Below are 138,985 nucleotides of genomic sequence, written 5' to 3'. Positions count from 1 at the left end.
TGTATATCATTGCTTTGTAATTGTACTTTTTTTTTTAAACTCTGTTTTACCTCTTATGTACATTGTAAAAAAAAATAAAAAAATAATAATAAAAAATAAAAAATAATAAAATAAAATTTTGTCATACTCAAAACATTGCCGACTTTTTATTTTTTTTACACACACAATTTACCCTGAAGGTGGGTCCTGCAATAATAGCTGAAACGTTGGAACGAATTAAACTTACACGGGATCACCCTAAAAAGATACGTATTGACTTTTAATTTATTTATATAAGTTTTGGTTTCAGCTGAAAACTTTGTTTCGGTCGGACACTACTTTCCATAAAACGTCTACTAAAGCGTGTCCATTGTGCTGGATCTTAAAAAGGTTCCATAAAAAACATTCGCATAGATTCACTGCTCAAAATAAGGTTACATCCGAAAAGACCTTCCTATCTCCCCCAGTGATTCCCACAATCGAAACTGTCATAAAGTAGCAAGTTACCTTTAGAAAAACTTCGAAAGAGGTCGCAGGAAAAAACTCGATTGCCTTGGCCATTAAGATATTTTTTCTCCTGGAGTACAAAAAGCCAAAAGATTCGAGATTTTTTCAAACGTGATAAAGAAAGCCTATTTGGGACTTTGAAGTATTGCATATTGGATTTTTGTAAAAGATAAACAATCTTAACCCTTTAACTAAAGAATTGTACAAAAGAAATGTAAGTACATAATTGGCCAGGCAAAAAATGAAGGAACTTCCATCAGAAGACTCCGAAATTGATTTTTAAAAAGCTCTTCATATAGAATCCGTGTCTGTAGAACTCGTCATTCTATACTTTTTGACATTTCAGGCTCACAGACTAACTATATAAAGAATAGCACTCATCGACGAATAGAGACTTCCTATAATGACAGTTTTAGTGACATCGACTTATTACACTGTAAAAACTATAGTTTTATCAAATTTGTTAGACATTTTAAATTTATATTCTGCTTAACTTTAAACTTTTACTTTTACATACATCTACTACCTGTATCTAATGAATTACGGTTGGTTGTGATTTTTTTTTAGTAATAAATATAAATGTTCACGGAAACAGAATAAGAGAGGAAGGTAGAGTTGGAACTATACCATGTCTTCTCCCTTTTATGTACTTTTTATTTAATTTTTATATTTCTTATTTTTGGTATTGAATTTTTTCCCTCTCTTCTTCTGTATTAATTATAAATTAATATGAAATCTGTAATTTGTCTTACTTATTTCAATTGATTTCTTGTACCGTGATTTTGTATGATTTTCATTATAAATAAATAAAATTGTGTATTTTTGAGTCAACAAAAAGCATTTATTTTATCATTCCCTTGCACCTTATGGGAACTGTATTGGTATACCAATCAAAGCTTATCTTGATCATTTGTTTTACATAAACGTAAGAAGATAAGTCTTACGCTTAAGATGCTTGTCCAGGGACTATGAAAATATTCTAGTGTAAAAACACCTTTTTAAATAATTTTTCAAGTCAACCATGTCGGGAATCAAACCTAAAACCTGTTGCGTGGTAGGTAAACGCGTTGACTACTACATCACGAGGCTGACGAAAAACATTTACTTAAATAAAAAATTCTACGCTTGTACTCCCTTTTCCACGGTTTCAGATATGTATTTGCAGGAAATGAAAAATTATTTATCTTCTTAAAAATTACAATTAAAAAAAATAATTTGATTTTAAGCGTTTTTTTTTCCAAACATGAATTATTAACTACGTGTTTTACTTCCTCGTGCGCTGTTAACCTAATATAAAGGGATAAAATTTATGACAAATTGCCTCAGTCACTCTAAAGCTTTTTATTTTCTGTTATTTTGGTATTTGTGCTTACGTTTCAGGCTTATATGTTAATGATTTAATTTGTCATTTTTATATGTGTCACTGTTTTAACATATCTTATTTATGTTTGTTGTATATTTTATTCAATTTATTTGAGGATATACCATAAATTTTTTACATAAAATGAATTTCAAATCCAAGAATAATAGGAACCTAAATTTTAAAAACAATTAATATAAATTTTCCATACTGGATAATACAAGTTAAAAATTAATTACAATAAAAAAAATACCTAGTAATAAAATAAAATAAAGAAATATTTCAAATTAAGATTTTGCAAATAACAAATTTTTTTTAAATAATGATGAAACCAAATAAAACTTACACAATATTATTTTTGGTATGTGTATATATATTTACATATTTATACACACACAATTCTGGGTTTTATCCCAAGGGGGAGTAGGTATATTATTATTTATATCACTACAGAGATGGGTTGAATTTTTGTTTCAAGATTATGGATATTCGAGCGTTTACAGGGCTTATGACCTGTCATAGAATTCTACATAAAAGTGGCCACTTGAACCCAACCTATGACAGGTCATAAGCCCTGTAAACGCTCGAATATCCATAATCTTGAAACAAAAATTCTACCCATCTCTTTAGTGATATAAATAACAAATAAAACTTATTGAGTAATATAATATAATATAATATAATATAATATAATATAATATAATATAATATAATATAATATAATATAATATAATATAATATAATATAATATAATATAATATAATATAATATAATATAATATAATATAATATAATATAATATAATATAATATAATATAATATAATATAATATAATAAAATAAAATTAAAATAAAGAATGCGGTACAAGCCAATCTTTAGAAATAAGTGGGTATCTTAACACATAAACCTGGGTCATTTTTTCAACCCGTTAAAGGAAAAAAATATTTTGACCATGCGATGCTTCACAGGTAAAATAACGTTTTACGAATACCACAAAGGGGTTAACTCTTTATTAGCCGGGGTCGAGCCATGACCCACGATGAATGTTCCCGATAACCATTTCATCGGATTCCTACATAAATTAGCATATTTTGTCGCTTTTTCTCAATAACAGCCGAGTTCAGCGTACCGCTTACATAAATACGATCATAATATATTTATTATCTATTTCTGATTATTTAAATTACAGAATGTCACACAACAGGTTTTCGGCTCATCCGGCAATAATTAAACTTGACTCTGAATATCTGAGAATGGAAGTAATTACTTTAGTTACAAATGTGGGTGTTCTTAATTCAATCATTCAGGTATGCAAATGTAAATATTACGTATGTTTGATTTTCTCCTTTTTTTGAGAATTTCTGACTTACTTCTGTTAATTCATTTCTTTAAAAAAATATTTTATAAAGCCAACGTTAAATCTATCTAAGTAAATTATAAAATTTCATTTTGGGGTACAGGAAATGAAGGAGATACGAGTATACTACGAGTATAATCATAATCTCTTAAAACCTTTCCAGACATGTAATCGCCTACAATAGGGGAATGCGCTAGAATGTGTCCTGTTAAATATAGCCTTGGAAAATGTGATCGGGAAATAGAAACCAGAGGCAATATCTTAGTTAAGTCAATTCTGCTTGCTTACACGGACGATATTGACATCATCGAAAGATCTCTCCAAGCCACTCGCGAAGCGTTCATAACATTTCTAACTACTAACATTCACCATTTTGCCTGTTACACAGTGTGTAAAGTGGCCACTTAAACCAGCCGATAACAGGGCGTAAGCCTTGTCAATGCCTAGACTTCCATAGTTCCTTCTCTAAAATGTTCTCCATCCCTGTTGTAATTTGTTAACCACTTATCGTTTTTACTTTGCCAATTTGAGACGCTTAAATAAATTTAATAATAATAAAGCATAAAATTAAATATGACAAAAAACATAAGTAGAAATGCATAATACATGAATGTCTGGAATGTATTAGGTATATAATAAATATACAATGATAAAAAAGGGCAAAGATAGATACAATTTCTAAAAGGGGACTTAAAACTGTCCATCAAAATAAAATACAAGAAAAAATCTACTTTTGCCCTCGGAACAAAACAGCATCTAATATTACAATATATGAGTTTACCTGCTCGGGAGTCATTAAGATTAACAAATTACAACAGGGTTGGAAATTGCCTTAAAGAAGAGAATATTGAAGTCTAGGCATTTACAGGGATTATGACCTGTCATTGACTTAAGTCTGAGTCTGAGACACACTGAGTAACATTAACCATTTTGCCTATGCTTAAACATTTATATTACTTCAATTCTTCCATTTATTGATGTTAGTGAAGTTAAAGAGCTGAAACCTTTATTGTTGTGAAGAGAAAACAATTTTTTTACGTCCATATGCACTGTTAATTACTAATAATACGATGTATAAAAATAAAAATTCAAATATCTGCTTGGTTTGACAAATAAGATAAAAAATACACTTCCTGGTTGTTTTTTTTTTTTAATGTTTCTTTTTTTAATTAATTATTATAATTACATAGTTGATACATGTGTTTTTTTTAACTATTATCTACATTTTAAAATTTATTAATTTTAAAGCTGTTACTTTCCAAAAAAGATACTAGCTCTTGTGCTTTATTTTTTTTTGTTGTAATTTGAGGTTATATAATTTCAAATATACATGAGATAAAAAATTTTAATTATACGAAACAAATTGAAAAACAGAAAAAAAATACAGTTATACTTATTAAAATAGGAAGCAGGTTTTACTTGTGTTCAAATAATTTCCTTAAATTTACTTTGAATGTATTTACTGTTATATTAATTTTAATAGTTTTGAGTTCATTGGGAAGATTATCGTAATTTTTTATTCCTTTGAAAACAAAACTATTTTGACTATGACTTGTGTGGAATCTAGGAATTTTGATATTATTTATTGATTAATTTATTTATATTATATTGTTATTTATTTTATTTTAGTAGGAAGCTATGGAAGTATTTCGAAAATCAATATCTCTATTCTTATTGTGAATTTAATACGCCTATTTCTTATTCAAAATGTGTTTTGGAATATGACATATTATCAGATTTGCCAACGAGATAGAATAGATAATATTGGCAAAACAATTAATTATCATGATTGACATCTATCATATACCTTACCTTGTTAACTAAATCTCTTGCGACCGTTTAAATAGCTTCCATTTTTAAACCTATTTGCCATGACAAAAAGAAACGGCAAAAAAAAAGAAAAAGTGTGAAAATCATTTGAAAATCGAATGGGCAGTTGTCGCGCGTTCCAATAACAGTTGCTAGATAGCAGTGAACACTGCGCGTCCGGCGACCAAGCCTTTCACTTTAAATGCTTCGGGCAAACGCGGTTAGCCGACATCTTGTGTTATTGGCTGGATGTCATAATTTAACACAGAGCATAAAATTGATCAACTTCCATCTAGATCAATTATTTTTGGTGCAATAAAAACATCACTCATGTGGTGGAGCATTTTGTTTTTGGAAATCGATTTGATGATATCTGGCGGTAAAATTAGGTTAGAAGCATTGACGTGTTAATAAATAGACCAGGGCCTCGATTGCAGTGGGAAGTTGACATTTTATCTTAAATTTTATATACAAAGTTAAATTGAGTTTTCTGTATGAAAAGCAAAATATGCATAAAATTTTATCAATCAATTGTCCGTCTGGATCTTAGTTGATCGGCCCTTCAGGATTAAAATTAAAATAATTTGATTGAATAGACGTAATATGTTGTTAAATAATAACACATTTTAAACTAAATGTGTCCGTTGATTATCAGTTTAAGACCCATTGTTTATTAAAAATTAACTTTAAATAGTTGTTGTATAAAAGATAAAAAAACAATAAAAATAGGAATATTTTCAAATAATTCCTTTAGTCACACACATAATAAAAAATATTTTTTATATCCATATGAATTCATTCAGATCTGAAAGGGTAAATTAAGTTTTCGGGTATGTGAAGGGAGTATTATTTAGTTAATTCAAGTTTTTTTTATTGCTTTAAAAAACTTATAATTTATAAAATACTAATACTGTATTATTTTTTTATTATTATTATCTAGTTATTCTGAACTTTACTGTATTTTATTTATATTTAGAACATAAGATTTTATCTTGTATATTGGTATCTTTTATTTAGAGGTGTTATATTTCTTTTTAACTTTTTTTGTTTTTACATTACATGTTCACTTAATTGTTTACTTTTAATTATTTTATTATTTCATATTATGTGCTTCATAATTATTGAGTACTGCTGTGATTATGTCTGTTAATTGTTTTTTTTTCTAAAAGGTTCTGTGAAACGTTGGCGTATAAATAAATAAATAAGAAGGTTAATTTTTAAAAATCAAAGCTCATTTATAATGAGATTTTAAATGATATGGGACTTAAAATATAAAAAAATTATTAGTAAATCACAATCAAAATATCACTTGTTTAATTTGTGCAGTTGTTAACTCTTATTTCAAGTAACAAAATTACTTGTTTTAATTATTTAATAATAAATATAATTAATTAAATATTGTACGCATCGGAAGGCTACCACTTGTTTGATGGTAGGTACCCAACTTAACCTGCTTCTGAGAGCATTGGCTTTAATATTTTACTTTATCTATGGCAGCATTGCGCGGGAAATATTCGATATCAATTTGAATTTGAAATAAGACATTTCTCATTACGAAATCAACATTTTTTATCGAACAGAGTAGCTTGAAATCAGATGTTGAGCGTAATTATATAAAATAAAAAACTTTTACTGCGTACTATAAATGTACTTAAACATATTTATTTTCTCTATTTAATCTGAAATAATTTTGAAATGGTAATATTTCGTAAAGATACAAGCAACATTGCATTTTAAGCCTCTACTGTAAATTGAACATTGTTATGCAGAAAACAGCCAGCCATAGAAAAGTGAAACTGAGATAATAGCACCCTTGTGAAAAGAGTTAATGATCAATTCTACAAAACAGTTGGAATGTTTTTAACTTTAACAAATGATACAAAATTAAAAAAACATGAGTTATTTATACATTATAAAAAAGAATTTAATTATTTATTTAAGCAGTTTTAGTAATTTTTAATGGACCTTAAGATTTTCTTTCGCTGTGGGTGTTTTCTGCAAATTGAGAAATACCGTTTTTGTGATTGACACCATTTTCAGAAGGGGATTTTTAAAAATTTTGTATTAAAGTGGTCTGGTTGTTTTTATCAAAACATATAATCGACCTTACTGCACCCGATAACATCAATATCTCATTTTTTCAAAATTGCGGACTGGCTGCTTTCTACGTTCAATTATTGGTTGATAAATATTTATATTTAACGGCTTTAAGCCTAAAGGTGAACTTTGATCAAATAAAGCAGGTAATATGCCAAAATAAATTTTTATATATTTTAGGTAAATATTTTTTTTTATCCCAAAACCCGATTTTACGCATTTAGTTTTTAACAACAATATTGCGCAAAATAACTCGTTATCAAGAATTATGAGATTATATAATAATATTCAGATAATTTCTGATCTCGGGTTACAAGGAAGGAATAGAATAAGGCCTAATTTACATGTATCGTCTCAGTTCATCCAGCCCGGTAAAATATGATTGGGTGGAAATTAGTCACATCTTGCTGGAGGATGTGATTCTATAAAATGCTACGAGAGCCCAGTTGCATTCTACCGACAAAGCTAGTCCAACTCGTTAGCGTTTACGTCGTGAATCCTGGGCAATGGGATTACACTCATAGCGGGGTGATCACAGCTGATAACGAGAGGATGAAAGGCGAGTTTTTGGCGCCTCAAAACCAAAACCTACCAGCTAAGGGAAGGTAACCCCGACAGAAAATTCACCAGAGAAGGCAACGGGAAACCACTCTGGTCATCTTTTCCCAGGAATCACTACGGCGAGTACATCAATAAGCAGTTGTCATGGCTGCGAAATGTAAAATCAGAGCAGGACAGATACATATGCTTTCGCTGTAGTTATCGCTAACGTCGGGGGGACCCGGCAAGGCACTAGAAGATGAAGGAAATTTTCGATATTTTTCTTTTTCTTATTAACATATTACAACAGATATGAAAAACATTTAAGAGAAGGTAATATAGCAGTCAAGGCATCTACAGGGCTTATGACCTATCAATGGCTGGTTTAAGTGGCCACTTTACACACTGTGTAACATTCACCATTCTGCCCATATTTGAACATATATATTCCTTTAATTCTTTCATCTGTTGATGTTTGTGAAGTTAAAGAGCTGAAACCTTTATTTGTGAAAGAATTGAAGGAATATAGATGTTCAAATATGGGCAGAATGGGGAATGTTACACAGTGTGTAAAGTGTCCACCGAAACCAGCATCGACAGATCATAAGCCTAGACTTATTTTTTGTTGACGTCTTTTTCGCACAGTTTCAGATAGGCATCTGTGAGAGTGACAGAAAAACTATATTCAAATCTTAGAGTAATACATGCCACTGCTTAATAGAGTCGCCCATACGGACAAAATCCATTCTATGTTTATCAACCACGAAGTTAGCCACAGTTTACAGTAAGACAACGGGCCGTTGGTACTGGGATCAAGAATTGCAATTGCAAACTGGAGTCGTCCGTTGCACGTTTATTGTTAAACTAAAAACCAAACCAAAAAATTGGAAGCTTTTGTTCTCTGCAATAAAGCTCTTGGGTTTCTCTGGCTAATTATAACTCTGAGGTTCAAATACCTATTTTTTTTATTGTTCTTCCACAGCATGTAAGGGCTTACATACATACATAAGTATGTAAGGGCTTTCATCGACGTGCTGTCTGATTGAGGTGATTATCTGACTGCACTGATTTTAATGGTACTAATTTACATATGCATAATTATATGTAATATACCCGTGTAATATCAGCCAGCTGGAAAGGGGTCGGCAACTTTTTTTTTAAATGTCGGATCTTTTTTTTATATAATTACAAGTAAACGTCGGTTTACGTCGGGGTTCCGTTCCGAGAGACACCGGCGTAAAATGAACACAAATATAATGGACGACATAAGATTAGGTGCCGTGTCGAAATTCTAAGAACAATCTAATATGTTTATTTAATACATGTCCTATATATATTCAAAATAACTTAGAAATGTATTTAATAAATACGCTTTAAATTTGTTTTCAAAATAAATAATAATCTCTTGTATAAAGTTTATATTTGAATAATCTCTTGATTTAAATAATGTTTTTTTTTATAATAAATACTAACTCACCAGTTCGTCCGTACTAAATTAAATTCTTACACTTTTTTTAAAAAGCATCCAATTTCATATACTTTGATTGTTGCTTCCTTTTTTGTAGAATCGTAGCATAAACTACAAAAAATATTCGAATAGAGTTTCAATTTTTATAAAAATAAAATAAATAATCGTTCCTGTTTATTTTTCTTAAAAACAAAACGAAAACTAACTCGGAAACAATTCGACACACACAATAGGCTACCCGCGTACACGGTAATAGAAAAAAACAACGTGTAAAAGTGTGTCTGCTATTAGAATCGCGGCGCCTACTGTCGTCCGTTGTCGGCCGAGCCAGGGAATCCCACGACGGCCCCAACCGGCGTAGTTGCAAATCGGCGTAAATCGAACCGGCGCAAAACGACGTTTACCTGTACTCATGTTTATAAAAAAATAATAGTTTGACATCAATTTTTTACATGCGGTAATAATATTTACCGAAGTTTTCTTAGAAAAAAGATTGAAATATTTGTTTTGTAAGTTAACATATTATAAAATATACAATTTTCTAATGTTTCATCATCATCATCATTCCCTTTCAGCACCTAATGGTGCATAAGGCACTGCATTGGTACACTAATCGCAGCGTATCTTGATTATTTTTGTAACATGAAGATAAAATGATCGGTCTTACGCTTCAGGTACCAGTTTAGAGACTATGAAATATTCGAGTGCAAAAACACCCTTAAATAATTTTTCATATCAACCAGATCGGAAATCGAACCCGAGACCTCTTGTATGGTAGGCAAATGCGCTGACTATTACACCACGAGGCCGACTAAACATACCTGAAACAAAAATTAGCTTTTCTTATTGTTTGATACATTTATGCCTTTTTTTATGTAACTAATTAAAAACATTCTATCATCAATATTAATGCAAACTGATCAATTTTAATGCTAATCTGATCAATATTTCGAAAAATATTTATTTTCGTTGCAAATTTTCTACCTTATCAAAAACATATCAAAAATATCAAAAAACTTAACTAAACCAAATCAACAAAGTATTTTTGTGAATACTATGTTTCCTTTAGTGATGGTGAAAGTTTCGTTGTAATTTAGTATTTACATGTTACTGTAGCTTGAGTCCTGACAATGAGACGGATAAATATTGAAACCGGCAGACATTAAAACGTCGGATAGTGGTTATATATATTTACTAACATTAACTTACCCTCAATATTTAATAAATGTACAATTGCGCTTATTTTAATGTTTATGTTTATTTAGAAGAAAAATACATAGTTAAAAATAAAAAAGTTTACCTAAAAGCTTATAAGAAGCGACTCGCTAGAGATGTATTGTTACGGACGTCATATAGACTCAGCAGCCCTTCCTAGGGCCTCTTAAATGAATAGTGTAGAAACCTCGGTATTTGTAACACGAAATGCCAACTCCCCAATAACGACTTTATTTCGTTACCTTCCGGGTGGCTTTCGTTATACCGAGGCCTATAGAATAAGGATTTTATTATTCAATTTATAAATATATTGCATTGCTCTTATTTGATTAATAATAATATTTTCTCCGTACATGTTTCTTACCGCACGGTCTGCATCCTAGTGCGGGTGGGTGGCGGGGGGGGATAGTCCTTATACGTGGCGAGAGAGAGATAGATAGAGCGGGCGACAGCGCGCTATCTCTCTCGCAACGGGATTGGTCGGCTTACTCTCGCCCGCTATTGGCCGGCCTGTGTCAGCCGCGCAGATTTGTTATGCATAAAGGACGCAGCGTCCAATATATCAGTCTTAATCACTCACTCGTGTTTGAATCATCTCCCGCTCTCCTCTCCGCTGATTCTGGCTACGCTACAAGACCTTCACCTGCCGTTGGATTTGACTTCTGGACTTCTCACCTTACGAATCCCGACTGCGGCGCTCTCTTGGAATGAAAAGTCCTTTTCAGGACTACTAGTCAAATTGGCTTTTCGCTGCAGTGAACCGGTGCTTGTGCTTCGCCCTTCGGTTCCCGCCGCCAGTGAAATTCAGTGCGCGCTTCGTTCTTTGGTTTCCGCTGCCTTACAAACAGCGGAAGGGACGACCTCGTGAAGAGTAGTGGACTCGCTAACTCGTTGGTAGCGCGTCAGCTACATGTATTATTTTATTGTTTTATGTTATCTGTTCATTTGCCATGTATTTTTAGTGATGTTTTTGTTCTGTATAATATATATGGTGATATGTATGTTGTTAAAGTGCTATGCATATATTCATCACAGGACTACTCAACACAGGACTTTGGTTTAATGGAGTTATGATTTGTCATACAAAAAATATTACATAAATATATTGTGAATTAAATAAATAAGTAAAGCTAGTGGGCCAGATCGAAAATAAATAGTGGACCTAATGCGTAATTCACAGAAAAACAGGCAATATTGTCTTGTCCTAGAGTGAACAAAAATTTAGAGGGCAAGAAATGGACCAAGAAATCGTCTTAGAGATAGACGGGTAGGCTATCTCCGCATGAAAATGGCTTACCCCCACTACCGCGCGCGTCGTCGTGTATCTATTTTCGCTGCGTTCTTCGTATGAATTATGGTCAAATGTCAAAGTTCAGTGTATTTTTTTTATTTGTTAAGAGACTATTAAAATTAGCGAAAATGTTTTATTTTTATGAATCGTATTATCAACGCTATGTATTTTGAAAGATTTGTATTTCCGGAATAACTCCGCGTGTGAAGTCAGAGGTTTTTCTCTCTCAGTTCTCCCGATTGGTATGTTTACGGTAACCAAACCGGATATCCTTCACAGCTCTTATATAATTGGTTGATTCACATGAACAAGTGACGTCGTTAAAAATAGTGCGTTTAATTTTATTTTTTTTTCATACATCTTTAAGAAACTTTGTCTTACAATTCAATGCTTTAATTTTTACTGCGCGCAAGAAAACATTTTTTAAATCCAATTTCCCGTAGGGTGAAAGTTCTTCATTGTTGTATTGTCTCACTGTCCTATCCTGCACAGTCGAGTCTACGAAGCTGGGACAAGACAGTATTATGTTTATTGTGTTGTCATTTTGTGAACTTTGCTTAAGTAGACCCGCGGGCCACAGTCTGCCGACCCCTGATATAGAGGAACAACATGCGTACATAGTTCAAGTGTACGAATAAGGCCGAAGCCGTAGCGTGCGGAATGCGAGTAGTTACTTATTATTTAATATTCTCACTATTATTACACTGATTATACACAATCAATAACATACCTGTCTGCGTAACTCCTAACTATGCGGAAGATAAAGTAGGTACTTCATACTGATCTTAAGCAGATACGGATGTCAATCGGTAAAACACACTCCGAAAATTAACAATGCTGTTTGAGTAAAAAACTGCTCAAAATCAATTGCTTTTATAAGATCGAATAGAAATAAAATGCAAGTGATTTTCTGACAAATAGGGGTCAGTGCTATAGTAAAATTGATATATTTAGTTTATCTCTGCCTAACTTAAAAAATAAAGTGACCAACATATTTTTATCAAAAAGAGCAAATCATCTTCAGAAAATTGGGTTGGAATAGTTATAATTTGATTGATTAATGTATTTTGTTATTGTATAATTTCTTTAAAATATGTATGTATTTCAAATAATTAATAATGTGTACAGTACGAGTATTTTAATATTTCACACTCGATTTTTTTTTTTTTATATTTTTATTTCTAAGCACTCTTTATACCACATATATGTAAATGGCAGAAATGCCGTATATAAATAAATAAATAAATATAAATAAATAAATTAGCTCCTAACATTACCAGTTGCCTCCAGGATATCCTATCGCCAGCCAGCATTTTCGCCTCTTCCCACGTCAATCCAGCGCCCCTTAATTCCGCCTAATAAAGTCGAAAAGTCGTCATCGACGGCCTTCCGGACGACGCGCGACGTGAGCTCGCAAATTTAAAGAAGAGGCAACTTGGGTTTAGGTACTTTTGAAGCATGCGCAGCACGTGTTCAAGCCAGTTCCACCGCCGCACAGTGGACCGGATTTGGAAAACAGTGGACTTAGGAACCAAAGTCATTATTTCGATTTTGTTAAAATTGTTTAATGCAGAAAATTTAATTTGTAACAATATTTGTTATTTTCAATTTTTCCTTATTTTGAGTCTAACATGGTTTAAAAAAATATAAACGAAAAAAATGTATGAAGTAAAATTGAATATATTTTTTTTCTCGATGCGTTTTAAAGTGTTAGCAACAAAACCTTTTGTTAATTAACGTTTGTAATTAGTACTTAATGCTCATATTTTTTTCTCTCCTACACACTTGCAACCTTGGCGTTAAATCGCAGTTGAACTTTCAAAAAAACTAAATTATTACACAACACAACAAATGTTTCTGCCAGAAGATTTGCTTTAGTGGTTATGATGCACAATTATTTTTTTATTACAAATGTGAAAACCAAAATTGCCTATCACCTCCAATTTTTGAAATATTCTCCAAAAACTGCATTTTAAAGTATGAAAACCCATGGAGTGCTATATAATAATTTATCTTATGAATGAGTCGTTACTGCAGTTTTTAAGAAGCTGCTGCGTCCGTTTTTGGACTTCAATGTTAGTTATAAAATCGAACCACCTTATACGAGTACCTAATATTCTTCTCAAGCACTTGCTCTCAAAACTCAGAAGCTTGGTGTTCTGAGCTTTGGGAAGGTGCCAAGATTCGCACCCATATAGGAGATGGCGGCCTCCGTGGTGTAGTGGTCAAGACGCTTGACTCACGCACGGAAGGTTCCGGGTTCGATTCCCGGTGAGAACACAAAAATTAAAAATGTTATTTTTCTCAAGCCTGGTTGTTCTATAATGTAATTCACCACTGTAATTGGGCATCCTGGCCTGTTGTGGTGCAAAAAAATGAAATGAAATGAAAAAAAAATAAAATGAAAAGGAGTACTGGCATTATACAAGAGTTGATCAATCGGCATTTCGTTTTGACCGAGTATAGACTAGAGTTCCAGACAACACGCATCATGTTGAAAGTTGCTCCAGCAATTCCTAGGCGGGTTGTAAGCTCTTTGTGCATGCTTCCATCCTCAGTTATGTGAATTTCCAAATATTTAAAGCCGTTAACATTCTCAATCCTCTGCCCGTTATTATGGAGGGGCTAATCAGGGTCAGGTCAGAATTGTCAAAGAAGTGAGAATATTCAAAGAAGACATAACAAAATTTTTAGACAATTGTAAACACCACGCATTTATGTTTATATTCAATTTATGTAAACCTATATTATTTATATTATAAAACGTACAAAAAAGAACAAAAACCTAACATAACTTTACATTTGTGGAGCAGGTGATTCAATTCGGTAATGTATCAAAAATAAAACAAGTTTATTGGATTATAATTCTACTTTTTTTAATAAAATATACAAAGGGTATAAAAGGTGACACGTTCTATCTTGTCAGGACATTTTCAAACAAAATAACTTAAATATTTACAAAATTTCCTTTTATTCTCAAAATAATAGCTGTTTTATGTTTGTGGATTTCTATACAAGCCAAAATAAGAAGTGTAATTAAAAATCAATTAGGGTATACTGAGTATATTTTAGAGGAATATTAAGATTTTATTGGGGAAAACCTTCCATTATTTAAAAATATTGTAAAGGGTATGACTTTAAAATTAATTTTAAATTATGTAAATATTAATTTCATTTATAAAGGTTTATTTTGAAAAATATTGTATAAACTCTACATTGGTGTTTTGTATGGGTTTCATTGCATATCTAAGATTTATGTTCAATGTCAACTAAGATAAAAATACATTCAGATTTTATAATATTATTTCATTTTAATTTAATTGATTGGGAACACATAACATTGCATAGAAATTCACAAACATTAAACGCAATTATTTTTCGCATAAAAGGAAACTTTGTAAATATTTCAGTTAGTTTGATTAAAAATGTTCTAACAAGATGAAATGCATCACAATATACCTTTTGTATATTTTATTAAAAAAATAAAGTAGAATTATAATCCAATAAACTTGTTTTATTTTGGATACATTACCAAATTTAAAATGGAATTCTGCATACACGATAAATAGGTGATTCAATGTTGGTTTGGGTGAATGAGACAATCCGTTTTATTTCTACTCAGCCTCACTCTCCATCTTGTATAGACTTTTTAAACATTTTCTCGTTACTAATTTTTTTAATGCACAGTGTAAGTAGGCTATAGATTTTAATTGCATCATACTCATAGTCCCTTTGTTCGCAAGTGGTATTCGTTTGTGTTTGTTTAAGTTGTCTTTGTGTTGAGGATCTAGTGATTATATTATTTGTATGTGTTGTGTTGTTGGAGATGTGTCTTTCGTTTAAATAAGAATAGTTATTGAATCTGTGAGCAAGTATTGTTTTAGCATACAACTGCTTAGGTGTCATAAGTCATATATTTAAGTACAAAAATGTTTGCACTTTTTTACTAAAAGAAATATCTTCCAGCCAATCAAAAAAGAAACTGGTCATAAGAAGAATTGTTTATTTTTATTTTATTTAATAAGGTAATTTAACAAAGTTACAAACTAGAAAACATACAATTTGAAGGTATTCGTCGATACAATTTCACATGCATACTGATATATTACCTATCTTCAAGAAATTATAAAAATACTCAAAATTCATAAAAACATATTTAGATCTAAATTTGTTGCAACAAAGAAGGAAAACAAATTTAAGAAGGTAATATGGAAGCCTAGGCATTAATAATAACATTTGTTGTTTTTTGTTTTTATTAACTTAGATTTATTCCTAAGAGATTATTCGCAAAAGTTGGGAGAGTACGAGTATCATAAAAAATGTCAGTTTTGTTTTTCGGCATTGCATATTATATTTCCGACACATGTGGGCCATAGGTGTGTCGTATGTAGCATTACGGCGGCCTCCGTGGTGTAGTGGTCAAGACGCTTGACTCACGCACGGAAGGTTCCGGGTTCGATTCCCGGTGAGAACACAAAAATTAAAAATGTGATTTTTTTCAAGCCTGGTTGTTCTGTAATGTAATTCACCACTGTAATTGGGCATCCTGGCCTGTTGTGGTGCAAAAAAAAATGAAATGAAAAAAAAAAAAAAATGAAACGAAATTACTTAAAAACATTTACATTTGTTTGCATATAAATATAAATACTGATATAACTAAAAAAATAAGTGATTTACAACAAAGTTGTTTTGGTCTTTTATTTTAACATACAATTAATTTCAAACAACAACCATTATTTAGCGGACAGATAAAGCTTTCACTTTTAATCACACACACATTAAATCAAGATGGGATAAAATATAAATCACGATTAAATCACGACCAGGAAGTGAGTTAGGAAAGATACAGGAAGAGAATCCAGGAAAGAGAAGGAATAAAAATTTATAAAAATTAAGGGTAGCTTTTGTTACGGGTCCCCATACATACATTAGTTCTCGCCCTCCAAGCCTGGGTATTTAAGAACCTGGCTATTGATTGAAATACGAGTTTGATGTTATTACTAATATTACTTGATCTCCTCCTCCAAGCCTAGGTCCTTGAAGTATTGGGCTGTTATCAGTGGTCCTCCGAGAATGCTGCTTCTTTTGTGATATAAAGCATCACATTCACATATAACGTATTCAGGTGTGTAGGATTTTTTTGTTGGGTGTTAGTTGGAGCTCCTACCCCAGCTAGAGGTATAAGATACAGCACTTCTTTGTGTAGCACGAGCGTAGTGGTGATGATGGGTTGAAGTAACTGCACTTGAACTACATGTTGGAGCTGAGCAAACTGCACTGATCTTGTTGGGCTCACTGAACGAGCTGACAGACGTTGGCTGCGTCCTCTGGTCTCTTTATAGACGACGTTCCTTTGTAGTTCATTTCTTCATAGTAGGGACGATGTGAATGTAGTGTAGAACGATGCCCTCTTATTTCATGAGAAATACTCATAGTTGCATTTTACGAATGTATTGGATTTTATTTGATTTAATAGCATAATTATACATTTTTACAATTTAAAAAAATTTCACTTGTTATATTTTTACTAAATCTAAAATCCCACCAAGCCACTTTTTGTAGCTTGTTGGTGAAGATTATATTTATACTGACTTAATAATATTATTTACATTTATAAAAACAATGAATAACATATAAAAATTAACAGCCGGAAAGATCAGAATAAACATGTTTATACAAATAATAATATTTAAAATTTATTTTTTAAATACAAGAAAATATATGAAAAAATTAAATATTTACACCTAAGCTACTACTATTCATATATAAACTCTTGATCGAGCCACTCTCTTATTTTGCTCTTGTTACAATGTGAGTTAAATTTAAGTTCTTTTGGTAATAAATTAAAAATTCTAGGTACTAAATATTTAAGAGTTCTATTTCCATATTTATTACATACTTTTGGTACTACCAAGCCATCATTAGACATGAAGACGATTCGATTGAAAATGATGACATTGCATCGTCGGTCATTAGTCTTTTTTAGGTGAACTAATTAACAAGTGTGTGTCATCGACTATGGACTATGGACCCTACAGGTGTTTCATCATCTGAACTGCACAATCTAAATCTAAAAATTTCAGAAACGTTCATTCTTGCAAGGTGTCTGTTCAATATAAAGTGCCTTGCATTGGTTCTAGTGATAACCCTTACGTGGTTTCGGCGAAGTTTCTTTCGGACGAAAGCAAACCTTTGCGAGTACCCCTTTAGTAGTTCCTTGAAGTAAACCCGGTGCTTTTTGCCATAGCATTATGCTCTACTTCCGCGCCCATGACTTAAACTCATTTCGAGGAGCACATTTGTGCAACCTACAGAAAAGCTTTGTGCCAATTGAGACTTGTTACCGTCGATATTTGAGTATTAATTTAAAACAAATCAATGTTTGGCCGTTACACTCACCGACTCAATAGGGAAATATCACATGTTTTACAATGTTTAAGTAATAAGGATCTATGTAATACTGTATAGTAAAAAAAACAATTTTTTACTTCTTATTAGTAGAATAAAAAACGTTTTTAATGTATAATTTTGAATTCCCTCGCGAATGGTCATTGCATTGGCCACGCCCCTTATACGTCACGATTCATGTCTATTTTGTAACTTTGTTTGTAGCTGTTTAAAATTTTATAGAACATCGTCACGAACGTCGTCATGTCATAATTATCGTTGCTAAACATGTCGCGTTTTTTCTGGGTACAATAAAAAAAAAAATTGAAGCTTTTAATAAAAACATTTCTCCGCAATATACATACTGATTTTAAAAAGCATAAAATTTTTCTAAATCCTTTCCACATATTTTTATCGGTATTTTTTAAATTTTTATCGTTATCGTAGTATGTGATATTCCCCTGTCTAGCGCTTGAATGCCGAGAGATAACTAACAGGTTCTATTTTTTCATTATTTCGATAAAACTAAGTATTAGCGTTCTTATAATTTACCTTATAATTTACAAATTGTAAATAACTAACTAATAGACAAGTGAAATCAAGGTTGGGGTAAAGTGGGGTTCGAACCTCAGACCTCTGATCCGTAAGTCCGCAACACTAGCCACGGGACCACAGCCCGATTCATTATATTCGTGGCATTTTCAAGACATGTGTTTTAGTAATAACAGTTTTTTTTTATTTGGCTTTTTAAAATTACAATAAACATTTACATGGCGCATAATAATATAACATACAATGTATACATTAGAAACAATATTTATCTTTTATCCCTAATAGTACAGTACAATGTATTTTGTATGTTTTCCAATATTAGTTTTTGTTGCATCTATCTATGTAGGTAAACCCGCACCAATATTGATGCAAGTCGTATGTGTATGGTGTGGTATCAGTAGGATATCACACCCATGAGCAACACTGCAAGGCGATCCAAGATCAGTAGCTAAAACATTTTTTTGTATAAACAAAACCTATTTATACAAAATGAGGAAGAACAAGGAATTATTAAACGACTGAAGAATTTATGTTTAAATTTATTTCAACAGAGAGGGAAGAAGTTTTCGAGAAGGTAATATGGAAGTCTAGGCATTTACAGGGCTTATGACCTGTCATTGGCTGGTTTAAGTAGCCACTTTACACACTCTCTGTTGAAATAAATTTAAATACGAACAACTCCCTAGGGAGGAAATCCAGCCAGTCTGCAAGCATTTGGACATAATCAAACATTGTTGAAGAATTTATGTTTTGTTTATATAAAAAAAAAAGGAAAAAACAATATTTAAATATCAAGAAAAGAAATATAAATGTATTAAAAAATAACATAAGAAGAATTACAATGTTGGAATCTAAACAAAATTCAAAGTATTCTTGAATGAAGAATTTTTAATGATAAGTTAGTCACGACCTCAACCTTTAACCTGTAATATAATTTTTTAACCATGTGAATCTGGATTCTTATTCATAAATTACATTCACAAATTTTGATTGTTATTCAAAATGGTAACATACCAAATGAATTACTCAATGTTTTTATAGTCAAATAATTGTTTCACTTGTTTTCATTCAGTCAATTAATATAGTATGTACGAGTATTGTGATGATCTCACAATTTTTATGTCTAAATTTATATGAAACTAGCGGACCCGACAGACGTTGTCCTGACCGAACGTTGGCTTGCCTGCCATTATCTTGGAAAAAGACTTTTGATTAATAAATATATACCTAGGTACTTGTTTATGATTGAATTCCAAAAATATTTTTTTCAAATATTGAATTTAAGTAGGTACCTATGTAGGTACTTGTTTATGGTTGAATTCCAAAACCTAAAATAATTCATTTTCATATATGGAATTATTTTTGCATGTGTCAATTTCGGCTCTTCTTACCAACACGGGTGCACTTTATACATGAATCCCATTTTCAAAAATGTATTTAATCTCAGTTAATATTTATTTATTTATTTATTATATATATACGGCCTAAGCCAATTACAACAGTTACATGAAGAAACATAAATGCAAGAAACTGAACAAAAATAACATAAAACTATTTAGCAAAGACAAACAAGGGCAAAACAATAATAGTATGCAATATATTTAAAAAAACGAAAGACCAAAAACTTTGAGCTAAACCATGCCAATACAACTTTATCCCACACTGTTTAGTCGAGAAGAGATCTACGAAAAGCCGGAATAACTATCCCAAAAAATTCTAAGTCGTGTGATGAATTGACTAATCTACACATTCTGGACACTGGGGCATTAAAACCAAAGTTGCTCTTAGAAGATTTTATAAATAGCAGATTTTGACTTCTGGTGACACGGTTGGGAACATGAAAAGAAATATTACTTTATTACTACCAAAAATCCGGTAAAAAAAATAAATGAGAAGAAATTATAATGGATATAAAGAAATAATCTGACTGGGATCCACAAAAAGCCAATGTTCTTTGTAAACATTAAAAAAAACTTTTAATTTGTACTGTTACTTAATTTTTAAATAAGAACAATGGAACTGTTCAAGAATTAACTTTTCTGGCATTAATAACACTGTATCAAACAAATATATTCTTTGAGCTATTTTTTTTTAAATTTGATATAACGTGCTAAAATTGTGTTTTGGGATAAAAAGACGCTAAAAGGTCCTTACAGTTTGGACTTCACTTTTTGAAAAAAAATTAAAAAATAAAAGTTCGGACATTATTGGTTAATTATTTACAAAAATAATATTTTTACACTGTAATATTTCATAATATCCAAAGTAAGCGTAAGACTGATCATTGGGTTTTAATGTAAAGTATTTGTTTATTTTTTGTATGAAATAACAATATATTTGAAGGAAAAATATTTTGTGTTTTGAGAAATAGATATATTTAAATTAAATATAGTTTGCGTTTTGGGGGGAAAATGTATTATTTAAATGCTTTCCTAATAAAAAAACGTTTTTCTTGCAAAGTTTAATGTTTGTCTCTTATTTTCATTACTTACATAATATTCCATACTACGAGTATATTTTTTAAATGTTTATTGCTCTCTCTTTACTTTTTTCTAGTTTTTGTATATTTTAATAAACGTATATTATTTGTTAATTGGATTCTTATTTTTAACTTTAAAAAAAAAATTTTTTTCTCCTCAACTTAGATTTTCAAATTTTGAATTTTTTTGTTCAATGTAATTATGATTAATAGATAAACCTACCTGTCCTTTTTTTTAAAAAAGTAATTAAAATATTTCAAAAAACAAATTATAAAACATTTTACGTACTTTTTAATTTTTATATTCCTTTTAATATTTTTTTTAATTTATTTTTTATTCCTTATAATGACTTTTTATTTTTTACACAATATGTTAGCGTTTTCATTGAATAAAACCGTTGTGATATAATATGTACATATAAACTTTTTATGCTTTTTTTTCCTCTTTTATCTACTGTATTAAAGTATTTATTTCTACACAATATATATTTTTTGTAAAGTAAAAGCTACTACGTGCCGTGTTTATTAATAAATAAATATAAATATTAAGTTTTTTTAATAACCAGTTCTGAAAATAGTTATTTAGATAAAGGCGTTCGTTAATCAATAAACAAATAAGAAAAAAACTCAACTAAGAACTATGAATGATACTTTGTATCAAAATTATTAATAAAAAGAAAGAAAAAATGGTAACTTAGGTTGGTTATTATCTCTCTGTAATATTACATAATGTTATTACACACGTAGGCTGTATTTACCTGTACAATGGAAATGCGTTACGCTTTTTCAAATGTACCTACTTTCACGCGTACCAACATCAAAATTTAAATAATTTGTTTCATAATGTGATGTGGCGAAAAACTCAAGCGAAACTTTCTTCTTTCAATTCAAAATATAACCACAATAGACTTCACGTCGCATGTCAATATGGTGAAGTGTCATTGAAAAACTCGATGATTGTAACATTGGCACTAACTACCAAAAAACGTATCTGTGGTTTGATGTCCAACCTCTGTAAAACATGTTTTCCTGAGATAAAAGTGGTCACTTTCATTTTCTCAATTATAATTACTTTAATCGCAACGGGAAAGTGCGCAGATGAAGTTTCAGAATCCCAAAAACAAGATTCAGGGCATCTCAGAATAATCTGAATCAAACAAAGGACTAAAGATGTCCATTGATTTACCGAAAGAAATTAATGATGCTGGGTCTATCGCGCTGTTTCGTAGAATAGCGATCGTTTTTGTTATATCCATAAAGGTAGCTATAATATCATCATAAATGACCTGAATTACTATTTTTGTTCGTTACTTATTGTATTTAATATGTTTTAGCTTAGGAATAACTAGTTGTTATTTTTTTTCTTCTGAATAAATACATTACAAAGAAGACTGCGTCACTTATTCAATGAGTATTTGACTTGCAGATAAACAAACCTTAGACCCTCAGGCTTACTAAGCAAATCACCAGCCAGTATACCATGAGGTGAATAATTTTCCACCCAATTTCCTTTTTCATAATATTAACTTAAGTGTCGTCATCGAGTCGAAAACACTCGTCTATTATTCTGGATCTATTTTACACCCAGAACTGTATTCTTTATACTGCCCAAAAACATAGATTAATTAATAATCCTTACATCCACACCCGATTGATACACCAAATGTAGTGTGTTTTTATCGCATGTTTATTTAAAAATAAGGTAATCGGTCTTACGTTTCAGGTGCCAGTCTAAGGACAGTGAATATTGCACTAGCTTGTCCACCACATACTACACTAGGCGCTCTATGTAATAAGGTAGTCTTGGCATATTTTGCTGAATGAATATAATTCAGAATTTTATGTAGTATGTGATTTAATTGATTGGACAAAATCAATTCACTGAAATCATTTAAACATCTTTTAAAACCTTTGAACCTTTTTTTTGGAAGCCATCAGATCTGTTTATCCGATAGGACTTATAAAAAGGCCATGGATAGTAGCGAGAAACTCAATTTAGTATTCATAAAGAGAGTGAAATAGACAAGACCACAGGATATGTTCAGAAGATTTTTATTTTTATTTATTTATTATGTACATACAATATTACATTTTAGTTATTTTAAGACATTTTTGACATTTTTTTTTTTTTTTTACAGGACTCACCAAGCCAATGAATATGGCTTGTCGGTAAAGATCCTTTACAATTAATCATATGATAGTCCTACATGGTTTTATAATAATAATTACTACTAACTTAGATATAGGGAGCGAAAAAAAAGTACATGTAATTGATGCTTTCAAAGAAAAAAATATTTAGAAGATGCAAAAAAAAAAGGAAAAAAAACAAGTGAATAATTTTAAGATAAAAATTAAATAAATACAGAACCGGAGTACCAAAATTTTAAACATAAGTGTTTACATATTCAATGGGCACAAAGCATTTTATTAAAAACATTATTTATTAACATATCCATATCTATATCTATATCTATATCTATATGTAAGTCTATATCTATATATCATCCTCATCCATATCCATACATATTTATACCCGTACATGCACACATACATATCCATACATACATATATACACATATATACACATACATACATACATGTGAACATACATATCCACACATAAACATCCATGAAAATATTACTTGGTTATAAATTCTATTTTATATATATCTATATTTACAAATATTCAATTTTTTAATATATAAACTCCTGATCGAATAGCCAGTCTATTATTTTGCCCTTGTCACTTTTGGTAGTGCCATTTCTCAGATTGTTTGGTAACAAATTGAACATAACTGGAACCACATATTTTAAAGTTCTTGTCCCATATTTGTTTCTTGTCTTTGGAATCACTAAACCTTCATTTTGTGTAAATCTTGTGTTATAACCATGTTCCAATAAATTTTTGAATTCATCACTTTTTCTTTGTTCCAAAATGATACAGAGCCACAGAATTCCTCGAACCGGCAGCGCCTTAATAGATTTATATAATACACATTTGTTACTCCTTATTTTGTAAATATCATTAGAGACTATTTTTTTAACGACGGAACACTGTAAACTCTGTATCATTTTTATGTTTGTGATTGTTGAGTGACCCCATGCTTTGATACCATATCTTAGAATAGCCTCCACCAAGGAAAAATAAATAATTCTGAGTGTACTTTTAGGCAGAATAAACGATAACTTATAAAAAGTACTAACTAAAGTCCGCAATCGATCACAAAGGTTAGATATTTGACAACTCCATTTAAAATTTACATCTATATATATTCCTAAATATTTATATTGACTTTCAAATTGAATAATATCGCAGTTACAGTGTAGTGGAATTTTATTATGTAGACAGTCAACATTATGGGCAATGAAATTTTGAAGTATGTATTTTTTAGCATGAGGTGATTTGATATACAAACATTTTGTTTTTTTTTGTATTAATAATGAGACCAAAATCATGTGCCCAATTCAAAAGTTTATTAAAATCGTTTTGCATTTTTTCTTGCATTTCTAGTGGATTTTTCCCCGAAATCACAAGTGCCGTATCGTCTGCAAAGATAAATTTTTTAACATTTCGAAACAATTTTTTTATAAATGACACATAAATTATGTATAATTTTGGGCCTAAAATCGATCCCTGAGGTACTCCGGATAAATATTCCTTGTCTGAACTTAAAATGTTTTTAATTTTGACGCTCATTTTTCTCCCCGATAAATAATTTTGAAAAAAAGAATGCAGTGTTCCCCTTATCCCAATTGACTCTAATATTTCTAATAATTTTGAGTGACATAAAGTGTCGAATTCTTTTGAAAAATCTATAAATAAAACCAAGATGTGCTGTAAGCCATTCAATTCATTATTTATGTAATCTGCGAATTTCTGTAATAGATCGTCGCAACTTTTTTTTTTCTGAAATCCGAATTGACAAGGATCAATAATATTGAACTTCTCCAAATATTGATCCAAATTAATACACACATATTTTTCTAATATTTTTTCGATCGCAGGCAATAAAGATATCGGTCTATAATTATTTACATTAGAATGATCTCCCCCTTTGTAAATAGGTCTCACTATACTGTGCTTGAACACTTCTGGAATTAAACCAGTACTCAAAATAAGGTTGATAAGTTGCGTAATCACAGGGCTCAAAATTGAAACATATTTTTTAATATCATACATTCTTGTATTGTCTATACCCGTAGTTCTCGAATTTTTCATTGTCCCAATAATTTTAGTAATTTGCGAGGTTTTGGCCCGAGGTAAATACATCGAGTGAAGTCTTGATTTAAATGTTGATACATTTGTTTTGATGTTGCATTTGTGAAGTAATTTATTTACTCCTTCTTGAAAAAAAGTAACGAATTTTTCTGCTGTATCTTCTATAGATTCCGTTTTCAAAAAGTATTTTTCCAATATTTCGTCACAATCGGCTTTTTCCTTTCTTCCCATCACCTTATTGATTTGGATCCATGTCGCCTTGATGTTATTTCCGCAGCCGTGAAATTTCTCATTATAGTATGTTTTCTTGGCCTAGGTTAGGATATCTGCAGCAACACGAAGGGAATTTAACAATTTTAAAAATATATATATATATGGTGAAATATTGCAGTCTTAAACCACATTTAAACCAAATATTTATGTTAGCCGTCCCTGGAATCGAACTGCGGATCTCAAGCATGGTGAGTGAACGTGCCAAACACTACCCTACGAAGCGGACTTAGAGTAGACATCGAGCCGAATGCACTCCTCTGAGATTCTAGTTATAATTCACACACAGAACGGTACTCTCCGTCCCCCTAGACACGGAGAAGTTAAATTTATATAAAGTTGAAAACTAAATACATCAAAAATATATGTTTGATTAAATGCACCATAAAGAAGCATTATTGTGTATATTTTACCAAACTCAAATAGCAAATTTAAAAATACTGTTATTATATTATGTATATAAATATTTTATTACGAGATTTATTTCTGTATAGAAGCATAAAATTATCTTGTTTGACAAAAATAAAAAAAGTTCGTAAAGTAAAAAAAATATAAATTCATGTCATTTTAGAGAAAACAATAAAAAAAACCTTCATAAAATTCTAGGAGTATCGCGATAAAATGTGTATATTTTTATAAATAATAAATTTTATTTCAGTCTTTACAACTCCCAATGGAATGGAATCCAGTTTAATACATACTCGAATAAGTATTGAACAAGTATTGTTGAATATTCCAACTAGATTTGTATTTCGAAAAGGATTCAGACACCTTTATCGAGCGATCCAGCAAGTTGAAGATCCTTGGACCTACCACAGAGAAATGCATCTTGGCCAAAGTAACTCTGCTTTTTGGTACATGGTCATTTACGCTAGAGGATATCTCATTATAGGCCTTACTTGTAAACCTGGTATAAAGTTACGCCTAGGCATACTGGTTAAATTAGGATGTGAATAAAATTGTTATTGTCGTGGTAGAATAAGGATGGTATTCCCATTCTTATTCTGCCACTACGCCGAGGCGTAACTTTATACCAGTTTTGCAAGTAAAGCTCTATGATTTTTATTGTGTTCATTGTTTACTAGTGCCTCAGAAGTAAATAAGATACTGGCTTTGTTTTGGTTTTCTTAATCTGTAAGTCTTTATGTCTATAAGTCATAAAGACTTACAGATTAAGATTAATGACTTATAGACATAAAGACTTACAGATTAAGAAAGTCTGTCTGTAAGTCGATACACTCCCACTTGCTTTTTAATGATGCACATGCTTACACACAGCGGAACACTTACTCTTACACAAACACACCTGTACAATTATTGTCATACAAACACTCAAAGACACCCTTTTAAAATGTACCATATTTGAATATGTATGATTTTTATTTAGAAACTTAGCTATCGCTGGAAATAGGCTTCCAAATAGCAAAAAGCAAACTTGCAAACTGAGCAACATATCAATAAGCATTAAACTGTAAGGCGGCGAACTGTAATGTTTGCAATTTGCACGGGGGAAAAACAAAGACAAATGTCAATTAACATTTAAAGAATTCGGCAGAAAAATATTTTAATAATTTTGATATATTTATGAACAAAAAAGTTATTGAAAAGAATATGCTCCTGGAGGTGAGTCTAAATCGCTATGACAACAAAAAACTCTTAGTGAATGGTGCTTATTATTTTAATGTATTAATTTATTTAGTTTACAAACAATGAAAAAATATACTAAAAGATTTAATGGTTGATATTCACTTAAAAAACATTTTTCAAAAGTATTTCATCAAGTACATGCACACACATTTATAAAAACATTTTTTTTAATTGAAAAATAGTACGAATATGTGTTGAATGAAATGAAAAATAAAAAAGCTGGATTACACTCCTAATGAGAGAAAATCAACAGATGGAAGAATTAAAGAAATATGGATTTTCTTAAATAGGCTAAATGGTGAATGTTACAGTGTGTAAAGTGGCCTCTTAAACCAGCCAATGACAGGTTATAAGCTCTGTAAATGACAAGACTTTCATATTTTCGTGTCTTAAATGTTCTCCATCTCCATTGTAGTGTGTTGAATTAATAGTGATTGCAATAAAATAAATGTTAAAATTATTATTGAATTATAGTACAAACTTAAACGATCTGCCTTCAAATATGTCAATGTCCGTGCTTTCAATAATATTGTATAGGGTGGGCCTTAACTGTATACCTAGTTTCAATTGCCAAAAATTAAATAATTGTAGAACTTTCAAATGTTTTATTTATATTTTCAGAAACTACAATAAATGGAAATTTTAATAATATCTAAGTTTAAAAAAATATATTGTCCAAGTGAGTTCCACCAGCTTGTTGACATTGATTAAAGCGGATTCGCAAATTATCAAAAATCACGTTAAAAATTTACCCGTGGGATGGCGTTAATTTCCCATACAATGTTTTATTTTAACTGATTTATTGTTGTTGGATTGTTTTAATAGACTCTTGATTTTAAGTATCCTCACAAAAAAAATCACGCGGGCTGAGATCAGGGCTCCGTGGGGGTCACTCAATGTATCCTCCTAAGAAATGAGTTTCCCGGAAACATCTCCTTCAAACGGTCGAAGATCGGTATCATTCGGCTTCAACGTTTACATCAGTTAAATTTTATATGTGGATATGTTAATCATTGCATTTATTTTTTTATTAAGTGGTCCTCTTGTTGTGTAAGGCTTGGCTTTTCTTGCGAGTTGTCGCAGATTTTTCCTTACTGATTCACTAACATGCTAAATAACTTCTCGTATTCTCGCCGACTTCGGGTAGCCTTCATTCATTATTCCTACAGTTGAGCCGGTTGTCTCAAACATTTTGATCCATTCCTGAATAGACTGCGCTTGGTGCTTGTTCAATGTCTCGTAAACCGAAGTGAGCGCCGTACATTTGTCTCGAAATCGTCACGGAATAATTGTTTACGTAATATGTTCGAACACAAGACGCGCGTTGCTTTCCCGTGAATGGCTTCATGGCGACTAAAAATTCCATGAAATAGCGCATCTAACGCTACCCTTCGCACCGCGCTAGCCCTGCGTATTATTGAAAAAATTACGAAACAAACCGCGAACATAGTTAAGGCCCACCCTGTATAATCTACACATTCTGGACAAAAAATGATACATTATAAAAAGGAAGTTCAGTGCATTTGTTAATAGGCTGCTAAACTAAGCCATTTAAAATAAAAATATGTATCGTATTATCAGCGCTAGGCTTTTTTAATGTTTCGTATTTTTGAAATTAATCCGCGTGTGACGTCTCAAGTTCTCTTCCGCTTCTTCTCAGTCAGTTCTGCTGATTGGTCCGTTGACAGTAAGTAAACCGAAAATCTTTCACAACTCTCTTATCTATGGGTTTATTCATACGTAGTTCGTTTTTTATTGCAATATTTTTTTCGTACATTTTCAAAAAACTTTGCGGTACAATTAAATGTTTTAACTTTTACCGCGCGTAGCAAAAAAAATTGTGTTTAATTTTACGTAAGGCTGAAGTTCCACATTGAACGGATTTATTTATTTATTTGACGGACTTATGCAGCCCATTCTAACGATGGTAAATACAATTTCTTATAATAGATACAGGCACTAATAAAATAAAATACAACTAAATAACATTAAAGCTAGGACAAAAAAAAAAAAAATTACTACCTCCAGACAAGATCTGGTCTATCTTAGTGAATTTTTAAAACTATAAAGACTTGCACCAAAAAAGTCTAGATCTTGTCTCGAGTTTACGTAGTTTAGTATTTATGTGATGGGCGATAGTAATTCCAAGTATTTGACAACATCTCTATTGACCAATTTCTTGGACAATTTACTATCAGCCTAGTAATGATTGACGAAAGTTATACAAATAATTAGTTCGTAATAGTTATGTATGGCTTGTTGTTGAAATAGTCAGGCACTTGTACATAAAACAGGTAACAAGTTGAAGGCAAAACTCCACACAATTCACCTTCAATATTTGTTTCATCATTCATCTGCAAGTCATTAAGTCGGTCAAAGACCACCTTATTCTGCCCACGATCTCTATACTTATTTGAGTACTTGCAAATAATTGTAGACAAATATCTCAGTATAGACGAATTAATTATCAGGGAAAATGGAAGTAATTTAATGGGCTTATACCTGTCATTAGGTGTTTTAAGTGTTCCAAGTGGTGATTTGCAACCACTCTAAGCTATTTTATTTTATTAACATAAACAGAAAAATTGCATTTTACAAAACCTATAATATGAACGTATTTGGTTTAATTATTTTTTTAAGGAACATACTTTATATTTTATACAAAATTTAGAAAAGAAAAATAAAAAAATTACACATTCAGTAGAAGTTTTAACCAATTTAAAAATAAATGGAAAAATCTTAACTCTTAAAATGAATGAAAAGTATTTACTCTTCTCTGTAGAATCAGATCCTTATTGTTGAGTTCAAAAAACTAACGTACTTCTTAATTTACGTCGAATAAAAACCTTTAAAAGTTTTTGTGTTTATAATCAAATTAAACATCTGGTGCCAACAAAATAAATTACAACTCAATATAAGCAAATGTCAAGCTATGAGATTCTATAAAATAAAATATCCGATTCTATTTAATTACATGTTAAATCAAATTAAAATTACTGATGTTTCTACCGTGAGCGATCTGGGAGTTTTGTTCGATTAAAAATTATTATTTAAAGAGCACATTATTAAAATATCTAACAAAGCTGTAAAATTATTAGGATTTGTACTTAGAACCGGAAAAGATTTTAATAATATAAACACATTAAAATATCTTTACACATCTCTTGTTAGAAGCTAACTAGATTATAATTCTCCAATATGGTCACCTTATCAAATCACTTTCTCAGATTCTATTGAGAGAATTCAGAATACATTTCTTAGATATATTAATTTTAAGATGGGTTTTTCTACTAATCAATTAAATTATAACAAAATTTTAGACTCTCTTAAATTAACTAAATTGCAAGAACGAAGAACATCGACCGATCTTATGACTTTATATAAAATAATAAAACCAATGTTTGATACCCCTGATCTACTGAAATTGATTTCATTCTATGTACCACCTAGATTAAGCAGAACATCTACAATATGTTATTGTCAAAATTCTCGAACGGTAGCTCAATATAATTCACCTATTGTTAGATTACAGAATACCGGGAATGAATATGCATCACATTTTGATATATTTAGTTTATCTCTGCCTAACTTAAAAAATAAAATGACCAACATATTTTTATCAAAAAGAGCAAATCATCTTCAGAAGGTTGGGTTGGAATAGTTATAATTTGATTGATTAATGTATTTTGTTATTGTATAATTTCTTTAAAATATGTATGTATTTCAAGTAATTAATAATGTGTATAGTACGAGTATATTAATATTTCATACTCGATTTTTTTTATTTTTAATATTTTTATTTCTAAGCACTCTTTATACCACATATATGTAAATGGCAGAAATGCCGTCTATAAATAAATAAATAAATAAATATGAATGGATTTGGTGGGATGTTTTGGCTGTTGCCTGTTTTAGAAACTTCTCCGCATTTGCTCTGATGACGAAGGAGCCACACAAAATCAGCAGAAGGCGGATTGTTTTCGGTCGTCAACCGACCTTCCGATCCACTTGAAGAGTGCTCGCCATAAGTTATTATTAAGTGTCCTGCTATCATTGATGGCTTTTATATCTAGCCATCATATCAATATAGTCAACAGCGTCATCAAAAAAATTCACTTTGTTACATATTACAACAGAAATGAAGAACATTTTAGAGAAGGTAACATAGAAGTCTAGGCATCTACAGGACTTATGACCTACCGTTGGCTGGTTTCAGTGGCCACTTTACACACTGTGTATCATTCACCATTCTGTCCATGTTTATATTCCTTCAATTCTTTCATCTGTTGATGTTTGTAAAGTGAAAAAACTGAAACCTTTATTTATGCGGGTGAAATTTATCTAATTAAATTATATCACCTACATACTACGCAACGCAATGGGCAAAATTGTGAATGTTACACAGTGTGTAAAGTGGCCACTTAAACCAGCCAATGACAAGGCATAAGCCCTGTTGATGCCTAGATTTCAATGTAACCTTCTCTAAAATGTTCTTCATCTCTGTTGTACTATGTTAATATTAACAGCTCCCCGGGGAGTTGAATCTAGTCCTAGTCTACAAAAATTTGGAAAAACTAAAAATATTATTAATCAACTTACCCGGGCCTTAGAAATTCTTAATGAGGGGAGTATAGAGTTATGGGCTTATAAATGCCTTATCTTCTTCTCGTATACATCGTTATCATCATCATTCCATGTCCGCTCCCTAATTGGAGCATATGATATACAAAAAGAGCCGCTATGCATCTCTACCGGCTGCCAACTTCTTTGTGTCCTCCCAATTCAGGTTCTCGTCCCGAAGTTCTGACATAAACTGCTGACAAACAGTGATCAGCGGGCGTGCAGGACGTCGAGAACCTGATGCTTTGTAAAGTAGGCAAGGCTCTCAGGAGTCATCCGCAGTATATGGCCAGGCCAAACGTATCGCCTCCGCTTGATGATAGTTGTCATCGGAGTTTGCTGCGTCGCAATATTATCTATACTGCCTTCTCAAAGGAAGTCTCTCCATATTAATTGAGATCTCTCTAATTTAGGCGTAGTAAATGCAATAAACAAATGAAGCACTTAAATTTTATACTTGTGATAATTGGCTAGGTTTTCGCTATTTTATTTTACGATTCACGAAAATTAAGCATAAATTCATTAATCTGACTAATAAATCATGCATTTTATGTGCAAACGCGTGTACCTGTATGTGTGCCATATTTAGAAACCTGTCAATTAGTGGAAATCCTTGAACCCTGCTTACACGTCGCTTAGTTCGGCGTCAGCAACAAAAAAAAATATCCATTGTTTTTTATGTGCGCGTTTTTCATACACCAATCAAAACAAAATAATTAGATTAGACATGAAAATATTTACCAATTTACAATATTTTGAGTGTGTATGAATGCTTGTAGACAAGGACTGATTATCACCACTAGGAAGTTTTCAAGATTGGTGTATAGAGATAGAGAACATTTTTTAAAAGAAAATATACATTCATATGCATTTACAGGGCTTTTGACCTGTCGTTTGAAGATTTAAGTGATCATTTTACAAACTACATAAAACGTACGGTTTTGTTTATTTTTTCACATCCATTTCTTCAATTCAACAGATAGATCCCGTTACGTGTAGAATCTTAAAATATTCGGTGCTTATTTACGCCGTTTTTACAAAACGCTCAATTCATACGTGGCTGACACTCATTTATGTAGGAATCCCAAAATCATATAATTTTTCTGTAAATATACTTTTTTTTTCAAATGCGCTTAATCATTTTTGTCGTTGGATATTTTGCTAATGCAGTTGGGACTATACATTCTTCGAAGCGAAAGGCATAAGTTATCTTGTTTTATCCTCCCCTTATGGGGGTGGTCATCGGATCCTCTGTTTCTGTTCACCCTGGGGGTCCTTTTTTAAGCCAATTTTTTTATCGTAAATATCCATGTTTTTAATTCTGTTCGGTGTAATTTTTCAGTTTTCAGTTTTCTTTGTAAATACCAAATTTGTTTTGTTTCTTTTCCAGTACTTATGTATTGACAATGTTTTGAGTTTGTCTTAATTTTAGTAGACAAGAAATGGATTGAACTACCTAGAAAGCTGTGAACATTAATATATTACAACAGAGATAACGAACTCTTTAGAGAAGGGAATATAGAAAACTACAGAAGAAGCAGAACTGTGAATGTTACACAGTGTGTAAAGTGGCAATTTAAACCAGCCAATGACAGGTCATAAGCCCTGTGAATGTTTAGTCTTCTATATTTATTTTTCTTAAGATTTCCTCATCTCTGTTGTAATATGTTAATATTCACAGCTGTCTAGGTGATTCAATCCAGTTGTTTTGAATGTTAACATTAACTGTGTCCGTTTTCTTTCAAGTAAAGATAACATGAGGACACAGCAAAAAAATGGTCAATAATGTATTCCTCTTCATTATTTTACAACAAATTAGTCAATAATTCATAGCATCTTCAACGTACACCACGCAAATATTGCGAGTAGCTTTGGCAGTTTTATTCTCTCGATTAAACGTGATTGCTCTGTTTCGTCTACTTGACATTCCATTTTGAAGGCTCGTAATCAAATAAAATATTATATTTAATATAAAAGTGAATGCAACATCTTGTAAAGCAGAAAATTTTCCTTTGAATGGCGTATTATCTTTACCTTTTGTTTCACTTTTGTTGTTCATTTTTAAATTTGGAAAAAACGGATACAATTTAGGTATGGTAACACCTGATTAATTTTATTCTCATTTGGTATCTCTGTATATATATTTTTTTATTTTAGTAGTATTATTTATTTAAGTATTGTATTGCATTATATTTAAGTATATATTGTATTTAAGTATTATTTTATTTAACTAAAGTCTCCAGTCATTATTTAAATATGGTTGTTTTGTTTTTTTATATTTTCCTTTAATTAGTTGTTTGTAAAATTTGTTTTTTTTACTAAAAAAAAAAGTTGGCCTCGTGGTGTAATGATCAGAGCTTTTGCCTACCATGCGAGAGGTCTAGGGTTCGATTCCCGACATCGTTTATATGAAATTTTTTTTTAATAGGTATTTTTCTCACTAGAATATTTCATAGTCCCTGGACTGGTACCTGAAGCGTAAGACTGATCATCTTACCTTCATGTTACAAAAATAATCAAGACTAACTGCAATTGGTGTACCAATGCAGTGCCCTATGCACCATTTGGTGCGGAAAGGGGAATGATGATGATGATTTTAAAAAAATACGAATGTTATTTTAAGAATGTACATAATGAATATTGAAGTCTAGAAATCTACAGGGCTTATGACCTGTCAATGTCTGGTTTGGGTAGCCACTCCACATACTGAATACCATTACCATTCTGTCTGTATTTGAATATCTATTTCTCCAATTCTTCTATCTTTTGATGTTGGTGAATTTAAAGAGCAAAAATTTAACAACTAATTATTTTTTAATAGTGGCAACTTTCTTACGCCTAGATACTCTTGTATGTTAATAGGGCAGAACTTAGTGAGACAGTTATGTCAAAATTTAATTTGACTTCAAAATTTACTTATTTCTATCTTATATATATAAATGTATATATATATAAAGGCTTGTTTAAAAGAAAGTGCCAACCTCAGAACCTTTTTTTTTCTTTTTTTTAAATACATATTGAATATCCAAAAAGTTTGTGCTTCAAATTAATATTTTATTATAAATAAAAAAATATATGTATTTACATTATCATGGAATTGAATACGAACGTCAGTGCACGTGTTCTTTTATTAATGCTATTTATTCAACGCATTAGATTTGCTATTGGTTTTCTTTTAAATAAATAATTTGTGCCAATTAATATGTCAGATAACGGATATTAATTATATTTGGCCAGAAATAATGTGTTTCCAGCACCCCTGGATGGAATGTGAAGTAACATATAAAGGAGTAACATTTTGAGATGACGAGGTCATTCCATGGTCAGATCAGTCACGACCATACCACAGGTTTCCATATCAAACAGTATCGGAGCCCATGGCATATTCAACTTTTTCGTGTAAAAATCACATCGTCATCGTACACCTGCTCACCCCGACGGTACATATAGCACTGCATTGGTACACCCAATGCAGTGCTATATGTACCATCGAGCGTTCAATTATCCTTACTTACTTACGTATACTTACGATTAGCCTTACGTCTCGATTGCAAGTCCAGAAACATGAATTGTTAGATTGCAGGACCACAGTTTTAATCAATATTTGATATCGATATATGCATGCTTGAGATCACCTAACGTGTTGGTTGAACGCGCCAACCACTATACTTCAAGGGTACTTATCTGCACTCGATTTCCTTATTCAGAATTTTACCTGAGAGTAGCCACCGAGTCTTAAGTACTAATTATTTATTTATTTATTAATACACACAGCACGCAGTGCTTTTTACCTTAAAAAGATACATATTATATTTTAAAAAATGTAAACACTTCAATATAATGTGAAAAACATAAAAATCAAATTGAAAAGTATTATGTTGCACAAATACTATAACACAACTGTTTCGTATAAAGAACATATTTAGATATTTACAAAATAATTAAACAATGTGTTCAGATAAAATTTTAAAAGGAAAAGAATTTGAATATTTTTTTCCTTTAAGAGGTACAAAATATTTTTATATTAAATAAAATAAAAAATTTTTGTTTCAAAAAAAATAAAATTTTTAAATATAAAAAAAATAGTAATAATAATAACAATTAAACTGTTTTTTTTTTTAAGTATACACGTAAATATGGTAGACAATAGTGCCCATACAAAAGTAAACATGGAAAGCACTGTAATCTAAAAAATGTAAATTATGGATCACCATCTTTGAAATGATTGAATAGAGTTGATTTATATAAACTTTACTTTATGTTAAAAATATCAGCAAGGTCAGAATGGATTCGGAAACATGGAGTCGATTCAGAATAGCATTATATGAGTATACTATTCACAAATTGTTGCAACTAAACGGAGGTGCTTGACGAGTCCTTCGTCCAGGTACCTTGAAGTTAATGAGTGCTAATTGATTAGGATAGTTTCATGTAAAGTTTACAATCTTAAATAAATTCAGTAAGTCTATAATTTTTCTTATCTCAGAAAGTTTCAACAAGTTCAAAGTATTTAATAAAAAGTCATAGTTAATAAATTCATATCTGATTCTAAGATTAAAGTCAACGTATTTTAAAAAAATATTTTGAACTCTTTCTAGAATATTTCATTTATTTATAGTTACATTAAGAACATTACAGAGTATCCAATTAATTCTCAACACATAACAAAATATACAAATCAGATTTATCAAATAGAAAAGAGAAAAAAGTCATGTAAAATTAACAAACATATTACAATTTGGAAATTGCTCTCCTAAGAGTAATCCACTATCGTGAAATATATCGAAATCCGAGGCGATACGATTGAATAACGCAATTGCTCTACCTACCGGTATAATCATTGGCAGGCTGGTTCTGCATTGTGGTTGGTAGTACAATCTTTGTTGCTATTGTAAGAACCATAATACGGAGTCCATATAGTTGAGTTGTATTCCAACTGGTTCCAAACCAAAGATGTGTACATCAATTTCAAAGTAGTGATATTTTTTTAATCCTTTGTCATTCTCAAAATATAGCTTAGCATTTTTAAGGATTTAATGGGCTATGCAGTTTATGTGGCTGACGAAATACAGCTTTTGATCGAAGATGACGCCTAGATCTCGCACTTCAGAAACAGAAACGAATTTATCGTTTGCATACACAACGTATTTTAAACCATAACTTACGTGCGATTTTCTCAATTTTTCATAAATCCATGTTAACAATGCTTTATCCTTTTTAAATCATATCATTAGGATCTTAGGAACATATTTTATTTTATTTTAGTAAAGTTGTTCTTCAATATGTATTTCCGAATAGTTATTGTAATATAATCGTAATGAATTATATATATTACTTACGTTGAGCTATTTTTGTACATCATGGTGCTTTAAGAAAAGGATTTTTTTGCAATTATCAATTTAATTCACAGTAAAGTTTCGGAAAACAATTTTTGAGCCTTAATTTATATTTTTTAATTTTTTTTAAAGGATTTTTTTTCTTACATCACCGTTTTTCTCTTGCGTTTCTGAAAGGCGTATTACAATTGTGATTTTTTACAATATTGTAACTAATAAAATAAAATTTATATTAACACATAAGTAAATCTATTTATTTTTCATTATGTGCTGAGATTTTATTCAATGTTTACTGAGTAAACAGGTGGGTTACTAGTTTTTTTTTTATGAACATCTAATGCGCGTTCACCGATTTTATTGTGGTTATATGCATTTTCCTATAAATGTGTGTATTTAAAAATAATTCAACCTTTAATGTTTTAATCAATATATAATCATTAGATCTTTAACGAAATTATAATAACTTATCAACAATCATTTTATCTCTTTTAAAGTCTCTGCAGATACTTAAACAATAAATTGTCATCTTAACCATGTCCCTATAGAATTTGTTTCAACTAGTAAACCCTTCCAAAGTACATTGAATTTTAGAATCTTCTATGTTTTTGAAAGAGTTAAATCTCTTGGCCACAATTTGAGCGACGATAAACTATGTTTAACATTTGACAAGAATTGTTCCCCAGTGATTTGTAAATTTGAAGTGTAGCGCTGCGCCGAGATGACAAAAGATCAAGAATGCCCATGTCACTTTAGATTTGATAGAACCTTCCCACCACTATTTTTGCTTCCAAAAAGCTTTGGTACCTACCTACAGCTTCTTTGATCCTTTTCCTTACGAACAAAATATCATTTGCTCAGGAATTAGGTTTTTAGTACAACAAAGTAAAAATCCACGCACATTTAAAATGTTTTTTTTTTTATAATTGTGTGAATAAAATTTAAACACCTAGTTATACCTTAACTATAGCAATAAAAATGCAAAAATAATTTTAAAAACAAAACATTGCTATAAAATCCAGAAGCTTTCCGATGACACTCTATCTATATATTTTTAATACCGAGAACACGTACGATGTTTGCTCGGAGACACTTTTCATACATAGCTCCAAGAGTGTTCAACGTCTTGGATGAACATATTAAGTTTTCCAAAACAACGTCTATATTTAAAATAAAGATCCATAATTGGATTGTATCGAGGGGTAGAGACCACTGTATGAGTTGCTTCGGGAATAAATATATAACAACGCTGCTGTCTTCATTATTATCCATATACGTATATGTGTATATCACTGTCATACGTATTATTATATAACTTTTCTACATTCCATTTTTCGACATAAATTTTTACTATTTATGTTTTTCTATTATTATTTTGTATACTGTTTTGATTATTTTGCATATTGTTTTAATTGTTTGTATATTGTTTTAATATGTAAATGAATATTTTTGATTTATATATCGAAGAGTCTCGACTTAAAACGGAATTTTCTTACAAGTCGGGACATAAAAAATATATAATTGTGTCTATATAAAATTGTGTATTTTGTGCATTAAATAAACAAATAAATAAAAATATGAATGTATGTTTTTAACAAAAATCATCGCTATCCTACGAAACGATGCAATAGATCCAGCATCCCTAATATCTTTTGGCAACTCATTAAACAATTTAAGTTTTTTATTATACAGATTGTTTTAAGTTGCCTGGATTCTCGTTTTGAGTAGTTTGAAACCTTCACATCCCCTTGTAGGATAGCGAACTCTTCCAGCTGTTGAATTTTGCAAAGTAAAAGACTAAAAACCTTTATCATATCGGTGAGATTTATCCAGTTGAATCATTTTACCAACTAGGCAACTTGTGAAAACAATGTTTAAATTTTTAGACTTCTTCTTATGCCACGTATTTTAATCAACAATGGTTTTTAAGTTTGTCCAAATGTTTGTAGACTGGCTGGATTTTTTCCTTGGAGAGTTAGCTCTAAATAACTCCCCAGAGAGGAAATCCAGCCTGTCTATAAACATTTTGACATCCTCAAAGCATTGTAGATTTTTTGTAAATAATTTTCAAAGGTTTTGTAATAAATAAAATAATCAAGCATAATTTCATTAACATCAATAAAGGTTTTTGACATCACAAAAAATAACATTTACAAATGTTCAATCATTTGAAGATTTGTGAATGTTAGACAGTGTGTAAAGTGATCACATAAATAAACTAATGACAGATCATAAACCCTAAATATCCATATTCTGTTCTCAAAGAAAACTTCTTAAAATATCTCTAACCAAAAGTTAATTTTTAAATCACTGTATATTTATATATATATATACACACGCGATAATATTGTTTATGCTAGAGCGTGTCCGACGCAAAAAAAATATTGTTAAATCTGCGTATAGGTACACAAAACAATTATCATTTCAAATAAAACTTTATCTCTTTTACTCCAATTGAATTTAATATTTAATGAGCAAGACCCTGTCGTATATATTACTATTATTCGTTAAACATTTATTACTGATCACGTATCTACTAACATTTTAAAGGCGGATCAAATTATGCAAACGGTACCACGTACATAAAGTTACGTGAACCTTTTATAATGTCGTGAATTCAAAAACATTTAAATTTCTTGAACGAGTTGTAAACAATCGATTACATTATTATCATCATACAGGTTGTTGTGAACTAAGGCCTCCTACAAAATACGTCTTCATTCGTTCATCAGATCAACGAAGAAGTTTGAAACTAATCATAAAAAATATTTGTAAAATTTTATGTGTTTCTTTTTAAACCCAATCAACAGGCTTAAGTAAGCCCTAATAAATGGGCATTAATGAGTAATACTTAATCTAAACATTCCTTAAACCTACTTAAATGAACAAAGTGTATAATCAACAAAAGGTATGTATATGGCATAATCTGGGCGAAAATGGCAAGTGTGACATCGCGAGTCAAGAGAGACAACACCACTTGCTTCTTAAATGCCTGCCCTTGCTGTAGGAACACGTCGACAGTACCGTTTAGTGAGATATCGTTCACTGTTCTGAGGTCCTTGGCAGAGGGGAAAAGAATCCGATGTTAGTTTTATAATATCCCACAGCAAAGACAGGATTGGTACGCAAGTTACGGCGAGGTACATTTATGTTTATCTGAGCAAGGATATCATGGGCTACCTTAGCTATTTTTACCACATAAGAGTTAAATACGAGTATATTGTAACACAACTAATTTCAGGTATTCTGAATCACCCATCATCAGGTGTACTTTTAAAAAGCTTATATTTTCACTTGATGATGGGTAATTCAAAACACCTGAAACTAGTTGTGTTATAATTTATTAAACTCTTATGTGGTAAAAAATACAAAGTGTTTCATTTTAAATAAATTCAAAACGTTTTTCCACAAAGTGAATTTAAATCGGGTCGTGGTCCTGTGGCTAGTGTCTCGGACTCACGGACCAAAGATCCGTGGTTCGAATCCAACTTTACCCCAACTTGGTTCCATTTTCTAATAGTGAGTTAGTTACAATCGTTGAAAATGGTCATCAAAATTAAATATTTAGGTAAATCATAAAAACGCAAATATACATTTTTTTTTTTTTTTAAATGCTGAAACAATAAATAATTTAATCTTATATTAACTTCAGATCAATAATAGGGTGTTTATTTAAAATGTGATGCACTCCCCATAGTCAAAAATTAACATTAAGTAATGGATAATTTTAACATATTACAACAGAGATGAAGAACATTTTAGATAAGAGAACTCAGAAGTCTTCTTTATTCCATCATCTAAAATATTCTTCAATTCTGTTGCAATATGTTAATATGAACAGCTCCCTAGGGGGTTGAATCGAGTCCTTAACTACAAAAATTTGGACAAACTCAAACCATTTTTGATAATGGATAATTAATGAAATGTACGCCCTGTTGCTATAATGTATAGAATGTATTGATTTGCATTCCGATCTGACCAAGGTAACACATACGAGTAGTACCTAAATCTTACAAACGTGACTGGATATGAAGCAAAACACACAAGAACCGCCAGTCTAAATACGTCGTACATTTCTGCTTCTGATTAATTGCTTTTTAATTTATCTACATGAGTAGCGTTAGCCAATAAAGCAACAAGTGGCTTTGGAATTTAGGAACCTGATAATAAAACATTCATTTGTTATATTGCAAACATATGCGTACCTTGTTATTTTTTTTATTATTTACAAATCATATAACACAAAGTATTTTACAAGTATAATACGTTGAATTACATTCCCAGGAGTTACAACAACTCTATTCGGGACATAAATAATATTAACTTTTAGAAAATAACACATATTGAGAACAACAAAGAAACAAAGCAAGTTTAGCACCTTTATAACTAAATATAGCACAACAATATATACGCCTAAAACCTTTAATTACACAAGCAGAATAAATATATTTAAAAAAAACTTTAATTATTATTTATTATTTATAACATCGTTGGCCTCGTGGTGTAGTGGTCAGCCCATTTGCCTACCATGCAAGAGATTCCCGAAATGGTTAACACGAAATATTTATTTAACAAGGTCATAGTCCCCGAACTGGCTCCTGAAGCGTAATACTGGTCATCTTACCTTTGTGTAAAAAAAATTATTAAAATAAGCTGCGATTGGTAACAATGCAGTGTCTTACGCACCATTAGGAATAATTATGATGAATAATAACATTGTTCGGTTGTTTATATGTTCGGAGCTATTTTTCTGCCTCCATGGCCGAAAAAATGTACGGGAGCGACACGTTCACCTTAAGTAAATCGCCATTGTCACAAGGTGAGTCCTGCCCGTACGTGTTCACACTAGGACAATGTACGCGGTCGTGAGGGTAGTTATTGTTCCGTGGAGATAGCCTGCCCGTCTATTTCGATGGCAATGTTTAGGGACAATTTTTTGTCCTACGAATTTCTGTTTACACGTGGAAAAGGGTCTAGTCCCGTTAAAAAATAATATCGTGTTGTCCACGTGTAAATGGCTTTTTGTAATGTTTTCATGTAAAACAAATGGATGACAAAGAATGGTAAAACAAGTATATATGGCGAAAATGAACGGAAATGGGAGACGAGGACGACCAAGGAAGACGTGGCATGATCAGATAAACCAAAATCTTAAGTCTAATCATGTCAAAAGCACCGAAGGGCATGTATGACAAGATGTATGAATGTAGAAGAAGCTGGAAATGTATGCCAGGATAGACGTGTGTGGCGGTCCATTCTCTCTGTCTACTCTTAAGCTAGGGTTTCCTAGGACAGCGGTGCCCGTATTTTAACGTCCGTAGTGAACGGTGATGCGGTAGACAGCCGTCGTAGTGGTGAATAGAGAGTGGTTTTATTTTTTAACGGTGTTATCAACACCATTTTTATAGGAAATCACTTTCTAGTCACCGTTACGACGGCTGTCAACCGCATCACTGTTCACTACGGCCGTTAAAATACGGGCACCGCTGTCCTAGGAAACCCTAGCTTTACGGGGAAATGGCGTGTTGATAGCAGTAGTAGTATGAATCGTATTATCAGCAATTATGATTTTTAAAAGTTTTGTGATTTTGAAATTACTCCGCCTGTGACGTCACAAGTTCTTTTCGGTGAGTTTTGCCGATTGATGGGTTGGCTTCCCGTAACCTGGGAACCTATCACAGCAGTATATCATTGGTTGATTGGGATTAACTCGTGACGTCGTTCAAAGTTCGAATTTAATTTTTATTTATGTTTTCGTATATTTTCGAGAAACATCACCGTTCAATTACATAAATGCTTTAATTTTCACCGCACGTAAGAAAACACTTTTTTTATCCAATTTCCCGTGGCTCTTAACTTCTTTATTTTATAACAGATTTATGTATTACGCCAAAAGATTCTAATAAATGATAAGGAGCGAGTCGAGTACTAGTGAACTTAAAACTTATTATTTTTATCATTATTATTTTTTAAGAACAATTTTATGATTTATAAGGACTAATAAAATATTCATTACATAAAATACTTATAAAACTTATACTTACACTATTAACTGAGTGTAAGGCCCTCTCTAAGCACAAGATCTTCTTTTCAAGAGTCTCTTTAGTAGAGTGGAATAGTTTAAAATATAAAAATACCAAACTTATATATAATATAATAAAAACTGTAATAAATGTATTGAGGAAGTTTGGTGGTTTTTTTATTTTTTATTTGTTAACAGACTTTTAAAGTAAGCCAAAAAAAAACAAATTTTCATTTACATTATATTTTTATCGTATTTATTATTTTATTTATTTATTTATATACGGCATTTTTGCCATTTATATATATATATATATATGTGGTTTAAAGAGTGCTCAAAAATAAAAAAAAATAAAAAATCGAGTATGAAATATTAATGAACTCGTAATATACATATTATAAATAACTTAAAATACATACATATTTTAAAGTAGTCAATAACAAAATACAAAAATCAATCAAATTATAACTATTCTTACCCAATATCCTGAAGTTGATTTGCTCTTTTTAAAAAAAAATTGTTAGTCACTTTATTTTTTAAGTTAGGCAGAGATAAACTAAATATATCAAAATATCAAAAAAACATAATAAATATTTTTTTAAAAAAAGAAAAAAAATGCTTATGAATTAATTTTATCAATGAAATATTATAATATCGTATCCGTTTCTCTATTCACTTGTTTTTCTTAGTTAATTTAGTCGGCTTTGTGGTGTAGTGGACAGCGCGTTTGCCTACCATGCAGGAGGTCTCGGGTTCGATTCCCGACTTGATTGACATGAAATGTTTATTTAAAGGTGTTTCAGACTAGAATATTTTATATTCCCTAGACTGGTACCTGAAGCGTAAGACTGATTATCTTACCTTCGTGTAACATTTATGATCAAAAGATACACTGCGATTGGTGTACTAATGCAGTTCCTTATGCACCATTAGGTGCGGAAAGAGAAAGATGATGACGTGTTCATTTATGTTTAAATTTGTTGCAAAATAGAGGGAAAACATTTTTGAGACGGGAATAGGGAAGTCTATGCATTTACAGGGCTTATGACCTGTCATTGGCTGGTTTAAGTGGCCACTTAACACAGTTTTCATAATTTAAATATGAACAACTTTATAGAGAGAAAATCCAGCCAGTCGGCAAGCATTTGGACATCAAAACATTGTTGTTTATTTATGTTTTAGAATTCATTTTTTGTATTCTTGTACCTTTGTTTTAATGGAATTGGCAGATCATGTATTATAAATAATGTATATGAGCAATAAACACCATAATCTTGTATAATGTTTCAACTGTTTGTGTTTTCTTAACATTTTTTTAAAAATTAATTTTTATTATTGTATTTTTTATTTAGTTTTTGTTACACTGTAATAAATTGCTAGTGGCAATTAGTACGTCATTTAAATATGTAGACTTTTGCTAATTTTTTTGTATTTATGACATTGTATATTATGGTAAATAAAGATTTTTTTATTATTATTATAATCCTTAACACTAAATAAAAATATATTAACCTTCAATTTTAATAAAAGTACTTCGCGAGCAAATCAGTTATTTTATCAATATCTACCTCTCATTTACTGCTCTTTTTTGATATTTAAATGGATTTGTATTCAGTTAATATCGAAATATATTTTGATACGCAATATTAATCAAACAAGCAGTATCAATAAACGATGTTTGATTTCCAAATGCAATTATCAAATTCCTGTACGAATCGAAACCGTCCAAATTAATAAGGACTGCCACCTAATTCCGGGTATTTCAATAAAGTTGTGAATACGAATGAGAACCGCGCAATTAAAATTTATTTCACAACTGCATTCAATAATATAAGGTGCTTACCTACGACATTTCCGTTTTTACAAAGTTGTCAATTTGAACGTTACTAATTTTTGCTTGGGGGTTTTTTTTATAATATTTTTTTTGTTGTTTCTTAAATCCATTTTTTAAAATATTATTAACAACAATAAATAATAAAAATAATGCGATCTCACTGGGCTTACCCGTGCCGAGGAGACTTAACAATGTACTTCTTTTTTTATTATTTTACATGTGAGAATAAATTATACAAAAAAGGCTTAATATACAGAGAGAAATAATAAAATGTTTAGAGAGTTTTAAATTCTGCAAGCTTTACTTATTAACCTGGTATAAAGTTACGCCCAGGCATAATGATAAAATAAAGATGGGAATACCATCCTTATTCTACAACTATGATAAGGATGGTATCCATCCTTATTCTACAACTATGATAAGGATGGTATCCCCATCCTTATACTGCCACTATACCTGGGCGTAACTTTATTTTTTTTTAAAAGGAAATTTGCGTTCTTATTATTTACCCAAATATTTTGATTTTGGTTTGGTTGAACGAGTTGTAAATAACTCACTATTAGAAAATTGGAATCAAGTTGGGGTAGAGTGGGGTTCGAACCTCGGACCTCTGATCGGTGAGTCCGCAACACTAGCCACGGGGCCACAACTAGATTCAATATATTATACCAGGTTTTTATTTTATTTATTAATATAAAGACACACATTACAACAAATAATAACGTATCCCTTACTCTATGAGGCCAAGAGCCCTGTGTTAAGTTGGGATACAACAAAATAGAAAGTGAATGCATGCATATTATTAAAGAATACTACACATAAAAAATATTACATAAACATAAATTTCAATAATCACCTGGACAACACGCTGAATGGTAGATACTTCTTGCAATAGGCTCTTCTATAACCAAAACTTGTACACTTCTCCTTAAAATGTATTTTATATAAGTAAGGCCCTACGTATATATAATATCTGTATATAAATATTCTTTGTTTATTAACGGCCTAAGCTAATTTGTCCAGTTAACATACGTACGTGTTATTTCAACAAAAATAATTTATAAATACCGAAAATAATACTTAAGCTAAAGACATAAAATAAGGAGAGTAAATTGGAACACAGGTATAGCTAAATAGTCCTGCAGTAGTTCAGTTTAGCCATGACACCCTCCCCCCCACACTCTTCTTGACACTAGCAAAAGGTACGCGAAACGCGGGAAGATCCAGCCCAAGAAACTCCAAGTCACTGGAAGAGTTTACTAATCTTCACATTTTTGACATTGGGGAATTAAAGCCATAGTTAGATTTCGAGGATTCGACATGCAAAATGTTATTGTTTTTAGTGACATAGGAGTGAACATGAAAGGAGATTGTTTGTAACGGAGAAAAGACATCACATATTGAGTTCAGTATTTTTAAAATACATATAAAGTCCAACTCTGTTCTACGGTTCTCCAATGTAGACATTTGTAAACGTTTTTCTATATCTATATCAGCGTCTTTCGAACCTAAGCAACTATGTGATTTTTCTCAAAAAACGATGCTGGCTAGACTTTAAATGGTCAATATGATTCCGATAGTACGGAGACAAAATTAAATCAACATATTCTAAATGGGGACGAATTAATGAACAATTAGTGCTAATATTTTTTAGTTTTTTGTCAATTTCCATTATAAAACGCACGTAAAAGAACAAAAACATAACAGAAACTCATACTCATGTTTGTTATTACTCAGATATGTTTATGATTTTAATGATGAGTAAGTAGGAAATGTCTAAAACTTTGTGTCCAGACGGATAGGCGGCTATTTGTGAAATATAACCTTTATCCTGGACGAGTGTTTTTTACTCGATGACTGCTTTCAGGTAAAAAACGTAAAAAAAGAAATCAAATGGAAGAAAATCCGCCTCGTAGTTTAGTAATTAGCGCGTTCGCCTGTTATGTTTGAAGTCCTTGATTCCTTAGGAGACTTGACGTGGCTTTCCTCGATTCTCGCCCACAGGACTTTTACAGCAAGCGCAAAAATCAACGGCTTAATTGCTAAACTATATAAATAATATAGTACAGTTTTTCGATTGATTAAATATTTTGTAATTTAAATCATTTATTTTACACTTTCTATACATATATAGTTTATATACTTAAAAGGACGGGCATATTGCCTCAAGGCAATGTCTTCCTACCTACCTAAACCATTCAGTATGAGAAAATTACAAGTACTTGGACGTAGTCTAGGTAATTATGCAGAATCTTATAATGTTGTACAAACATTTCAAACAAAAAATAAACCAAAAATTTACTCTATACTATTAAAAGAGTAGAGGAGAGGGGATGGGAAGGAAAGAAGAAGAAGAACGCAACAACTCAAACATTTAGATAGTGGCCTCTCGATCTTGATTTAAATGTATATAAAAAAGCGGCGTATCTAACATTAGTGAGTAGAGTATTCCACAATCGAGCAGCAACTACTGCGAAAGAGGAGGCAAGAAGATTAAAGCGGTGAAGGGGTATTAAAAGGGTTCTCCCGTTACTAGAAAGAAGAGATAGTCAATGTTGTGATAGAGGTTGAAAGAGCTCTCTCAGATAAACATGTGAAGTGAGGTTATTATTAATGGGTAAGCACCTAATAATTATTCGCTTTATTATCAAATAAAACAAATTTCCTTTCAATTCAGTGTTCTGTAGAACTGTAAATATACATTATTATATTAACCGTATTTGGAATTATACATTCTAATCTATTGAAATTTGCATAGCGGGGTAGATCGGGGTGTGTTGAACTTATTACATCTAATTATTATCTATTTGTCCTGGCGGAAGAAAAATACAGTTTTATCTATGAAATTTATTTATTTATTTAAATGTACAATACAGCACGACTGCCAATTACAATGTACATAAATTATACAATTCGGTATCTACAAAAACATGATTTAAAAAAGATTATTATGGTCCTTAAAAAAATAGTAAACAAAGACGAATAAGTCACTAATACACATTATTTATTTATTTATTTTACATAATCGGCATGAATTGCCTTTAATATATATTGAATATAAATATGAAAAAAAAAATACATATACAAAAACATAACAAAAAATTATAAAATTGCATAACTATAACAACAGTAACAAGTGGGTAAATACACATAAGCAAGAAAATATTAACGAAATAAATACTTAAATATGAAGAAACAATAAAAGGAAAAACATTTTTAAATATAAAGAAAAGTTTAAGAATAATATTGCGAGAGAAAAAAAGAAATCAGACTCGTTTTATAACTATCAAGTCCAGAACCAAATATATCAGCCTTGTTCTCATACTGATTGCCATATCTATGGAGCCTAGGGATAGGCGAGTGCATGTGATAGTTGGTTCTAGATATTCTTATAGTACACAGATAGAGAAGAGAGTCTAAAACTGAAATATAACCAAAACTCTTAACCTGTTTTTGACTCAATAGCTACCATCAGATCTAGAATGAGGACATCTAGTGTAGATAAGTCTGCCTCGTTGTAAAGTGGTTGACTCGTTCTACTACCATTCTTGAGGTCCTGCGTTAGATTTTTGAGCAGGTGGATGTAATATAAAGAATTTAAATGTTTTTCAAAGTTCAATATTTCATTGTTTCTGGACTTGTACTTAGCGTAAGTGTAGCACGTAATACACCGCATTTGGTTTACCCATTCAGTGCTCAATACACCATTTATTTATTTATTTAGTATTTCACAGTTTTAAAATGTACAGAGTTTATTTGTTTCAGGTCCCGACTAGCTAGGAAATTCCTGTGTTTAGGAAGGACCTTATTTTTTTCATGTGTGTTTTTTTTATTTTTTATTTCATTAAATGATGCTTAATAAATTCAAAGAATAATAACATTTTAAAAAATCAATATAAATATAAATTAGAAAACATGCAAGTAAAAATAATAAAAATTGAATCATAAAAATAAATTATAAAATATGCCATTAATAGTAAATAAATGAGACACAATTATTATAAATTATAAAACATACCGATTATAATAAAAATTGAACCACAAATACACATTATAAAATATGAAATTAGTAATGAAGAAATTAAACAAAAATATAAATTGGAAAACATACCGATAATAATAAAAATTGATGCTTAAATACAAATTTGAAAATATATCGTTAGTAATTAAAAATTGAAGAACAAAAATAAATTACAGAATATACCATTTATAATTTTTTTTTTAAATAAGATACGTGTAAAATACTAGTATTAAAAAGAAGAAAAAAAACATATGTAAATGAATAAACATAGAAAGTAAAAATGAATTATACATAAAAACAATAAGAGATTTTTTTCAATTAAAATTGGGTGGAGAAAGGGAATGATGGAGATTATGAAATATGTTTTCGATGCATGTTTTTCAGATAAGTGCTTAAATTATTGTACTTTCGTAACAGTTTATTGTGCGATTTATTTTTCGTGATTTAAAAACATTAAGTAAGTAGCGTGTCCTGTCAAAAAGGACAACTTATCACAATACTTTTTATCTTAAACGTGCGTTTAATGTCGAAGCGTTTTTGCTCGTTCTCAGCCAATTATTTCCGATATTCGAATATGACGTCTCACAGGCGTCCTTGAGTTTGAGGAATGCTGCCCCGTAACAATGGAAGGTAACATAATATAGGTTTGAGTAAATGTACATATCTATAGCTCTCTCACGAAACTAGCCAAATAATAAAATTAACTAATTGTAAATTCCACGAATCACTCTTTCAGTTCTAACCGGGAACGAATTCATTCAAATCTGCGCCATATTGTATTACAGTGACAAGACTGCGCCATTTATATTTATTTGAATACTCAACAAAAAAATGCAAAGGTGGGTATAAAATACTAGCGACTGACCGAAACTTATTTTAATAATTTAATAAACTTATTAGTGAAGCATAATTATTTGTAAATATATATTTTAACAGTGTTATCATTATTATTATATTACATTTTCAACCATATATGTAGATGTTTTACTATTATTACTTTATTGCATAATTTTGTATTTATTTTTACTATCTATTAATTACCGAATTGAATTTTTACTATCTATTAATTACCGAATTGAATTTTAAAATAACTATAAATTATCAATTACATATTGCCATGTTTTATTATATAACTTTTCTGCGTTCCATTTTTCGACATGTGTAAATTGTTATTAGTTATATTTTTCTATTATTATTTTGTATATTATTTTGATTATTTTGTATATTATATTTTACTTTATTTTATTAAAATAAACGGCAAATCTGCCTTTTACAAAAATTTATAATACAACATATTTGCCAATAATAATACTAAGCCAATTTTTTAAAATGCCTAAATAGGTAATATCTCATACTACGAATACCAATTAATATATTTATGTTAAATGGATTTAGAAAAATTAATTGTATTTTCAAAATGAATATGAATATTGTGGAGAAACGTTTACAAACATAACTTTTAAAATAAAATTGTTTAAAAATACGTCTCCACAAAAACGCGAAATGTTTGGCCCTGACAATTGTGATGTCAAGATTCGTGACGATGTTCTATTTCAATTTAAACGGTCACAAACAAAGTTCAAAATTCAACCAAATCGTGACGTATTAGGGGCGTGGCGAATGGAATGAATGAACCGTTTTCTCGGAAATATAAAATTACAAATGCAAATTGCAGATTAAGAAATATGTTTTATGTAACTAATAAGTACAAAAACTCGACAGTTTTTCATAGTGATTTTCCTATTGTAAAGCGTGGTTTTAAGGACTTCTACTTGGGTCTTTTTTTGGAAAATCTGAGTTAAAATTATTTTGTTTTATTAAGGATATTGTTTGATTTGTTTGTTTTATATTTTGTAGGTACACATTTGCTTACAAAATGTTTAATTTATTTGTTTCTTCGTTGTTCAGTAAATGTTTTTTTTATGTTAAAATCTTATTTTAGTACCTAACTAAGTTTCCGTAACTCCTGAGAATGTAATTTATTTTCCTTGTTTTTTGTTATATGATTTAAAAATCAATAATAATAAAAATATTTAAAAATACTGCTAAGAGTATTTATCAAAAGATAAATTACGAGTTATTACAAAACATTCAAGTTTGTTAGTGTAAATTCTTTGTGAAAGTTCATTTGATGTACTCGTTGCCAGAAATCCACAAATTCGGAATAACCCATGACCGGGTTCTTACCGAAACGGTTAGTTTCACCGGGATGGGACAATTAAAACACTTGAACTTCAACAATGTAATTATGTATTTAAAAGCAATAAAATAAAATTACATAAACTCTTGTATTTACCCCACACCATCAAGGTAAAAAAAACCCTCCAAACTGATTTTGAATTCTCTTTTCTTACAATTTCGGTTTAAATCCATTAATTTTTATAATGAAAACACCAGTCTCGAAGATGTCGCGAAACCGTTGAATCCGGTCACCGGTTAATCGTATTATAAAAATTTATTGTGAAATACACAAATCATTATTCATAGAAACAAAAATCTGATAGCATACAATATCTAACAAATATTTTAAACGGGTGACCTGAATGTCTTAACAGAAAAAAGGGTTTGCTAAATTACTAGGATACTTTAACCAATTATAAGCTGGATTTTATACGTTACTGGATTTTTAGATTAAAGTATGACTCGTCTTTTATTTCTGCAATAAAAAATTAATTAATTATTATGAAACACATAATCAGTTTATTTACATAACATATTAAAAATAGTGTAAACCGTTTTAAGTGATTTCTCTATTCATTGCATAATAATATCGTTAACTGTTAAAAATCTGGAATAATAATTGAATTTGTGGTTGTCGATAGCCGGAACACAATAACCGGTGATTATTAATAATATTTGGTTAGTTTTATTATAAATTGCATATAATTAAATTATTACGTTAAAGCTGTTTATACGCCACATATTTACACAACGGTAATATTGGTTAGGTAACAGATCAATAGGTTTCTGTATTGTTCATGTTTAATTACATTTTTTATGAACGTGTAGAAGTTTGCATATAATTTCATATGGGTCTTGTTGGTTTAATAAACTTTGATGTTAATAACAGAATTGCGTTACTCTTGGTTATATAATATTTTTCATATACGTGTTGTATTTTTTTATTATCATTCCATTTACGCTCTCTAGTAAAAGCATATGTTGCCCTCGAAGATTCGCCAGGAACCATCTATGCTGTCAGCTGGCAGCTTCTTTGCATCCTCCTAAAGATTCGCCAGGAACCTTCTGTGCTGTCAGCTGGCAGCTTCTTTGCATCCTCCTAAGTTAGCTACTATTTTTCTGACGAAGAGGCGTTTCAAAACGTTTCGATTTCGATTGATTTCTTATTCGTTTTAAATTCATAGTTATATAAATAACAAACATAGAATTTTGTTTAATTTATTCAAAATGTATTCAAAACAATGTGTTTTATTCATGCGCGTATTGTTTTATGAAAAACATTTTTAAATTACTAAATAACCAGTAGTAAATCTAATGTTTTTCCCATTAATAACAAGTGTGTATTTTTACAAATCAGAAATAACGTTGAAAACATGTTTAATATTTCTAGCGAATTTTGACGTTTCGAATGACTCAACTATAAATGTATAAAAAACCATTTTTTATTCATAAATTTCCGGTTAAAAATCGACCACATGCAAAACGGCACGTTGGTCTCACTTGACTTTGACGTTACACGTCATGCCCGCCGAGTGCACACCTAACAGACTTTGCGTACAAGTATGGCGCGGTAACGCAATACATGCCGTTTGTCTCATAGAGCGCGAAACGTCTTGTTTTGAGGTAATTTTAATATACGTATTTTTAACCATTGTAGAAAATATATTCGAAGCCGCACAGAAAATAAAATAATACCGTAAGCATCGCAATATATTTATTTATTTTTTTAATAAAAAGAAAAAGTAGAAATAATAAGCCGACGACATTGGACTTTTCTATAAAAATCAAACAGACGTATTAACAAACAATGACATAAACGAAGACCTAACTATTTCGACTAAATGGACAAACACAAACTTACTTACACTTAATGAAAAAAAATGTAATATTATCCATTTTGAATCTAGAAAAAAATATCACAAAGTAGATGCTTACATAAATAATGAACGACTTACTAAAATTGAACATGTTAAATACTTAGGACTAACAATAGACAGACAATTGACATGGACAATTTATATCGACAATTTAATTAGCAAAGTGGCGACTTTGTCGAGTCCATTTTTTTAAATCAAAAACTTTGTTCCAATAAGGGAAAAAAAATAATATATGAAGCCTATGTAAAAACTAAAATATGTTATATGCAACTACTATGGGGAACAGGAAATCAAAATGACATAAACAGACTACAAAGACAGCAAAATAAAATATTAAAGTTAGCATATGACCTTCCCTATCTAACAGCAACTAAATAACTTTTTAAACAAACTAAACAATTAAATGTAACTGAACTCTTTAAACTAGAATCTTTAAAATTTATTCATAAATTAGCCACGGATGTAATTGTAGACGAAAAATTAAAACTTGAAAAAAACTGTAGTAATCATGAACACAATACGAGAATATCAAAAAAATATCATATACAATCTTTTAAAACGAGAAAAGGACAATCGAGACTTAGAAACCATGGACTGAAATTATACATTAAACTACCAGACAAAACTAAACAAAAAACTCAGACAACCTTTACAAAAGATGTTAAAAATATTATTATTTACAGTAGAATGTGAATTTCAAAAGTGAAAATATTTTGTTCAATGTATGTTACCCGTAAGGGTTTATCAATAAAATTTAAATAAAAAAAATAATAAAAAAAAACGAATCATTAGCAACACTTACATAGTCACAAACAAAATAAAATACAACTAAATCTGATATCCTATATTATGTATTAACTGTCAAACAAAAAAATCACACCCAATTATTATTAAGAAAGAACCATAGAACCCAACAATATTTTGAGTATGTTCAAATACTTGCAGACTGGCTGGATTTCTTCCCTAGGGAGTTATTCGTATTTAAATTTGTTGCAACAGAGAGGAAAAACATTATTGAGAAGGAAATATGAAAGTCGAGGCATTAACTTACCTAAACTCCAAACTCTCCAAACTCGAAGGAACATGGCTGACGCCATTTTTATGTATAAAACTTTGAATAACATGATAGATTGCCTTAAGATTCTTTCACTTATTAATTTTAGATTCCCAGTAACGCAGACCAGAAACCAATCTCTTTTTAAAATTTCTAAATGTTCCACTAAATCTTTTCAAAATTCATTTGTAAATAGAACCTGCAATGTGTGCAATCAGAAATTACATTGTATTGATATTAATAACATATCTTTAACTTCCTTTAAAAGTAAAATTTTCAAAAATAATTCAAGTTATGATGTTGCGCCTTGAATCCGCAGCCTATATTATGCAGGTTGGAGTTCTGTATGTAGGCACATTATAAATGTACACTGTATGGTCAACTATATTTGTAATATATATTATAATGTGCAACTGTGTGACCAATATTCAAAAGTAGATATATTTTGAATTATGTAGTACATTTACATTTACATTTCTAGTAATATTATAAGTATTGTATGATTAGTTATTTTATGTTATGTATAATTTTTATGTGACAACATTTACAATAACAATATTATGTGGAAGCCTCTAATTAAACTTTATGATATGTATTTATGGCATAATTGTATCTTATAAATGTATAAATGTCTGTCCAATGAAATAAAATAAACATGGTTTATGACCTGTCATTGGCTGGTTTAAGTAGCCACTTTACACACTGTGTAACATTCACCATTCTGTCTATGTTTGAAAATCCACATTTCCCCAACTATGCAAGAGCTGAAACCTTTATCATGAGGGTGAGATTCATCCGGCTGAACCAATTCACCTCCTAGGCAACGCCTGAAAACAATTTTCTAATTTTTATGCTTCTTTTTTTACCAGGTAGTTAATTCAACAATATTTTGAGTATGTCTAAATTCTTACAGACTGGCTGGATATCCTCCCTAGGGAGTAATTTATATTTAAATTTGTTGCAACAGAGAGGGAAAATATTATTGATAGGGTAATATGGAAGTTTAAGCATTTACAAGGCTTATGACCTGTCATTGGCTGGATTAAGTTGCCACATTACACACTGTATAACGTTCACCTGTAAATGCCTAGACATCGATATTCCCTTCTCAATAATGTTTTCCCTCTCTGTTGCAACAAATTTAACCATAAAACTATTTAGACTTTTACGAAATAATTACTTTCATATTTTCTTTATTATGTTTTAACGTAATAATAACAATAACCTATATTTTTAATTATCCCAATCATTCAATTCCGATGCAATCGAATAATCCAGTCCAAAAAAGTTTATTATTTGTTTAACAAGATTAAAATTTTTTATCTTGCTATCGCTGTAAAACTTTTAGGACGGACCTTTAAACATTCTCTCGGTATTTTAAAATTTATAGTAAGTGATAAAATGCTGTGTAAGTTGATTCCGCATAAAATGGCGACATTCTGGTTAGTTATGCCTTGTGGCGTTAGTAAAAACCGAGAAAGAGCTTTTCAGTTTTACGACCTCACCGTTTGAACCAGACCGCTTTTTTGATAAAAGAAAAATGTTTATTTGATGAATGTTAATAAGAAGTATGTAACCATTTACTTAATTTAATGTCTACCAGTTTCAAAACGAACCAGTCTCTTCGTCAGGTCTGTCACAACTTTACCTTGAAAACCGACGAAGACAGTTCAGATTTTATGCAAATATACCTGCACATTTTCGTAAAGAAAAAAATATTTTATTTATATACTCGTACAATGTACTCCACAATATACTCCACTCCTTGACTACGCGGATGTATGTTATCCAGATGCTAACTCTGAATTGCTTGATAAGTTAGAACGATTGCAGAATATTTGTATTCGTTATATCTTTAATCTTCGCAAATTTGACCACATAACCGAGTATCGCACGCAACTACACTGGCTCAGTATCAGGCATAGAAGAAACATTCACATTCTATCACTTCTTCACAATATTTTAAATAATCCCACTTCGCCTGTTTATCTGAGAGAGCTCATCCAACCTCTTTCACAACACGGACTATCTCTTCGTTCTAGTAACGAGAGAACCCTTTTAATACCCTGTCATCGCTCTAATTTTTTTGCCTCCTCTTTCACAGTAGTAGCCGCTCGATTGTGGAATAATCTACCCACTAATGTTAGAGACGCCCCTTCTTTATTTACATTTAAGTCGAGATTGAAATGTCACTATCTAAATATTTAAATTGTTCCTTTATCCTTCTTCTTTCCTTCCCATCCCCTCTCCTCTCTTCATAGTAAAGTGTTATTTTTTTTATACATATATTTATTTTTGTTAATCTTTGCTTTTAATTTTTGTATAAAATTGTAAGATTCAATATGTCCATGTATTTATAATTTTCTCAAACTGAACGGTTCGGGTAGGTAGGAAGAAATTGCCTTAGGGCAATATGCCCGCCCTTATATGTATATTTATTGTATATGTATATAAAGTGTCAATAAATAAATAAATAAAAATACAATGGTGCAACTTTAAAAAAATATGTATATTTTGCATTTTTTTTATTTTTAAACTTTTTATTTCATTACGTTTTTTGTTTTTACAATAAATATAAGAGGTAAAACAGAGTATTAAAAAATAAACTAATTACATAGCAATGAACTACATATTCATAGTAAGGATGATAAACAAAAAATCCCACAAAGGTTTATGAAGTTTATGCTACTATAATATATAGACAGGTATCTATAATATTTTTATGAGAATCAAGATTTATAATTTCAGAAAGAAAAAAATAATTATTAATAACACAAAAAAAAAAAAAATTCCGGCGAAAACTGTTCGTTGCATTAGCCACACCTCTAATACATCATTAATTGGTTAAATTTGGTCATTTTTTGTGGCTGTTTTTATTTATATAGAACGTCGTCACGAATGTTGACGTCACAATTATCGAGGTCAAAGGTCGCGTTTTCGTTGAAAGGTTTTCTTTTAACAATTTTATTAAAAAAATATTATTTAGAACATTTTTCCACAATATCCATATTTTGATTTTGAAAATACAATTAATTTTTCTAAATCTATTTTTATCGGTATTCGTTGTATGTTGTATTTCTGTGCTAATGTATAAGGTATTTTGTTGACATCCCATTATAATAGGAGGGTCGAAGCAAAATACTGAATAAAATTATTGTTTAATCAAAGGACTTATTGAAAATATGCAGTAAATGATATATTGGACTAAACAGTTTTTTTAACCTCAAAAAATACATACATGGAAGTAAGTTTGGAAAAAAAAACAGGTATAAAAGTAGGATGAATGCCGCTGAAATGCGATCTCTCAGACAAATGTATGGTAAAACTATGTCAGACAGGTGCACAAATGTAGAGATCCGTGCATTATGTAATGCTAAAATAAGCACTATCGCCAAAATATTGTTTAGCGGATGGCAGCGAAAAACGGCTAAAATGATTTACAATGCGTAAAATGATGGATGCAGAAATTGGGGAAGATCAGGAAAGACGTGTAATAATCGTATCTAATCAAAAATTGAAGATGGATGCATTGAAAGTCGGAATAATCGGCGCGCGAACATGAGAAGATCTATTAATGTAGAGGAAACGATTTAAGAAAGGAGACATAGTGATATTGTATTTTATTATCTCTGCCTTCTCCTACGGGTTAGCGGCGTGATGGTTTTGTTTGTTGTTTAGATTATTATTATTTAATTTTTTTATATTTTTTGGAACATCAATTTATTGTACAATTACTCTCTCTCTCAGCGCTCTCAGCGCCATCTAGCATTTTTAACAAATACTATAATAATTAGATATTTAAATTGTACGTAATATTCTCGGCGTAATAATTCGCTGCCGCTCAAAGAAACGCCCTTTCGCACTTTTGCATATTACAGATAACTCATTCGTTGACAATAAATGCATTTTTTACATTGAATAATCGCGCATCACTGTTTTTTTTTTAATATATTTTTTATTTTAACTGTTTTGTTTTTCCCTAATTGATATTACTTTACTTTATTACCTTAGTATCGTGGACTTGGAATATCGTTTTGAAATTTAATATGTATGTAGGAACGTGCGTGATTTTTCTCTGTTTTCTTTTTTTTACGTATTTTAAAATATGAACTGATTGGGGAAAAAGCTTAGAGTATATTATACTTTAAGGGAAAAAGTGATTTCGTATTTCGCGCTCTTTTTTTTCAACTTAATATATCTCGTTCATTATTAGTCACATTGGATTTTATGATACAGCGTTGTAAAGGTGTGAGTGTATACTAGAAACTTTTTTAAACAATATTGCGCTTGGTCTGTTAAGTCGTGAACTATCGTGCGTCGAGTGTGGAGGTCTAAAAGGAAGAAATTCGTCATGTTTTACATTTTTACCACCTGAAAAGTAAAAACGGGTCGGAAGCGACCAAAAAAATTTGCGATGTATACGGGGCTAATATTATTTTGGTTCGTGCTGCAAAACAGTGGTTCAAGCGATTTCTTTCTGGTGTAGGGGAGGTGAATGATGCACCACGCTCTGGCCGGCCTGCCGTCGAAAATGTCGATAAAGTTATGGAAATATCGAGATAGACCGTAATGTTTGCAGTCGTAGCATCGTCTAGAAGCTGAATATTGATTATAAAACCATTTGGATCAATTTTCAGAAGGATGCATATAAAAAGAACTCGATGTTTGGGTGCCACACGAGATGACGCAAAAAATCCTAATGGACCGAATTCCCATCTGCGAATCACTGCTGAATCGCAACAAAATCGACCCATTTCTGAAACAGACGACAACAGGTGAAGAAAAGTGGGCTACTTACGACAATTTCAAGCTACGGAGGTTGTGGTCGAAAGTCAACGAAGCGCCCCAGACCGTGGCCAAGCCAGGACTGACGGCCAGAAAAGTGTTGCTGTGTGTTTGGTGGGATTGGCAGGGAATACTTTACTATGAGCTGCTCCCTTATGGCCAAACGCTCAATTCTACCCTCTACTGTAAACAAATTAACCATTTAAAGCTGGTGATCGAACAGAAGCGGCCAGCATTGGCGAATAGAAGAGAAATCGTGTTTCATCATGACAACGCCAGGCCGCACACATCTTTGATGACGTGCCAGAAGCTCCGGGAGCGTGGGCGGGAAGTTTTTATGCATCCATCCTAAAGTCCGGACTTGGCACAAAGTGACTACTACCTGCTCCTGTCTATGGCCAACGCGCTTAAAGGGGAAAAAATTGGCCTCAATAGAGGCCTGTAAAAATTGGTTGTCTCAGTTTTTCGCCAATAGGGACAAGGGCTTCTACGAAATTCTCGTTGGCAACAAGTTATTAAACAGAACGGTGCATATTTGACTTAAACCGGATGATTGTACCAATTTTTACAAAGCGTTGATTATAAATTACCTTTTTCCCCAACCTATTATAATAATAAATTTCGCTCATTAAAAAAAACAGATTAGGTAATGTTTAACTAAATGCCGCCTATTTAATGCATGCAAAACACCTATTCTCCTCTACTGAGTTTTGAGAATAGATGTCTCAAAATAATCTTGGGTGTGCGGTGGTTTGAATTTGTAACGAATTTCGTAATTACATTATTACATTACATTACATTTTATTGCACCACAACAGGCCAGGAGGCCTAATTACAATGGTGAATTACATCACAGAAAACCCAGACTTGAGAAAAATCACATTTAATTTTTGTGTTCTCACCGGGAATCGAACCCGGAACCTTCCGTGTGTGAGTCAAGCGTCTTGACCACTACACCACGGAGGCCACCGTAATAAGAGAACGGAGGCAGGAAAAATCTGGTTACAACTGCCATCAAGCAGAGGCAATACGATTGGCTCTGCCATAAAATGCGGATGACTTAACCACGCCAGTAGAATTACAAGGCATCAGGTTTTCGACTTCTTGGACATCCGCTGCTGGCTGTTCGTCGACAGTACGTGACATGGGAAGATGCACCGGCTCTAGAAGCTCACAGATATACCTGGAGGATTTTTTTTACTTCAAATGCTCCAACTAAAAAGCGATTTGGAATGTATGTATAATGTTTAATATGCTTTCCTATACAATTAACTTAACAGAAAGCTAAAGATATTTTTAAAATAAATTAAAATTGGACTGGAGTAGCATAGAAGAAATAAAAATTATATTTGAGTGACGTGTGAACAAGGTAAATTAAATTTTGAACACTGTACAATAGTGTTCGATCCTTCATATAACTAGTTTCTCTTGTGCAGACGACCCCACAATTAATTGTGTACATTTTTTCACATTTCTGAGCAATAATTCTCTCTTGTTGTGGAAAATGCACCAATTTAAAAATATGTATAAATTTTCATCGCAAAGCCGTGATATAACAAATTAAATTACAAATCATAGTAACAATACAACATGCTGGAAAATAACCCTTGTCATAATTGCGCATATAAATATTTTATTATCTGTGCAACGTATTTAACCGTTTCACGCCTGAACTAATTAATTTCTGTAGAATAAAAATATATTTTCTAAGCAGTATGTAGATAACAAATACTTTTTGTTTATTTTTTACGCGTTAGAAAGTATCAAATAATAATGTTTAACATACACTGCGTTTGAGATAAACAATCGATAAATTTCGTCGTATATTTTACATCTTACAATATATATTTAGCAAATTAGTTAATATATTATTCTTAAAAATTGCATAAAATATCATTTAAATGGGTGACGAAAATTCGCTCAAAAACAAAGAAACCAACCAGATGTCAGCTGTTAAATAAAAAAACAATATTTCTTTGTAATAAATGCACTATCTAAAATATTTTTTTATACGCCAACATTTATTTTCTTAAAATTATAACAGATCTTGTCAAAGATTTAAAAGTTTACTTTATTTTTAAGTTTACTGGATTTACAATAAGGGATTATTGTAAATCCAGACTCGGGCAAAGACATTTTTCCAAGCTTTAAAATTGTTAATAATTCTTCATTTTAGATTATTGATAAAAATATGAGTTGCTCCCTTTCATTTTTGATTTCCTAAAACAATAAAAGGTTTATCTTGAATTAATTGCTTAATTTTAAGAACTTGACAAAAAATTACTCCTTTAATTATTTTTATTTTATAGATGTAATGCATTTGATAAGGACAATATGATAGAGATTAATTATTTGAACTTGTTTCAATTTTTTTTTTTGCTAAATTATGAATAAAAAAGCAGTCGGGTTGTGGTCCTGTGGCTAGTGTCTTGGACTCACAGATCAAAGGTCCGTGGTTCGCATCCCACTCTACCCCAACTTGATTCTCATATTTTAATAGTGAGTTATTTACAACTCGTTAAAAATGGCCCTCAAAATAAAATATTTGTGTGAATCATAAGAACGCAAATATTTATTTTTCTAAAAAAAAAAAAGATTCAAATAGCTTCTTTTTTAGTGAATAGAATATACTTTTATTATAATTTTCTGATTTTTAGTGACAAAAAAAATGTGTTTTAATATTAACACGTGTATTTTTAATTGTTTGATATCTGTCGTATTCTTCCAGTATCACTTATTGAAATTTAAAATAAAATGTCAACCCACAAACCCGCCATGCTTTGTGGGATTTCTGGGTGTGTGTTTATGTAATAGTATTTTTTGTATTTGTTACTGACATATTGTGAAATACAAAGAACAAAATTTAAATAAAAAAATATAAATCGACTGCCAGCATAAACATACAAAAATACAGACGCACGGAGATACCTGTAATTTATAAAAAAAACTGGCCGCTTTTTATTTCGGTGGGTCCTGGAGTAAATAAAAAAATTTTGTCTATATTTAAATGAACAACCAGGCTGGAAGGGTTAAGAGAATATTCAATGACGTTTACGTTATATATAACACACATGAAGCATCTATGTTTTTATTAACCGTATACTCTAATCAGAATGCATTGAAAGATTTTTAATTGATTTAAATTGATAATAGTATATTGACTGTAGATAATTGTGTCACAAATCTAAATATATAACATAATTATTATTCTTTTGAACGCAGGCCCTGTCAATGTCCACATAAAGTGACACGAATTAAAAAGACATTTTTGTACGATTTATCTCAGTACAATATTTCATTTGCTGACGCCGCTGCTCATTACTTCTTTCGGAAGTTAATTTATATCGTTGTAATTACTTAAAGCTAGTTTCACCAAAAAAATCCGTTTTGGTCAAAACAACAAATTGGAGTAACATATTACAAAAGAGATGGAGAATAATTTAGAGTAGAGGAAATGAAAGTCTAAGCATTCACAGGGCGTGTAGCTTTTCATTGGCTGGTTTAAGTCGTTTTACACACTAAGTAACATTAACATTCTGCCTTTGAACATTCATATTTCTTCAATTCTTCCATTTGTTGATTTTTCTGAAGAATATTGTCATCTTGCTTTTTTAGTAAAAATACATTAATGTTCTTATAATTTACCCAAGTATATTAATTTTGGTGGCCCTTTCTAACGTATTGTAAATAACAATGGAAATCAAATTGCGGTAGAGTGGGGTTCGAACCTCGGACCTCTGATCCGTGAGACCGCAACACTTCATTCATATTATAATTACAAACATGTTCATTTGAATAACTCCCTAGTTGGACAAACCCATAATATTGTGGACAAATTTAGTTGCACGGAAAAACAATAAAGCAACCTCCGTGGTGCAGTGGTCAAGACGCTTGACTCACACACGGAAGGTTCCGGGTTCGATTCCCGGTGAGAACACAAAAAAACTGGGTTCTCTGTGATGTAATTCACCACTGTAATTGGGCCTCCTGGCCTGTTGTGCAAAAATAATAATTAAAAAAATATATTTTTAAAAACTTACAGGTAAACGTCGTTTTACGCTGGGGTTCCGTTCCAAGAGACACCGGCGTAAAATGAACACAAATATAATGAAAGATGGAGAGGTTAGGTTCCGTGTCAAAGTTCTAAGAACAATCTAACATGTTTATTGAATACATATCCTATATATATTCAAAATAAATTATAATTGTATTTAATAAATACAATTTAAGTTCGTTTACAAAATAAAAATCATTTTACTAGAAAAATGCGACACGTTTGACATTGATAGTTGTGACGTCAAGAATCGTGATGATGTTTTATAAAAATTTGAACAGTTAGGAATAAAGTTCAAAATTAACAAAAATCGTGACGTATTAGGGGCGTGGCCAATGCAATGATCGTTTTTTCGGAAATTCAACATTACAGATTTAAATATTTTTATGCTACTTGCTACTTGCAAGAATTTTTTTTTTACTTGGGTTGAATTTCTTATACCCTTGTTACTTTGAAAATGTTTAAAAAAAACATTTTTTTTTTTTTAAATAACTATTAGCGATCTTATAATTTACCCATTTTTTTTTATTTTTCTAGCCATTTTCAACGAGTTGTAAATAACTCACTATTAGAAGATGGAAATAAAGTTGGGGTAGAGTGGGGTTCAAACCTCGGACCTCTGATCCGTGAGTCCGCAACACTAGCCACGGGACCACAACTCGGTTTTTTCCTTCTTCTTCTTCTTATGGTTCCTCTCTCCGATGGAGGTTGGAAGTCATCATTGCGATTCTTACTTTATTGGCAGCTGCCCTGAACAAGGACTGAGTGCTGCAACGGAACTAGTCGCGCAAGTTCTTAAGCCAAGAGATGCGCCTTCTACCTGCACTGCGTCTCCTTTCAATCCTTCCCTGTAGAATGACTTGTAAAATTTTATATTTTTCGCCTCTCATCACATGTCCAAAGTACTGAAGTTTTATTTTCTTTATGGTCTTCAGTACCTCTTTATCTTTTTCCATCCGCCGGAGAACATCATCGTTTCGGACTCTATCCACCCAGGAGATTTTTAATATCCTCCTGTAGCATCACATTTCAAAGGCTTTGATCTTTTTTGAAGTGTTTTGGGTGAGTGTCCACGTTTCGGCGCCGTAAAAAAGTACTGAGAAGACGTAACATCGAGCAATGCGCATTCGGAGGTCTAAATTAAAGTCTCTACTGCAAAGAAGGTCACGCATCCTGAAAAAGGAGTCTCGCGCCACCTCTATTCTGACTTTGATCTCTTGCGAGTGATCCCATTTATCATTCAGTTAGCATCCTAAATATTTATATTGGTGAACTTGCTCAATAAACTGCGCTCTATGTTTTAAAGTCTTTTTTAAAGGTATTTTCCTTATTGTATTTTTTTATAAGAAAAATTATGTAAACAATAACCACACAGTTATCCAAGGGTTAAAAATCACCATGCCATACAGTATTTACTGTTAATACTTCACATTAATATTGCGTGTGAGAGTGTTAGTATTAGTGATGAAAAATAGCATGCATAAGAACATTCACATAAATTGATAATAATTTCATTATAGCATTAGCAATAAAAATAGGATATATTATAAGCTCAGTTGGTTTGTGATAACGCTGCTGCGTAGATCAGTTTCTTAAAACACAATTTATTTTTTAAACGCAGTCCAAAGTTATGCTAATAAATACACTTTGCTACGTCAATCCAATTAACAAATAATTGTGTTAGTGCTACTGGAACACGGAATCTCTCAGGTTTATCACAACATTACAAGGTATTTTTTCAAATGTTGTTAATCATAATAATTAATTAGTAACATAACAATTCATGAAATCTACTACATTTTTGTGGTGATTTTACTCTGAAAAGTGTGTAGTCTGTCTTACTAGATACAACCTGTTTTAAAGACTTTTTTTTCTACTACTACTACCACCATCACGCCATTTCCCCGTAGGGGTAGGCAGAGAGAATGGACCGCCACACGCGTTTATCCTGGCATACATTTCTAGCTTCTTCAACATTCATACATCTTGTCATACATGCCCTTCGGTTCTGTCTGCTTTTGACATGACCAGACTTAAGATTTTGGTTTATCTGACCATGCCACGTCTTCCATGGTCGTCCTCGTCTCACGTTACCGTTCGTTTCCGCCAAATATACTTGTTATACCATTCTTTTGTCGTCCATTCGTTCTACGTGATCAAACCATCTCAGACACCCTTTTATGCGGTTCAAAATGATAATTAAACAAATGTAAAATTGAAAAGTTCTTTTGACTTCTTTGTACCTATAACCAACTATTTTTTTAAATTATTTAATGCAATTTCAAGGTTTTACAATGGTTTGGCAATATAATTAATATTTTAGATCTCAAAATAAAAGTTCTTTGTTCGAATTTTGGGTTTGAGGTTGACCACATCACCCCTCTAGTTTGAATTGTATAACATATTACAACAGAGATGAAGAACATTTAAGAGAAGGTAATTTAGAAGTCTAGGCATCTACAGAGCTTATGACCTATCATTGGCTGGTTTAAGTGGCCACTTTACACACTGTGTACACATTAAAAATTCTACCCATATTTTAACATCAATATTCCTTCAATTCTTTCATCTGTTGATGTTTGTGAAGTTAAAGAGCTGAAACCTTTATTTATGAGGGTAAGATTCGTGTTATTTAATTATTTAATTTGTTGAATGTGCTATAAACTATTTAATAATTAAAAAAGGAATGGCCTACGCTCAGACGCTGTAGTCTTATAATGCCCATATTTTCCAATTCATGTTATAGATTAATTTTAAGATGTATTTTTCTAAAGTGTATTTTTGTAATTATATTTCTTTGTAAATAATATATGTATGGAAAAAAAATCAATTACATACTAGGCGACGCCTGAAATTATTTTTTTTTAATTTTTATGCACCATTCTGCCCATATTTGTAGTATGTATGACATGTAGGTTATATAATTCAATTATGTAGGTGATTGTAGTATGTAGGTAAAATAATTCAATAACACGAATCTCACCCGCATAAATAAAGGTTTCAGCTCTGTAACTTCACAAACATCAACAGATGAAAGAATTGAAGGAATATGAATGTTCAAATATGGGCAGAATGGTAAATGTGATACAGTGTGTAAAGTGGCCACTTAAAACAGCCAATGACAGGTCATAAACCCTGTAGACGCCTAGACTTCTATATTACCTTCTCTGAAATGTTCTTCATCTCAGTTGTAATATGTTGATGTTTACAGCTCCCCAGGGAGTTGAATCCAGTCCTTGTCTACAAAAATTTGGACAAACTCAAAATGTTGTTGAATTAAAATAAATCAAACTGTTTGCCAATTTCATTATTTTGCTGAAAAAAAGACTATTTCAATTGTAGAATTGATCAAAAGATTTTGAATTTGTAAATGTTGATAATTTATAGTCCTTAAAATAAAGCTTGATTAGAATGACAGCTGCCAAACTAATTTCATTAGTGATGGGAAATTCCTGATCACTGATCAAATCAATTTCATCAGTTATTTCATGCAATCATGAAACTCTGTTTCTAAAAATTTATATAAGAAACGCAAAAACAAGCCTATTTTAGTGTATTTAAAACAATTATTCACCCCAAAATATGACATTTATACTTTTTTCATGAACAACATCAAATGAATATTTTTTTTATTAGATCAATTTACATTGATCAATTTTTCCATCTCTAACGTTTTTGCAAAATGATGTTACCTTGTAAGAACGTCGTTGATAATTAGGTTTATTATTATTTTTTTGTTTTAAAGCTGATTTTACATATTAATGTAGATTTATGTGACAAGCATTGTATTAAATAATTAACACGCCAGATACGAATGATTTTTCGTGTGTTAATATAACTCCTTTGACGTTACTACAAAGTTTGTCTTCACTTTTTCTGACAAATGTCATTCCAATCAAGCTATATTTTAAAGACTATGGTGCTAAATTGTTTTAGTTTATTATTGGACATTTACAAGATAAATTAATCATCACAAAATCGTGTCAAGATGCTGGTTGAATTTCTGATTCTCCTCACAAGTGCCCTATTGTCAGCGTATATGTTCCTCACAAGGCATCATGATCACTGGAAAAAGAAAGGAGTGAAACACCTTAAACCGAAGCTAATATTTGGTAACATTTACGATATGGCCATGCTGAAGTCCTCGATTGGAGAACAACTGGCCTCTTTATACAGGTAACATATGATACAATATATGATCTTTCAGTTCTTTCATATCTTAAAAATCATTTGCCTTTTTTGTGTGCGTGAAAATATTTCATTTATATGTCGTCGGCCGAACCGGGGAATCCCACGCCGGCACCAACAGGCGTAATTGTAAATCGGCGTAGATCAAACCGACAAAAAACAACGTTTACCCGTATTTGCTTATTTTGACGAAAAAAAAATATTTTTTTTAAACCTATAGTTCTCGGTGCAACTTGTTTATTTAGACAAGTTCAGTATACCTCGTCATAATTTCCCCACCCGCCATCAGTAGTGCAAAGGGCACCGCATTGGTAATCCAATCGAAGCATAGCTTGTTAATTTTTTACATTAAGGCAAGATCATCAGTCTCCACTTCGGAACTAGTCCAGAATGTATTAAATACTACAGTGAACCATCAAACAAATAATTTACCTCGATTTTTCTAGGAATCGAACTCAAACCATGACAGACAGTACACACCACGAGGTGTAATATGTCAATATGTCATTCTAATGTGCCTTAGTAGGCCAACAAAATTTGTATGTTCACAAAAGCTAGGGTTTCCTAGGACAGCGGTGCCCGTATTTTAACGGCCGTAGTGAACGGTGATGCAGTGGACAGCCGTCGTAACGTCGACTAGAGAGTGGTTTCCAAGGAAAACGGTGTTAAATGGTGTTGATAATACCGTTTTCCTAGGAAACCACTCTCTAGTCGACGTTACGACGGCTGTCCACTGCATCACCGTTCACTACGGTCGTTAAACTACGGGCACCGCTGTCCTAGGAAACCCTAGCTTTAGTTGACTGACAGGTACGAAATTATCACATCGACATTGGGTCATTAAACAATCGAATGCACTGTATATGTATATGTGTGTATATGTATGTATGAATGTATGTGCATGTATGTGTATGTTAACTCCTGTGTGGCTGATATGATAAATCTATCTTATTTTTTTAATGATGAAATTGTATTTTTCGTAATCTTTAAATTGACATTTTCACCCCGGATTTGGAAAGTGCAATTTAAATAACTATCCTGGATTTTTATTCAAAAAATATTTAACCTTGCTACCCGAAGAACGAAGTCCACCAATACAGCAATACATATGTATTAGAGAGAGCACGAAGATTGAACACATAACAAGGAAGACAGAGACGCTGTTCTGTAGCCGGTGTTATGTGAAACAAATTCAGTCGATTTCTGACAGTGGTGCGTTATGATTAATATAATTATGAGCGGCGAACTTATGTTTTTGTTTTGTTATAACAGGGATAAATTAAATGTTCATTTTTATAAATTATAGAAAAGGAATTATTAAACCGTATATCTCCATGGTTTTTTTTTAATGTCTGTGCTTTAGAATATTCCGCTTTTTGCTTGTGGTAACACGATGTTACAACACCGCGTGCAAAGAGATTATTTACCACAGTCTTTCAAGAGTTAATCTGTGCATTACAAGTGTCTCGATTCAACACAGATTTTCTAATGAGTAGAGACAAGTTCACTGGGTCGTTGCGGTCGTAATGGTTGATACAAAAATATTATAAATATATATTAGAAAATGGGGATCATGTTAGGGTATTGTGGGATTCGAACCACAGACCTTTGAGCCGTGAGTCCGAGATACTAGCCACGGGACCACGACCCGATTCTTACCGTCAACGGACCAACCGGCAGAACTGACCGAGAAGACGCGGAAGAGAATTTGAGACGTCACACGAGGAATAATTTCAGAAATACAAAACTGAAAATTAATATTGCGCCGATAATACGATACATAAAAATTAAATAAAAATAATTTGACTTAGTTTAATACTCATTAAATAAATATCTCAATACTGCAACGGGATCATTTTTTTATCAAGAAGGTAATGTGATCAGTTTTACTTTCAGGAACTATGAAATATTGCAGTGTAGAATAACATTTATTCAACCAATATTTCACGTCCACCCTGCCAGGAATCAAACCTAGAACCTCAAGCATGAAAAGCGATCACACCCACACTATAATACTAGTTATCTCCACTTAATTTCGAATTACGATTATTTCCTTGGAGTATCCTTCGAATAAGAAACGTAATTGAGATGGAAATTGAATACAAATTCAGCATTGTCTGCAATCATTTGTTCATAATTAAAATATTGTCGATTCACTTAACTGGTATAAAAATGAAAATGTTTTCAGGTGTTACCTAGTATGTAAAATAATTTAGCCAGACGAACCTCACCTCAATCAAGGTTTCAGCTCTTTTACTTCACAAAAGTAAACATATTAAAGAATTGGGGAAATGTGGATATTTATATAAAAACAGAATTCTGAATATAACAGAGTGTCAAAGAGTTCATAAGCCCTGTAAATGCCAAGACTTCCATATTCCATTCCCAAAAATATTTTCCCCTTTTGTAGCAAAAAAAATAAATCTTACCATAGAAAATATCATCATCATTCCCTTTCCGCACCTAATAGTGCATAGAGCGCTGCAGTAGTACACCAATTGTAGCGTAACTTGATATTTCTTTTTCGTTAGATGAATGTAAGATGATCAGTCTTACGCTTCAGGTTCCAGTCCAGATATTATGAAATATTCTAGTATAAAAACACCCTTTTAAATAAATATTTCATATCAACCATGTCGGTATCGAGCACGAGACCTCTGTAGAAAATATTCTTTACCCAATACATCTCGACCTTTCCAGTGTTAAATTAGTGTCTTTTTTCTAGGATCCATCCAGAAGAGCCTTACATTGGGTTCTTTTCATTTGACAAACCCGCGTTACTAATAAGGGATTTGGAGCTTATAAAGCACATTTTGATTAAGGATTTTAACCATTTTCCTGACCGAGTTTTCTCCCCAAACGAAAGTGTCGACCCTTTGGCGGCGAAGGGGTAAGTTCAAGCATACAAATTTTGCCCTCTTTATCAAATTTATGAAACACGTCACATTTTCAATTTTTGGGTTTTCATTCATAATTTTATTTTAAATTGGCTTGTTTATTTAGTATATTTTTTTTAAATGTCACAATATTTTGTTAACAATTTATAAAATGTGCATAGATAGATTTTTAAATATATTTTATTTATTTATTTCGACAGCTTACGCCTTTGACAACGTTTAAAATAATATTGAAAAACAATTATAATGAAACAAAACACCTGCACACATAAAACTTTAAAAAACCATAGCGCTGAGAATACGACACATATTTTTATTTTTTTTTCAATTTTAGCTTAGTTTGATAACTATTAACAAATAAAAAAACCACTGAACTTTCTTCTTACAATTTGTGGCCCTGCACTGTTGACAATAGTGACGAATGTTCAAAAGGTCATTTTTTTATGATTTCTTTCAGTATTAGCTTTCATTTGTTAATCTCAGACTAATTACTACGTTCAAAATTTGACGCCAGTAAACTCAAGATATTGTTATATAAAACTACAAGCTGAAAAGTTTGAAAGTTGTTAAAATCTTCTCTTGAAATGTGTTAACCCTTTTTACTGATTAGTATTTTATTATTTTATATACCTTCTTATCACTCCGGGGTGCAATGTCCGATGTCTATGTTAAGACTAATAATAAATTGTCTCTTACGAACTTTGCTGACAAAATTCAAATGAGTCACGAGAATATTGACGAATTCCCTTAAATCGTGTTGTGTTTCTTTATAACGGTGTTATATGTTTTTTTTACATTGCGAAAATAAGGAAGTATCCTAAACAAATGTATATTTTATTTGATTTATTTTTGCACCACAACAGGCCAGGAGGCCCAATTACAGTGGTGAATTACATCACTAAACACCCAGGCTTGAGAAAAATCATATTGTAATTTTTTTGTGTTCTCACCGGGAATTAAACCCGGAACCTTCTGTACGTGAGTCAAGCGTCTTGACCTCTACACTACGGAGGCCGCCAGCACAGCACCTATGTATAGGGTCAAAGCACCAATGATTGACCGTTTAAGGTCCAACTTGTAGTGAAATCCACATTAAAGGTATAATTTTCATTATTTAAGCGTAGAAAATAAAAGAAAACAATAAAAAACACATTAATTTTTCTAAGACCTTTTAGTTTTTTATTGAAATACGAGTATAACAATTATAATTCATATTACTCTAAAAAATAGCAGAATCACCAGTGAATGACCACTACCTACCCCAGTAAAAATAATACTCAGAATTAGTTACATCATAACATTATAAAACATCCTAACACATTAGAATATGGATATATTTAAAGAATTGTCTAAGAATTAGCATCAAATAAAACACTTACCACACCTTTCCTTATAAAAACACTATCAATCTCAGAACAATAACGGGAAGACGTACTATTATCTTTTGACAACTCACAGTTCAAAACTTATAGATTTGTTTCTTACCAAAAGATGTGTCCGCCTATTGCTTGTGTCATAGTTTCTAGTGTTAAAAGTTTTTTTGACGGACACATGTAGCAATTCTTATTATATTGTGTTTTATTAACCGATGGTTATTTACTGGGGAGTGGTCATTTACTGGTGCTTTGACCCCATAACCCTCGTATTGAATTCTAGTTTTATTTCCCACAAAGAACTGTATTCTCCATCAGCATGGACACGAAACGTTTATAGATAGTGGAGGATTTGGTTATCTAACGAATTTGATTATGCTAGTATGTGTAAATTAGGTCAATATTGATTATAAAAATACAAACTAATTTTTATCTTTTTGAATGAATTCGACCATGTTAAATACAATTTATTGACCTACATAAATATCATATCTTTTAGCGGGTGTTTTTTATTCCCAACACAACTCCAAACTGAAAATAAAATAACAAAACTCGGAAGATACGTTATTAGCTCGAACAGTTTCACAAAAAATAATTTAACCCGATATTTTGTTGGGGGGTGTTACTGTTTTACCGCGCTCTAAAACTGTTTTTTTACTTAACAGTCCAAAGACCGTGGTGAGCGGCTGGGGGATATGTCATAATAATTACTAATTGTTCAAAATGTTTAAAGATCGGTAGAATTGCTCCTAAAATTGGTAGATCTACCGAAAAGTCGGTAGAGTTAGAAACGAGGTCCGCGACTAGCAGTTTCATAGCACATTCTGTCGGTCTAATTTTTGATCACTGATACAAATAAATCCGGCATTTTTTTTGCAAAATGGTGCGTGTTATATTGGCTTTCAACGCTTAGAGAATAGTTATTGATTTGTTTATACAGACTATTGACTTAACGTAGCCCATAGGAAATAATTCAAAAGCATCAAATCAAAGAATAATGGCGGCTAATTAACGGGTCAACAAGATGATATATGGAAATAATGCCGTCGCCACACTTGTCACGTAATAAATTCGTGGTTTTACGAAGAGCCCTACGCGTTCGGCAAATTGAACGCTGATTTTTTGAGTAAATTTACACAATTTGTAGCCTTTTTTGAGCGAAAGGCGTTTCATTTTGAATTTGATTATTGTTACACAGCACAAATGTAAAAAAAAAAACTGTCAAGGTTAGTCTGACAAGATATAGAACTACCAATCAAAAGTCCTATCACGTCTGAAAATACATCCGCTATTATGAGATCAATTACTGGAACGTCATATTTATCAAATCAAATACAATTAGTAATTTTCTTATATAATGTGCATCTTATGTTAATTATTATGATGTTGAAAATATGTAATTATTTACAGAAAATTGATATGATAGTAGAAACATCAATACTTTGTTACTTTGTAACATCGTTGTTATTTTACTGAATGGTATTGTGCAATAAAATATACAAGTTACCACACACATTTACTCACGTACTCACATACACACTCACAACACTTTTTAGTGTTAATTTACATTTATTTTATTTACAGTTTTAATTATTATTTTTCATTTTCTCATTTATTTAAATTTGCGTGCATTTGTAAAACAGAGAAAAACTTTTAAACTTGTAAAAGGTTATTTTACCATTGAAAATTACATTTTAAAATTTATTAATTTTTTTTTTCAATTGTAATTGAGAATAAATAATGTGTATTCAATTTCTTTTTTAGTTGATATCTTGTAGTTGTTTCTAATTCTAGGGGAAGTTTATTACGGTCTTACGCTTCAGAGCCAGTCTAGGGACTAAGATGTTAATACACGGTAATCCGTGCTAAACCTTTATTTAAGTAAAAATCTCGTGTTAATCATGTCAGAAATTGAACATAAGACCTCCTCCATGGTAGGTAACCACGCTGACCACTGAATAACAAAGGCGGACGAATTCTTACATTATTAATTTATGTTCACTAAATTAATTTTAGATGAGGCCGTTGAGAATATGAAAGTCAAGTTATTTTTAGAGCTTATGATCTGTCATCGGCTGGATTAAGTTATCACATTACACTCTGTGTAAAATATATTTCGATAAACTTAGTTTTGAATGAACATTTCCAAGTGTGGGGAAAACTAGCGACATCTTTTGATAAAATAGATATGTTTTTATTGACCTGAAATCCGAAGCAGACAACGAAATTTTAATGCTGAATTTTTTACTAACCTACTTATTTAAACCAGCTGATTTTTGTTCAGGAGAACCTTAACCTATATTGCCTCTCCTTCACATCTGCAAGCTGCCTTCTTCTTGGAAGAACATCGATGATAGTCTTCCGACTTTTTTCGGGGGAAATAAGGGAAGCGGAATTGTCGGGGGAGGAGACGAGAGTGCTGGCCAGCGATAGGGTCTCCTGGGGGTGGTATTCTGAAAGCAAAATGGCGAGTAGAAAACGTATATTCAACGCGTATTTACGTACTAAATGCACGCTAACATAGCGAGCTCTTTGCGCGCAATTCCGTTCAGAATACCAGCCCTGGAGAAGTCTGGTGATGTCCACATGCTCCACTAATAATACAATTTAAAAAGGAATAAGATTTTTATTTAGTTTGACGTTTCGCTTACATTACGCAAAAATAGAGTCGACGATAATTGCTTAATTCAAACTCTCTAGTAAATTATTAAATTATTGTACCAGTCACTTAAAACAGTCAATAACAGATCATAGGTTCTGCAAATGCCCATACTTCCGTATACTCAACAGCTTCATCTCTGAAAGATATTGATTATTGAAATCAATCCCGTCAAGGAAAAATCGACAATTTGTATTCAAAAAGTTAGATCTACTCAAAACATTATCAATGTATATTTTCTCTCCTTGTTTAGGTTATTTGGTCTGAATAATCCAAAGTGGAACCATGTCAGGAACAAATTAAATCCAGGATTTACCGCACTGAGGATTAAAAGAATGTTCTGCCTGGTGGACGATTGCTGTACAAGATTTATTAATATCATAAACGAATATGCTCAATCAGGTAAAATGTTCCTTCATCATCGTCCTAATTTAATTGTCCTCACCCAATCGACCATTGTGTATTGCATAAGCACATATCGATCATTTGCTACATTTAGGTAGAATTACCAGTAATCAGTATTTATTATTGTTATTATTAGAACAGATTTTCCATAGTCATCAAAAGTAGAAGCATGAACCATTGTTCTCGGACTTTGTAACAATGGTGATTGACCGCATTAATGAAATTAATCAGAATCATTTCGCATTTCCAAGAGTATAAATACCGAATGTTTCAGAGAACCATAGCCTCGTACACGGCATGTAAAGGCTATTTACTACAGGCGTCCAAAGCTTTTTTTTATTGTGAAAATAATCCTCCCTTCATAGTATAGTGTATTCAATTTTTATTTCTTGAAAAATAAATACGTGGCGATGTTTTGTTTTACAATGAAAATATTATAATTAAGCTACAATATGTTCATCTACTACTGATTTCTTCAAATTGAATGATGTGGGCAGGTGGGAATAAATTGCCTTAAGGCAATATGCCCGCCTTTACACACATGTATGCAACCTGCAAATGTATGTAAAGTGTCTAAATAAATAAATAAAAGCAATAAAAAGTTCTACGTTTCATATCAAAATATTACAGTTAAAAACCATTTATTAAATAAAAAACTCACTTTGCTTCAGGTGTCTGTACTGCAATTCGAACAACCTATAAAATCAATATTTCACATCCACCCTGCTAGGAATCGAACCCAGCACCTCAAGAATGATAGACGAATGCGCCAACCATTACTACGCAACAAGGCAAAATTATCTCCACTCGATTTCATTATTAAGGATTTAATACTCTTCCAGGGTTCTTTTATTTCACACACAAAACTGTTTTCTTCGTAAAACAAATGTTTTTATTTTCAGAGCGTTTCGCATAATTTTGAAATAACTTGGGCTAGGAAAATACGAATCGAGTTGTGGTAGAGTGGTATTTGAACCTCGAACATTTGATCCGTAAATCCACAGTACTACTACTGGACCAAAATCCGGATTAACTTCAATTGTTAAAAAAAACATATTTTGTTTCGATAATTATGTGGTTCATTTATTTCTTTTTGGTTACTTTTTTGCTCGCTCATTATGCCAATTAAAGAGGTATTGTGTTTTCAGGTCAGCCAGTGGAATTAAAAAAAGAAATGGCGAAACTGACCACCACAGTTATAGCGGCCTGTGGCTTTGGGTTGGACGCTGGGGCGATGACGGGAAATTACTCGGCATTTGTGGATATAAATGAGGATGTAAGTTCAGTTTTTAAAAATCATCAGCTTGATAAACATAAGTCACTTGTTATAATCCAGCTCGAAGGACCAATTATGTTAGGATCAGTAGATTGTAATTAAATAATTCTGGTCCTATTTAGAGGTGTTATTTCGAAAGTTAAAAATCCCATTGATGATAAATAGAAGATTTTGTATTTACGTATGTTTGTGTCCTATATTATTTTCCTTTTCCGGTTTTGAGTTAAATATAATATTTATTTTATTTTAAAAGATAATTTAACAAAAATAAATACTAGAAAACATACAATTTTAGGGTTTTCGTCGATACAATTTCACATGCATATACCTTTAATTATATAATTACACAAAATAGATAGAATAATTTTTTGGCTATTTTTTTATTTTCTTGAATATCTCATAAAGTATATAATTTATATTAAAATAAAGATAAACATAAAATAAACGGTAATATAGAAGTCATCTATCCACATGGTTTATGACCTGTCATTGGCTAGTTAAAGTGGCCACTTTACACACTGTCTAACATTCATCATTCTGCTTGTGTTTAAACATCTATATTCCTTCTATTCTTCCATCTGTTGACCTTTTGTGAAGTACAAAAACTGAAACTTTTGTTAATGCGGGTGAGGTTCTGGGCAAATAATTTCACCTACATACATACTAGGCGATGCCTGAAAATATTTTTCCATTTTTATGCTTTTTCTTGGACCAGCTGGTTTTATCAACAATAATATGAGTTTGTACAGTTCATATCCAGTTCAGGGCCTCGATTATGATAAGAAGATAAAGTCGTCATACCTTTACCTTGACGGTATAGTTAAAGATAAATTCTATAGATAGATACACTACCGACCCCTCACATTCGAGTTTTGGGTAGGTTCATCGATATAAAACAAGGAGAACCGTACATCACGGTACACAAATCTACGCTCTTAAATGACATAGCTTCAGTATGACGTCATAGTTAAAGATAAAATTCTCCCCACCGATTACGAAGATACGCTACCGATCCCCCACCATCTCAAGTCTTTTAAAAATATAAGATAGAAATAAGTCAATTTTAAGTTAAATTAAACTCTAACATAACTGACAGTTTTGAAAACGGACAGCTAGATGCAAAAAATAATGTCACTTGATTCTGCCCTATTAGCATATAAGAGTTTCTAGGCGTAAGAAAGTTGCCACTAAAAAAAAATCGTTATTATTTTTTTCCATCTGTTTTACTATCTTTCCGAGTGTAGGAATCGATACGCTAAAAGAGCCGGCTTTTATCATTCGGTAGATAAATACAGACGATCGTTAAGCGTTGTAACGTTGTAAAAAACAAGTCCAACGTACCCCGTTTTGAAAACATTTTAGTACTGGATTATAATTCTAAGTTGCCTGATTTAGCGCCATCTGACGGCCGCGGTAGTAACTCATCCATACGATATCCGTGCATTAGAAATAACTTCTTTTCCATTTGAAAACTCGGGACGAACAGTCCAACTGTCGCGCAAGGACTCAAAGAGAGGCGACCGCACATTTCAAAAATGTAGTCCTTCGAGAAAGAAAACGTTCAACGTAATGTAAGCCTATTTGTTTTAAATTTATTACCGAAATTCTTGTAGAGAGAGATATCATATTCTAATGAGATTGTATTTTATACAGGTTCTCTTTTCTCTACTTTTCTCTACCTTTTTTCTACCTTTTTATCTTTTTCCACCTTATTCTATTTTATTTACTCCGCCTTTTATCTTCTTTGTCCGATGATAAAGATTTTACAATGTAGTATATTTACTCCATGATTCGAATGGATCACTAATTATTACGAAGTTTATTCGTAAATATCTGGAAAAGTCGGTGTCAGATTTTTAAGTTTTCTTCAAGATCATGGGACACAAATTTACAAATGCAAGGAAGCAGACGATCATTTACTCAATTAAAATGTCGACAAATAATCTTCTGGGAAATCATCAACTGAGCCAACCACGAGTAAAAATATACCAACCAAAGACCGCGCATATCGAGTTCCATCTGCGGATTTTATTTTGTAAAATCAACATTATTTCATTTCATCTCGAGAAGAAAACAATCAAGAATCTATTTCACTTGTCATTATTATTCTTACGAATATTTATTTCTTAGATAAATTTATTGTCAACCACTTACTCATATTAGCTAGGCAGAATTCTGAATTTTTATATTTACTAATCTTGGTACATTTGTGGAGAATTGCTTCTTTTATTAAAATTTTGTAATTCACTAACGAGTTGTTTATTTCATAAAATCCAGATCTTTAAGTCATATTTGTTCCATTTTACAGTAAGGTATTTTATATATAACGTTTTTGATTCCGTTCATAAAATGTTCTTGTTCTTTTGGAGAATTCTCATGTTCTTGCCGATTGAGCGAAACTGGTGAAGGGTAAGTTGTTTGTAGGTTCTTTATTTGGTTATCTGCATTATTCTTCTTAATCTTAAAAATTTGCTTATTGATTTTTAATAACCTACCGCTATAATGTCGCCCAACTGGGACCAAATAATTTATTTCAACCTACACTGCCCGTTGCAGCGTACCGTGGAGATAATTGCCAAAAATCATGTGAAAGCGAGCATTTTTTGCTTGAACTGGGATTTATTTGAGTTTATAATCGCTTTGAAGTGGGGACTTTTTTTTACAGAAGCCTATACAAAATATCAACGAGAACTATTTTAAATGTTAACAAAGTAAGGAACGTGGACTAAATCATTAGGTAATTTATTGGTTGGTTTCGATCATATGATTTTAAGATGTAAAAACATACCGAGGTAGGTACAGATAGTACAGAAGTTAAATATACCTTCTCGATATATATAGACGAAGATAGCGTTCATAATCGAGGCGCTGATACTGACGTTCATTTTGCACGCTTTTCCAACATGGTGTTTTATAGGTGCCTAGTTTCTTCGATCCTGCTGAGAACCTCGTCCTTTGTAATTTGGATTCGTCTATAGGTCCAGATCTCGGAGCCTCCATTTTTTTTTATCTCTTTCGCCTATGCACCATGTTTTGCAATCATGCATCATGTAATATTAATAAATTAATACACTTATTAATTTTTAGAGTTTTTCGACCGACCCCATTTACGCGCTGAAAAAGGTGCTTCTTTTTTTTGCTCCACATTTCTCCAAGACCTTCAACATCAAGATAGCAGCTGATAATACCTACAAACTAATGAGGGACATAGTCTGGGATACTGTGGCCTTGAGAGAAAAGACAGGAGTCAACAGGAATGACTTCCTGGACCTGGTGATGGAAATCAGGAAAAATGGAAGCCTAGAGGATGACTTAACTAATGAAAAATTTGGTTTGTTATTATTCGTTTTTATTAGATCCGAAAATAAATCTTAATAAGCCGCGTGCATGCAACGCAATTAGACAGTTTTTATATGTATTTATTTTCCTGAATTTAAATAACCTTTATTTAATAATTTTCTTAACGAGGATAGATTTGATATGAAAAGTACTTTATGATATTTAATGATTTTATTTGGTTTTCGGTTACATTTTGTAATTTAAATATTTGTCTTTATAAAAAAAATATATTCAACATGTATTATACTTTGCCATTTTTATATTATAGTTCAAAAAAAATATTTATTGTTTACTATTTATCGTACGTTCAACACAGTATTTTAGTCTTTTTTTTGTACGCCTCCACTCGTTTGCGGGTGATTTTAATAGTTTTATGAAATTAAAACACGTGTATACTGAATATTTCCAAAGTATAAAAAGTAATTATCAGAAAATGACAGAAGTAACTTAAATAATACGAATAAATATTTACCTACATAAAAGATAGATGCATACAATTATGAACACACATACATAATATATACCCAAACATACTCACAGTGCATATTTAACACAAATTAATTAGCATTTAACAGGCGTCGTAGCTCAGTTGGTTGAACGGCCAACTTTGATTACCGCCAGATGTAAGAAAAAAATCCATTAAAGATTTTTTCTCAGTAAAGGAGTTCAGTTTCTTTTTTTTGTGAAAAGACTATTAAACTAAGCGATTTAGGAATATAAGAACACTCTCCCTCCACTCAACAACCGGACTTTTTTAAAAACCTGGGCTTGGGGGGCGGGAACCAACTTACGGAGACCCGTCACAGTAACGACAGGAGTTTATTAAGCACTGATCTCCGCCTACAAGAATAAGAATAATATAATAATGTTATTGAATTATCTCTTAGATCATACAATCATCCAACTGGACCCACGACTTGTAATTTGGTTATGCACTCGGCGGTCTATAGAAAGACGAATGTTGGGCGTCTCCTTAAGAGACCGGACACGGAATGAGGAGATAAGATACCGTACAAAGGTGACCGATGTCGCAGGAAGAGTGAGACGACAAAAATGGCAGTGGGCGGGTCATGTGGCGAGACAAGAAGTCGATAGGTGGACCCCCAGAATACTAAACTGGAGACCCTACTGAAGTAAAAGGAAAGTAGGGAGACCACAAAGGAGATGGACTGACGACGTCGTTAAACTCGTGGGCCATGGATGGAAACAGAGTGCCCAGGACAGAAGAACATGGAAAAAATTGGAAGTGGCCTATATCCAGCAGTGGAGAGAAACGGGCTGATAAGAAGAAGAAAAAAACTTTTTTTAATGTTCATTTGTAAAAGAATCTATATACCCACCAAGAAAAAAATTAACCGAAAGACCCAATTATTTTCGTTTTTGCTTAAATAAATACTTTTTTTGTTGTTGTAAATAAACGGTGTTTCGGGGCCAGACCGCGAAACTTCAAAGTAAAATTTTTCAGGGTAAACTTTAAAAAAATTGTAATCTTTTTTTTTCATAAAATTTATTTTTTTATGAAATATTTTGTACGCATAATTTCAAAATGGAGTAAATCTTTAATATCTCAGACTATCATTCCTTCCATGAACCCCTACTCCTCCCCTACAAAAAATAATGGTTTTGAAAAACGTATTCGACAGATGAAGCTATACGCCTCGGACGCGGAGGGAAGCGGCTGGTTACCTGGTGGTTCCTCTGAAGTTTCGCGATCTGGCCCTGAAACACAGTGTATACTATTGTTGTGTTCAAAATCAATGGTTAATTATTGTGTGTTTCTACATATTAATAACATTAATTTTGTGTTTCCAGAATTGGATGGGGACGATCTTGTAGCCCAAAATTACCTATTCCTGATAGCAGGATTCGAGACATCTTCCACAACATTGAGCCTCATTATGTACGAGCTTTCAATGCAGCCAAAATTACAAGTAAACCTTTACTTTAATATTTCAACATAATGTTAAGTATAGTCACAATGACGTGAAGTGTTTTTTAGCACTGATCTCCGCCTACAAGAAAAAGAATAATATAATTGTATTGAATTTTTTCGAAGATCATACAATCATCAAATTGAACCCTTGACTTGTAATTTGCGTAGACAAATGCTTTTTTTGTTGTTGTAAAATATACATATACGTGTCATACAGAAAACTTAATTTTACTTTGTAGATAAAATTGAAGATAAATTTTAACTTCTCATTTGAATACGGGCCCCGAAGTCACTGCGACCTGACTCCAGCCAACGTGGCAGATCCCCGTAAATTTTCTCGCGCTCCAAGCCCATGTCTTTAAAGAGCCTGGCTGAGTGAAGAGAGAATGCTCTCATATTGCTAAATCTCTCATTTCAAGCCCAGAGCCTTAAAGTTTCGGGCTTTTAGGTTCAGGGCAAGCGTTCTGACACACTCAGGTTTAACCAGTAGCCCTCCGAGGATGCGGTGTCTTGTGTTATATAAAACATTACATTTTTTTTATTTTTCTATATATTAGACCCCTGTATTTATATCCTTACGTGTCATGTACAAGGCTAAGGTACTCGGAGAAAAATCGTTTTTGTTTATCTTGGAAATAATTTTGGTTTATTACTTTTATGAGTCCAATCACCATTGTTGCAAAGTCCAAGAACAATGGCGCGTGATAACTACTTTTAACAACAGTGTGGATATCTGTTAAATATATCCCATCTTACCTGCATTCTACGTCAAAACTACGGCGTTGTAAACTGAAAAATAGGTACCGAAATAACAGATGTTTGCTACTCTATGGAGAAATATCATCGCATTGAGAATAGTCATCATCCCTAATTTAAACCTATATAGGTAACTTCTCATGGCTCCGTGTCCGGTAGAAATTTGGGTCGTTTCGAAAGTACTTTGGTGATGACAACGAAAGTTTGCTGCATCAGCCAGCGTTGGGAAAAACATTTTAGTGAATTTACCTTTAGAAAAAGCGCGGTAATGATCCTCTCAACGCTGCTGCGTATTTTGTTTTACACAGCGTTTAGCAAAGCTAAGAGGAAATTCTGAGAAAAAAGGTGCCGTTCTTTTACAAGTTGCTGCTCTTGCTAGTTCATCTGCTCTCTCATTTCCTACGATACCAGTATGTCCTCTTATCCAGCATATTTGAACAATCATCCTTCTGATTTTTTAATGCTTGATTTTACTCTGAATATCTACAATTAATAGATTTATTGACCTAGTATTAGTTATATTCTGAACGCCCGAACGACAATCTGATAATATTTTTGCAATAACCCACCTCTCTGGTGGTTTTTTTAATAACCATTCGAGAGCTTCTCGTATTGCGAGTAGTTCAGCCTGAAAAACTAAGCATCAAAAACATCACATTCGCGTTACATATGAAAAGGTGTTTCATCGTCTGCACTGCAGAACCTACATCTAGATGTTTTTTTTTGTTTGTTTTTTATTTAGTCTTAAAATAGTCGAACATAATACATGAATGTCCTAATATTTACTTTTATCTGAAAGAGTCTAACGAAATTTTCTAAGATGCATTAATTTCAAACTTCATATTCCCATAGGACAAATTATCTACATGTCTTGGTTAAACTTTTTGAATTAACATACTCTGGAGGATCGCAGGAAAATAACTGACCTAATATTTTTATATAAAGTCATTAATTCTAAATTCGATTGTTGCGAACTCCTGGATTTATTAAATATTAACATACCAATACGTAAAATTAGACAAAATAGTCCATATTATTGTCACCCTTCTCAAACTAACCATCTTTGTCACCCACCAATACCGCGTGTACACAGACTAGGAAACAAATGTACCTCTCATATCGACATTTTTAACTCGAGTCTCTGTGAATCCAAATCATCTCTTTATAAATATTTCATGATGTTCTATAGTAACGACTAACGAATTATTTGCAAAAGCTACTTATGCCAATGATCTGATGTTTATTCATTTTATATTTTTTGTGTTATGACATACATACATTTATATGTACATATTTCTTGTTATTTTTCTTTTTCTTTTTACACCCATGTTTAAATATTGTTTTTTAGTTTTTAATTTTTGTATTCTGTAACTCGTGTAAGTATATTGTTACTCAATATATTGTTATATTGTAAAAGGCACTTGTGCCGTAAAATAAATAAATAAATAATTTATTGTTAATATATACACTAATTATCTACATTTACAAACAACATTTATATGTTGAACACAGCACTTGAAGCTTTCACAAAAATATTGCAGAGATCAAAGCATTTGAAACAAATGCACCATATTACAAAACAAGGCTCCAAGAAAAATCCCTACAAAAAACCGATACTTAAGGGTAAAGTCGATGCTAAATTACTTAATTAAAGTGCTTACTTATTGTCAACAAAGAAATCCCTTCAATACAATAATTTATGTAAAAAAATTATCAAAACATAATTTTGGAAAACCCGCAAAAAAACTTATTTAAAGCCAACCGAATACGATCACTTTTTAAGAGTTAACTTATCTGCTACACACGTGTTTTTTTTAACTTGTCTTCAAATTTATAATAAAAATAAAAGACGAGGGATACAAAGTTATATGAAAGTAAATTAAATTACCTATCCTTACCTCTGTTTTGTATAAATACATTGAATCCTTCCCATCCCCTCTCCTCTCTTCATTGTATAGTGTTATTTTTTTTTTTATATATTTATTTTGTTAATCTTTACTTTTAATTTTTGTATAAAATTGTAAGATTCAATGTGTCCATGTATTTATAATTTTCTCAAACTGAACGGTTTGGGTAGGTAGGAAGAAATTGCCTTAAGGCAATATGCCCGCCCTTATGTGTATATTTATTGTATATGTATATAAAGTGTCAAATAAATAAATAATAATTGAACTCTTTAATAAAGATAACAGTCTCGAAGATGTCGCGAAAGCGATGAAACCGGTCACTGGATATTCCAAATTTGTGGATTAAAATATCACTCGTCTTTTATTTATATAATAAATTACAATGAACTTCCGTCAAGAATTTTCACTTACATACTTAAATGTTTTGCCTTCAAATTATTATTTTTTTGTTCTCTTATTTCTAATGGTATTTCCTTATAATATAACTGTACAGCTCGGTGCATGAACGAGTTATGCGTCTTTGTTTTAGACATATTTATTCTACCAAGGTGTTAATTTCATCTGCAATGCCCTGTAGGGTATAAATTTAGTTATAATCATAACTTAGTTTCGGATAAGTTTCATTATACATTTTCCAGTACCCCTTTGGTAATTTCTTTGCATGGTGATAACCAGGTGCTTTTTGTCAAAGGCTTTACTTCTGGGCCCACAACCTATGTTTACTATGTGGAGCATATTTGACAACCCCCTGTATGAGTCTGAGCCTATTAGCTTTGCCAATTCATCAGCTGGTTAGTAAAAATAAAAAAGAATCCAGAGCTTAAATTACTTGTTTTTATTATTCACGTGATATGCAAAACGAAACATGTTGGATTTTAAAAATTTAATCAATTTGTTATAATAAAATTCAATTCAAACAATTACTTAGTTTATTTTTGCTCTTCTTTTTAGGATCGACTTCGCAAAAATATTCTGGACGTATTGGCGGAAAATGGTGGTAAACTTAGTTACGAGGCTGTACAAGATATGAAATACTTAGAACAAGTTGTTCAAGGTAAAAATACATCATTTTGACTGAATAACTAATTAACTCATTTAGGAAAATAAACGGTGAATTGTATAAACACAGTAGAACTCCAATTATCTGAACTCCTACTATCCGATTCGCTAATTATCCGAATCGGTTTTAGAATTTCACGAAAAAAAAAATAAACGGAAACGTACTGCGATTCGTAAAATAACGATTTGACTGCCCGAAAACGGATGATGACAGTCAAACAGCTTACTTTTACCGGGATGCTCAACGAGCAATGACTGTCATTTTCAGTACGGTACTACGGCACTGTACTGTACTGCTGCACTACACTGTACGTATATACTGTAATAATGTACGCTTAAAAATAAAAGTGTTGCCTTTTCATTTAATCAATAAAAAGCTCTTTTTTTAATAGTTTTTCTTCCATTTTAAACATACATACAGTAATTAATTACAAAAGACAATTTTTTGGGAAAAAATCCAATTATCTGAGTTTTTGATTATCCAAATGGGGTCCGGTCCCAATTGATTCGGATAATTAGAGTTCTACTGTACTTTAATTTTATTCAAATTTATATGATGTATTTTTTTATACCAGTGCGATATATTTTCATCTATAAAGTGTTAACTGTTAAAATACACCTATAGTGTTTATATGAAAATCCGCAAGGGGCCTTGTTCGTTTGTCCGTTTGTCGTGTGTGTGTCTATAAAAAATTACAAAAAACTGTTGCTTATTTTTAAAAAAATAATAATAATTAACCTTTCTAAGCATAAGCGTGAAAAAATCCGTGAGTTTTAGGGGGGGTTACCAGGAATACCCAAGCTAAAATGCTATAAATACGACATTAAATTCTATAAAGTTGACGAACCCAGGACCTCAAAAATGGAAGGCAAACGTGCCAAATAAATACACAACTTTTAATAAACGTCATAGGTACCTGTCATTTTAAAGGGAAATCTACCGTACCGTGAATAAAATAAGTATTAAAAAAATATATATACCCTTAAATATTGGTTATCCAATACCTACCTATTTTTTGCGTAAATAAATTTATCAAGAACTTTGACCTTTTGTATAATTCATTTTGTAATTAACCCATATATGAAAATGATAATTTGTCTATATTTGTACTAAATTATGCCATTATTTACATGATTGCATCACTATATTTACGGATAGTACATTATAATCTTTGATAACGTATTTTAGGACGACCCGTATCAAAATAAATTGATTATGTCAATGTTGACTTCAAAACAAATAATACAAATATAACTGTTATTTTTACATAATCTTGAGACAAGCACCACTATAGTACGAAAAACAAGAAATAAATGAATACACAAATATTTAACGGTATTTCAAGTATGTCCAAATGTTTGTAGAGAAGGCTGGATTATTAAGATTTTAAGCACAGCCAATAAGTAGTTTTATTATTTCACATGTAAAATCGCAAATTCAGTGCTTAATATAATATTTTTATTTTTTGATTATTTACCAAATGTTTTTACACGCCATTTTATTGATACCAAAACATTATTTTGATGAAACTCATTTAATAATACATGCATGTATTTCAGAGTCCTTGAGGAAGTACCCCCCACTTCCGTTTTTGGATAGAATGTGTATGAAGGATTACATCCTTCCAGGAACAGATATATTAATTGAAAAGGGTACCCAAATTTACATACCAATTAAGGTAACTAAAATTTTAAAGGAATAAGCGTATATACGTATTTGTAATCCGAGATGTGGACCAAAGGTGCGAGGTTCGAATTATATTCTGCCACAACTCGATTTCCATTTTTCCAGCACTGGTTATTTAGTACTTTAAGGAAATCGTCTGAAACTTTAAAGTTTTTAAAACGCCCATCGTGCTTTTACAATACATAATTTGCTTTTATATAACATAATACACAATAAAGTTTATAAACAAAAATATGCAGCAGTTATACGAGTACAAAGGTTAAAAAATTAAGTTGATAAAAACAAATTTAAGAAGTTATAGTAGGAGTAATTCAAAAGTTCGTAATTTACTTGTTACAAAGTGTTATTTAATGTATCTGAAAGAATGAAGAAAAATAAAGAAATTAATAGCACATACTCGTACACATATTTATATAAACAAATATAGAAAGGTTATTTCATCACTAAAATAATTAAGTAGTAAGGAAGTGACTAATTTAAACATTGATTTAACTAATAACTAACTTTATTTCAGCAGTAAGGGAAAACATTTTTAAGAAGGGAATATGGAAGTCTAGGCATTTACAGGGCTTATGATCTGTCATTGGCTGGTTTAAGTGGTCACTTTACACATTGTGTAACATTCACCATTCTGCCCAAGTTTAAACATCCACATTCCTCAACTCTTCCATCTGTTGAATTTTGTAAAGTAAAAGAGCTGAAGCCTTTATCACGTGGGTGAGATCCATCCGGCTGAACCAAATCACCTACTAGGCAACGCCTGAAAACAATTTTCCAATTTTTATACTTCTTCTTGATTCTTCTTGAATCGATAACTCATTACATTGTACTTAACATATTTTTTTATTTAATTAATGCAGGTGAAGTATTAAACACATTAAAAAGATGGTTAAATTTATTGGCATTTAGGTGAAATTGAATTAACGGAGAGAACTGAGCATAATTTGTTTAAAATGATTTAGTATGGAAAGTACATCTAAGCCTTGTGGTCTTAAATGGAATCCTAAAATTTATTTCATTTACCAAGCATAGACAATCTATAACATTATTCACAATATCATATAGTGTGACAACATCAGCTACTATGCGTCTAGTTGAAAGGGAGGATAAATGCAAATTTTCTAATAACAAATTATATGATATCTCAGAAAGAGGTAGACCCATATTATAGTTTACATATCGTAGGAACTTTCTCTGAACTCTCTCTAAGTTATCAATATTTACTTCATAAATCGGTGACCAGATTTGAGATGCATATTCTAACTGAGACCTCACCAGTGAGCAGTACAATAATTTAATTGAATTAATGCTTTTAAAATGTTTCGTCTTTCTTATGACAAACCCAAGAATTCGCATTGCAAGTATTTCAATCTACATTGCAAAAACTAAAAGAAACTTTAATATTAGAGTAAAAGAACACTTTAGATGCTTATAAAATAATATTTTTTCTTAATTTGCAAATCATCTGTTAGAAAATAATTATAACTTTAATAAAGACACTGGATTAAAAGTGCTTCATGTTGAAAATAAAATATTAAAATTAGACAACTTAGAAACTAAAAAAGCGATTCATAATAGGAAAAAAATAATTAATAACCAAATAAACAATATTTCTTTTAGTCCTTTCCTGTCTTTCTTCGAAAATATTAATAAGGAAAAGAAGACTTGATTTATTGGGTCCACGTGTAGTATTTATTGAAGATGATAAAAATAAAATAGGAATTAATTAATTAGTTACGTAAACCTTGACGAAGAAACTTGTTTGCTTTGAAACCGGTCGGTGGAAAAAAAAATTAGTTGTTAAAAACAAAGTTGTTTTATTTTTTTTATTTCAAGTATTTCTCTTAAAGATAAATAATTTATTTTAAGTTGTTTTGTCCACCATTGAGGAGAACGCTAGTTCGAAAAGGCCTAACTTCCTTAATCTAATGTGGCAAATAGCACTTAATAATTTCAATAGCTTCCCATGCCAGATCTGAACATTCTAATCTTATCTTCGTCCAGAAGACGTCCATCTTATGCAAAGTTGATTTCATTTTAAGTGTGCCACCGAAAAAAAATAAGGGTATTATGATAAAATCTACATCCTAAGTGTTGTCAGATATACAGGTCGCGTATTTAAAAAGGGTTAAAAACACTAAATCCGATTATAATTAATAGCTGAGTATACTTTCTCGTCTATTATTAATTTTTACGATGGTTACATAGCAAGTATAATATTTGATGGAGTAAATTATAATTTCAGGGTCTACATTCCGATCCACAGTACTATACAAACCCTGATATTTACGATCCTGAAAGATTTAACTCTGAAAATGCCCCCAACATCCCCAAAATGGCGTACATACCCTTTGGAGAAGGCAAAAGGATATGTGTTGGTAAATATATTTATAATATTTATTAACTTGGAAATTTTGTGTGTTTTTCATTTCAAAATTACTTGTATTAATTTAACTCAACTAAAATAACTATTTTAGACGCAATGAGAAACTTCAGCCCTACGGGAAATCGGATGCAAAAAATGTTTTCTTGCGCGCGGTAAAAATTAGAGAATTAAATTTTATTACAATATTTGGCAGGAGGGAAGCACGTCATTACAATCCGCCTCTGTCCGCTTCACGCCAGTCACGTTCTGTCACCAAGTCTGTCCATCTGGTAGGACTTCTTTCGCGAAATCGACTTCCCTCTACTCGTCCTTGTTCCACACAGTGAACTGGCATGGACAGTTAGTCTTTTTTACTCTGCTATAAGACGATAATTTCTACTTAAAAGACATTGAGCCTCCCGGACGACCAGTGGACTTCGATGAGGATTTAAGTGGTCCTCGTTTTATTTACATTTTTCATATCAAATTTCCCGCTGCACTGAACTTCCTCATTCAAACATTTCATCAGTGACAGATCTGTAGATGCGTGGAATGGTCAAGAAATAGACACGGCACTTTCTGTAAATACATTAAAATTGCACGTGATAGGAAGTAAAATAAGCGAACCATAAAAACAAGTTAGGTACTTATGGCTGGCAGCTGCCGCCCTCCATTTAATAATAATGAATATTTTTTTCTGTGAATGTGTAGCCGCTCGTTTCGGAGAGTTCCAGGTGAAGATGGGAATAATCCACTTCCTGACTAACTTCGCAGTAGAACTGGCTCCGGGGATGACCAGAAATGCGACCATCGAACCAAAGTCCTTTACAATGCTAACACGGGGCGGGATTCATGTCATCATCAAAAACATCAAGTCATGAACTAGATTTATCTCAATTTATCGGAATTATCACTAAATATTTTTAAGTTTTATGTTATTATTAAATGAAAACTTTGTGGTTATTCATCAATAAAAATAAAAAAAATATCTAATTACCGATCAGTTTAAAAGCAATCATTACTAAATTCTAACTTGTGATATGGAAGCATGTGTATCGTCAAAACCGATCGGCAATAAAATAAAAAAGAAATGATCAAAAACAAAAACGTTTTATTTTTATTATAATTTACTATGTTATATGTTGCTTTAAACTTTTCAAACTAACTTTTAGTAAGATGGAATAAAAAAATATTTTTGTAAAAAATAAACTGTGATTCATTACAATTATACAAAAATGGTACCTTCTTATGGAATTGTATTATGTGGAAATAATATAAAAATTATGTAAATCTGCCACGTAAAAAAAAAACTTTTTATCTGTAAGTGTGTATTTATAATTTATGTTTTTTTTCTATTATTGGTGATCGCTTTAATTAAAAAGTGAGCAACAACGTTTTATACAATATACTGGGTGACTGAAACTGAACCTGCCATAGCAAATTCGCATATAAAGGGGGTCATTTGTTAATTATTGGACCTTACTTTCCTTAGCTTAAGACTTATAGTTTGGGAGATACGTCAATTTTTATACTTTATTTATTTTTTTCCAAAATTCGACCTTCAAGCATTCAGAACTTTAAAAAAATATATTTTAGTACTTTTTTATCATTTGTTGGTAGTCATAAACATTTGTGATTGAAATACGTCGGAACTTCCCTCAAACTAGGGTAAAAATAGAAGATGTTACGCTTTAAAAAAAAAAAAAATACTTAAAAAAAACTTTACGATCAAATTCAACCTGAAATAAAAAAATAACTACGGTGTTTCAATAATTTATTCTACTCTAATTAAGTTCTCTAGTGGTACTAAAATGTTTATTCTAAAAGTTGCTAACTTAAAAAAATACATAATTATTTGTAATTTTCGAACCGGCTGTTATTGTTTAGTCAAAATACAAAGAAATTAGTAATCGATAATTATGTTTTTTACATTTTCTTGCTAATAGGTATATTTTTTTTTGTTATTCACAATGTAATTTTATGTACATTTTTCTGAGACTCAAGTCTCAACTCTATTGGACTAAAGTCATTCATAAACAAAAATAAAAATAAACTTAAATAAAGTTGAATCAAATTCAACAAAATAACATAAAATATTTTTTTTTTAAAAGTAAATTAAATAAAATAAACTTTTTACAAATATTTTTTTTTGTTTTTTTTAAATATTTTAATAGTATATAAAGTAATAGTAAAATAGTCGTTTATAAAGTAATGCCTAGTAGGAGAAGATCCGTGCTAAAGCAGACTAAATAATATTACATGGTAAATAGCATTAACTCCTAATTTGTTGTCAAAGATATTTTTTTTTATTATAACTCCACGCCAAATTATTGGTTAAAGCAATAAGAAAACATACAGTACTCTCAAAGAGTTTTAAAATGTGTAAGTTATAATTTGTATCAACATATTTTAGAAATAGAAAAATACAAGGTATGAAAAATCACTAGGTTGTCTCTCCTGAAAAAGTGGGTTTTTAGAGATACTTTAGTTTACCTCTCGCATGCAGGCATATTATTTTAATGAGATGAAAAGAGAGGATGATTATTAATCATTTCCCAACCTCAGGTAACTTAAGGTTAACCTAAGGTAATCTCAGGTAACCTCAGGTTACCACACAGTACTCGAGGGAGTTTTTTTTAATGTTTTAAAAAAACGTTTTAAAAATACATAGTACATTAATATAAAAAGCAGAAACAAAGGCAAACATTTCATTTAGGGGGTTTACCAATAGAAACAATAGGATTTTCAAAGCTCATGGCAGCCATCTTTAAATTTCAAAATTCGACATCTGCTGAAAGTTAATGACGTTATCTCCCTTAGTAGATTCACTACTTTTTTTTTTCTTAAAAGCGTTTTTTTATATATTTATTTTGCTTGTGTAAGAAAACGTTTTTGGCGTATATATTGTTGGGCCATATTTAGTTATAAAGGTGCTAAACTTGCTTTGTTTCTTTGTAGTTCTCAATATGTGTTATTTTTTTTATGTTAATATTATTTATGTCCCGAATAGAGTTGTTGCAACTCCTGGGAATGTAATCCAACGTATTATACTTGTAAAATACTTTATGTTATTTGATTTATAAATAAATCAAATGGAATTTACTGTGTTTTATTCCAATTTTAAATCTTATCGTTCTTATTGGTAAACCATATGCATGAAACAACCAACTCAAGTAATTGAAAAATCTTCAAGGGTTATCCAACTCTAATCCCTCCTCTCACGGAAAATCCAGTCCTAAAACCCTCTCTTGAAAATGAGAGCTTAACAGGATATTTGTTATAGGGACTAAGGGCCATTAGTTTGAGATTAATGTTATCTTTACATGAAATAATGATAGTTTTTCTTATAATCCAGTTGTGTTTTTAGTTCATGAAAATATTAACTGATATATTAACAATTACTACTACTACTACCATCACGCCAATTCCCTGTAGGGGTAGGCAGAGAGAATGAACCACCACACACGTCTATTATTCTTCCACATTCATACATCTTGTCATACATGCCCTTCGGTTTTGTCTGCTTTTGACATGAGCTGACTTAAGATTTTGGGTTTTCTGATCATTCCACGTCTTACTTGGTCGTCCTCGTCTTACGTTACCGTTCATTTTCGCCATATATACTTTTTTTACCATTCTTTCGTAGACCATTCGTTCTACGTGACCAAACCATCTCAGAGACCCTTTCTTAATCTCATCAATTATACTTGACTCAGATTTACACTCTCGCCTGATTTCATCATTCGTAACCCTGTCATACATTTATTTCCCACACATTCATCTAAGAGATCGCAATTCAACCGCGTTTACTCGGCTTTCATCCATACTCTGCCGGTTCCATGTTTCACTTCCATACATAAGTGTTGGGACTAAAACTCCGTTGTGCGCTGCCAGTTTAGCTTCGATTGACATATTCTTATTAGCAATTACTGTGCTTAGTGCTCCGTTCATTTTGTTCTCCGCATTCACTCTCCTTTCAACATCTTTTTCTACTCTTCCATCTCTCTCTTCCCAGATACACAAATTCTTCTACTTGTTCGAGACATTCGTTGTTCACATTTATTATGCAGTCAGTAACCTCACCATCCCTTTCAAATACCATCATTTTTGACTTTCATTCATTGCCAATTCACTCTCCAGGCATACAGCATACATTCTGGAGACTATTTGTTGCAAATCATCCTTGCTGCTTGCTAACAAAACTGCATCATCAGCCCCTGACAAAAAATTCAATTGATAGTTACGCATTGCGATATCAACGACGCCGACGATACGAGTATAAAACTTATTTAAAAACTGAAAGTAATTAAATTAATTTCTTTACTTTCAGTTTTTAATAATTGAAAAATTTTATAAAACAATTTCCTATCTGTTTTAGGGTAATTCCTAAGTTGGCTTAAAACTTGTTTTTTCCGTGGGCTAAATAAAAGTGTCTGAACAAATACACCATAAATACTCGTCAATTTCCCGATGGTGTTATTTACCGGGGTGCTTTCAAAACGGCTGTCTTATATTCATAAAAGTTTCCGCTACACCTTAAGATGGTTTCATTAATCCTCTTTTCAAAAATTGCTTTTGCGGGAATATAATAATAGGCAATACGGCGCATTAGGAAAGTTTTGGAGAAGGAACGCCATTTTTATTTTCTCGTCCATTCATAACCAGCGCCATTTTGAAAACACATAATTCCTTATTCGGTAATCAATCACGAAAGCATTATAATAACGGAATAACATGGAATACTTTGCACTTTTTGAATTTCACATTCGTTAAAAATACATTATTCATAATATATTATAAATGCATATACCTAATTTTATCCTATTATTGATATTTACAAACATTTTTACTAATTATTTTAATACAACATTATCTTGTTTTAAATTAATACTGGTATTAAATAATGTTTTTTTTCATTATAATACAACTTTATTTTGTTTTAAATTATTACTGATATTTAAAAATAGTTATTATCAATTATTTCTGATTCACATTTTTGATTAAAATTATTATTTTGTGTTTATTCATTATTATATACGACAGGCGCCGTGGCGCAGTTGGTGAGACGGCCAACTGTGAAACTGGCGTCGCAGGTTCGATTCCCGCCAGGTGCAATAAAAAAATCCAAGAAAGATTTTTTTATCAATTGGTCTTGGTGTTGTGGTATAACTTTCATTACCTTCTTCCATATCCTCTCTATGCCACCTGCTGACATACTTCAAAATAGAGGCTTAGTGGGTTATTCCTTTAAATAAAAAATGCATACCTTTATTTAGTTTTAAATTCTTATTAACATTTAAAAATGTTTCTATGAATTCTGTATTATTTTATTTGTATTTATTTATTTAAATGTACAATACAGCACTACCAGCACATTACTACTCGATTATTATTGATATGTGAACCATGCCGCATAGGTGTTTTTTGTTTGGAAAAAATATATGTTATGGTGAAGACAAACAGTAAATTTTGGTGTACCACAAGGATCTATTTTGGGTCAACTATTATATATTTTATAATACTTATTACTGTACAATTTTAAAGGAAAAATTTTCTACGTATGCCGACGACATTGGACTATTCTATAAAAATCAAACAAACGCATTAACAAACAATGACACAAACGAAGACCTAACTATTTCGACTAAATGGACAAACATAAACTTACTTACACTTAATGAAAAAATGCAATATTTTGAATCTAGAAAAAAATGACATACAATGGATGGTCACATAAATGATGAACGACTAACTGAAATAAAACATGTTAAATAATTAGGACTAACAATAGACAGACAATTGACATGGACAATTCATATCAACAATTTAATTAGCAAAGTGGCGACATTACCGACTCTTTTTTTAAAATCAAAAACTTTGTTCCAAAAACAGAAAAAAATCTAATGTATGAAACCTATGTAAAAACTAAAATATGTTATATGCAACTACTATGGGGAACAGGAAATCAAAATGACATAAATAGACTACAAAGACAGCAAAATAAAACATTAAAGTTAGTGTATGACCTACCCTATCTAACAGCAACTAAAGATCTCTTTAAACAAACAAACAAAACAAAACAAACGATCCATCACGCCGTTTCCCCGTAAGGGTAGGCAGAGAGGATAGAACGCCACAACACTCTATGTTTGCATACAGATCTCGCTTCCTCTACATTCATACATCTTCTCATGCACGCGCGCCGATTATTCCGACTTTTGAACGAAGCAATTAAATATAACTAAATTCTTTAAACTAGAATAAGCCACTGATGTATGTAATTGTAGACGAAGGACTAAAACTTGAAAAAAAATGTAGTAAACGTGGACACAATGCGAAAATACCAAAACAATATCATACACAACCTTCTAAAATGAGACAAAGACAGTTGAGACTAATAATACAGGGACTGAAATTATACAATAAACTACCAGACAAATACAAACAAAAGACCCAAATTTTTTAACTACTACTACTACCATCACGCCATTTCCCCGTAGGGGTAGGCAGAGAGAATGGGCCGCCACACACGTCTATTCTGGCATACATTCCTAGCTTCTTCCACATTCATACATTTTGTCATACATGCCCTTCGGTTCTGTCTGCTTTTGACATGAGCAGACTTAAGATTTTGGTTTATCTGATCATGCCACGTCTTCCTTGGTCGTCCTCATTTCACGTTACCGTTCATTTTCGCCATATATACTTATTTTACCATCCTTTCGTCGTCCATTCGTTCTACGTGACCAAACCATCTCAGAGACTCGTTGTTAATTTTATCAATTATACTTAATTCAGATTTACACTCTCGCCTGATTTCATCATTCGTAACCCTGTCATACATTGATTTCCCACACATTCGAGAGAGAGCGCATTTCAACCGCGTTTACTCGGCTTTCATCCTTCCACTGCTAGTTCCCTGTTTCACTTCCATACATAAGTGTTGGGACTAAAACTCCGTTGTGCACTGCCAGTTTAGCTTCGATTGACATATTCTTATAAGAATATACTGTGCTTAGTGATTAGTGCTCCGTTATTTTTTTATTTAAAAGATGTAAAAAATATTATTATCAACAACAGAGTGTAAATATATTTTTTTAATTATTTTTGTAAGATGAATGTAATAATCCATAAAGGTTAATAAATAAATTTTCAAATGGAAAAAAATCATAATAATAAATGAAATATTCAATAAGTAGGTACATGTATTTTGTATGGGGAAGATTTTTCAAAAATCAACATATTACATTTCCGGCACTAGTGCCGCTTGAGCTCTCTTGGTGAAATAAATCAACATCATTGCAATACTTCGTATAAGAAATTAGCTGCCATATTTCAAACGCTAAAATAAATATGTGTATAAACAAGTTCCTACGTCGATGGTTCTTAGGTTCGCACGTCTTTTTGTAATTTGTCAAAAATTCATGACTTTTTCTACTCGTAAGGGGGTCGCGTATTCAAAAAGGTTGAAAAACAACATTTAGATAAACCTACAACAAAAAAACTCTTGTATGTTTACGACACTGAAGGCAGACTTTATTTTTCATTTATTTGTGAAGTTAAAGCATTGTTAAATAAGAAATGAAAAATATGGAAATTCTAAATAAGATTTATATTTATAAAGCTTCGGGGTAGTACCTACCCATAGCACGTTCGCGTTCATTATTATTGTACTATATATTTTCTATAAATTACGTTTTTTAATTTAAAAACAAATAATTTATACAAAATTATACACATTTCATTCTTATTCAATTTTTTTATGTTTTCCGTCACGTAAAGGGAAAAAAATATTCTAGTCTACCAAAATTATTTATCCAGCGTTATTTAACCATAAATATTATTTTAAAAGATTTTGAATGTATTAACATTGTTAAAACAATTAAACTTCTTATCAAGCCCTGTCTTATACCCTCTTCCCTATAAATACACATACATTTATTAACTTACGCACCCACATACGTAGCCTCAGACACACATTCACTCACCCTCAACACACACAAACTGTGTGGAAAAAAAAAGATATGTTATTTGATTATTTTTTTTATTTTATTTATTTATTAGTGGTTTTTTCAAATTGGTTGTTGTATTGTGAACATTCTCTTACTTATTATTGTGTTTTAACTGTGTAAATCTCTAATATAATAAAATAATATAAATAAATTGATTAAAAAAATAAAAATACCAAAATTCGAAAAGAACAAATAAATAAATAATGGCAACCAAATATGGCTGATGATCATAATTAATAGGCTGATATGTTTTTATTAGCTAATAAAAGCAACAGGGTATTTTCACGATTGTATTTTTAAATTAAGGGAAAAATTACGATAGTAAGGATATTAAGGATTTTTTCGATGGTATAAAATTCGCATATTTGTGTTGAATTACCCGAAAACGAGACGTTTCGCCCTCTATGGGACAAGGGGCACGTATTACCTTACCACACTATACTTATCCGTAATGTTTGTTAAAAACATGGCCTGTCACTTTACACACCGTGTAACATTACCATTTTGCCTATGTTTGAACATCCATAATAAATAAATTATATTTTTTTCGTCTTAAAATCTCAGCTTACGACAAAAAAGCTTGCATTGTGCACGGGGTTTTGAGGTTCAGAAAAATCATAATTAATTTTTCCTACATTTGGTTGATCTACGCTGAACATATTTTAAATAAACAAATGTTGAAATTTTTCTTATATAAAAGGAGTCTACCGAACGTGTGCCTTAAGAAGAAGTAACTGACACTTAGAAAGCTGTCAAAACTGTACGGCGGAAAATTTAATAACACGTTATTTGGTGATATGCGAACATATACCTTTGTCCCCATTTAGATATTTTTATACAAAATTCAATACAAAATTTTCTGAATAAATAAACTTTTTGAGTCACTAAAATGAAAAATTTGTCGGTGTATAATAAGTGTTTGTACCTTTCATTGTGTTCATTTTATTATCATTTCAAAATTTAGAATCGGTCAACTATATTATGAATATCCCTCTTTGCTACTCCACTTTCCTCATCCCTTAACCTTCTTGCTCTTTTTTTTCTCTTGTCTTGTGTAATATATTATTTTTTCTCTTTACTGTGTAACATAGTCTTTCATTATATTTGTAAAAAAAAATAACTGAATGTTTGTACTATTTTATATATTTTTATACAACAACTGTTGTTTTTTCTAAATAAAAAAAACAACAAAAAAAATAACTCATGTGAAATTTTTTACGACGCTCCAGTAACTTATGGTTAGGTATATTATACTATACTATGTTTATATAATAAACGGCTAAGTCGATTTACGTGCAGTTTTCATAGAAATGTAGATCTTTGCGCTGCGCGTGTTCGTAGCTATTAAAATCTTCAATCGTTAGGAGTTAGGAGCATCAATGTTTTATTAATCGATCTACCAGGGTTACATTCGAGGAAAATGCATTTGCAAATGCAATGCCCACATAGACGGAAAAAAAGCACATAATATGCATTTCGTTGAGTTGAGAAAAAAAGCAAAGTGAATTCTTTAATGACTGGGATTAAATTGATTGGACATGATCCGTTGAAATGATTACAAATCTTTTGAAAAGCCTTGAAATTATTTTTGGTAGCCACCAGATATGTATATCTGACAGGGCCTATAACAAAGCCACGGATAGTAACGAGAAGCTCTATTCGGTAATCATAGAGAGGGGAAAGGGACAAGACCACAGGATGTGTTCAGAAGGTTGGTTAGGATATCCGCAGCGGTAGTAGTTATAGTTTCATTGGAAAGAAAATTATATGTCACCGTTGACATACAAGTACCGTATTTTGCGGACGATACGACACATCGGACCATTAGGAGCACCCCAATTTTTGGTTGAATTTTCGGAGTAAATAAGTGCGTCTTATGGTCCTAAAAATAAACGGTAGTTTTGTAAAATTAATATGCTGGGTGGTCGTCAAATTATTTTTACTCATAAGGGGGTTTGGGTTGCGTAATCAAAAAGGTTGGAAAACGCTGATGTAGTGCAACAGAAATGTTTCGGGAAGGTAAGATTCCTTCTTTCAATTAGCTCCTGAAATTCAGGATCCGTAGATTTCAGGTGAGAGTCAGAAAATCAACGAACCTCCTGATTCTTGCAGTCCAACCGTAGCTAAATTCGTCAGTAGAAAGTGGTTGAACTCCATCAATATCGGAAAAACATCATGTGATAAAATTTAAAAGAAAAGAAAAGAAAAAGAAAATATCAGCGTTGTCAAATGTATGCGGAATGGTAAAGCGCAAGGGTATGACTGTATTGCAGCAGAGTTTATTAAGTCGGGTGGCAAATTAATTCTCACATGGCTACATAAACTTTTAACTTTTGTCTCAAGGAGGAAAGGACTCCACCTGATTGGAGGAGGGCAGTTGTTATGCCGTTATATAAGGGAAAGGGTTCTAAGGTGGAGTGTGGGAATTACAGAGCTATCAGTCTTCTGAGCGCTGTCGGCAAAATGTATGGAAGAATACTGATAGAAAGAGTAAGAAACGTGACCAAGGAGAAAGTATGGGATGTACAGAGTGGATTTATGAATGGTAGAGGATGTATGGATCAAATATTTGCATTACGCAATATGACAGAAAAGTTTTTGGCGAAAAACCAGAAGCTTTTTTGCGCTTTTGTTGATTTGCAAAAAGCATTTGATCGAGTTGATAGGAAAAAATTATGGATGGTTCTATCGGAGTATGGAGTGAGTGACAACCTTGTCCGCCCTATTGCTTCCTTGTACAAAGATAGTGTAGCGTGTGTAAGGGTAAATGGGTCATTTACTTCCTGGTTTGACATCCCTAAAGGAGTCAAACAGGGATGTGTAATGTCACCGTGGTTATTCAACATATACATGGATAAATGTATGAAAGAATTGAAAAGTATGGATGTGGGAGCGAAAATGAGTAATCTAACTGTCAGTTGCCTTCTGTACGCCGATGACGCAGTCCTCCTAGCTGACAGCGAAGAGGAACTGCAATCCTTGGTTACAAAGGTTTACGAAGTGTGCAAGGAGAGTGATTTGCTAATGAATGTGCAAAAGTCGAACGTCATGGTCTTTGAAAGAAATGTAACTATGACTGAATGTAAGATTGTAGTAAATGGAGATAGTTTGAAACAGGTCGAAGAATTTGTATATCTGGGTAGTATGTTTACTAGAGATGGAAATATGGACAAGGATATTGAAAGGAGGGTTAGTGCCGGTAACAGAGTTAATGGTGCCTTAAAGTCTGTCGTAGCAAATAAGTGTCTATCGCAAGAGGCTAAATTAGCAGTTCATAATGGAGTTCTGGTACCAACCCTAATGTATGGAAGCGAAGCATGGAGTTGGAAAAAAAGGGACGAAAGTAGACTGAATGCTGTTGAAATGCGATCCCTCAGGCGAATGTGCGGAAAAACAATGTATGATAGGTGCCCTAATGTCGAAATTAGAGCAGAATGCAAGGCTGAGTTAAGCATTATCGACAAAATTAAGAAAGGTCTTTTGCGATGGTTCGGTCATGTGGAGCGAATGAATGATGAAAGAACGGCTAAAAAGATTTATGATGCGAATGTGTCTGGTTGTAGAAGTCGAGGAAGGCCGAGAAAGACATGGCATGATCAAGTACAACAAATTCTTGAAAGTGGTCATGTGAAAAGTCGGAATAATCGACGTGCGTGCATGAGAAGATGTATGAATGTGAAGGAAGCAAAGGAAGTGTGCCAGGACAGAGTGGTGTGGCGTTCTATCCTCTCTGCCTACCCCTCTGGGGAAATGGCGTGATGGTTAGTTAGTTTAGTTAGATAAAATTTAATCCATATCGGAATTCTTTTTCTTGATTTTATGAAATATTAAATTTATGTGGGTACCCACGATAGTCGAGCAGATTCAGAGGAATAAAATTGCACTTCCTATCAACTTTGCATAATAAATTATATAAATGTATTCACAATCACAGAAATGCAGTAAAAGGGGTCCGCCATAGTGACATGCACAAAAGTGCTTGGTGAAAACTAGAGTAAGTACCAAACTAGTGATGCGCAAAATCGGATAGATCTATTATATCCGATCTAAATAATGGTTATAAAATTATTATTGTAATAAAATTTTTGTGTAATAACCTCGAAGAGTATTTCAAAACCGGCCGACGTATATCTTAAAACAAGAATATTTTTTGCAAATGTAGTTGTTCATATTTAAATTTATTTCAACAGAGAGGGAAAAATTTTGGAGAAGGGAATATGGAAGTCTAGGCATTTACAGGGCTTATGACCTGTCATTGGCTGGTTTAAGTGGCCACTTTACACACTGTGTAACATTCACCATTCTGCCCAAGTTTGAACATCCACATTTCCTCAACTCTTCCATCTGTTGACTTTTGTGAAGTAAAAGAGCTGAAACCTTTATCCGGATGAATCTCACCCACGTGATAAAGGTTTCAGCTCTTTTACTTCACAAAAGTCAACAGATGGAAGAGTTGAGGAAATGTGGATGTTCAAACTTGGGCAGAATGGTGAATGTTACACAGTGTGTAAAGTGGCCACTTAAACCAGCCAATGACAGGTCATAAGCCCTGTAAATGCCTAGACTTCCATATTCCCTTCTCAAAAATTTTTCCCTCTCTGTTGAAATAAATTTAAATATCCAAAAATACTTTATTATTTTCTAACCGGTTACGAAAAAAGTATAAGATAAGTGATGGAAAATAAGTTGTATTGAAACAATGAATTTAATTACCGTATTTTTCGGATTGTAATACTCACTTTTTAACTCTGAAAATTCAACCAAAAATTGGGGTGCGTCGTATGGTCCGATGCGTCTTATTGTCCGCAAAATAATGGTATCATATGAAAACACAAGAAAAATTCTATAATTAGGTTGTCAGAAAAAAGCATCGTTTCATCATTCCTCATCCGCATATAATATTTTTATAAGTAGCTACGTAAATATAAATTTATACGTTTTTAAATTTATTTTTTCATTATTATCATATACGCCTCCACTCGTTTGCGAGTGATTTTGGCTCTTAGAAACAAGAATAAGACATTCAAAGAATATACGCTTCAGTGAACGACAAAAAAACCCATACCCACTAAAAAATATAATATAATGTGAGGTAGTTCAAATATTTATACGCTTTAGAGAAATACATTTACAGTCTGTGAAGGGAAAATCCTTCAAAAAAATTGTGAAAATGCACTGTAAACTAGAACATTATTACACACTAAGAAATCAAAATCAAAACGTTTCTTACCTTAATTAACATTGAATTACACAATATCTTTATTTTATATGTATTGTATTTCATTAAAAAAATATATTGTTATTATTTATAGTAAAATTATTTTTTAAACTTATTATTATAAGACTGCTTTTTGTCAATTACTTATATTGAAATTTAACTTGAATAAATTGTAAAAAATAACTCTTTAAATTTAATTTAAGAATACTATTTAATCTTTTTGATTCTTGTTTCGTCATTAATATTTCGTTTTTATTCTATATGTGTTTATTTGATATGTTTTTAATTTTTACTATTTTGTGAATTTCATTTTATTTCATAACCATGCACTTATATATTTATTTCATATTCCTAAATTGATTTTTCAACTATTTGATAAAGCTAATTATTATTTCTTTTTTTATATTCATTATTTTTATTTATGCTTACAAATAGTTTGTGAAAGACATGTGCATTTTTTAATTTTTTTCAAACAATTTCATATCAAAATTGGTTTACAAAATAAGAATAAAATTACATTGGGTATGTTGGGTAGATTCATAAATTATGATAACGTTTCGACCTCTCTAATAAAGTAATAACTCGTGTTTAGAGAGGTTCGTTTTACATTCATCTTTATATTCTAAACAAGTTCTTTAAAATTAGATATCACACTCTGAACAAATCCTTTAAAATTTATTTATTTATTTATTTATTCATTCAAAATTACAAAATTAAATATTTATGAACTTTTTAAGGCTTTTTAGGCTATGCCCGTGTCAAGCCACAATAAATAACAATAAAAATGCATAGTAAAATTAATTAGATCAAATTATAATGACATAGAATCACAATCTAGAACAAAAGGTAAATGTAATAAATAATCAAATTCCAAAGAATACAATGCAAAAAAGATAATCAGAAATAATTTTTAAAATATAAATTATACAAATTAAGAATCACACATAATCAAATATACAAAATAGTGGTATCATTAAAATCAACAAAATAATAGTAAAATATAGTAGTATAAAAAAAAATAACCCAAAATAAGAGCATGATTTAAATCAACAGAAAAAGAATATATATATATAAAAGCACAATTGAAATGATAATTGAGTTATGTTATCTAGAATTACCATCTATATTCTAAAAGAAACATAATTTTCTACTGAATAGTGTTCGGGATTGGGAGTCTCGTGTGTTTTTTCAATTTAGATTAAAACGTTTTTCAGTGGTTTTTTTTTGCACCACAACAGGCCCGAAGACCCAATGATAGTGGTGAATGATAGTAGCACAGAACACCCAGGCTTGATAAAAATCAAATTATATTTTTTTAATCTCACCGGGAATCAAACCCAGAATCTTCCGTGCGTGAGTCATGCGTCTCGATTACTACACCACGGAAGCCACCATTTTTTTATATTTTATATTGATTTTAAGATTTCTAAAAGATTATTAAAGTTTTTTTCCCCACATATTTATAACGATTTTAAGGTGTAGTTGTATTATCTATACAAAATAAAATTATTTGGAAATCTAGGGTTCCGAGAACTTTGTAAATCGGTGGGTTTATTTCTTTGAAAATTTGTATTTGATTTGATTTTTTTTATTGTTGTTCATGTTCGGGGCACATAGTAGAATGATTAATATCGTTTTCCTTACTGTGTATAATGATATTTAAATGAGCAGAAAGATCACAATGATTTATCGAAAAGGGTAGAAAAAAAGGGTTCTTCACTATTCAGTGATAACAAATTAAAATCTAACCATTTTTTAAATAAATTGAAATCTTGGTTTACACTACTGTTTTCCGGCGTTCATTGATATATTTTGATGTTTATGAACCTTAAACTGATAAATAAATTTGAAAAATGATGAGAATTTATTTAATCGAACTTAATGGTGCATAAGGCACTAAATTGGTAGGAACTTCAATAGCAGCGTATGAATTAATTAATACATTTAAGATAACGGTAGCCTAACACCCCAAATACAGTATTTTTCGGACCAAAAAACACACTTTTTTGCTCTGAAAATTCAACCAATAATTGGGATGCGTCTAAAGGTCCGATGCGTCATATAGTACAAAACATTTTTTTTTCTAAAAAATAATGGATAAAATTTGGGGTTCGTCTTATTTTCCGCAAAATACGGTATATGAGGCAGACAAGTGAATTATATCGAATAAATTATTTGATTATTGACATCAATTGTTTATACGCATCACTAGTGGGTAGATACCTACCTTCTACTCAGACTTCGGAAAGATTTACGCGGGAATAAGATGTGTCGTTCCCCGCGCGGAGATAAATTTCCCGGCCAGACAGTTCCTGGGGCCATTCAGGATTGCGGATCCTGATAGAAGATGAATCGATTGCAAATAAATTTCACTTTCTCCCGATATCCTCAAATTGCACAGACCTTATCAGAAAAATCTCGACGATTTCTCCTCATTCGTAAACTAAACACAAATAAATAGATAAGTAAGGTCAGATGGGAACAGTGTATCAATTTTTAAAAATTTAATTTGAGAAAAATTCATATTTATTGAATGAACACTTTTCTTACAATAAATCAATAGATTATTCTTTGGCTGGACTTTCCTTAAAATAAACAATAGAAAACATACTTTTGAATTACATAAGTGATTTTATGAAGTCACTTACTTATTACACGTACCATAGATCTGAAAGGCTTTAGAGGATATTGACTAGATTTGCTTCCAATTTCATAATCCTTAATTAGAATAACAGGGAAGCCTGTTTGATTTATTGAACGGCTTACAAACAATAGATTGAATATCAGAATAGCAACGAAATGACTTTTTTTTTTAAAACACTACTTTATAGCAACGAAAATGGTGGTGGGCAAACGAATTTTCCTTGCGGATGCGAGGCGCGAAATAACGGGGGCGAAGCTCTGGGGCTTCTACGATATTATTGAGCCGAGTGGACTGAATTTAAATTTAATGAAAATAAATCAATATTCTCGTTGCGATGCTGTATCCGGTGTCAATCGTCAATCACAACCTCTAACAAGGAAGATGGACAAGGAAGGGAAGCCACTAACCTTTCCAGTCTTTCTCGTTCTTGGAGCACTTGGCTGGATCCAAACACTTGACACTAAAATGCGGTACCAAATACGCGTAAGGCGGGAGGCTTTCTGCAGCGAGCTTCCGGCACCGCACTGGCGCGATTGGATGGAGAATAAATACATAAAAGCGGCGCGGCGATTAAGATGATTCTAAACGAAAATATGAAACTAATTATTTATAAATGGCGCTTTTATATTTTTTTATTGAAAAATGGCATTTTTACGTTTATTTCAAAAGGAAATTTTATAAAACTTTTTTTTTCAGAAACTTCACTACATTAATTCATTTTATTTTTTGTTTTGTACACTTTTTTGTGAAAAGGATCTAAATTATATTGTTATGGTATTTGTAACAATCAAAATAGTGTAAAGTTTCCGCAAACCAAGTTTTGTAAAATTTCCTTTTAAAACAAACATAAAGACAGCATTTTTCAATAAAAAAATATAATAGCGCCATTTATGAATAATTAGTTTCATATTTTCGTTTAGAATTGCCTTAACAAACAATGTAGCGGATTGACACTAGTGGTCCGGTTATGGCGGGTCATGGGGGAATACTGAGGTAGGGTAGGCAAGGTGGGTTGAATGTTGAAATTGTGACAATAATCGACACAAATTGCAACTACTACAAAAATCATTAATACTGTTATCAAACTGTTATTGTTCCACTGTCTGGTCTCCTCAATATTCCAAATATATTTCGGGAATTGAAAGAATTCCAAACAATTTTTTTGAATCACCTAAACTATCGTCAATATTTACATTTTAATAACTATGAAGAAGCTGCAGTACATCATAAAATCGATACCTTACAATCTAGAAGAATCATAAATGATACTGCTTTCCTTTACAAAATATGTAATAATAACTTAGATTGCCCTCAACTACTTGAAAAAAATAAAATTCGTATTCTTTAACGTCAACTCGGCTGCAACAATTATTTCATGCTGGTATTTCAAGCACGTATAATAATAAGTATCCATCTTTGCCCAGAATTTTGAATAATTATAACACGTTTTTTGCTGAAATAGATATATATTTCCTCACTTTTAACAAATTTAAAGAAAATGCTAGAACCCTAATTAAAAAGAATAATTATGATTTAATCTAACTGTACCTACCTAATATTTTGTTTTTTGTCCACTTTAATATTGTAATTATTTTATCTTGTTTGAAAGAAGAAAGAATGGAGGACTGATAGCTCCGAATTACTCCGTATGGATCCGCCGGCGAAAGTATTTTTAAGTTCGATTAAACAAAAAACTTTATTTTTTATTATTTCATTATTATTGTAATCTTTTTATTTTTTTAAGTGTCGAATGATCCGGAGTGGCTATTTCGATGTACGCTTTTTTTCTTCTTTTTTGACATTGTATTTAGTAATGTATAAAAAACTATAATTGGTTTATTTGTGATTATTTATTTTTTTGTTGTAATGGCTGTTGTTTTCTTTTAATAAATAATTTAGCTCTGTATTAAGATGGAAGATATTGAATCATTAGCTGAAGAAAAAAAACGTGTTGCAATGAAGAAAAATTTGGAAAATATTTTTACGGTTTTACTATACCTCGTGTTCAAATTTTACAAATAACAAAATATTTAAGGCGTTATATTGGTACAACATATCAAACCAGCGGTGCTATTATGAACCGCTCTCAAGGCCATAGAAAACACGTTTATCTCGCGTATTTTATATGTAAATACGCGAGATAATAGCATTTTCTACGTTTGTTTTTCGTATTCGCGATCCCAACGAAACATCCGTGAACACCTAATATTAAATGCCAAAATATTTACGTTTCGCGACGTATAATCCTGCTGCGCAATCACATATTTGAATTTCACCGGTGTAAATATGGAAAATATTCCAAAACTGCTACTTGTCTTAATTTATTTATTATTTATCATGCTATTTATTGCATTTAGCCGGCGGTTGGCAAGCCAAACATTAAGAAAAGCAGTCGCCATAGTAATTGTAATTTAATTTTCACTTTTTCGTATTAGATACTCCTTACTATTTTACAAATACAACATATTGTATTATTGTTTTATAGTGAACGCCGATTTTTCGCCAATGAACTCCATTTATTTACGAGGAAAACAAAAAACAAACCGACACAAGCGTTGACTTAGAGATTACACACTGAAGCCGAATCACGAATAGTTGGAATAAACCCTTTTTTGAAAAATAATATTAGTTCACAAATAATTCCTGGAATCGATAGTTGAATATACCTGGCATACAGCTCAGTAGTCTAAAGTCACGGTGCAAGTCAACTTTTATCCCTGTTCCAGTCGAAACTTGTCCGTCATTGGTGAAACTTGGGCCAAATGCGATTTTAATACGAAAAGTCTCCTTGTGTTAATTGTAATTACTTTATGGTGCTTCCAAATTTTGTTATTATTTTAATATGGCATTATTACTCACAGGTTAGACTATTGTTTTTTTGAAAATTTCGTTCGTATATTTTAAATTGAAATATTTTAAAGGGGTTTTTAAATTACTGGGGAATATATTTGCTTTTTTTTAGTTTATTGATTTTATTTGTAAAGTTTTAGTTGATATCAGTTCATATCATGTCTATAGTTTTTAGCTTATTTGTTTACGTATTCACTGTTCTTAAGGAAATACAAAAAACATCTTGCGCATGTTTGCGCTTTTTCACATAAAGCGTCACTTTTGTCAAGGATGTGGAAACAAAGTAAAAAGTAAGCATTTATTAATTAATTTCCATCATAATTTTTTGTTTAAGGATCAGGTACAACTAATATTTTTATAAGTAGACGTACCTTATTTGATCAAATGAAACAATCTGGCCACGTTAAATTGGCTGATCAAGTATCATGCTTGAAAAAATTTGTCGAAACACGTACTAAATGTCCAAAAGACCAATTACTAAGCCTTCATAAAAAAAATTCACTTTTTGTGTCTGATTTTAAGAAGAGGTGGCAAAAGGCCAATAGAAGAGAAAACAGATTCTCGGTTTGTAATAATGACTGGCTAGATACTTCAATAGGTTTTCATAACTATTATGTTGTCCTAAGTAAAAAAGTGGGTCGCCCTCAAACAAATTTTGAAGAATCTTGTGATAGAGCTAAACGCCAAAAGACTAAATCTTTGAGATCAAAGCACTCTCCTAAGAAATTGTCATTCGCAGCGCAAGTAAGTTTGCGAGCTGCTGGTCAAGTAGATGCATCCAAAGTTTTGAAGGAAGTTACGACAACTTCGCCCACAAGATCTGCCACATACAGAAATGCATACAAGAAATTTAACATCTCTAAAAAAAGCAGCTTACAGGAAGAGAAGCTCTTTCAATGTTTATTGAAGCAAAACTCACCACACATCAATATAATATAATTCGAGAACATGACAAATTCCTATTTCCATCTTACAAAAAAATACAACAGGCGAAAAAGGAATGTTACCCTCCAAAGGAAAGCATTGTAGTCACAGATACTTTTGCTGAAATTAAACTACAAAGTTTACTTGACCATACTGCCATTCGTCTTTTAGAAGCTCATAAAGAAATTTTAGAAGGTCAGAAATCTGAAAATATAAAAAATATGACCCTTATATGCAAATGAGGCTTAGACGGATCTGCATAGTCAGAATACAAACAGATGTTTAGTAACGATCCAAATTCTAAGGATATCAATATTTTATATCGTCTTTAGTACCTTTAATGAATGAATGTTTGTTACCTCTTAAGAAGGGGTAAGCGCGTGGAGACGATGACAAGAAAATGGTTGCGGTAACAAAAAAAAATATTCAAGATAAATTTAAAACCGAAATGGGTTTGCCTGTCGACAAACCAAAACCCGGTTTTGGAAATAGAAATGATGGCAATACATCCAGGCGTTTTTTCAGTAATCCGGAAGTTGCTGCTTGTAATACTGAAATAGACAAAGAAATAATTAGGAGATTCAAAATTGTCTTACAAAAAATTTCCAGTGGCCATGAAATAAACGTGAATAAGTTTCGGATATACGCCATGGAAACTGCAAAACTCTTTGCTGAAAAATATGCAAGGTACCCGATGCCTCCACCTGTTCACAAAGTTTTAATTCACGGACCAGAAATAATAAAACATGCTTTATTACCTATAGGCCAGCTAAGTGAAGAGGCACAAGAAGCAAGGAACAAAGAGTTCAAAAGATACAGAGAATGCTTCTCGCGAAAAATGTCTCGTATCAAAACTAATGAAGATGTTTTAAATTTACTTTTAATATCTTCGGACTCTCTTATTACCAGTTTGCGAAAAGTACCTGTAAAGAAAGACGTAAATTTTGAAAAGGATACTTTGGATTTATTGGCTCCACCTAATATTATAACGTCCGACGCTTCCACGCAATCCACGATCGGTGAAAACGAAGCCGAAAATTCTTCAGATAGTGAATAAAGTTTTAAAAAATCATGTTTTTCTTATTAAAACTACTTTATAACAATTTATATACATTGTTTTATTTATTTCATATTTAAAATACCACTAAAACAATTTATTCCGACAATTCGTAATTCGGCTCCAGTGTGCGGCGGTTGGCAAGCCAAACATTAAGAAAAGCAGTCGCCATAGTAATTGTAATTTAATTTTCACTTTTTCGTATTAGATACTCCTTACTATTTTACAAATACAACATATTGTATTATTGTTTTATAGTGAACGCCGATTTTTCGCCAATGAACTCCATTTATTTACGAGGAAAACAAAAAACAAACCGACACAAGCGTTGACTTAGAGATTACACACGCGTTGACTTATGACTGCGATAACTTAAGCATGATCATTGTTGTTTATTGTGATCGCTCAAATGCTTAGCATGTTTTTAAGCACGTCGATAGTTATTTGTGATTGAGCTACTGAACTTACCTACCTTTGCGCGGCCCGTCCATAAACTCGGTGGAACTAATGCTTCCCTAAAAATCTAACTTCTAAACAATCATCATTCCCTTTCTGCATATAATGGTGCACAGGGCACTGCATTGGTACTGGTGGATTTTTAAAAGCTGGCGCGTGCGCTATACTTACACATACGCATTGTATAGTATCAGTGAATAAGCCCATGGTATGACGTTGCACGGCATACGCATTATGAAAATAATCTCTGTCTCTTGCGCTCAGACGCACTTATGAGCGTGACATAGACAACTATTGCTTTATTAGTTGCCAATGATATGGTAAAGTTGTGACGTCAAGATTCATGACTATGTTCTAAAAAAACTTGAATGGTTTGGAACAAAGCTAAAAATAAACATGAATCATGACGAATTAGGGGTATGGCCAACGCAATGACCGTTTTTGCGTGTATTCAAAATTAAAGATTTTAAAATATTTTTTATGCTAACAGTATGTTATAGACTCTTTTTACTTTAAAAATGTAAAAAAAAGCGTGATATTTCCATATTCTGCACACTGTGCGGTATTAACTGCCATAACTATTTGTATTACGCCAAGCTTACGCCACTGGACCTGACTGCTCTTTTTACCAAAGCTTACATCAGATTTGCCAATCAGGAGAAAACTCTGGATTACTTTAGAACTGAGGGTTTTAGGTTTGAGAACTTTAGGTTTTAGTGAGTTTAATCCACTGACTGAGGACGGAAATGATGAGCCACCAAATGAATCAGTTTCTGCAGAAGAAGCAGTCAATGCAGAATTGGGGACACGTGGACAGTATTGTTTTTTTAAATAAACTTGGGTCCATGAGTTGATCCTATGAGGAAAAAAGTGTTTTTTTTTATGAATATGCCTTCTAAATTAAATATACATCTTTTTAAAAGTTAATCCATCATTATGTAAGATGGTTTCCCAGAACATTTGGAGAAATTAGATTTTAGTAGAATTATTAGTTTGAAATGAAAACAATTTTTAGTGTTTTTACAATAATCAGTTTATGGATACAATAAATCAATTGGATAATACACAAAACATAATTCAAAATTTGTTCAAAATAAAAATATAGAGAATATCAAGAAACATTGCATTTTATTGACTATTGTGTAAATCAAGATTAAAATTAAGGTTATAAAAATAAATCCAATCACTTTGTACAGTCAGAATCCCCAAACGTTTTATATTGCAAAAGCTAACTACGCCGGTGGAAACAAGAATAATTATTTAATTCATATTTTGATTACGCCAGGCAGAAAAAATACATTCTTTAAAAAAATATGCAAGTTTTAATGCATAATGTTTATTTATCAATTTCTATATCACACCCTAAATATCAACGGCTCAACTCTAAAAATAGTTATGAGTTATTGAGAGCTTAAATTTTTGCATAGGTACTCGAACAAAGGTTACATTACCCTATACTATTTATGAATATTTGGTTAAAGTTTGTCGCGTTCAAAAAAAGTCAGAACAAATTTAGAAAAATTAATTTTAATTTTAACTTAATTAAAAAGTCTTCCTGGCCATCAAAGTGGCTTCATTTGAAAACCATCAGCATAAATTTTAAAAATACATAATCAAAAATTTAGAGTAATTTTTCGTAATGTAATAATTAGAAAAAAAAACAAAAATTTTGTTAAAGTAAGACAAATTGGACAGTTGTTTATACATTGAGAGCCCCGGGAAACTACAGACTTAACATTCGGCCGATAGTTCTGTTGGATCAGGCCGTATCCTCGCATACTATGCAAATTATATTGATTAATTATGGATGCGCCAGTATGTCCAATAGTTAGCCAGTAGATTTTTTTTAAGAGTATCCATTTAAAAAATATATTTAGTGGTGGTCACACCTCTATTTCTTCAATTCATGGTTCGATCGAAGTTTCTATGCACGCATCGCTCAGCGCCTACGATCATCGTTGATTGAACAGTCGGAGTCTGCGCGCTCGCATAGCACGCCATACTCACTAAGCAATAGGCCGTAGTTGGCAGACATTTTAATCTAAAGGGAATCTGGGAACCTATTAAACTTTTCAACCGGCCAATTTAAAATCGTATGCCTTCATGATTATTACGAAACCGATTAAACTGTCGGCCGATCAAGTCTGTAGTTTGCGAGAGTCTTACACACCATTTCACAACAATTTTTTTTAAAAGAAAATGATTTTTATCGGAACATACAATGCAAATATAATTTCAAGATAAAGTAATACTCGCTATATTGAAGACTAAGAATGTATATGAAAAAATCTTTCTTAAAACTAATAATTTTTAAGCTAAGGAAAATATACATATATAGATATTAAGACTATATTAAAAAATATCAAAGGACATGAAAAAAACTAAACTTAAATTATTTCACACATCAATTGTAATCAAAGATGATTTACTTTTTAGTTTTAAACATACATATTTTCATAGAATTTTTTAAAATTCAAGTTTTGTCACTTGTTCAGTCAATTTCCATTTTATCACATTTCAAATCATCTCGGAAACATCCCGTATAAAGAAAATCATTCAGGAAAACTATTGTGGTGAATAGTAACGATGAAACATTATATACATACATGTATCATTTAAAAAAAAACATGCAACATTTTTTGCATTAACCAGCCGAGCCTCGTTGAGCTGTGGAAGATCGCATAGCTAGTAAAAATTCATATTTTGTCATAGATACATTATTCTTGGAACCAGGTTTTTCCGGGATAGATATCTGATAACAATTTTAACCATAAATATATACAGATTCTTTTTCACGATCTGAGAGAAAAAAAATATACTCACATCATAAAGGTCTTTGGTAAGTCATTATATCCAAAGAAAAAATATTTTACACTGCCAATTAAACATATTTAAAAACTGATTTTATTCATAACATAATTTTAGATGACAATTTCTTTTAACCCTTTCCTGCATGATGGGAAGTCATGCTAAGTTTATTAGCCTATATCTAAATACTTGTAATAATTTCTTATAATTTTCTGCCTGATAAGACTTCTATGTTCACTTACACACCTAGCGACATTATTAACAACGGTTTATTGTGCATATTTTCAGAATGGTGGCATTTATAACAATACCGGCGACATTTTGAAACATTTTTTTTGTGCTCAACAATAATACATTTTTTGCAGATAGTACACTAGGAAAGTCCATCAAAGTTTCTGTTATTTGTTGTTTACCGTGCTCATGGTGCATTTACCGTAATATTTATCAGTAATTTATAAATATATATAAATATGTATTTACATGTGTTGAAGACGCCTTGAGTCATCTTTGAAGGACTAATGTCCTATAAAATTCAGGCTCAAAAGCGCAAGTCGTTACCCACGACATCAACTCTGAACAGTGCACGTATTAAGAGAAGAAAGACAAATAATATGTCTGTTTCCAATTATGTTCGCCTAGGAAAAAGAGGAGTATATTGGCCTGTATTTGGGAAGAAAAGAGGTGAATGTGAAATGCACAGTTTGAAAAAAAAAATCAAGGCCTTACTCATGTTAATGTATTTATCCTTCAATGATAAGAATAATTGTATGAGTGAATATCATTATATTGCTTAATGTTTATTTTAAGTGTTAAGTACTTACTGCCTGAAGGGAAAGTTCCGCTGTTAAAAAACCAGAATTAAAAAATAATATTTATACATACATTTTGTCTTATTTCACTCCTGAACCAAACCTAATTAACAAAAAAACATTTAATTCAAAGTTTTTTTAAGCAGGAAAGGGTTAAGTAGAATTTCAAAAATAATTTTGTAACACAAAAATTTGCATGAAAACACAAATTTCCAATATTCCTCTCACTTTCTATTAACATTCAAAAAAAACTTCTTTGATAATTTGCGCACTTTAGAAATCTTTCAAGATATAATTTAGTGCTGGTCAAATGACGTACTATAAACAAGATGCTGATTTTAAATAAAAGTTTAACTTTCACATTTCAAAGGTATAATCTATTTAACACCAATTCAAATGTGGGGTGAGAATTAATAAGAAAAGAATAAACTTCGATTTTCTTGTCCGCCTCATGGCGTAATGGTCAGCCTGCCACGCAACCGGTGTCAGGTTGGATTCCTAACATGGTTGACATGAAATATTTATTTAAAAAGGCGGTTTTACACTATGATACTTCATAATCCCTGGACTGACACCCGAAGCGTAAGACCGATCATCTTACCTTCGTGAAACCAAAAATATATTAAGATCAGTTGCGATTGGTGTACCAATGCAGTGCCCTATGCACCATTAGGTAATAATGATGAATCCTCGATTTCTAAAAACCAAAATTTGAACTTCATAGTTTAAAAAATGTGACATTGCAAAATTTACAAAATACAAAAGAATTAATACAGCTGAGCATTTTATCGCGATGAAATAAACATGTTTAAAGACTGCTGTCATTGGTGTACCAATGTAGTGCCCTACGCACCATTATGTTCAGACAAAAGTTTGAAAAAAAAATTTGGCAGATTATGGAATCATCTAAACAAATGTAAAATTGCACGGTTTACTTAAAAAATATATATATACATATTTAAAACTTTTCAATTTTATCACAATTTTGTATATAGAAAATGATCAAAAGGTTTAATACGCCACTGGCTAATTATTCGTTACACATTTGTTGTTAAACTAAACCAAAAATCTGCATTTTTCTATGCAATAGAGCTAAAGGGTTTCTCTTTAAGCAAGAGCGAATTATTACTCCTTGGGCCTGTATAAAGTTACACCGAGGCATAGCGATAAAGTTAGGATGGGAATACCATCCTTATTCTACCACTATAAAAAGGATGAGATTCCCATCCTTATTCTGCCACTCTGCCTAGGCGTAACTTTATATCAGGTTTATAAGTTACAGTATATTATATTTGTCAAATAAACATTTTGTAAACGTCAAGGAACTTCAATTAAATTGATATTGACAAAATTTATTGCAACTCTAAAATTCACTAAAGCAAAATTTTTTTAATAACCTAAATTCTTTATTTGGCAGAAAATAAAAAAAATAAGAATCGAAAAATATGTTTGTTGTGAACCAAAATATGAAATTTTTATTTTCTATAAACATCTGGACAACACGCTCAATAGTCACTATACATAAATCAATGAAACGTCTTTCCCTTAGGCGAAATCCACACTTGTACACTTCTCCCGAAAATGGCTTTCGTTTTGGAGAACTTAATATCCAGGATATTGAACACTCCTGGAGCCACTAAAGAGAAATTTCTCTGAGCGAAAGTTGTATTAAATTATTTAAATTATATGCAAAACTTTAATCAATCTAGAATGAGTATTGATGGAAGGTTGGTTTCTGAAAAATGCTTGACTGCGGGTAAAGAATGCATTGATACACAAATCGTTAAACCAAAATGACTATGATTTTCACGGCTTTGCATTTTTATGTTGTTTTTAATTTTATATAACGTATTTTTTCATTATTTTCGTAGAAAAGGTGAAATTTTAAAAATATACCATATCTAAAACATTCCAATTTGCTGGTGAAAATTCATAGAGGAAGTTCATTACAATTTATTATAGAAATAAAATACAAATAAGACTTAAATCCAAAAATTTTGACAAACCAGTAACCGATTTCATCGCTTTCACGACATCTTCGAGACTGGTCGAGTCAAGACCATAGGTGTTTAGATTTTCACTGTCACCATTGTTAATATGTATCGTCATTTTTGGGCAATCCCGTGTAAGTTGGATCCGTTCCGACGTTTCAGCTACCGTAACAGGAGTCATCTTTAGTTTACTCTAAAGATGATTCCTGCAAAGGTAGCCAAAACGTATGAACAAATCCAACTTACACGGGATCACGCAAAAAAGACGATATATAAATAAGGCGCGAAACTAATAAAACCAGTCACTGGTTATTCCTAATTTGCGGATATAAGTATCATCTTGTCTTTTATTTATATAGTAAAATACATCATATCAGATTTATTAAAACAGTTTTATTTAATGGATGATTACACTTCACCATGGATAAATATATTATGGATGCACAGAGATGAAATAGGGGGCATTATGTCATAGTTCCATATTTGTTATTATCCATAGCGGGCCACGGAGGGGTCGGTGACTCGGTGTCCCTCGGTCCACCCCAGTTAAGGGCGTTATTGAAGCTCTCACGGAGTCGCTCCCCGAAGGTCTTGTACTCCAGATCAGTGTACTGCTGACCAAAGTTGAAATCGGCCACTTCCACAGTAAACCTGAAAACAAAGATCAAACAATTTTTTTGTATGAAAATTCATATTGAATGGTTAAAATATTGTCTCATGTTATCTAAATATTCAATTTGCCATTTTAACTGTGGTTGATTGATGCCTTTGATGTTAAATTTCTGTAGGCGACAGCCGACAAAAGCTATGAAAGCATTTTTCCCCGACTTCAGTTATTTTTTTCCCTTATTTTTTTGGGAAGCCAACAATTCTACATACATATTTATAGTAAACAAACAGATATAGTGTTAACTCAGAACTAATAACAGATTTCCACAAAGTATACAAAGTTAGTAAAGAAAATATATTACATATTAAATAAACACATATAATTTTATACATATAAAAATGTTATTTTCATGTACTTGTAAATATTTTTCAATAATCAAAGAATTTATTTTTATTTCTTTAAGAACAGTAAGTTATTGAAAATCGGGCGGGATTAGAACAAGGATGCTTGAAGAGAGGATAAGGAGGGGAAGGGAGATGTACATATTTATTATTATAATGTCTACCAAGTTACATAATTCATTTTTAGTGTAAATTTTAAATCGTGTAATATGTCTTTAAATTTTGTATTGTACACTGAAAAAGTCCTACGAAAAAAAGCATTTTTAACATACGATGTTTTACTTATTGGTACACGAAACAGGTGGTACCGTCTACAAATCCTGGTTGGCACATGTATTGTTTTTAAACTAAGAAGTTCTGTACAGTCAACTATTCCTTTTATAATTTTGTGAAGCAGTAGTTAGTCCGCACACACTCTGCGGTATTGTAGAGACGTGATTCCATGGAAGGTGGAGGCAGTGAGAGTTGATACATAAGAAATACCGGTTTTGTATTTTAGGTACTTTATAAATTTGTTTTGAAAGATATTTAAATTTTTCTAAAAATAATTAGGTTGACAAGTATGATGGGTGACAGAGAGTCTTCAACTTCAGCCCTTGCAGCTTAGAGACCATTTGCCGTGAAGTGTGTGACAGGGCGATGTTGTGAAGGAACACAATCGCTTTCAATTCCTCCTCTTCCATCCAAGTTTTCGGTCTTCCGCGGGGTTCATTGTTCCCAAACAGAAGCAATAAACCCAAAAACAAGCAGTGCATTCGCATGCGAGGTTTAGTCTGTACACATTATAATATTTTCCGCCATATGCACTGTGGCAGAACTTGTATTAAAATATAATTCAAATTACCAATATATTCATCATTGAATTTATGAAAATATCTGAGCAATAAATAAATGACTAACAGATTTTATAAAATTGATTACATTGCTTTTAGGCAAAAAAACATTTGTATTTCGAATTTCCACGCAAACGAAAGTCAGGCACATAAAAATTTGCCAGTTTTTGCAAAGCGGCTATTTCATAGATAGGCATCTACTATTTATAAAAAAAATATACAAAAATGGGAGGCTACAAATAAAAAAGTTTAAAAAAAAAAAAAATCCTATACAAATTTACACCAAATAATCTGTATAGCAGCAAACAAGGCCAAAATGTTAAAAAAGGAAAATTTAATAAAATTAAGAAACTAGATTTTTTGTTTAAAACCACAAGTTGGTAACTAACATTTCACTTGTGATATATTGCACTTTTGCAATTAAAAGCTCATCCCAAATCTACAATTTAAATAAAATGGAAAGTAGAATATTATAAAACATTATTTTTCGTATTTATAAAATATGAAACATTTCTATTTACTATTTTATCAAAAATTATTTGATGCCAGTTATGAAAAGATTTAACTTTTAGAAAATTTGTATTTATCAACTTGTTCCAGAAACCCGACGATAGAATAAATCAAAACAAGATGAACAACTTACCTCGATCTATTTTGTATATAATATGCAACTCCAAATACTATTAGAATTGCAGCGATGATACTGAATGATATAGGCACCACAATTACAGAAAGTTGAGCTTTGGTGACAACTGAAAAAAAAAAAACTCATTTTAAAGACATCATCATCACTCCTCACATTTGTACACCAAATGCAGGGTACCTCGATAAATTGTCACAGGAAAACAAAATTAGTCGTTTTGCACTTAACTGTAACTTTTGACCGTGAAATAGTGCAATGTAAAACCACCTTTTTAATCAATATTTCATGTCGACCTCAAAGTATTTTAAATCCGGGATCTCAGACATGGTAGGCCTAACGCGCCAACCACTACACCACAAGGTAGACTAATTTCCACTGGATTTTTACCCGAGAGCCGTCATTAAGTCAAAGCCTTGCAATCAGCAGGTTCATATATATGTATTTTATTAATATTAGATACTTAACCTACTTTAATAATTTTAATAAAATACTAAATTTTCCATATTATTAAGGTATAATACTATTTAATAGCAAGAGCATTCTCCTCTTCAACATAGTTTCGCTGATGTTGAAGATGCAGATCTCCAAAGTGATAATGTTCAGCTGCCTGACTGCTCTTCCATTCGGCATAACCAGAGGCAGGCTGGTTCTGGAAGCCGGGAGGTAAAACAGTCTGCGCTGACGCTGTCGGAGATAACCGTCAGGAACATAAAAATTGACACACTGTATTGCAGTGTCTTTTTAACATATTTATTACAATATTTAGGAACAACTAGCTCTTCCATACTAGTAAAACTGGTATTGTAAATATGTACCAGTTTATACTCAAAATTGTGACGCATGCTGACAAATTAAGTTATACACAGTGCTCTTTATCTGCCCGGATACGGAAAATATCCAGTTGTCCACAAACCTTTGGACATACTCAGAATATTATTTTGATCAAATAAATAAAAAATAATGAATAAGGGTACAATTTTCTTACCTTGATAAAACCTCACGGTGACGGGTGAAACTACTTTGTTTATGTTATTTGATACTATGATGATGACAGTGTGAATATCCACATTGGAAAAGTAATGCACAACTGGGAATTCACAGCTCTGTGAGAGGAGTGGATTTCTACAGGTCTCATTCCCTGTCACGTTATACATCCCTTGTCTAAACTGGATGCAGTAACTATACGGAGGAGAACCTCTGCACTTGACCTGCAGCATGAGCATATCTTCGTGCTGCAGCCAATTGTTGCCAGTAATTGTCAAATTAACAACAGGATCTACACAAAAAGATATTACATTCATTTATAAGATAATCAAAAAGAATCAAACTGTGGGACTTCGAGGTAAATCATACATATCCTATATGCAAACAATATGTTGTCAAAACATTTAAATAACTAATAAACTGCCGATATGAGCCGATATAAATCGCTGAGAAACACGGAATTAGTACACAACCTCAAAATCACACCAGGAAGTAAAATAAACACTAGACAATAACTATATATAAGTAGTAGCATCTTTAGTTAATTAGTTGAGACAAGCTCAATCAGTTCAGTAAGTCAGTTCCAGCATGTACCCCAAGTGCTTAGTTACTAACATAAAACGTCTACGTAGTTACTCTCTGTTACTCTGTTTATACAATATGTAATAAACAGCATTAAAGCATATCACAGTTTTTTCTGTCACCTCCGAACGGGAAAGAACTCCCATGCATCTACATGCATCAAATCCTACAAACTAAATGCCAAATAATAATGTTATTTTTCGTATGTGTGGTTAAGAATCAAACCCCGCCGGATCCAGACAAGTCTATTTGGCCATAATCGTTTTTTTTATCTGTGATACTTACGATAACCTACAATAACCATTTCAAAAATACATATTTAGAATGAAATTTGTTTATGCAAATTCTTTACTCACAAAACATGAATAAATTTTAATTTAAGAAATTATTTTGCATCGTAAAAATGGATGAAGCAGCGTAGGTCTAGCGGGGTTTGACAATATAATAATTTGTTGCGTTTTTGTCAAAATTGGTAAAATAGGATATTTCATTTTATTTTAGTCACCCAATTTTGTCCATTTTGACAAAAATGCAACAATTATTAAACTGGCTGGCTGGCTCCTACTGTAAAAACATTTTGAAAATTTATTTGTTTTTCTCAGCTACTCAGGTACACACAGATTTATGGCGTTTGTCATTCGCACTCGTGAACATAAAAATTTACATAACACTAGAATATTGTATTTTAAAAGATTCTGTCACGCACACAAAAACAAAGGCGATTAATGATTCAAATGGACCGTACAAGCCTGTAAAGAGAATATTAAAATATGTCATACCTTGTACTTTTATTTTTCTGTGAAAATATCCATAAGTTTTATTCGAATCTAATGGCACAATAGTCTGGTTAAGACAGGAGAATGGAATTTGCAGTGTACCGTTGAATGTATTGTACATTAGGCTCGAATCTTTCTTCTTCACCTGTCCTTGTGAGGCGGTTTTGCCTCTGCTGGCTGATCTTTTGGCCACGTGAGTCTTCACAGTGGTCGGTTTGTCAGTTGAGTTGGATTTCGGAGTTGCGGCGGAGGGAGTAGTGGTACTAGTACTCGTCGGTTTTGATGTTGTAGTCGGCCCAGGGGTTGTAGTCGGCTTTGAGGTAGTAGTAGAGGTGCTAGTTGTTGGCGGAGGCAAAGTCGTGGGCGGGGGGATAGGATCAAAAGACGCCAATACGAGAGCTTCGATGCTGTGAACCTCATCCGACACATTGTACCTGTTTGTGAAGGACATGTTGCTCGTAGACCCGTAATATACGCAGTCTATAAACCAATAAGTCAAAATGGAAGTGGCCTTCTGTGCCAAGAAGTTATCATCAGCGCTGGACAAATTTATTTCATGAGTCACCGGAAAAGAAGTAGAAATGTATTCGCTAGATATAAGCGACTTATTTTGATACAGACCCATGTTCCCGTTTAATAGCCCTGTAAGCGAAAAAAGAAAACAATCAGTAGATCAGGCCTAATAGTTTTTAGAGAATAAATATTAAAAGTAAAATTGAATAAATAAATGAAAGAAAATATAATGAAGACATAATAAGTGGATATAAATTTCGGTAAAATGTGCATAGAACTCCAGACATATGGAAATCACGATCCTCAGCAGTCAGAACAACACAAAATTTCACAAAAAACTTCAGTGGGAGTATTGTGAGATAACTAAAGTACATTCACGGAGACTGGACTGCCGAACACATGCGAACCACGAGCCACCTGTGTGATATCACGAGGTTAACCCATTTCACACTATGGCAAAAATCTACACAGCATGATAACATAACATAGGATGGATTGATATTTATTTAACTTTTGTACAAAATGTTATTTGTACATAGGTGGGCTTATTGCCAAATGGCAATTTCTTCCAACCAACCAATAAAATAAAAGTTTTATTTTTATAATTCAAGTTATAGAACATATTCAATAGAAAAAAAAAGATTAAAAAGCTAAAGATATATCAAAAAATAAATAAACGTATTTGATTATAAATTAACTTAAATCGAAACTATTACTCAATGGGAAAAGGGAAAAAAGAGGAAAAGGGAAAGGAGGAGAGATTAAGGAAGAGAAAGGAGATGTTTCTTCAGACGTGATTTAAACAGAGGTAATGTAGTAACATCTTTGATGGTAGATGGGAGATGATTCCACAGTCGAGACGCATGAACACTATATGAGTTACAGATGAAAGAGGAATTGTGGATGGGTATTAAGAGAGTGCCTTGAGAATTAGAACGAAGAGGTAAACCATGAACTGATAAGCGTTGAAATTTTTCACGCAGCTATAAAGGAGCGTTAGGACTATGAAGTACATTGAACAGAAGTGAGAGCGAGTGATAGTCTCTCTGCTGTCTAATTTTGAACCATTTCAGTTGCCTACGATAATCAAAAATGTGGTCATATTTCCTAAGACCAAAAATGTACCTTATGCATGTATTCCGAAGTCATTCAAGTTTATCGAGTTGCTCATAGCTTAAATCAGTCATGGAAACATCAGCGTAATCTAGAATGGGAAGTAGTAATGCTTGTACAAGGGTGCGTTTAGTATTAATGGGTAAGAATTTTTGCAACCTTCTAAGTGAGTATAGACTGAAAAATATTTTGCGGCTTAATTCAATAGTATAAGCTCGCCAGCAGAGATGTTCATTCATTTGTACTCCTAGATTTTTTACGGATTTCCTGTATTGAATATTGGTACCATTGACATTAAGAGGATTAAGTGAAGATACGTCTAGCTTACTAAGCAATCTTTGACTACCCGCAAACATAATTTGTGTACCATACTCTTTTGTCCATACTCTTTTGTCCATGTTGACACGCAATTTAGTGTATTAGACATCGATTTTATTGCTTCGCCGTTTTCGGTGTTTTCAGGTCTGCAATGAAGATATAGTTGTAAATCATCTGTATAGAGATGATATGAACAATTGAGACATTCTGCTATCGGATTGATAATCAGGGAAAATAGTAATGGTGATAAAACTCCACCTTGAGGTACTCCAGCGGCAATATCAACCCATTCCGATTGATGATCTGGTGTTTTGATGCACTGTTGTCTAGCTCGTAAATACGATATGAACCATTTTATAACCGGTTGTGTCATATTTAGTGTTTAAGCCTAGCCAACAAAAGATCGAAATCCACAGAGTTGAAAGCGCTGCTGAAGTCGAGTAATCTTATCAAGGTTAGAATTTTGTTATTCATTGCGTATCTAATGTCATCCGTAACCTTGATTAAAGCGGTAGTTGTACTATGGCCCGCACGAAAACCTGATTGATTGGGATCAAAAAGATTGTTTGACAATAGATAATTATTTAGCTGATTATATACAACTCGTTCAATGACTTTGGAAAAAATTGGAAGAATAGATATAGGTCTGTAATCTTTGACAGAGACTGGTAAAGATATTTTGGGTCATGGTATAATAAATGCTTTTTTCCAAGTTTCAGGAAAATCTCCAGTATTTAAAGAAAAGTTTATAATGTGAGTAATAACTGGCAAGATAATAAGAAAAATAAAGTGTATCAATCTCATACTCAGCTGATCACTGCCCATAGATTTGGTTTTTATAGAAAGTAAAATACGTTGAATATCAGTTTCTTGAACGGAAGAAAATTAAAACGGTGGATAATTGTAAGAAGGTGCCATACTTAAACGTCAGAGAGTGTTGGATTTAGTGCTGACATCCAGTATTAGTGAGAGTATTAAGATCGTCTAGTTTGACAGTTGAAGATACTGTTATTTTAGGTTTACCAGCGCCAAGAGATTTTAAAAACGACCAAGATTTACTAGTAGAGTTTTGATTTAAGTTTGTGAGGATATATTTCCTTCTGGCATTTCTGCACAATTGGTTGCAACGATTTCGCAGGACTCTGAAGGCTTCCCATTTTTGAGGTGAAGCATTTGATTTAAGTTTTGACTTTGCTTTGTCACGTTTCGCCATTAGTTGAATAATGTCACTGGTAAGCCAAGGAGTAGGTGGATATTTAAGTTTTACGGGTCTAATAGGAGCATGAATGTCAAACAGACCAGTAATCATTCTGTTAAAAGTTTCAACTTTTTGATCAATGGTCTCTAGATTATTAATAACTGACCAGTTTAAACTCATGGCATCAAGTTCAATTTGCTGTATTATTTTTATTTTTTTTATATTTATTTATTTAATGTCAGGAAAATGCAATAACCAGTATACCATGGAGCCGACTAATCTACACTCGATTTTCTTTTACAGGATTTTTATATAAGAGCAACCGGTGAATAAATTTTAAATAAACACAAAAGAATATAATAAATGTCAATCCCCCTAATGTTTCCATGCTGGGTGGATTTGGACGATGCATTTGAAATGGGCCATTCTCTGACAGATATCACACGACTGATTTGTTTATTTGGAAATTCTAGTAATAGTGAACACAGTATAGATGTATTATTTGCACACAAGTTACTTACATATTATAATTATAAATACCTATATGTTTAACAAAGCAGTACTTAAATATTTTTTGGGCATTAATATCATAAGATTTTAAAAATAGTAAATATGTATTGTATTGTCACTACCTATACCCTATTATTTGCATTTAAATATTATTTTTTTAAAGTTACAGTATGTTAATTCATTACTTTACTAGATAAAATATTTGAGTAGGTACATGTTTTCTGCAAGTGCAACTAGATTTAAATAGCGGTTGATTGATAAATTATTATTTTTGAATACGCAAATATCAACTGTTCAATTTGAAGCCAAGTTCTTGATTGGATAAGTGGTTAAGATGAAAGCATCTAAATGTAAAGGGGTCCACATACAAGAATCCCAATTAAAGTTTTGTAGAGTATTCGCTTTAACAAAAGTTTAAATTTAGATTGTTTGATATACATGAATAAGGTATATTGTTTAAAAACATGTGTTTAGTATTACATTGTTTTTAAAAATTTCCTAACCCAAAAGATTCCTCTACATCCACCTTGATTAATCAAATTGATATGAAATGTTATTCAATCAATAAAACAGATTTAAAAGTATAAAACAAAAATTTCATCCATTGATATCAATCTCTCCTACTGAAAAAATCACAGTCACACAGTGATATTCCAGGAGTTAAATAAAAAAGTAAGTTTTTATAAAAATAAACATTTTGAATGACATCGACAGTTAATAATTCACACTTGCTGGTTATCCGATATGTTTCCTGACTTTTAATTTACTCTGTTTCTGCTTGACAGATAATAGGGACTCATATTTTTACCACAAATATTGACAGCTTGTTGTAGAGTTTTTTCATCGTAATTTCTATTACACTTAAATCCAAATTTTTGTGTTTTTGCATTTTGATAACTAATTTTTTTTTTTTTAAATAGAACAATCAAACATTGTTATTCTTTTTAATTGTTCATAAAATATATTGAAAACCCTACACTAGGCAGAATAACCGCCAATAATTATTTTCTTACTTGTACTATTTTGCCTACAGACTCAAATGATTTTTCCAATTAAAATAACAAAAATATATTAACACATTCTAAATACTGATATTTCAGAGTAAAACGTATGAAAAATATACAAACATATCATGCATAATTTCTTAGAAAAATAATGAAGTTTGAGCGTTTGTCGTCTAGAGCTATTTATACCAGGATTCGGAAAAAACATTTTTTTTTGCAATAGCGAAAAATACAGCTATTTGCAAATGTCAGTACTACCAACGAAGCAAGTAAATTAAAATCATAAAAAATATATTTCATCTACTGCTTAGAAAAAATATATTGCAGGTATTTCATCATCATCATTCCCTTTCCGCACCTAATGGTGCATACGGCACTGCATTGGTACACCAATCGCAGCATATCTCGATATTTCTTGTTACATAAAGGTAAGATGATCAGTCATATGCTTCAGGTGCCTATGAAATATTCTAGTGTAAAAACATCTTCTGATAGTAAATATTTTATGTCAACCATGTCGGGAATCGAACCTGAGGCCTCTTGGATGGTAGGCAAATGCGCTGACCACAAGGCTGATAGCTGACAGGTTGATGCTTGAAATGTATGGTGTTCAAAGGGTTAGTAAATGTTAAAAATAAATAAATATGTAAAATTCTACGAACATGTAGTGATAACATAAAATAAATGTTGATTTGCACTACTGGTAAATGTTTTATAGCCACAAACATCAGGGCAATGTATTATTCAACAAGTTTATTTATTGAATAAAATTTTATTTTACTGAATGACAAACCGCCTGCCATTTCCTCGAGTGGAGATTATATTTTTTAAAAGAAAGTTTACTTTTTTTGGTAGTATAATTGGCTAATGATAAATTATAACAAAAGACATTTATTTAATCATTGTCATCCCATCGGGAATCAAACCTGTAACTCCCATACCCATGAGTCCAAGCTTAGTCACTAGACTATGGGGGCCAGTTATCTTTTATCAGGGTTCACACGAGGACAATACAATAGACAGGACTATATTGTCCTGTCCCTGCTCCATGAAGAATCTCAAGATCGCAGGACAAGATAATGGGACAATTTGACTGTAGTTCAAACACAGAACGTTACAAAAATAAATACACGGTGAAAACCTTCATGATAATAAATTTCAATGATAAAATTTAAATAATGTCATAATAATAATTACTGGTAACATTGAAGTGTGATCTTCCAGACGTCAAAGACCACCATCCAAGCACGACCCATTTTTTAACGCTAACTTCTACTTCGTATGGTCCTGGACTGTAGAAACTTCCGGAGTAAGCCACAGACCATTTGGATATTGGAGATTTTTGATCGAACTGGAACATTGTTTAAAAAGTATAATTGTTATTCAATAGTACACAAGCACATCTAACGCACTCGGTAGTAAAGTATAAAATAATGAAAACACAATTTTAATAAAGAAATAATGTATGAGAGCGGTTCAATAAGTGCCCATGTTTGATGACAGATGGCGTTACCAAGGCAAGTTGCTGTTTCTATTGTGTGCTGCCATATGTCAAACAATGCCAAAAACAAATTTGACACTGATTCATAGGTAAGTTTGTATTTGACAGCCATTGTAGTAAACAGTGCAACATTGTTTTTGCTAAAATGGAGAAAGTGCGGTGTTGTTCAGTGATACGCTTTTTTATTTTCGATGTAAGAAGGTGTGAGGAGATATCACCATCATTCGTAATACACGAATACTTAGAATTATTTATAACTCATTGAAGCGAAGTAGACTTGAGAGTGGCTCGATGATTTGGGGACCGTGTGAGTCGAAGTAGTCTCCCATGGTGGAGAGGGTTCAAAAGAATTTTTTTTCGGTTTCTCTACATGAGGTAGTGCGGATATTATCCATGGCTTTATCCCACAGAGTTGCTCCAGGACATGCATGGTTACAACAGTTTGAAGACCAGAAGGAATGTGTATTTAACTACGCATTTCTTTGATTGTTTCACGTCATTCACATCATCATCACAACCCTGAAATTATGTGGAGTATTAGCTTTTATGCTCCGGATAATTACCTTAGACAGCGTCCACATAGACTGTTCCACATTACAATATACAGAACAAACCTGCCAATAGTTATGCCTATTTAAAGGGCTATCTCTATGTTGAACAATATTACTTCTCTTAATTTTTTAACATATTATGTATACCTATGTGTTATTTTCATATATACATAATTTTATTGACTTTTCATTTTTATTATTCATACATGTATGAATTTAGAGACTTTATTCTGTGAAATCATTTGTTACACAAGTGTACAATGATAAGTATCAAGCTTCAAGTGGCAGTCGAGAAACTATGAAGTATTCTAGAAGAAAAAATGAAATGTCTAGAAGACTGAAGGTCTGTACTTTTGTTTAAATTAAGTATTTCAGAGTAAAACCACCTTTTAAATAATTACATGTTGTCAACCTTGCCAGGAATCGAGCTTGGGATCTCAACCATGGAAGGCTACAACGCCAACCACTACAACACTGTTGTTCATTGGTTCTATTACAGACAGAGCTGTATTCTTGATTCCGCCTGGACACGGGAAATCAAACCATAGCATACATTATAACTAATCATACCATTGCATTATGTTGGGGTATTGCATCGTCCTTCCAAAAAAATCCAAAGGTGGTCTCATCAGGATGATTGTCCGTATCATCGAAAATCTCAGCGGTAAATGTTATATTTGCGCCAAGAACAACGGGTCCATCATTAGTTAGTTTCACATAGTATTCGGTACACAATACTGAAAAATATGCGATATTTTGAAACCATTACACATGTTTACATTTACAAATTTAAAACATACGTTTATTGTTTTACACCTACCCAACTGCGACGTTAGTAGAACTAATACAAAAACAAATATATCGTTGGAACTGGACATCTTACACCATTACTGTACACTCAAACTTAAAATACAATTGCAAAACGAAATACTTCTGTCAAAGCAAAATTTACTTGTTTCTTGTTTTTCTTTCTCATCCCAAGACATTTCTTGCCATTCTTACTTATTTCTTATCACAGATAATTTCTCAGCAAACGTCATGAATCATACCGAATCATAGACTAAATATCTACCAATTACCAATGTAAGTTAGAATGAATAGGTATACCAAGAAATTTTTTTAAGTCCTTACCAAAATAAAATTAATATATTGGCTAAAACTTAGTGGTATGTTTGTCGCTTCAGTTCATTTTTACCCAATAGGTCAAAACACAAATCTGCATAAACAGAGCTTTAAAGTTTTTTTTTTACGAGTTAAAAATAAATGACTCCAACTTAAAATAACATTATTTTAAAAAACTTCTTTAACAGTTCAAAAAAAATAAGTTATAGTAGTTTTATAGATAAAGAGTTTTTCAGAATTTCTCTTCACTTAATTCAATTTCATTAAAAATGGTATGTTAGTCCAAAAAAAACTGACGTTTTGTTTAAAAATTGCTTTTAAGTTCTTTTTCATTTATTTAGTCACTTTTAATGGATAATAATGAGTTTGTATTTTCTGAATCGTTTGTGTGTTATAAAATAGATTCTTTTCGAAGTAATAATTCACCCGCTTTATAGAGAAGCTTTTAAGCTCTATTATATAAAACAAAAGCGTTCCAAAATTTTGGTTAGGTTTTTGGTTTAACAACAAACATGTAACGGACGGTTTCGGTTTGCACTTACAATTTTTGACCTGAGTGGCTGCGGACCATTGTGTCGCTGTAAACTGTAGCTAACTTCGCGATTGATAATCATAGAAAAGTTTTTGTCCGTATGCGTGACTTTATAAGCGGATGGAGTTTTTTTATTTTAGAGGTTCTATGTCAATTTTTTTCTTCTTCTTAAGACGGCGGACTTAGTTAAAACTTCGAAAGCAATGCATCAATCATGACCAAAAAATGTTTTTCCATTATTAAAAGAAAAATTATAATTTACGCATTCTTGATTCTTCATATAAGTACTAGGTGAAAGCAAGTAAACGTTTTCACCGTGTATCTACTATCCACATAAATAATTAACCATTTTTAGAAAATTTTAAATCTCTGAAGTTGCCTATGACATTTCTTCATCTTCTTCTTGTTTTTTTTTTTAGTTTTTCACCTCTCAACTGGTGTTCTAGCCGCAGTGTCAAATTATTATTTTTATTTATTTAAATATTTACAAATGTGTTAGTACTATATATAAGTTAGTGTTTTAGTATTTAATATTACATAAATACATTATACATTCAATATGACTTATTTATAACTTACTACCATTTATATTATTAATGTAAAATTTTGAATACACGTTTATTGAGTGGGGCCATGAGAGTTAGAATGCGAGTACGGAATGGGACTTTGATATCGGAGAGGCGGATAAGAACTTAGGATAACAATGAACAATTTTTATGGCGCATAAGAAAAAACATAATTTAGATCTTCCTCCTCAAGCTGACATTTACACATGGCAGAATCCCGGACATGGAGAGAATCACTAATAGTGCCCAATGCGCATTCTGCATATGGAAGATGTCTCAAATGTGTTCAGAATCACGACTATGACACGTGGTTCGTTTTTCAAATCCGTTATTAATTTTTCTTTTCTTATTTTTCGTGAAATATTTTCTTTCTAGAATTGCCTATTTTGAAAACTTTTTGTAATCTTTTACTTTTACTCGTGAGCGTAATTATTATTAGATATATTTTTTTGTTTATAAATGAATAAAGCTTCTCTTCAATCTAGCCTCTAGTTTATGACGTTTTTGATTTTGAATTTTGACTTGACTTCTTTTATTATGTTTGTCTGTGGTTAAGAGTCGAGATGTTTAGAGAAATGTGAGATGGATCTTGCAAAAAATTAAAGTGTTTATACTGTGCTATTGTTTTTTATTTGTCATGGTTTTCCAGAGCCACAAGATATCAAGTTGTGTTGAAATATTTTCATTAAAAAGAATGGTAACTAGAGACTAGCACTCAACTCTTAATCGCAATCTTTTTAAAGGGTTGACGTTTGGAGAATGCTTTAAGATGGCCACCGTCTTCGATAGTCCGTTCATCCGTCAACGCCTGCATCGTTTACGGCAGAGAGAAACTGACTTCGATGAAGATCAGAGATTCGGCAGATGTGACTGTACGAGTTATTCATACTTCGTGCTTTCAATGGTGTTGTTTTCAGTTGGAACAGTAATAACAGTTCTTGCGCTGGGTGATGCTGATGGTTACATATTTAACAATTTGGGGCACATGTGGCTAGTGGGGCCTATATTCATCTGTTCTGGGATGATGGTAGCTGTAAAAAGTATGCTGTACCTCCGTAGAAAAAGCGTTATTCAGATGCTGCTTCACCAGAGAGCTATATTTAGAGTAAGTAGATTGTTTCTGTAGCTCTTCAATCATCGTTTATTTAGTACAATGTACCACCAATAAGTATTTTGTGTATCTTTTATTTGAATTTATTTAAATAAGTTGATGTTTTTATTTTTCAAACATGTTTTCACAGCAAAGTTTTAAGTATAGATGAATCATGCATATTAATACTTTGAACATTCTCTTAATTCCATTGATTTTTCAAATGGAGAAAGTCATTCGAATTATTGTTTCAATGTTTTTGGAGTCATTTGAAAGATTGATTGATTAACAAGACATATTGTGGTCCTGTGGTAATGTCGAGAATACGGATTGCACTCAGAGGTACTATGTAGGTTTAAACCCGTCTACTGCAACTTGTTCCCTATTTTCTAACATAAATATTTACTATTAACATATTACAACAGAGATGAAGAACATTTAAGAGAAGGTAATATAGAAGTCCAGGCATCTACAGGGCTTATGACCTGTCAATGGCTGGTATAAGTGGCCACTTTACACACTGTGTAACATTCACCATTCTGCCTATATTTGAACATCTATATTCCTTCAATTCTTTCATCTTTCAATTCTTTCACCAATATTGTTGATAAATATTTACAGCTAACTGTAAATGGTCTCTTGCCTAAATTATTAAAATTCAAATTATCTTTATTAAAAAAAATGTAAGTTGAATCGATAAACCAGTTTTTTTCAAGTTTCAGTTTTATTTGTCCCCTTATCTGGGAGTTAAAAGCATCTCATTGTGCTATTTACTGGCAATGATAAGTTGCCTGAGAACCAGCACCTTAACACTTGTGTATATATGTGTATATATATGTATATATATTATACAGTGTGTTCTGAGTAAATACACTCGTCAAAATATTTATCTTAAAACGGAATCAGCCGGTTAAGAATAAATATCTGCCTTGTGGATTTATTTAATCAGCAAATCCTATTCGGATTAATCCCACAATATAAATTATTTCAAGGCCTCCATTTGGTGGTCTTAATTGCTCCAGATAAAATATTTGGGTTCTATGTTTCCTTATTGAACAAATAAAGGACGTTTTTATGAAACTGTTTTAGTGCTGAGATTATTTTTACTTAAAATTAAAATGGTATCAATTAAATGCTCCAATTTTTACCGCATGTAAAAAAACATTTTTTATATCCGATTTCCCGTAGCACTGGATTTTCCCCATTGACAGGCGTGCGGCGGGCATCGTTCTGAGACAGGAATTTTCATCATTTCAATTACAATTTGTTGCATGTTTTTATGTGTGCTACAGAAAAAAAAAAACACCTTTCACACAAATTTTCTCTAACGTTTCCCTGTTGTATACATATGTGCAATTTTATTGTTATCTTCACTTTATTTGTGTCAAGAGTGTAAATATCTTCATTATATATAATAGTGACGATAGGTCACACTCTTGACATCAACAATCTGTTCTTATAGAAATAAAAAAAGTAAAGTAAAAATATCAATACGTAAATCCTATGCTGATGTGTATCAATTCAGTAACAATCTCGTTATACGTTATTTAGTAACAAGTTAAAATTCAGATTTATCAATTAATTTTTAAACGTTTGGAATTTACTAAATAATAAAACATTCATACATTTGAAATTTTTCTGAATTCCCAAACCATGTGATAGAAAATAATCATAATTTCAATAAAGACACTGGATTAAAAGTACTTCATTTTGAAAGTACAATGTCAAAATTAGACAACTTAAAAATCAAAAAAGCTATTCGTAAAAAGAAAAAAATCATTAATAGCCAAATACACAATATTTCTTTTAGTCCACTCCTGTCTAGCTTCGAAAATATTCATCTCAAATTACCACTCTTTTAGGCGGAAAAAAAGACTTGCTTTATTGGCTCCACATGTAGTATTTAGTAAACATGAAAAAAATATAATAGGAAGGAATTCATTAGTTATGTAAACCTTGAGGAAGAAGCTTGTTTGCTTTGAAACCGGTCGGTGAAAAAAAAAAATAATTAGTGGTTAAAAACAAAGTTGTTTTTTTTATTTTATAATAAAACTTTTTTTTATGAAATGTAAAAATATAAATAGGTATACAAAATGACGGAAAACAGCGAGTTTATGATGTTGATCTTTATGAAATTAATATTAGCAAATGGTTATGTATTTGCATCAAAATGTGAAAAAAACTTTATCAAATTGCGTGCAACAAGGCCAAAAATTGTATCATAAATTCCTAATATGGAATTTGACGTTCAGTATTTGTAGTATTGTAAGTGTTGATGGATGGAGAAAACGAGGAAGACTGAGAAAGACATGGCACGATCAAGTCCATCAAATACTTGAAGATGAACATGTCAAGAGTAGGAATAATCGGCGTGCGTGCATGAGAAGATGTATGAATGTAGAAGAAGCGAGGTCTGTATGCAAAGACAGTGATATGGCGCGCTATCCTCTCTGCCTACCCCTACGAGGAAACGGTTTGCGTGATGGTTTGTTTGTTAAGTAGCTGATAACATTAATTGTTAAGTAATTTAATTGCCAATTTGCACAGTTTTTTTTTTTAAATCCAGATCATGAAAGGATTACTTTTTTTTCTACTAGTTTGTTTTTTTACAGCATTTTGTTTTACAATATTTATTCAGGCTAATTTATGTAGCGCCATTTTTGTGAACATCCACCTCAAAGGCGCTGTACAATAATATTTCAACACATCTTGCAGCTACATATCGCATAGGTGGTTGGGATCCTAGTTCCGCATTTCCAATTAAGTTAATTTTGAATAATTTTATAGGAGTTAGATTATTTTATGACACGTCTTACAGCTACAGAACGCACAGACAAATGTAACCCCCATTTACACTATACAAATAGAATCTAGATAACACGCCCTGCAGCTACAGAGCGCATGGGCGGTCGAATATCTACATAAAAAGCGTTAACTGACTGATGTTTAAATTTATCCATTACTTGACTCCCAGAATGTTTATTCATTTGAACAAAAGCCTTCAAGATAATTATCTAAGTTGCGAACCATCAAGTGTTTAAATTTATTGGGTATTTTATTGCAGGATTTGGCAGCAGCTCAGGCTGAGCAAGCATTTTCAAATAGCCAAGTAAACCGAACGGCTTCTAGCGCAACTCTTCCACCATCGTATGATGCGCTCATCTCTGGCACCTCTGTAGGTATTCCCGAATCCAGCAGTACCGAGTTGCCTCCACCGACTTACGATGAAGCGATGTTCCTCATCGGAGACGATAAGATTCGGGCAATTATAGATAAAAAGATTTCTCAAGGTGGCTTGCAGAAAGAAAACCAAACTAGCAATGTTATGTGCCAAATTGCGGATAATACGAAGCCTTAAATTGTAAATTTATTGTGATTTCATACATATTATGTATATTTTTAATCTTCAGTTTGTAAGTAATGAAATATACCAAAATTTTGTTGTGTTTTATATCTGTGAATCCCATTTTCCAACTAACTTATATATTTATAAATCTTATTGAAAAAACATTCTTACTTAAGTATGAATTGGAGAATATTGCAAATAAATTGGAACACAAGGGGTGTTGGTAGTCATTATCACAATTCACCATAAGTACTGCTTAATTTCACAGTTGACGTAACTGGCTATTTTTCTAAAAATTGATAATATAAAGCGTTTGGTTGTATTTTACTGTGATTTAATGGATTCATTTCGTCTCATTGGCTGATCATTTTTAAATCTCTTCGCAAGTTTAATAAAGTGTATTTTTGTTTTCAATATTCTCAGCTCAGCAATTCTCCATACAAAATTGGCATCCAAAATACTTGTTAATTTCCTCGTTAGTAGATTTTTGGTTAGTTGGTGTCAATAGCAACATTTGACAAACACCACTTTGTGGCACTCTATGAAATGTAGTTGTATTTTAATCCTTTTTCTCAATTAGTCAAAGTAGGAATCGCATTTTTACAAATGTGATAATTACTACAAAAATCTTGCAATTTTTTTTATGCCTTCTCATTTGCTCAATCCCTTGGATTTGTTTTTTTCTGATTTCTAAAACCATAGTTTATCATTCAACCCGCATAATAAACATACTGACTTGTTTACTTAAAAATACTAAATAATGTTAATTATTTTTTGCCTGTAGAAATGTTTTCTAATTTAAATTTACATTATCTGCTACTAGTGCAATATTCAATAGTTCAGTATGTATTTTAATGACCTTGTTATCATAAATTATAATAATCGCTTCAAAATATGTAACAAATATATGTTTTACACATAAATATACGTTTGAGTAAAATAAATCGCAGTACAAAATTTTACCTTAAGATTTTAGGCCAAATTTTTTTTTGTTTGAAATTTTGTTACAAATGTCGATGTGCCTTCAAAAAAAGTAATGTAATTGATAAATGTTGGTAACTATTTTTTTGGGTTAATTTATGCAAATTGGGTAGTAAATATGTATAAAGCTTATTTGTAATTGACAATTCATTATTTTTGGTTACTACTGTTTACTTTAATTTTTGATAAAAATGTTCACTTAAAATTTGTGTTTATCAAGTTGTGAATTATGTTATTTAGCCTTAATTTTATAATAACAACATCCATATCAATTAAGAACCTGTGTAAAATCATGCACTAAATATTTCATTTGCGTACTATATCAATTCAGTTGCGAATAATGCACTTTTTTTTTCACTTTTACGCACATCTTGTAGAATTGTTTATTTTGCTATCCAGCTAACTTTGCACATCCAAAAGAAATGTAATAAGTTGAATTAACAAATTTAACTTTACAAAATAAAACATGATTGACAAAAAAACATCACTTCCAGATTTTGGGAGAACTAATTAAAAGTTTTTATAAATGATAATTATTCTCTCTCTTTGGTTTCATTCCTCTAAGATGGATTGGTTTGCTGCAAATTTTTGCACCTCCACTGCTATGTCCTGTCTGGCCCTTGTTAGGTCTTCATATGTAGCTGCAGCTCATATCCTCACATAAGTCCTCGAGATATTCTCTGCGAGGGCGGCACCTGTGGTTTTTCCCTTCAGACATGCCCTCTATTCTTTTGGAGATGATCTAAAGCGGGTGCCTTCCTCCATTTCTACTAAGAACGTCATCATTTGTCTTGCGGTCTCCAGGAATTTCCCAGATTTTTTCTATAGGACCACATCTTGAAAGCCTCTAGTACAAGAGATAATTATTATTTATATCTTAATGAGGAACTTCAGCCCTATGGGAAATTAGATACGAAAAATGTTTTCTTGCGCGCAGTAGCATTAGAGCATTAAATTGTACTGCTAAGTTTCTTGAAAATGTTGGAAAAAAATAATTAAAAATATATAAATAAAAACGCACTGATGTGAAATCTGTAAAGGATATCCGGTTGGCTTACCGTAAACAAACCAATGGGAAGAACTAACAGAGAACAACCTCTGACGTCGCACGCGGAGTTATTTCAGAAATAAAAAACTTTAAAAAATCATAGTGCTGATAATACGATATGGAATATATATTTTTTTTGGCTTAGTTTAATAGTCGATTAACAAATAAAAAAAGACACTGAACTTCCTCATTCAATTACCTTAATTCAATACCATGTGTCTTCTGGCTAAGATAAATTCAAGTCGAGGTAGCCAAATTTGTATATTGTGTAAAAACAAAATTACATTAACAGTATGTGCCTGACAGCTGTAGAATATTACTGATTTAACTGGTTTAATTTATATTATATTCTCACTTTTAATTGTTATAATGAATCTGTTTTTTTCTCCTTTTTATGCTCAATGACTGGGTGTTTTGAAAAAATTGAACTGCACCATTGTCAAAATGATATTCTAATATGCGTTATGTTTTTGCATAATTGAGATACAGCCAATTTTGTATTTTCAGTCTCACAAAATTATTTTTATGTGTACAACAGAGTTGTATTATTCTACCGTTGATATTTTATTATAATTCTATGATAATTGACACTTTTTAATTGTATTAACAATAAAACCAATCTGTGAATATTAATATTATGTATATAATGCATTTTATATAAATATTGGTGCTTAATATTATACAGCTAATAATTGAAACTGTTTTCTAAAGCTTAATAAAGTTCTACATAGGTCTTTAAACATTTTCATTATTAATTGTGATTTCGGAAGATTAAACGAGCTTTATTATTTTTTAACATTATGAACGTTTTAACAACATAATTTAATTTATTGAAATAATTAGTGTATATTTTTCATAACTTCCTTATTCGCGATGCATTGGATAAGCGCAGCTTTTTTATGTTTAATAATCTGTTAATATGCCTTTTGTTTTATCAGCCCTAAAGCATATTTAACACTTTTATGTTTTAAGACCACTTGAATTTATTTTGAAACACTAGTAGTTTTGGAAAGCACAGATCTTTCACTGGGAATGGGGGCTTTAAATATATTTAATCATATTGTTCCACAAAGTAATATAAAAGTATTTTTATTTTGACCTTTCTGTGAACTCTCATAAGGGCACTCTGTGTGCCAATCTACTGTTCTTTATTGCTTATATAGGCTGATAATAATCAGTGTACTTTATTTCACACCCAATTCTTACATTTATGATCCATATGTGAATTTCCTTGGGAGAAATAATAACATTAAAATAGAATCACATCTGATATACACAACCATGGTATGTTATTCAATTAAAATATTTAGAAAGCATTTATTTTACAATGTTTATTCTTTTTGTTTATTTGTTAAAGTGTAACCGTGTAACTTGGCAATTTAACATTTATGTTTATAATAAATATTTAATTTGAAATAATTTTAATTAATAAAAATGTATAAACAAGATGTGATAACACCAGTTTGTTAAAAAAAATCACAGTAACATTATTAATGTTACCATCATTATAATAAAAATAAAAAAATTCTTATTAACTTTTCCCTGTCTTTTACATAAAGTTGGAAAAGGAATAATTGAATTCTTTTGTGGAATCAATATTTTTATTTTTCAATATAATAAATTTATTAGGAGTCGTGCTTACTTCAGCAGGATTTATTATCTAAAACACATGGTTCTTAGTCATGTGAATATTTTCAATTAAATTAAAATATTTCTTGCTAAAATGATAATGTTTGTCATACTTGTGTTGTGTATTGATTACATGAATTATTTTTCAGAATAGTCAGTCTTAAAAATAAAACACTTGGTCATGATCAATTAAAATAGATATGCTTTATTGTTTCCTTATTTTATTTATTGAAAATTATTATTTTTTATGTATTTGTCAAACATTTCTTTCTAAAATGTGTTCGTGATACTTTACGTCTATAATGTGCAACTTCCTTAAATGTAAATTAGTTGGTGATAGATAATGCCTATTTGTTATGAATGTGATATTCCGAAAACTTTGCCTTCTGAGACTGTGAATTGTTTGAAGTAAATAGTTGTTATTGTCGTGTTATTGAATGTCTTGAACTAAGAGTGAAATAGCCAAAATAATATTTAAAGATGAAGGTGTTTAATATTTCAAAGCATAAAAATCTAAAAATTCTAAACATTTTACTCTAGATCTCCACCTATTTAACCCTTTGAGGAGTAATGTGTACGTCTAATACGGGAAGAATTCCAGTTGTTTGAACATAACAGTCAGATTACAATAATTCAATGTGGTCCTACTCAAGCCTGGGTGTTTATTTATCATTTTATTTGCCATTGTAATTTGAGCCTCTTTGTCTTCTGTGGTCCAAAAGTTTTACTAAAATGAAAAAACCTATATCTTTTTTGTAAAAATGCTTATTCCTCAAATGGTTGACTTAAATAATCATAATTAAATATTAAGAATTTGAACATTAATTACTTATAATAATTAGATCTTTAATTCATAAGTCTTACAAATTTATTTTATTTTTGACACAAATGTAAGTCACGGCTAATATGACTGGTCCTATTACTCGATTATAATAGAATCTTTATCCCATTTTATTGGTCATTAAACTTATTTCTAGAAATATTTAACATAATTATTTAAACCCACTTACATACTCTTATTAGAGAAAGGGTTACACAATATTATTTGTAAAAAATCAGCTAATGCAATCTTTTTTACTTTGTTATTTTTAATGGTCAAAGCAATGAATGTATAAGGATTCACTTGTGATAAACCGGATATATCTTGTACTTATGAAATTTTTTCATAAATGTAATTGTGACAGAACTGAATAAAATATTCATATAAAATATCTTCTGGTTTTCATTAGCTGCATTGACAAAATGCTCCCCTCGAAGACGAAAAATTACCTAACTTTTTTTTTAATACTCTACAATATCTATGTATACTATTTCCTTGATCTCTGGGCTCTACAGGGCCGCAATTACAAACGTTTTCTTCATCTACCTTCCTCAGTATAGCGAATTTTGATCTACCGACATGTCGATACGTGTTTTCATTATGTCATCTCTGACGTCATATGATCGAATTCAACCAAAAGGTGACGCTGAAACTTAACTCCGTGTTCAATGCTAAATTTAAATATTTCTCTTTCGTATTTCAAGTAGGATTCTGTGATAAAAAGCAGCCACTTCAAAACAATAT

General features: G+C 31.5%; 3 protein-coding genes across 7 annotated transcripts; 2 read left to right on the top strand and 1 right to left on the bottom strand.

The window, feature by feature from the left end:
• The first annotated feature begins 64,509 nt into the window (after positions 1–64,509).
• LOC148280760 (cytochrome P450 6j1-like) lies at positions 64,510–118,115 on the top strand. Of its 5 annotated transcripts, none has more exons than XM_088227864.1 (11): positions 64,510–64,687; positions 66,894–67,133; positions 69,871–70,035; positions 74,328–74,476; positions 75,628–75,755; positions 78,843–79,086; positions 80,907–81,025; positions 84,642–84,744; positions 86,310–86,428; positions 88,682–88,814; positions 89,513–89,908. In XM_088227864.1, exons 2-11 carry the CDS (start codon positions 66,946–66,948, stop codon positions 89,680–89,682), a joined length of 1,518 nt encoding a protein of 505 aa, XP_088083990.1. In that variant the 5' UTR covers positions 64,510–64,687; positions 66,894–66,945; the 3' UTR covers positions 89,683–89,908. The 5 variants fall into 5 exon arrangements, with proteins under 5 accessions (XP_088083990.1, XP_088083991.1, XP_088083988.1 ...); XM_088227865.1 differs by lacking the exon at positions 89,513–89,908 and adding an exon at positions 118,015–118,115 and having other exon boundaries at positions 64,511–64,687; XM_088227862.1 differs by having other exon boundaries at positions 64,550–64,687; positions 66,916–67,133.
• On the bottom strand, positions 115,944–128,127 carry LOC148280759 (uncharacterized). The gene is made up of 7 exons (XM_088227861.1): positions 127,928–128,127; positions 127,678–127,844; positions 126,253–126,406; positions 120,403–121,041; positions 119,043–119,333; positions 118,058–118,166; positions 115,944–116,221 (listed from the first exon to the last, which is right to left on the bottom strand). Exons 1-7 carry the CDS (start codon positions 127,983–127,985, stop codon positions 116,035–116,037), a joined length of 1,605 nt encoding a protein of 534 aa, XP_088083987.1. The 5' UTR covers positions 127,986–128,127; the 3' UTR covers positions 115,944–116,034.
• A 1,737-nt stretch (positions 128,128–129,864) lies between these two features.
• Positions 129,865–135,723, top strand: LOC148280758 (uncharacterized). Its single transcript, XM_088227860.1, has 2 exons — positions 129,865–130,432; positions 133,482–135,723. Exons 1-2 carry the CDS (start codon positions 130,097–130,099, stop codon positions 133,773–133,775), a joined length of 630 nt encoding a protein of 209 aa, XP_088083986.1. The 5' UTR covers positions 129,865–130,096; the 3' UTR covers positions 133,776–135,723.
• The last annotated feature ends 3,262 nt before the right edge of the window (positions 135,724–138,985 follow it).

This window comes from Micrasema longulum, unplaced genomic scaffold (genome assembly GCF_059751315.1).
Source record: "Micrasema longulum isolate JH-2025_06_02 unplaced genomic scaffold, ASM5975131v1 h1tg000546l, whole genome shotgun sequence".
Classification (NCBI taxonomy): domain Eukaryota; kingdom Metazoa; phylum Arthropoda; class Insecta; order Trichoptera; family Brachycentridae; genus Micrasema; species Micrasema longulum.
Note: the sequence above shows the minus strand (reverse complement) of the source record. Positions and strands in the feature narration are given on the sequence as shown.

Bases quoted from the DNA above. Each gene is read 5' to 3' on its own strand.
- LOC148280760 (XM_088227864.1), top strand. From the start codon at position 66,946: ATGCTGGTTGAATTTCTGATTCTCCTCACAAGTGCCCTATTGTCAGCG. The intron at 67,134-69,870 runs GTAACATATGAT...TCTTTTTTCTAG, and splicing joins CAACTGGCCTCTTTATACAG to GATCCATCCAGAAGAGCCTT. The intron at 88,815-89,512 runs GTAAATATATTT...GTGAATGTGTAG, and splicing joins AGGCAAAAGGATATGTGTTG to CCGCTCGTTTCGGAGAGTTC.
- LOC148280759 (XM_088227861.1), bottom strand. From the start codon at position 127,985: ATGTCCAGTTCCAACGATATATTTGTTTTTGTATTAGTTCTACTAACG. The intron at 119,334-120,402 runs GTATGACATATT...CTTTTTGTGTAG, and splicing joins CAGAAAAATAAAAGTACAAG to ATCCTGTTGTTAATTTGACA. The intron at 116,222-118,057 runs GTAAGTTGTTCA...CTTTGTTTTCAG, and splicing joins TATATACAAAATAGATCGAG to GTTTACTGTGGAAGTGGCCG.
- LOC148280758 (XM_088227860.1), top strand. From the start codon at position 130,097: ATGGCCACCGTCTTCGATAGTCCGTTCATCCGTCAACGCCTGCATCGT. The intron at 130,433-133,481 runs GTAAGTAGATTG...ATTTTATTGCAG, and splicing joins ACCAGAGAGCTATATTTAGA to GATTTGGCAGCAGCTCAGGC.